The 144,179-nt window shown below is 39.6% G+C and overlaps 7 protein-coding genes and 2 long non-coding RNA genes across 9 annotated transcripts in view; 5 read left to right on the forward strand and 4 right to left on the reverse strand.

Annotated features, from left to right (window-relative positions):
• Positions 1-13,144: 13,144 nt before the first annotated feature.
• LOC131002461 (uncharacterized) lies at positions 13,145-16,465 on the forward strand. Its single transcript, XM_057928956.1, has one exon. The coding sequence runs from the start codon at positions 13,145-13,147 to the stop codon at positions 16,463-16,465; it is 3,321 nt and encodes a 1,106-aa protein (XP_057784939.1).
• Positions 16,466-21,983: 5,518 nt separating this feature from the next.
• On the reverse strand, positions 21,984-23,516 carry LOC131002462 (uncharacterized). The gene has a single exon (XM_057928957.1). It carries the CDS (start codon positions 23,514-23,516, stop codon positions 21,984-21,986), a length of 1,533 nt encoding a protein of 510 aa, XP_057784940.1.
• A 34,294-nt stretch (positions 23,517-57,810) lies between these two features.
• LOC131002472 (uncharacterized) lies at positions 57,811-59,027 on the forward strand. The gene is made up of 2 exons (XR_009094305.1): positions 57,811-58,228; positions 58,884-59,027. It is a non-coding gene; the product is annotated as an uncharacterized LOC131002472 (long non-coding RNA).
• A 9,903-nt stretch (positions 59,028-68,930) lies between these two features.
• LOC131002457 (uncharacterized) lies at positions 68,931-70,527 on the reverse strand. Its single transcript, XM_057928952.1, has 4 exons — positions 70,379-70,527; positions 70,221-70,280; positions 69,313-70,056; positions 68,931-69,180 (listed from the first exon to the last, which is right to left on the reverse strand). Exons 3-4 carry the CDS (start codon positions 69,821-69,823, stop codon positions 69,164-69,166), a joined length of 528 nt encoding a protein of 175 aa, XP_057784935.1. The 5' UTR covers positions 69,824-70,056; positions 70,221-70,280; positions 70,379-70,527; the 3' UTR covers positions 68,931-69,163.
• A 15,892-nt stretch (positions 70,528-86,419) lies between these two features.
• LOC131002463 (uncharacterized) lies at positions 86,420-88,650 on the reverse strand. Its single transcript, XM_057928959.1, has 4 exons — positions 87,883-88,650; positions 87,251-87,806; positions 86,697-87,142; positions 86,420-86,623 (listed from the first exon to the last, which is right to left on the reverse strand). The coding sequence occupies exons 1-4, from the start codon at positions 88,648-88,650 to the stop codon at positions 86,420-86,422; spliced, it is 1,974 nt and encodes a 657-aa protein (XP_057784942.1).
• Positions 88,651-91,783: 3,133 nt separating this feature from the next.
• On the forward strand, positions 91,784-92,742 carry LOC131002470 (elongation factor 1-delta-like). The gene has a single exon (XM_057928963.1). The coding sequence runs from the start codon at positions 91,857-91,859 to the stop codon at positions 92,268-92,270; it is 414 nt and encodes a 137-aa protein (XP_057784946.1). The 5' UTR covers positions 91,784-91,856; the 3' UTR covers positions 92,271-92,742.
• Positions 92,743-99,363: 6,621 nt separating this feature from the next.
• Positions 99,364-102,281, forward strand: LOC131002466 (beta-xylosidase/alpha-L-arabinofuranosidase 2-like). The gene is made up of 6 exons (XM_057928961.1): positions 99,364-99,780; positions 99,852-100,139; positions 100,214-100,481; positions 100,548-100,898; positions 100,971-101,381; positions 101,459-102,281. Exons 1-6 carry the CDS (start codon positions 99,364-99,366, stop codon positions 102,052-102,054), a joined length of 2,331 nt encoding a protein of 776 aa, XP_057784944.1. The 3' UTR covers positions 102,055-102,281.
• Positions 102,282-135,726: 33,445 nt separating this feature from the next.
• LOC131002467 (uncharacterized) lies at positions 135,727-138,710 on the reverse strand. The gene is made up of 3 exons (XR_009094303.1): positions 138,377-138,710; positions 136,640-136,718; positions 135,727-136,009 (listed from the first exon to the last, which is right to left on the reverse strand). It is a non-coding gene; the product is annotated as an uncharacterized LOC131002467 (long non-coding RNA).
• Positions 138,711-143,469: 4,759 nt separating this feature from the next.
• Positions 143,470-144,179, forward strand: part of LOC131002468 (respiratory burst oxidase homolog protein A-like) — an 8,949-nt gene continuing 8,239 nt past the window's right edge. Inside the window, exon 1 of the mRNA XM_057928962.1 lies at positions 143,470-144,179. This exon is cut by the window's right edge and continues 414 nt beyond it. Within this exon, the coding sequence (XP_057784945.1) occupies positions 143,963-144,179 (217 nt within the window). The 5' untranslated portion in view covers positions 143,470-143,962.

Below are 144,179 nucleotides of genomic sequence, written 5' to 3' on the forward strand. Positions count from 1 at the left end.
CTTAACATTTTGAACATATCCTTGAGAATATTCTAGAGCTTTTCAAACTTGGAGTCTGCCCCTAATTTAATGCAATCCCTAAACATCTTCTATAGGCGAAATAAGGTAGGCTCAACCTTACTCAACAATCTTCCTCTACATGATCTTAATGTAGTACTTCTAGTACTTTGTGTTTCTTCTCATAGCGCTTGAAATGCAACCATATAACTTGAAGCGCTCTCCCATGCCTTTGCTAAAGACCTTCTTAATCATCATACCTTCCATCAGGAAGTGGATTTTGTCTCTCTGAGCATCTTTACAGGGTATGTGTCACCATACGTAAAATGCATTTCTTACAGAGTGGTATCAGAGCATTTCTTCCGCTCTGAATACTAATCATTCCTTCGAAGTTGAGTCTAGATTAAGTAAGTCAATATGCTCATGAGCTAGTTGACAAAAGCCTGGCACTACATCTCGTCACGCTCAACGAAGGTTATGGTAAGTGCTTTCAAGTTTTATTAAGTTAATTTATTGAAATGCGTGAAACATGAATGATTATGATTGTTGTATGAATCACAAGGACTTAGAACTATTAAGTTAGACATATACTCACTTCACGATGAAACGTAGAAGAGTACATCATCACCGCATGACAAGCTTTAAGATCAGTAGACGACAACACTAGAACGTTTTGATTGTCGAAGTCTGGACCTCTTTAACACAAGTTATGATTTTGAGAACTAGATTTAGATCACCCCTATGACAAGTGCCTGAAAGCTAGATTTAGATGATGTTGTGATGTCTAGATTTTATGAGGTATGATCTTCGAATCGATTTTTGATGACCCTAGTATGAGTTTTTGGTGACAATTTCGCACATGTTTTATGTTACCCTACGGGTTTTATTCTTCACAAGTCAATCCAGAAGGTAGTATCTATGACTTTGCGACTCGTGCATACCAGCAGCTCTTATTAAATTGCCTTAGAGACTCCCATATAAAATGTGTTAAGAAGGGATGTTCGTAGTTCGCAGAATGCCGCCTAGACGAGGTCGCACCGCTAGGAGAAATGTTAACAACGGTAGGAATCGAAATGATATACCTGAGGAACCACGAAACGATAGGGAACCAACCCCACCCCCTCCACCCCCTGCCAGAAGGATTGAGGAACTCTTCCTCCGACAGAATCCGCCCACATTTAATGGAATAGGTGACCCAGCCGAAGCTGAGGCTTGGGTACGCGCATTGGAGCGCATCTTCACTTTTCTTCACTGCACGGAAGAGGAGCGACTCTCGTGCGTGTCTTTCCAGCTAACGGGAGCGGCTGACTTTTGGTGGGAAGCCCGCCGAAAGACACTGACTCCCGAGCAATGGGCAGCCTACACATGGGAAAGCTTTAAGACTGGGTTATCCGATAAGTATATTCCCAAGAGTTACCGCAAGAAGAAAGAGGCTGAGTTCTATAGCCTGGAACAGGGAAAGAAGACAGTGGCAGAGTATGACAGAGAATTCTGCGATCTATCGCGTTATACTCCACAGCAGGTGGATACTGATGAGAAAATGGCGGAGAAGTTTTGTGCCGGTCTGAGGCACGAGATTAGGATGACTCTAGCTAGTCATGGTGGACTCTCGTACACTGAGTCTTTGAACAGGGCACTGGACATCGAAGCTGCGATGCCAGTAGAAAGGTTGGCCCCGTCACAGACCACAGCACCAGCCAACCCACCTGCACGCCCTCAGAACTTTAAAGGGAAGCGCAGGGAAAACCAGACTAACAAGAGGCCATGGCAAGGAAATGCACCGTTTGGACAATACCAGCAACAAGGACAAGGGAAGCAACAAGGCCCTGCCCCGGCCGAGGGCAACCAAAGACACAACGAAGTTCCCTTTTGTCCAAATTGCAACAAACAACATCGTAGTGTCTGTAGGGCTGGAACTGACAGTTGCTACACGTGTGGCCAGAAGGGCCACTACTCCTCTCAGTGTCCCAACAAATTGCAGGGCGCGGCATTTAGGGCCACTTATGCCCAGCCCCTGCGAGCAGTTCAAGAGCAACACCAACCCCAGCACCAACAGCACCAACAGCGCCAACAGCAACAGGGACAGCCGCAACAACTGCCGCAGCAGGCAAGAGCCTTTGCTATCACCCAAAACCAACCCGAGGAAAACCAGGAAAACCTGGCAGGTATGGGCAAGCTTAAAGGTTTTTCCATTATGATCCTATTCGATACTGGTGCCTCGTATTCTTTTATCTCAGCCCCTTTGCGTAGATACCTTAGAAATCGAATCAGAACGAGCTAAGTGTGCCTTAAGAATCACTACACGCTCAGGAGGAAGGTTTACTACCACTCATGTTTGCTCGAACGTAGAATCTGGAATGGGAGAACTTAAGATGGTAGCGAACAATCGTAATATTCTGCTCATGTGGGACATAGATATGATCCTAGGAATGGACTAGTTAGCCGAGAATTACGCCACCATCCTTTGTAGTGAACGAAAGATTTCTCTTCGACCACCTGGAATAGAACCGAACCACAATTTCAGATTGGAGACAAGGTTTTCTTTAAAGTGTCACCCTCGAAAGGGATCGTTAGATTCGATGTTAAGGGTAAGTTGAGACCCCGTTTTATAGGATCATATGAGATTCTAGAGAGGATAGGTCCAGTGGCCTATAAGTTGGCGTTACCGCCAAGTTTTGGAAACATCCACAACGTTTTTCACGTATCGCCACTCAGGAAGTACGTTCACAATCCAAAGCATGTGATCCACTAAGAATAGTTGACTCTTAACCCAGAACCTTTCGCATAGATATGCAAATTTCGGGACGAAATTTTTGTTAAGAGGGGTAAGATGTAGTAACCCGCTCTTTTATCAGTATTTTAACTACAGTATTGTGTGTTTATTTACCTATCTGCAGTAATTAAAGTCTTATGTTTTCCATTATGTTTCTGAATTTATGAATCTTGGTGACAAAGTCACTTAGCTAACAGTATGCTTTATTTATTTTTTCGCATGTTTAAGACCGCGATGAGAATCTTTGAGTTGATGAATGATTAATTCGAGTTATAACCAACTTAGCTAAGTTGTGTTATTTACCAAGATAGAGTTTATCTTCGCATGATTTACCAAGTCGTGAATTAATTCCGACTTTGAGGCTAATTAAATCTACGGATTTAATTTATGTATTAGAACCACGAGCTAATTAAATCTACGGATTTAATTTATGTATTAGAACAACGAGCGAATTAAATCTACGGATTTAATTTAATTGTTAGATACGATATTGCAAGACACGGAGCCAGTATTTTTAAATAAATGGACGACCAACACTGAAGGATTTTATTTAGATCTTTTATTAGATCACATCACACGCCTACCCTATCACCTTTTTCAATCTACCTACTACTTTATCAAAAGAAGGATAAAGGAGTGAGCAAGGAGTGCTGCGAAAGCAACACCTTCTCTATGGCCAAGGCAGCGGCAGCCCTGCCCATTGGCTGGGCAGCCGAAGGGCCGCCTGCTACACCCCTCTCCCACGCCAGCGCTGCCCAACCAGCTAAGTCCACGCCAGCGCTGCCCAACCACAGCCGAGTAGACTAGGCTGTCCTTGCAGCCCTACACAGCAGCAGCAGCGCCCCCTCGACTTCCACGCCAGCGCTGCCCAACCAGCCAAGTCCACACCAGCGCTACCCAACCACAGCCGAGTAGACTAGGCTGTCTTTGCAGCCACCCTACGCCCTAGCTCCCATTATAAATCCCCCTTCGACCCTTGAGCCCCCTTCCTCATTTTAGCACTCAAGCTTTCAGCAGCAACAGCAAGAAATTCATCCCTCTCGACGCCGTGCACGGAGACGAGTAGAGCAAAGGCCAGCGCTGCCCACGTACAAGTTTGAACCTCGACGATCGAAGAAGCGAGGAACCATCGTGCTTGTCCGACCAAAGTGCGCGACAACAGGTAACTCTCGACCTCTGTTACTACTCTTTTCAGCATGAAACACACGCTCATAGAAGCATGTTAAGTCACTTTTTCGGTAGAACCCACGGCTTGAAACCTTGGTTAAACGATGAGAACTTTAGGCTTTAAACGTAGATGAACTTGAACAAGCATAGCATGCTCACATAGGAATAGATTAGGGCCGACGTACGAGTGAGAATCGAGGCAAGAAAGGACGAAGAACCCTAGTTTTGGAAACTGGAAATCCCCATCGTTCTGCCCAGAAACGCCAGAGCAGAGCTGGAATTGCCAGAGCAGAGCTGGAATTGCCAGAGCAGAGATGGAAATTCCAGAGCAGAGCTGAAGGGCCGAGCAGAGCTGAACGGCCGAGCAGAGCTGAAAGACCGAGCACAGCTGAAAGGCCGAGCTGAGCTGAAATTGCCAGAGCAGAGATGGAAATTCCAGAGCAGAGCTGAAGGGCCGAGCAGAGCTGAGATGCCGAGCAGAGCTGAACGACCGAGCAGAGCTGAAAGGCCGAGCAGAGCTGAAAGGCCGAGCAGAGCTGAAAGGCCGAGCAGAGCTGAAATGCCGAGCTGAGCTGAAATGCCGAGCAGAGCTGAGATGCCGAGCAGAGCTGAGATGCCGAGCAGAGCTGAGAGGCCGAGCAGAGCTGAGAGGCCGAGCAGAGCTGAGATGCCGAGCAGAGCTGAAAGGCCGAGCAGAGCTGAAAGGCCGAGCAGAGCTGAAAGGCCGAGCAGAGCTGAGAGGCCGAGCAGAGCTGAAAGGCCGAGCAGAGCTGAGATGCCGAGCAGAGCTGAAAGGCCGAGCAGAGCTGAAAGGCCGAGCAGAGCTGAATGGCCGAGCAGAGCTGAAAGGCCGAGCAGAGCTGAAAGACCGACCAGAGCTGAGATGCCGAGCAGAGCTGAGAGGCCGAGCAGAGCTGAGATGCCGAGCAGAGCTGAGATGCCGAGCAGAGCTGAAATGCCGAGCAGAGCTGAAATTCCAGAGCAGAGCTGGAATCGCCAGAGCTGACTTTCGGAGGCCAGAGCTGACTTTCCCGAGCAAATCGCCAGAGCTGACTTTCAGAGGCCAGAGCTGACTTTCCAGGGCTAAGCTCGCCAGAGCTGACCTAAATCGCCAGAGCTGACCTAAAAGCCAGAGCTGATTTTCAGAACAGAGAACAATGAGACAGAGCAGACTTAGGGTGTTTGAGTTTCATTTCTTTTCCGTTACTCACGAAGGGAGTTTATTATTAAATTAGCAATTTAGAACACCCTAAAGAGAGCAAATCAATATAGTAATTACTAGATCTCACGAGACGAAACCTAGTTGGTTTAATTGCTTTAATAACAAGGACTAGAGATAAGATTTCCCTTAGTATCACCTTAGTCTAATAAACAGAATATGAGCCATGCATAATTGCATTACGCATCCTCATTTATGATTAGATTTTCCACGATCTAAGATCTTGCGTTATTCTTTTCAATCAAGGTTGAACGCAAGAGTTAAGGCTTAGTCGTGAGTCACCACTACCAGGTGAGGCTTTCTTACGTATAAACTAAAACCATATCTTAGAATTGTTAAGACTTTATGCTTATGAGTTTTTAAATGATTGTCAACGCCTAAATGCTTTATGTTTTGTTGTTAATTGCCTATCTGATGTTAATCGAATTCGGGTCCTGAGCAGTTGATAGCTATCCTGCCAGGGCTAGTGTACACCCTTGTGATCGTGAGTCATCTAGCGGGTTGGCCGATCATAGTGTCCGTAGAGGGAGGCCTACCTCTCGGCACGAGTTACTGATATGGTGATTAATGATGTTAAAATGCCTGCGCGGGTTATTTATGAAAGAGATGGTATTTTTGTAGTAAATACGAGTCTTTAAAGGAAAACCCTCGTATCTTACTACCGACGAAAGGCTTGACAATAAAATATTATGCATGTATGTATTTTTCGGCAAGTGTCCACTAAGTACTCCCGTACTTAGCCCTGCATGTATTTCTAAATGTGCAGGTTGAGCTGTGATCGGGGATGTGGTGTGCAAGCGGAGCTTTTGTCAATCTAGGCCGAGAGTTTCAGAGCTGAGTATATGTCTTCATACATATACTCGAGTTGTTGTTTTTCCGCTGCGAACACTGATTTTGCCAGATATCATGTCATTTATCAAAACAATATGTATGGTTTAACAATGTCCTCAAACTCCTTAAGTACCCGTTTGGGTTAATATTATGTATGTCTCCTTTTGACCTCCGTTAATATCTGTTATTTTAAGTGACACCTTAAGGAAAACCTTGTCTCCAATTTGAAATTGTAGTTCGGTTCGTCGGGTATCAGCGTAAGACTTCTGTCTATCCTGGGCTTCTTTAATCCTTGCTCTAATCTGGCGGATGGTCTCGATCATTTCGCTTACTGCATCTGGCCCAAGGATTTTTCTTTCACCCACTTCATCCCAGTAAAGTGGTGATCTACACTTCCTTCCATAAAGCGCCTCGTAAGGTGCCATCTCAATGGTCGCCTGGTAACTGTTGTTGTAGGCGAATTCGATCAGTGGCAGCACTGATTCCCAACTTACTCCTCGGTCTAGCACTACTGTCCTCAACATGTCTTCAAGGGTCTGAATTGTCCTTTCCGATTATCCATCTGTTTGAGAATGAAAAGCGGTGCTAAAGTTCAATCGTGTTCCTAACTCTTTCTGCAAGCTGATCCAAAATCTAGAAGTAAATTTTGAATCTCTATCCGAGGTGATGGATATTGGTATCCCATGAAGCCGTACAATCTCACGGATGTACAGTTGGGCTAGTTTCTCCGATCCATGGGTAATTGGAATCGGTAAAAAGTGAGCGCACTTCGTGAGACGGTCTACTATTACCCAAATAGCTGTGTTACCCCTCTTCGTCTTGGGTAAACCCATCACGAAATCCATCGCTATGTGCTCCCACTTCCATTCTGGGATTTCCAAAGGCTGTAATTTCCCATATGGTCGTTGATGAAAAGCTTTCACTTGCTGGCATGCAAGGCAGCGCTCTACAAACGAAGCTATATCTCGTTTCATCCCGTCCCACCAAAACTTCTGTTTCAGATCTTGGTACATTTTGGTACTCCCGGGATGAGCGGTATAGGGCGTGTCATGAGCTTCACTCATGATCTCGTTCCTGAGTTCCTCGTTGTGGGGTACACACAACCTTCCCTTAAAAAGAACGGCGTTATCCGTTGCCTCTTGGTAGTCTCCGGGTGTGCCTGTTCGGATCTTAAGACGAACTTTCTCTAAGATTTCGTCCGCTCTCTGGGCACTGATGATCCTTCCTCTGAGGTCTGGGGCGGCTACCAGAGTTGCGATGATTGCTTTCGTCGTTGCTGGTGGCTGAACCACTTCCAACTTCAATCTGTCGAAGTCCCTTACGAGCGTGTCTTCTTGAGTGAGAATAAGTCCTAACTCGGATTGAGTTTTACGACTTAAAGCATCAGCTACTACGTTAGCTTTCCCTGGGTGGTAATTGATACCGCAATCGTAATCCTTCACGAGTTCGAGCCATCTCCTCTGTCTCATGTTCAGGTCTTTCTGCTCGAAAAAGTACTTAAGGCTCTTGTGATCAGTGAAGATTTCACATCTAACTCCGTATAGATGGTGTCTCCAAATCTTCAAAGCATGCACAATTACTGCCAATTCTAGGTCGTGAGTGGGGTAGTTCAACTCATGTGGTCTTAGTTGTCGTGAAGCGTAGGCGATGACCTTCCCTTCCTGCATCAACACATAACCTAATCCATTTTTGGACGCGTCTGTGTAGATCAGGTATTCTTTATCGGCTGTCGGAACTGCTAGCACTGGTGCAGGTGTCAATTTCCTCTTCAGCTCTTGGAAGCTGGCTTCACACTCTTCGGTCCATTTATACTCGATTCCTTTGCGAAGTAGTTGCGTCATTGGCCTTGCTAACTTAGAGAATCCTTCGATGAATCTCCGGTAGTATCCTGCTAAACCTAAGAAACTTCGGATTTCATTAGGGGTGGTTGGTGATTTCCAATCGTGACTGCTTGCACTTTGGCGGGGTCTACCTTGATTCCATCTACTGACACGATATGTCCTAGGAACATCACTTCTTTCAGCCAAAACTCGCACTTGCTGAATTTGGCGAACAATTTCTCTGATCTTAAAGTTTCTAGGACGATTCTCAAATGCTCTTCGTGTTCTAGGTTACTCTTAGAATAGATGAGGATATCATCTATAAATATTAAGACGAATTTGTCTAAGTACGGATGGAAAACTCGATTCATGAGATCCATGAATATCGCTGGTGCATTGGTTAGACCAAATGGCATGACTATGAATTCATAGTGGCCATATCTCGTTCGGAAAGCGGTCTTGGGTACATCCTCTGGTCTGATCTTCAGCTGGTGGTACCCTGACCTTAAGTCTATTTTGGAGAACACACTAGCTCCCTTGAGTTGGTCAAACAAATCATCTATCCTCGGGAGAGGGTATTTGTTTTTGAGCGTTAGTTTGTTCAACTCTCGATAATCAATGCACATTCTCATGGCTTCATCTTTCTTCTTGACGAAGAGTACAGGCGCTCCCCAAGGTGAGACACTAGGTCTGATGAAACCTAAGTCCAAAAGTTCTTGTAGTTGGACCTTCAATTCTTGCAATTCCTTTGGGGCCATCCTGTACGGTGCCTTTGATACTGGGGCTGATCCAGGTTCTAGGTCAATGGTGAAATCTAGTTGCCTATCTGGGGGTAGTCCTGGCAATGTTTCTGGAAAAACATCCGAAAAATCTCGTACTACTGGCACATCTTCCACCATCTTGTCGCTACCAGCTTCTCCGTTTAGGTAGACGAGATAAGCTGTGCTCCCTTCCTTCATCATCTCCTTTTTGGCTTGTAGTGCGGATATCACTGGTACTCTCTTCTTCATACCGATGCCGTGAAATTCCGTTGGTTCTTTTCCGGGTGGTCGAAGGGAAATCTTTCGTTCATTACAAAGGATGGTGGCGTAATTCTCGGCTAACCAGTCCATTCCTAAGATCATATCTACGTCCCACATAAGCAGAATATTAAGATTGTTTGCTATCATCTTAAGTTCTCCCATTTCAAATTCTACGTTCGAACAAACATGAGTGGTAGTAGATCTTCCTCCTGAGGGTGTAGTGATTCTTAAGGCACACTTAGCTCGTTCTGATTCGGTGTTAAGGGTAAGTTAAGACCCCGTTTTGTAGGACCTTATGAGATCCTTGAAAGAATAGGTCCCGTAGCATATAGGTTGGCACTGCCACCTAGCTTTGGAAACATCCACAATGTGTTCCATGTATCACAGTTGAGACGGTACGTGTTTGACCCCAAACACGTGATCCACCAAGAGGAAATGATTCTTAACCCAGACCTGACGTACGAGGAAAGACCGGAAGCTATCTTGGACCGAAAGGTGCAAGAGTTGAGGAATAAATCGATCACGTCAGTCAAAATTTTATGGAGACACCATGGACCTGAAGAGGCAACATAGGAACTAGAGGACCAAATGAAAGAAAAATACCCAGACCTTTTTACATAGATATGCAAATTTCGGGACGAAATTTTTGTTAAGAGGGGTAGGATGTAGTAACCCGCTCTTTTATCAGTATTTTTAATTACAGTATTGTGTGTTTAATTACCTATCTGCCAGTAATTGAAGTTTTATGTTTTCTATTATGTTTCTGAATTTATGAATCTCGGTGACAAAGTCACTTAGCTAACAGTATGCTTTATTTATTTTCGCGCGTTTAAGACCGCGATGAGAATCTTTGAGTTGATGATGATTAATCTGAGTTATAACCAACTTAGCTAAGTTGTGTTATTTATCAAGATGGAGTTTATCTTCGCATGATTTACCAAATCGTGAATTAATTTCGACTTTGAGGATAATTAAATCTACGGATTTAATTTAAGTATTAGAATAACGAACGCATTAAATCCACGGATTTAATTTAGCTTTATCGTTTAGCAAAAACGAAACCCGTTTCTCTACTTCGGAGAAACCAACACTGAGAGGTTTTATTTAAATCATTCACTTAAGTCACATCACACCACTCTACACCTCTCTACCTCTCTACTTCGGCTACACCTAGGATTAGAAAGGAAAGAAGGAGGATGAGGTGGGCAACGGCCACGGCAGCAGCCCCCATTGGGCGAGCAGCCGAAGGGCCGCACGCCACCTCCACGCCAGAGTAGCAGCAGCCTTGGGCTGGGCAGCCGAAGGGCCTCGCCCTTCCACACGCCAGCGCTGCCCAACCACAGCCGAGTAGACTAGGCTGTCCTTGCAGCCCTACACAGCAGCAGCGCCCCCTCAACTTCCACGCCAGCGCTGCCCAACCAGCCAAGACCACGCCAGCTGCAACTCCTCCCATTGGGCAGCAGCCGAAGAGCCACACTCTACCTCCACAGCACGGCAGCAACAGCAGCAGCAGAGCAGCAGCAGCTCCTCCCATTGGGCGAGCAGCTGAAACGCCTCCCCTACTCCACGCATGACAGGGCTAACAGCCAAAGCCCTCCCCCTTAGGCACTCGAGTGCATCAGCCGAGCCTATTTAAACTCCCCTTCACTCTGTGCCACCCCTTCTCCCTTCGGCACTCTGAAAATCCAGCAGCAACAGCAAGAGCTCCATTCCTCTCTCTCGACGCCTTCCAAGGAGAAGATTAGACCGAAGCCCTTGCTGCACTTTCAAGGTAAGACACGGCCCTTTCTCCTCCCTTCGCCGTGTTCCCTTCCGTTTGTTTTCAAGCCTAAGAACTTAGCTTTCATTCCAGTTTGAACCTCGACGATCGAAGAAGCGAGGATCCATCGTGCTTGTCCGACCAAAGCGCGCAACAACAAGGTAACTCTCGACCTCTAATACTACTCTTTTCAGCATGAAAAACACGAACACTAGAAGCATGTTAGGTCACCTTTCCGGTAGAACCACAGCTTGAAACCTTGATTAAAACGACGAGAACTTTAGGCTTTAAACGTAGATGAACTTGAACAAGCACAGCATGCTCACATAGGGATAGATTAGGGCCAACGTACGAGTGAGAATCGAGGCAAGAAAGGACGAAGAACCCTAGTTTTGGAAACTGGAAACCCTCGTCGTTCTGCCCAGAAAATGCCAGAGCAGAGTTGGAAATGCCAAAGCAGAACTGGAAATGCCAGAGCAGAGTAGAAAATGCCAGAGCAGAGTTGGAAATGCCAGAGCATAACTGGAAATGCCAGAGCAGAGCTAGAAAATGCCAGAGCAGAGCTGAAATTTCCAGAGCAGAGCTGGAAACACCAGAGCAGAGCTGGAAGTTCTAGATCAGAGCTGGAAAACGCCAGAGCAGAGCTGACCAGAGCAGAGCCGAACATCCAGAGCTGACTTCAACCGTCAGAACTAACTCGCCAGAGCTGACTTTAGAAGCCAGAGCTGACGTTCCAGAGCTAAGTCACCAGAGCTGACTTTCGGAGGCCAGAGCTGACCAAAAGGTCAGAGCTGACTTTCCAGAGGCCAGAGCTGACTTTCCAGAGCTAAATTCGCCAGAGCAGACCTAAAGGCCAGAGCTGACTTTCCAGAGCTAAAATTTGCCAGAGCTGACCAAAAGGCCAGAGCTGACTTTCCAGAGGCCAGAGCTGACTTCCAGAGCTAAATTTGCCAGAGCTGACCAAAAGGCCAGAGCTGACTTTCCAGAGGCCAGAGCTGACTTCCAGAGCTAAATTCGCCAGAGCTGACCAAAAGGCCAGAGCTGACTTTCAGAGGCCAGAGCTGACTTTCCAGAGCTAAAATCGCCAGAACTGACCAAACAGCCAGAGCTGACTTTCCAGAGCAGAGAACAATGTGGCAGAGCAGACATGAGATAGAGAGAGAAAGAACTTAGGGTGTTTTGAGTTTCATTTCTTTTCCTTTACTCACGAAGGGAGTTTATTATTAAATTAGCAAATTAGAACACCCTTAAGAGAGCAAATCAATATAGTAATTACTATATCTCACGAGACGAAACCTAGATGGTTTAATTGCTTTAATAACAAGGACTAGAGATAAGATTTCCCTTAGTATCACCTTAGTCTAATAAACAGAATATGAGCCATGCATAATTACATTACGCATCCTCATTTATGTTAGATTTTCCACAGTCTAAGACCTTGCGTTATTCTTTTCAATTAAGGTTGAACGCAAAGAGTTTAAGGCTTAGACGTGAGTCACCACTACCAGGTGAGGCTTTCTTACGAAAACTAAAACCATATTATAGAATTGTTACAATTTTATGCTTAAGATTTTTGAATGATATTGTCAATGCCTAAATGCTTTATGTTTTGTTGTTAATTACCTATCTGATGCTAATCGAATTCGGATTCTGAATGGGACCGCAAATCCCTTCGGAATTAGTGTACACCCTTGTGATCGTGAGTCATCTAGCGGGTTGGCCGATCACAGTGTCCGTAGAGGGAGGCCTACCTCTCGGCACGAGTTACTGATATGGTGATTAATGATGTTAAAATGCATTGCCCGGGCTATTTATGAAAGAAATGATATTTTGGTAAATACGAGCCTTTAAAAGAAAACCCTCGTATCTTACTACTGTTAAAAAGGCTTGACAATAAATTGTTTGTATGTATGTATATTTCGGCATGTGTCCACTAAGTACCTTCGTACTTAGCCCTGCATGTATTTCTAAATGTGCAGGTTGAGCGATGATTAGGAATGTGGTGTGCAAGCGGAGCTTTTGTCGAGCTAGGACGAGTACATCAGAGCAGGGTATATGTCTTCATACATATGCCCGAGTTATTGTTATTCCGCTGCATACACTGATTTGCTAGATATCATGATATTCGTCAAACAATATGTACTATTCAACAATGTCCTCAAATACCCGTTTGGGTAATGTTATGTTTCCCCTTTGACTTCCATCAATATCTGTTGTTCTTAAATTGTTGTCTTATATAATGTTGAGTCATCAAAAGGTCAGATATGCCCCTTTCTAATCCCGCTCCTAAATCCCCTCCCCTTTCGTCGCGATTTCCCCGAACTCGCTATCCCTAGCGGGCGCGGCCGCGACAATTGGAGCTCTATTAATACCCACGTTCTGCCGCGGGCTACGTCGGACCACTCGCCGCTGGTCTTGCAATGTACTGGGGCGGATGAGAGAAGGAGGAATACCTTCCGGTTCCTTTCTATGTGGACTTCCCATAGCAATTTTTTGGAGGTTGTGGAGCACTCTTGGGAGCAATTGGTGGAGACTTCGTGCCCCATTTTCCGTGTGATGGCTAAGCTTCGGAGGCTTCGTGGGGTCCTTAAATCCTGGAATAAGGAGGTTTTTGGTAATGTGGATGTGGCCATACGTGAGTTGGGGGATAACCTTGCTACGGTTCAGAAGAATATAGCCAATTCGGGTTATAATGATGAGTTATTTAATGAGGAGATAAATGCTCAAGCTAAGTTGAATATCATACTTGCTCGTAAGGATGATTTCTTAAAACAAAAAAGTAGGATTACGTGGCTGCATGACGGCGACCGGAATTCTTCCTTTTTTCACAATATGATTAAGTTCAGGAAGCATCGCCTGAATATTGGTCATCTGATGATTGATGGCATTGTGTCGACGGACTCGGGGAGTATTGAGAGACATATTATTGACTACTTTTCTAACCTCTTCACGGAGACGAAAAATCGCTGGGTTGAAACGGTGGAGCTTGAGGCTATCATTGATCATTCGATTTTCGATGCTCAAAATGACTCGTTAATTTGTCTTCCTGATGAGATTGAAATTTCAGCTGCGGTGCATGGTATGGATTCTTCGAGCGCCCCGGGACCAGATGGTTTCACGGGGGCTTTTTTCCGCTCTTCTTGGCAGATTGTGAAGGGGGATATCGTAACGGCGGTACGTACTTTTTTTTGGAAATCTTACCTGCCGAATGGATGCAACGCCAGTACTTTAATTCTTATTCCCAAAATAGAAGAGGTTGTCACGGTTGCTGATCTTCGACCGATCATCTTGTCGAATTTATTTTTCAAAATTATTTCCAAAATTCTGGCTTCGAGGCTGAGTAAGGTGGCTGCTGGCTGTGTCTTGAATAATCAGTTTGGTTTCATTGCTGGGCGTTCGATTCATGATTGTATTTTGTTGGGTTCGGAGGGGTTCAATTTTATGAAAAGGGTTAACAATGGATCTAACATGGCGTGTAAAATTGATATTCGAAAAGCGTTTGATACTATGAGCTGGAGTTTCATTCTTCAGGCCCTTCGAGTTTTCGGCTTCCATGAGAAATTTGTTAATTGGATTTCGGTTATCTTTCACACGGCTAGAATTTCGATTTTATATAACGGCCAATTAAGAGGTTATTTTAGCTGTTCTCGTGGAGTTAGACAAGGTGACCCTCTTTCCCCAATTTTATTTGGGATTGTCGAGGACGTTTTAAGCCATCTTATCATGAATTGTGTGAGTTCTGGTCATTTAGTTCCGATGGGGTTTAGTCGTGCTGCTAACTTTCCTACCCATCTTCTGTACGCGGATGATATTCTCATTTTCTACAAGGCGTCGGTTCGTAACGCAAGGAAAATTAAGGAGATTTTACATTACTATGGTGGAATCTCTGGGCAGATTTGTAGCAATGAGAAGTCGAGCTTGTTTCTTGGAGACGGTGTTGCTCGACGTATGGGAGGATTGATTCAGCGGGAGTTACAGTTTGCTCGTGGTTCTCTCCCTGTTACTTATCTCGGTGCTCCTTTGTTTGTGGGAAGACCGAAAGCTAGTCATTTTATGAGTATAAAAGATAAGATTGTCAACAAATTTGACAACTGGCAGGGACGTCAATTATCAATGGCGGGGCGGTTGTGCCTTGTGAAATCTGTCATTCAGAGTTCGATAATCCATTCTATGATGGTCTTCCGTTGGCCAAAATCTCTCCTTTTGGATTTGGATAAAAAATGCAGAAATTTCATCTGGACGGGACGTGTGGATAAAAATGGTACTTGTACGATGAATTGGAGTCGTTGCTGTGCGTTAAAAGAGGAGGGCGGTTTGGGTATTCGTGCATTTGCTACGATGAATAAATCTTTTCTCATGAAGATGGCTTGGAAAGTAATAAAAGGCCAAGATTGGGCGCATAAGATTATGCGCACCAGGTATTTAGATGGGTTTGGTAATGCGAAACCTAATATTGCGACGTCATCGGTCTGGCTTGGGCTGAGGCAGGAGGTTCCTAGCCTTGTCAGGGACTCTTATTCTTACCTTGGAAGTGGCGACTCCACGTATTTTTGGACGGATAATTGGCTGGGCTATAAACTTGTTGATAGGCTTGGAGTCCCTCACTACATGCATGATCTGCTTAAGTTCTCGGTAGCTGACTATTTCTACAATGGCATTTGGCACTTTGCTGCTAGTTTTGTTGAGCGCTACCCGGATATTGTTCATGATATTTGTACTCTCCCCATTGGGAGGGAGGGAGACATGAGATACTGGAAACATTCGCTGAAAGGGGAGGTTTCCGCCTCTCTGGCTTTTCGAGAGCATTGCCATAACTTCCCGAAGGTCTCTTGGGGACGTTGGCTGTGGGAGAAATATATTCCAGTTAGAAGATCTATTACTTGTTGGAGAGTTATTCATCGGCGTCTTCCGTCTCTCGATAATCTTATTCGGCGTGGCTTAATCACGCCTAACTTTTGCTCTATTTGTAGGCAGGATGCTGAGTCGATTGATCATATTTTTTGGGTTTGCGGTCGGGTGAAGGAGGTGTGGAGTTCCTTTCTTGCTTGGTTTGGAGTGGAGTATCTTTCTGAATGTGTGGATCTTCATTCTTTTTTGGTGGAAGCTTGGAACCTGAACTTTAGTCCACAAATCACTAGCTTCTGGAAAGCGGGGATCGTGACGTTGGTTTGGAAAATCTGGCATGACCTAAACAAGATTGTGTTTGATAATGCTGGTTTTCATGGACCTGGTGTTCTGAAATTCATTAAGGTTTATTTCAAAGAAATGGAAGCTAACTTCACCCGGCTCGGTCATGTTTCTAGTGCATGGCAAGATTATGTTATTACTCGTGCCATTGGAGTTCAATCTCGAATTGCCCCACCTCCGGAGATGGTGAACGTTTACTGGTGGCCTCCCTTTGGGGATTGGATGAAGGTGAATACCGATGGGTCTGCTCTTGGAGCTCCTAGTTTGATTTCTGCAGGAGGCGTTTTTCGCGACAGTTGGGGACAGATTCGCGGTTGTTTCCATGAGAAAGGTGGGCAGGGTTTCGCTTTTGAGGCTGAGCTGCTTGCGGTTATTACGGCGATATCCATTGCGCATGAGCAAGGTTGGTTGAAGTTGTGGATTGAAGTCGACTCATCTTATGTGGTTAATTTGCTCGATAGAAAATCAGAGGACGTGCCTTGGCGTTTTGTGGCTCATTGGAAGCGCACTCTCCAGTTGCTTTCTACCTTTCAGTTGCAAGTTACTCACATATTCCGGGAGGGTAATGTGGTGGCGGATATAATGGAAAATCATAATAGGGAAGAAGGGTGGTGGCCCTTTGGTATTGAAGAGATCAAGAATGCTTCGGCTAGGGACATGGCTTGTCACAACTACGTCCGCATCAAGTAGCGCGCTGCTGCTTGGGTTGCGGGTGCTGCTGCTCGTGAACGGGAAGGAGATCTCTTTTGGCAGCAGGAGTGCTGCGAGGAGGCAAGCTGAGCAGCTGCGTTTTTGCGTGGGTGAGCTGTATGTGATTGCAGCGAGGATGTGGACTGGAAATATGCTGCGTGGAAATTGTAATGAAGGCGCTGGTCATCTCAGTACTTTGGTCGAACAGTTGGTACGCAGGTCTGTGTTGGGTCAGTCTTTTCTTCGAGCACTTGGTGTTCGGAATACCGTCTGGATTGGGAGGCTCAGCGGTTGTTTTCTTCAGCTGCTCGTGACCTTGGGGAGCTTATGGTTCATGGGGTACTACCGGCGACGGCCATATAACCGGCCGTGTAGTTATTTTTATGTGGTTTTTGGGTTTGGACGTTGTTGAGAACTCACGGCGACGGCGTTTAACCGGCCGTGTTGTTCTCTTTAGTTTGGTTTCATTTTTCTTTTGGCGACGGCGTCTATCCGGCCGTGTTTTTGGTTTCGTTGGGTGAGAGCCGGGATTGTTTGGGGACGATGGTTAGGCCGGAGTTCCGGAAACTTTCCCTTCTGCTCTTCCCCTTTTGTTCCCTTTTGTTTTTAGACGGGTACTCTTTTTCCTTTTCACGGTTTTTCCCACAGGGTTTTCCGTGAAAAGGTTTTAACGAGGCTCGGCCCTTTGTCAGCTTCTCCTGTGCTCTCAAGGGTTTCTTTTTAGGTTTTTTTTTCTTCTTTTCCTTTTCTAATATAATCGCATTTAGATGCATTCTTCTTTTTTATATACACATGTTTTATAATATTATATTTTAGGGTATAGGGTTTAGGGTTTAGTGTTTATATTTTTAGTGTTTAGGTTTTTAGTGTTTAGGGTTTGGTGTTTAGGGTTTAGTTTTTAGGGTTTAGTGTTTAGTATTTATTTTAGGGTTTGAGTTTTAGTATTTAGGGTTTAATAATGTTTAGATTTTAGTGTTTTAGTGTTTAGAGTTTAGTTTTTAGGTTTTAGTGTGTAGTGTTTCAGTGTATATAGGTTTTAGTGTTTAGTATTTATTTTAGGGTTTTGGTTTTAGTGTTTAGGGTTTAATGATATTTTGTGTTTAGGGTTTAGTGTTTAGGGTTTAGTTTTTATTGTTTAGTGTGTAGTGTTTTAGTGTTTAGTATTTATTTTATGGTTTGGGTTTTAGTATTTAGGGTTTAATGATGTTTAGATTTTAGTGTTTTAGGTTTTCGTGTGTAGTGTTTTAGTGTATATAGGTTTTAGTGTTTAGTATTTATTTTAGAGTTTTAGTTTTAGTGTTTAGGGTTTAATGATGTTTAGAGTTTAGTGTTTTAGTATTTAGGGTTTAGTGTTTAGTGTTTAGGGTTTTAATTATTTGTAGTTAATTATTTTCAGTAAAAAAAATTAAATTTTTTCAAAAAATATAATGCATTTGTGTGTGAAAGTATATGCATTTCAGAAATTCAGTATTTGAAAAGAAAAAAAATTGGGGGAGGGGGGGCGGGTGGGGGTAGGTCAGTGGTCAGAAAATCAGTTTTTCGAAAAAAAAAAATTGGGGTGAGTGGGGTGGGGTGGGTCAGTGGTCAAAAAATCAGTTTTTGAAAAAATTAAAAAACAAATTGGGGGGAGGGGTGGGTGGGTGGGTTGGGGTGGGGTGAAATCTTATGCATTTTTATATGAAACTGTATGCATCTTAGTTTGAACCTTTATGCATCTAAAATATGAATTATTTGAGAATATAAAATATATATATATATATATATATATATATTTTTAATATACGAAAATATTTTTCGATTTTACCCTTGCCCAGATTTTTGTCTTGAATTGCCTTGGAAGCTTCTTGCCACGTGTCACAATCTCAATGCACCTCTTATCCAAATTATGTGGTCAAGAATTGGTCCTACGGATCTACCATAAGCTTGGATACTACAAGAACACAATCTTATATATATATATATATATAGGGAGAGGTTCAAGAAATAACCATAAATAAAAAAAGAACGGAGAACCATTTTCAGCCATTTGGTCATCAAGATCTACGGTGGATGCATCATCTTGTTGGATGAATATAGAACATGGGTTCGAATCCTGAAGGGAGCATTTTTTTTAATTTTTTTAGTGCATTAATTTTAACAGCGAATGCATTAATTTTACAGTGAATGCATTAGATTTGATGGTTCTCCCGTTCTGACAAATAATGTAATTCTCTCTAGAACCACACCCTATATATATATATATATATATATATATATATATATAGATATATAGAGGTTACAATGTATAGTTGCGGTCACAAATTAGTTATTTTCTTGAAATTTAGTGTACCACACTTGATATTATATTAGTCTCACTGTCAACTTTCTATAATTTTTTACATATTTATTTTCTTCAACTTCAATTTTGTATGCTTTAATTTAATTTTATAAATGTTAACTACGGGTCGATTTCATTCAATTTGAGTATATAATTATTTTTTATAATATATTTCAGTTTTACTTCATAATTATGGTTGATAAATCCAAAGTTAAAGTGCAGTATATAATATTTCATAATATTATATTAAATTTTCTTTTTATATAAATATCATTAAATAATGATATACAATGGCATACACAAAAAGTTTATGGGACACTAAATTCCCTCTAAATTAGTTAGGGGTTAGGATTGACATTTAAATTAACGAGACACGATACTTTCGGATACCTGATGCATAAGTCATAATTTTAATTACTAACCTATTGAAATGAGACATTCGAATAAGAAAATGTGGCATATTGAATTGGGATTGAGGGAGTAAGTGATTTGTAGTTACATAAAAATATAACATATTTAATTAACCAATAAATCATTTAATTTCGATAATCAACGTGCATCGCACGGGTGAATATACTAATTCTAATTATTAACAGGTTATATTTGGGTATTGAATAATTTTAATAAAATTTAATTAGAGTTCATGCACCGTACATCTATATGCAAACAAATACTCCATCCGTCCCCAAAATAAGTTTCTCTTTGGGGACGGCACGAGTTTTAAGGAGAAATGGTAAAGTGTATTTGAAAGAGTTTAGTGCCCCAAATTACCAACAAAGTAAAACTGTGTAAAGAAAAGAGTAATGTTGGATGCAATGTTATCAACAGAATGTTAATAACATTATAACCAACATGCAGCGGAAAGTAATAACACACAGGAATACTTTTTCCACGGATTATAAATAACCCGTGAGTGCCTCAAGGCTAAATTCACTATGTTGAATCAACAAAACAAAGTACAGAATTGGATCTACTTGGAGATCTATCTTTACAGAATATCTGCCTAAGATAAACCAACCTATCTACTTTCAGTACTACAATGTTGATACAACACAGAACCCGAAAACAGCCGAATAACAAAAGTTAATCGGACAAAGCAAACAACCTGCTACGTTTCAATGGCCTTGCACTTCAAATCTTGCTCTCGACGTCCCGTCGATACAAAGATAGACTTTACAGATTGGCTGCCTAAGTCTACTTTGTCAAAGCAATCCTTGAAGAACCGGTGACACGTTTGCAGCAGGAAAATGACGAGTTGGCTGTGAGTGAATGTAAAGTCGCTGATTTTGCACTTCCAAAACGTAAGAATGATTGAAGCTTCTTGCTGCATTTATAGGCCTTCATGTCGTGGTTGGTTTCATCCACTTCCCACTTCCAGAACCTTCCTATAACTGCTGCAATCCGTCTTCAAAAACTGCTAATCGACCAGCCTTGGAATGTTGGTTACGAGATCATGGTTCCTGAAAAATAGCAACAACCTGCCCACTACTTTGAACCATGCACAACAGCCAATCCACTTATTAAAAACGTGGTCAACAAGCATAGAACAGTTATTTCACAACCAAAGAATATGAAAACGTGAAAGGAAGGTAAAGATTAAATATAAACAATTACCAATGGAAAGTCAAAGTATGGAGTCAAGGCAGACTCCGGAATGTTGGTTGAAACCCAGAAATGTTGACACCATGAATGTTATCAACATTCCACCCAACATTGAAAACACGAATGTTATCAACATTGGTCCCAACATTGTCGGAGTCAACATTGACTCTAACAATCTCCCCCTTAATCTTTTCCTTCCTGCAACAAAAATAAAAACAAAGAAAAAACTATATACAGAAAAGAAAACGAAGTTTTCAGATCAAGGAAGAGAAGGAAAAACTCCCCCTTAATCAAACAAGAGGTGAACCTCAAAAACAGTCCAGAAGAGATGTCGTAACAACACTCCCCCTGAAACAAACAAGAGGTACAACCTTAAGAAAGAGTCCAAAACTGAGTGTTGACCCAACAATCAGTTTGGAACAACCAAGGAGAAGTAAAAAAACTCTCTTTAAAAAGAGAAACATGATAACCTGAAAAATAGAAGAAAGCAAAGCAAACAACAGCATTCAGAGCATTTAACCTCGCGATCAACATACTCAGAATGAACAAAGCAAGCAGCAGCATTCAGAGCATTTAACCTCTCGATCAACATTGATCAAAAACAAGATGAAACCTTACACAAACAAGTTGATCAAATGAAGCTTTGCTTTATTTGATCAAAATGAAGGTCGGCCGAAGGCCAAGACCTTCATTTGACCTGCCCAAAACACAATATACGAAAGTATATCAAAAACATGATAAATGTTGAACCAACAGATAATCAAAAAACCAAGATAACATAAACTATGTTACCAAAAACAGGTGCTCATGCACCACAAACATCCACGGGGATAAAAACCCCTAAAAACTAGGCAATCAAAACGATGTCCATGCATCAAACATACCACCAAAGAAACAAAAAAATCATTATTTTGAAACAAACACTGCCAACAAACTCCAGTAAAACTACTCCCCCTTTTTTGTTGAAGAAGGAAAAGGTAGAAGTTTGGAGAAAACTTGTTCACAACAGTCAACCCTCGCGAGCATATCCTGCCCCAGCTTGATCGTCCGATCTACCATCAATTGTACTTGTCTTTTTAGCTTGAGAAGATCCTCTCTGGCCTTGATGAGCTCTGCAACGTCAAGATCGATCTCAACTTCTGAATCTCCACCTGGTTCCTTGTCTTTACGAGATGTTGATGTTTCTTTAGTGAGATGGGCTTTGACAGAACTGATGTTGGAAACATCAAGAGCAACATCTGGAGCAGTTGCGCGATCAACATCTTCGTCTTCACCATACTTGTCAATCTCAGCTTCAGCAGAGTCAGCTTCATCATCAGGCTGAGGAGAAAAAGGAGGACCAGAACGTGGTGGTTCGTAAGGGAGGTCTTTGACACTATCAGGAGTGAGAAGGGTTTTGGAAAACTCGAGCAAGTTCTTCTCTTCCACAAGCACAGCTTTCTCTCTCTTCTCAAGTCCTTGTTGAACCAAAAGATTGTAGATGAGGCTGGGAAAGGGAAGCATACTTCCTCCTGTGGACTTAAATGCTGCACGAGAAATGTTAACAAACACTTGCTCACCAAAGTTGAAAGCCAATGGCTTACCAACTTTAAAAATAAATTATGCTTGTTCCTTCGTTAGAGCAGTAGTGTTTTTGCTTGGAAGCCAGTTGTAGACTGCAATCTTGTGAAGCACAGAGTATTTCCAAGACAAAGTGGACACAACAAATTTAGAGGTCCATACCTTAAGCTTTCCACCAGTCAACTCCCTAGTCATCTCATCATCATCAATCTCAACATCAGCAGTGTTAGTATCAGCAGTGTAGCATGCTTTGTTAATTGCGGATGGAGAGAAATTAAACACCTTACCCCTAACAAAGACTTTCCCATACTTAACCGATTTCGAATCAAAAGCCTCCGGCATCAGATTAACATAGAATTCCCTAACAATCTCAGCATCATAGCCAAAAACATTGACAACCGTACCCCACATACCCCTATCTTGCAAAAGGATATCAAGCTTAAACTTTGAAAAGAAATCCTCATCTGCACGTCTATCATTATGAAACTTCCTAGCAGCCAACATTTTAAGCGCATTCTTCGCATCACGAGTGTAAAATAGAGTAGAGTACGACTTACTAACCTCAACCTCTGATTCAGAGGAGCTTCCAGAGCAGCTAAGGCGGGGAGAGGTAGTGTGAGAGGCTGAGGAGACATTCCCGCTCTTTGAGGTGGGAGAATGTTCAACCTTTGGCTTGAGCACTGTTGGCTTTGATGTTGGACCAACATCACTGTCTTCTCGGCTAGGAAGGTTGAGAGTTGATGGAATCACCCGTGTGGATTTGGATCTTGAGGATCGCCTAAGAGAGGCCATATCAGCTTTACGTTTCCATCTTTTCTTGTCAGGGACAAAGGTTTCAACATCAATAACATCTGTGCTTTCTTCTGGATCAACATCAGGAATTTTTTCAGTTTCATCAACATCCATGGATGTGGGTTTGTCGCCAACATCATCACATTCTTCTTCAGCAACAACAGAAGCTTTATCAACATCTGATCCAGGTTGTGAGGCAAGATCAAGTAGAGCCTCTTTGGCAATCTCCCCAATTCTCTCCAAAGAGATATCTTGAGAAGCATGCACTGATTCCTCTCTTGAAGATGGAATTGACTCTTCGCTTGGAGTGGTAAGGGGAGTTTGATGTTGATCAACAGCAAGAGATGGAAGCCCTGTGGATTTTTCTGAGGCCACTTGAACAGTAGGGTTTTGCAGAGGAGATTTCCCCTTCTTGAGTTCTTCGTCAACCTTAAGAGATGAACCAGGACAAGGCGCCATTTTTGAATGGAAGATCTCAAGAGGAGTAACAGTGAAAATCGGCTCAGGATTGATGGGAGTTTCCACCATTTGCAACGAGACAGCAGCAACATCAGTCCCAACAGACGACTCAATAGTGCTCCTCTTCGGAGAGCCTTTTGGAGAAGGAGCCGGAGGAAAGGTTTCTCTTGGGACTTCCACCAGTGTTTGAGAAGACGATGGTTTTTCGGTTGATTCGACCATCTGTGGGAGAGCGGAGAGATGTTTGGCTGCACTTTCCGGTGATCCGAAGTGTTGGATCAGACTCTTGATGAGCGAAGAAAGATCTGTGTTTTTGTCCATGACTTTTGGGCTTCAAGGGGAAACACTGCACAAATCTCGATAGAGGGGTTTGTGAAGTTAAAGGTAATAATGATGAAAATGAACAACCCCCTTAAATACAAAAGAGAAGACCCCAGCCAACATCAATCACTAAGCCACGAGATAAAATCAAATCCCATAAAAATCTCCCTCACAAAAACAAATCAAAATTCGAAAACCATATCACAAGAGACAAGGAGAGGCGGATCAAGCATCAGAAGAACAAACCCTAGAAACACAATTGATAAGATCACCAAGGAAAAAGATAAAGAGAGAGAACCAGAAAAGAGAAGAGATATGCCTATCGAAATATAAAAGTAGAGCCAATGTTACTTCAAATGTTAGTCCAACATTAGAAGTCAATGTTATTCAACATCCGGAACAACAGACTATGATTCTTTCAGCAGAGGAAGATACTTTTTACCAAAACACTTGTGAGATCTTAAAAGCTCAACATCCATTTTCCCTGAGTGCATCGTCGCAACGAACGCCGTGCCCCGAGTACTTAGATGAGAGTAGGGATGATCTCATTTATTTAAAGATGTTTTATGACCATCAAGCCTCACTCTTGTGCTACCGGTCTTATAACATCAAAAAAAAATTATATCAACATCTGCTAAAAGAACACAGCATAAACCGGTTAGTACGAACAACATCAAACAACCAACATGGACACTGCACTGTCAGTAACACATGCTCCAACATGCATATGCCTAAACAAAAAGAAAGAACAAACACAAGAAATAGAAATAGATGTTAGGTTCCAACAAAAACAGCCTAAGTCCTAACACCTCAAAAGCAAGAACACTTAAATGCAGCACAAACCGAGAGACTTCCTAAGATGGGAGAATCTCTCAAAATCTAAAGCCTTGGTAAAAATATCAGCAAGTTATTTTTCAGTAGGAATGTATTCCAACACAATGAGTTTTTTCTCAACAAGATCTCTTATGAAATGATGACGAATATCAATGTGCTTTGTGCGAGAGTAATGAACAGAATTCTTAGAAATCTCTATAGCACTAGTGTTGTCACACATAACAGTCAAGATGTTACTTTCCATACCATAGTCATCCAACATCTGTCTGAGCCAAAGAAGTTGAGCACAACAACTACCAGCAGCAATGTATTCGGCTTCAGCAGTAGAAAGAGAAACACAGTTTTGTTTCTTGCTTGACCAGGACACAACATTGTTCCCCAAAAGATAGCATCCTCCACTTGTGCTTTTTCTGTCATCAGCATCACCTGCCCAATCAGCATCACTAAATCCGACAATATTAGAGTTAGTATCTTTGGAATACCACATTCCAAGTTCGGATGTTCCAGCAACACAACGTATGATGCGCTTAACAGCCTTCAAATGTGACTCTTTAGGCTGAGCTTGGTACCTAGCACACATTCCCACGCTGTACAGAATATCAAGTCTACTCGCAGTTAGATAAAGCAAACTGCCAATCATCCCTCGGTATAATGTTGGATCAACATCATGTCCAACATCATCCTTGCATAATCTGTCAGTGGAACCCATGGGAGTTTTCATGTGTTTAGCAGAATCAAGACCAAATCTCTGAACAAGACTTTCTGAGTACTTGCTTTGTGACAAGAAAATGCCTTCAGGAGTTTGTGTTACTTGTAGTCCTAAGAAAAAATTCAATTGCCCCACCATACTCATTTCAAATGTGGTAGACATGGCCTGAACAAAATCCTTAACAAGCTCATCATTAGTAGCACCAAACACATTGTCATCAACGTAAATCTGTGCAATGATAGTGTTACCAGCATGCCTTTTGATGAACAACGTTTTATCAACTTGACCACGAGAAAAACCATAATCAAGGAGAAACACAGTTAACCTTTCATACCACGCACATGGTGCTTGTTTTAAGCCATACAAAGCCTTTTTTAGTTTAAACACATGATCAGGCTTACTAACATTTTCAAACCCTTTAAGCTGTTCAACATAGGCTTCCTCAGATAAGACACCATTTAAAAAAGCACTCTTAACATCCATCTGTAACAAAGAGATTCCAAACTGACATGCAATGGCAAACAACAGCCTAATTGACTCAATTTTAGCAACAGGAGCAAAAGTTTCATCAAAATCAATGCCTTCCACTTGAGTGTACCCCTGTGCTACCAATCTAGCTTTATTTCTCACAATGTTACCAGATTCATCAGTTTTATTTTTAAAAATCCACTTAGTAGCAATAACGTTCTTGTTATGTGGTCTAGGGACAAGATCCCACACATCATTTCTAATAAACTGATTAAGTTCTTCATGCATAGCATTAACCCACGTGACATCTTTAAGAGCATCAGCAACATTCTTTGGTTCAACAAGCGACAGATAACATACAAACTCAGCAAGCTTACACACAGAAGTCATACATGCAATTCTTACCAGCTCTTTGTATTTAACTTCTTTCTTCTGTCGAGTGACAACTTTCTCACCCACATCTCCAATGATTTGAGAACTTGGATGATCTCTTCTAACATGATTTGGGGGATCACGTCTGATGGAATTATGAAGAAATTGAGCTTCCAACTCTTCTTCATAGTCTGATACGTAGTTACCAGCTTCTCCTTCTGATGTTGACTCAGAAGATGTAACATCAGATGTTGGTACAGATGTTGTACCATCATTGGCACTTCTGTGGTGATCAGAAGCGTGACTTGTGTTGTTGGGCTCCTCAAGTAGCTCAGTAACATCTTCATCCTCAGTTCTATCAATGAGACTAAGGGAATCATCAAACACAACATTAACAGTCTCTTGAATAGTCTTTGTTCTTAGGTTATACACACGATAAGTATGACTATTCACAGAGTACCCAAGGAAAAGTCCCTTGTGACTTTTGGAATCAAGTTTGTTAAGATGATCACGGTCATTCAAGATGTAGCAAACACATCTAAAAATGTGAAAGTACTTGAGGTTAGGCTTCTTACCTTTAAGGATCTCGTAAGGTGTTAACATAGTACCTGGTCTCATGTACACCCTATTGATGATGTGACATGCTGTACTTACTGCCTCAGCCGACAGTCGTTTGGAGAGGCCTTTTGCTTGCAACATTGCTCTCACCATTTCCTGAATGGTTCTATTCTTTCTTTCGGCAACACCATTTTGCTGAGGAGTTTTAGGTGCAGAAAACTCATGGAAAATTCCATTGTTAGTACAGAAAACATCAAAAAGAGAGTTCTCAAATTCTTTGCTATGGTCAGTCCTAATTCTGCAAACATCCTGGCCATATTGAACTCTAAACCTTTTATAAAGTTTCTTGAAATGAGCAAAAGTTTCAGATTTGATTTTCAATAATTCAACCCAAGTATATCTTGAGAAATCATCAGCACACACAAGAACATACCGTTTACCTCCTAAGCTTTCAACTTCGATGGGTCCCATTAGATCCATGTGCAGGAGCTCGAAACATTTTGAGGTACAGCATGTTGACAACATTGGATGAGCTGTCTTGTGTTGCTTTCCCTTCTGGCAAGGTTGACACACAACATCTTTCTTGAAATTCAGATTAGGAAAGCCTCGAACTGCATCATGTGTGAGTAGTTTTTGAAGATTCTTGAGGTTAACATGTCCAAGTCGTTGATGCCATAGCTCAACATCATCCAGTTTGGCTGCATTGCAGAAAGTTTCTTCTTGGGACTTGTAACAGTTGTCAGACGACCTTTTTCCCATCATCACACACTGATTTGTGTCATCAAACACTTCACAAAGATGTTTGTCGAACTTAACAATCATACCTGCATCACACAACTGACTAATGCTAAACAGATTAGCCTTAAGCTCTTCAGCAAGATACACATCTTTCAATTTCGGAAAATCAGTAACATTGAGAACTCCTTTCCCCAAAATTGTTCCTTTTGCACCTCCTCCAAAAGTAACTTTTCCTCATGATGTTGGAACGAAGTCAGAGAGTAAAGCCTTTGTTCCTGTCATATGTCTAGAACACCCACTGTCAAAGTACCAATTTTCAGAAATATTAACATTCAAAAAGGTGTAGACAACAGTATTACAGGTTTCGTTTTGTTCTCTCTTGTCCAACAATCTGCTAAAGTCAAATCTGCTAGTGTTACTAACATTCTTCTGATAACAATCACACATCTGTGTCGCAGATTTTACAGCACAATCACTTATGTATTTGACACAATGAGGTTTGATATGACCAGGAGCAGAACAATAATGACAAACATAGGATTTTTTCTTTTTGCTTTTCTTATGAGAATCCTTTATGTTGTCAACATTCACACTGACATTTCTTTCTTTGACAAAAACAGTAGTATTACGATGTTCCTTTCTTTTCTCCTCAGCACAGAAATCAATACCAAAGTTACTATGTTGACCTTGAGACAGGACTTCATTTAAACATGAGGTGCCTTTGTTAAAACGTTTAAACACCCTTTCAGAATCACAAACTTTACCTCTGAGTATATCAAGTTCAACATCACGTTGAGAGAGCAGCCTTTCAAGCCTTGTAATTTGCCCTTTGAGATTTTGATTTTCATCAACCAACATACAGATGTCATTTCTCATCTCCCGACATTGAGAATCAACAATCTCATAAAGATCTTTAAAATTCTCCATCTCTTTCAGTAGATCACTCTCTTGTTCTTCCAAAACTGCAACACAACAAAAATCCGGTACACTAGAATTGAAATCATCAAGCATAGTCATTTCATACCAGTTAGTTGTGTTAGTGGAAATCTTCATCCCATCAATCTCCTGAACATCAGCATCCATGTCAAAAACATCATTATCAATAATCACATCAAACTGATCATTTTCAGAGGAGATGCTCACATCAGTGTTAGTAACATCAACACCAACATTCATGTTGTCAGACTCATCAATCAGATAAACATCACAGTCAGACCTGGAAATATTGTCCTCAACACTCAGAGTTTCTGATTCAGTCAAACTATCTGAAAAAGTTATTTCATCATCAAGATCTTCAAGGGCTCCAATCATGTCTTCTTCCTGTAAATCCTCTTCATCAACTGTAGCAACAAGCAGAACCTTTTCTTCCTCAGAATCTGAGTCATCACTTTGGGTTGCAGTAAGACCAGAATGCCTTTTTCTTGCAACTGTGGGACACTCATTTGCATAGTGACCCATCCCTTGACAGCCCCTGCAATTGAATGTGATCAAAACTTCTTACCTCGGATGTTGTTCCAACATTCTTCTTAACATTGGTGATGTTGGATGAAGATCCAGCAGACATCCCAGAAGGTTTCCTAAAACCACTTTTGGATTTTCCTTTCTTAAAAGATTTCAGCATGTTGTTAAATTTTTTAACCAACATGGCAAGATTAACATCATCTTCCTCCTCGAGATCAACATCTGTACACTCAGACAGGTTAGTAATATCAGAATTTTCAGAGATCTTTTCAACACGAAAAGCCACACTTTTGAACACATGATCAGCTTTCTGTTGTTCAAGATTCATCTCAAAAGTTACCAACTTACTGACCAGATCACCAACACGCATTGTAGCAACATCAGCAGTTTCTTCAATTGAAGAAATCTTCATGTTATACCTTTCAGGAAGAGATCTCAGCATCTTACTGACCAGTCTTTCATTGCTAATAGGTTCCCCAAGTCCAACAGCTTCATTTGAGATTTCGCATAAGTTTTCATAGTATGCAGAAATAGTCTCATCGTCGCGCATTCTCAAAATCTCAAATTTGGTGGTCAACATTCGCATTTTTGTTGCTCTAACACTAGCTGAACCTTCACATTGTTCCTGCAAAATGAGCCAAGCATCTCGAGCTTCTGTGCAATTAGAAATCATACGAAACGCAGGAACATCAGCTGAGATAAAAATAGCATTCAAGGCTCTGGAGTTATGGTTAGAAATGAGTCTTTCATCAGCAAACCATTTACTCTCATGTGTGAGAGATGTAACTCCATTATCATCAGTGGTACGCGGTGGAGTCCACCCATCCAACACAGCAACCCAGGCACGTTCATCAATAGATTTGATATAGATTTTCATCCTAGTTTTCCACAAGTTGTAGTTCTTGCCACTACTATCAAGAGTAGGAGGCCGAGCCGACACACTTGACAAATCCATTGGTGGTAATTTTGCACACAGGAATCGATTCTTAGTACGTCAAGAACCTGCTCTTGATGCCAATTGAAAGAGTTTAGTGCCCCAAATTACCAACAAAGTAAAACTGTGAAAAGAAAAGAGTAATGTTGGATGCAATGTTATCAACAGAATGTTAATAACATTATAACCAACATGCAGCGGAAAGTAATAACACACAAGAATACTTTTTCCACGGATTATAAATAACCCGTGAGTGCCTCAAGGCTAAATTCACTATGTTAAATCAACAAAACAAAGTACAGAATTGGATCTACTTGGAGATCTATCTTTACAGAATATCTGCCTAAGATAAACCAACCTATCTACTTTCAGTACTACAATGTTGATACAACACAGAACCCAAAAACAACCGAATAACAAAAGTTAATCGGACAAAGCAAACAACCTGCCACGTTCCAATGGCCTTGCACTTCAAATCTTGCTCTCGACGTCCCGTCGATACAAAGATAGACTTTACAGATTGGCTGCCTAAGTCTACTTCGTCAAAGCAATCCTTGAAGAACCGATGACACGTTTGCAGCAGGAAAATGACAAGTTGGCTGTGAGTGAATGTAAAGTCGCTGATTTTGCACTTCCAAAACGTAAGAATGATTGAAGCTTCTTGCTGCATTTATAGGCTTTCATGTCGTGGTTGGTTTCATCCACTTCCCACTTCCAGAACCTTCCTATAACTGCTGCAATCCGTCTTCAAAAACTGCTAGTCGACCAGCCTTGGAATGTTGGTTACGAGATCATGGTTCCTGAAAAATAGCAACAACCTGCCCACTACTTTGAACCATGCATAACCGCCAATCCACTTATTAAAAACGTGGTCAACAAGCATAGAACAGTTATTTCACAACCAAAGAACAAGAAAATGTGAAAGGAAGGTAAAGATTAAATATAAACAATTACCAATGGAGAGTCAAAGTATGGAGTCAAGGCAGACTCCGGAATGTTGGTTGAAACCCAGAAATATTGACACCATGAATGTTATCAACATTCCACCCAACATTGAAAACACGAATGTTATCAACATTGGTCCCAACATTGTCGGAGTCAACATTGACTCTAACAGTATTGATAGTGGAGAAAAATATGTTATAATTAGTATTAGGAGTGGTGAAAATGTGAAAAGGTATTATAATTAGTATTGGGAGTGGTGAAAAAGTGAATAGTAAGAATAAATAAAGTATTATTAGTGGTGGGGTAGTTGTTCAAAAATGGAAAAAAAAAGAGGAATTTATTTGGGGGACGTCCCAAAAAGGAAAAAAATGAATTTATTTCAGGGACGGCGGGAGTATTTGCCTAAATTATTAACTTCTGTTAAAAAAAAAAAAAAAAAAAGGGTCACCCTATGTCCAATTATATTATTAAACTAAGAATACATTTGATGTTTACTTGAAGTCAATTCATTCGATTAATATATACAGGTTTAATTGGTTCTAAATATACGAAATATCATTCTTTGTCTAAGAATATATAGTTGATTTTATTAAGGATCATATTCTCGACTAAGACAATAAAATTGTTCTATATGCATGCAGAATTCATTTTCTTAAAAGATTAATTATTACAAAAGGAGAATATTTCAGTACACAAATTAACTCAAGATCTGTCCCAAGTCGATGTAAAAAGAATTAACAAGTTGTTGCAGAATTACACACGCTACGATAAGGCCGTTCGAAAAATTAGCTAGATTAATTAGGCCATAGTTAGATTCGCGATCACCTAATTAATTATATAAAATATAAAGAGGACATAAAAATTCTTTAAATGGGAAAAAAGTCTGTTTCAAGCTTTCTAACTTGTAAGACTGGAATCTTAAATGTGGTACATTCCATTATACACATGCCGACGAGATGCGCTTAAAGTTGAACACTTTAACGTAATATATTGGTGTGCCACGAGGGCCATTCGGACCTTTCAGCAGTAGTTGGTGAATGATATGGAAATCAAGTGGACCTACCTTTCATTGAATAATAACATGGTTATCTTTCACTTTTTAGATAGCATAACATCTAGATTCTAATGGAGAGATATTTATCATATTATTATGGTATATTCTGATATTCTACTAATAATATCTTTTGTGTTCACAAAGTTTTAAAGGGAAGTTTTTTTTTTTCTTTTTTTTTTTGATCGGGCAAAGTCATGTTAGATGTTAGTAATTAGTTCTCTCATCCACTCCAAGAACCACCTTATCTCTCCCATCACCAAAATCCACCTTATATCTCCAATCTCCAATTCGCTCCCAAGAGGGATGGAATCCGGGTCACTTCACTTAAGTGAGGACCCGGTGGCCAGTGGGCTAAGCCCCCTGGTTAAGTTTTAAAGAGAAGTGAATCATAATAGCAGTGACTATGCATACTATTAAAAAAGGTTTATACATAATGATAGTGTTGCGTTGTTTATGTATCTAAATTTCTATAATATATATATATATATATATAATGGCATTATATATGAGTGTGTTTATACATAGAAAAAAAAAAGTTATCTAAAACATATACACAACGAAAAAATACCGTTACACAACATGTTTGTAAGAAATAATTAGAACCGTTATGTAATATTCCCTCTATCCCACATATTAGTATTCAGTTGAGAATGACACAAGTTTTAATAAATTAGTTGGGTGTGTTGTGAGTGGAATAAGGATCTCAACTTTATGAGAGTGTTAAAGTGGAGTAGGGGTCCGACCTATTTTTACTGTTCCACCTACTTTTACTATAAATAAAAATTGATACAAAATAAGCGTACAAAAAAATTGATATAAAATTATGGGACAGACTAAAATGAAAATATAGATACTAAAATGTGGGACGACGAAAATATAATTTATTTTTTTATATTAATTTCATCATATTTAACGATTTTTTGTACTTTAATTACATAACGGTTTGAACCGTTATCTTTGTCATAATACATAATAGTTCTTTATCGTTAGGCCGTTATAAATTTTTTTATATTTGTTGTGTGATTTTGTTATAAATGATAATGTTTTCTGATTTAGATTAAGATTTTCCCTACCGTTATATATTCCAGCTACAACTTTCAGCATATTTAATATAGTTTTTTTAATTTTCCTGTTATTTATCTAAGAAAATAATTAAATAATTTCAAAATAACAAAACGATATTTCCATGAATAACATATATTATTATATATCATTCAAAACATTCATACATTATCATCATAATATAATGAAAACGTCACAAATGTTCCATTTAACTATATGTCTTAATTAAAAGAAAAAATATATTATAGATGCGTGCAGTTTCCTAGACATTTGGAACAACGTTTCCAACGAATAATATTGCTTGAAATCACACGCCCCGTTATCTAAATGGCTCCTTATATCTAGTACAATAATTCTGCTAAAATCATAAAGTCGGTCTGTGTTACAATATAGGTATATATATAATTGGGTCTAGTTTTATACTTCCTCCCTCTCGGAAGAGTGCGTATATGTACTTTTTGGGCACGAATTTCGAAAATGTTATTTATAGTGTTGTGAGTGAAGAATAGTAAATTACGCATAATTTTTGTGGGATCAATAAAAATGATAAAAATGCGTATATTTTTATGAGAGGTATGAAGTAGTATATAAGTTATAAGTTATTTATCTCATCATTCAAATTAGTAAATAACTTATAGCAAAATCTGTATAGTATGTGTTTGAAAAACTTAGGTTTGGTTCTAATAATCAAAAACTGCATTTATCTTAACACACAAGCACTGGCGGATTCGGGGGGCTGAAGCCCCCTTCCAATTTTTGAGTTTTTTTAAAATATAGATATATATGTTTTATTTTATTTAATATGTATATATGTGTAATAAGAAATACAGAAAAAATATAGTAATACATTGTTTATAGTATCCAACTATCCATATTAATTGTTTAACACATTGATTTGTTACATTTATGTTATTTTTATCATTTTTTCTTTTTTACTTAATTTTTAATATTGAATTTGAGTCAATTCTTAAGTTTAAAAGTAAAATTACTAATTATTAACAATGAAAATTAGTTTATTTGTTTAGAAGATGAAACAATTTTTTTAATGCACAAAAATATATCTTTATATGCTTTCAATCTAATTGACGTTAAATTAATTGAATTGCGAAAAATTATCTATTATATTAAGTGATTGTTAAAAAAATGCACGAAAATGAAGTGTACGGAATGCTAAAAAAAAATTACTTCGGGGGCTCCCGTCCCCGAACCCCGTATAAATATTTTCAGACGTCGTAGTTTAATAAATTCAGCTCCCCCTAATATTCAATCCTGGATTCACCCCTGCGCACAAGCATGAAAACTTATTGACTATGTCAGTGAAATAGAAGCGAGTGTGTATGTGTGTATATGTGCATGTGTTGGCCAAGCGGTAAGGTCTTAATGCCTAAGACCAAAGGTCTTGAGTCCAAGTCTCCTATGGCGCGACCTTTTAATTTTTTTTATTTTATATTGTAAAAAAAAGAAAAAAAAAAGAAGCAAGTGCGTATAACTTGGGCTTACAAATCTATATATCTATATATATATATGAAACACCAGTTTTGAGCAGTTATCTTTTGCGCCAAATTTGACAGTTACATTTAAAAATAATGTGTGACATGATCAATTATCTAAATCAATTATTTCACATACTTTTTGTTTATCTCAATTTCTCTAAGGAAATAAATAACTCAGTCCGAAGAGCACGTATTTCACACAATATTTCTTTCTCTCAAATTCTCTAAAAAAAATTCTGTCTTGATAGTTTATTAGAAGAGCACCAACTAAGAGCATACTGTGATATTTCTTTAATACCTTTGGCATAACTTAAATTTAATAATGAAAACAGAGTGGAATGAAGTGATCATAGATCTTCACCCAAAAAGAGACGGCGAGAAGCAACAGATTAAGAAGAAAACTCGCAAAAAACCAATAGGATTAGAAAAATAAGAGAAAACGATGCATAAAAGAGGGACTAAATATCAATGTTTTGAGACAAAAAATAATCGAAAGTATAAAAATTGATATTCATTTACTCACTGTTGCTAAAGAATCCCAAAAAATATAAAACATTTTTAATGAGATCCATAGACCAGCTCTTATATAGCGAGCATTAGCTCTCGATGCAACTTCAAATTAGGCAATCAAAGATGAAATCGAAGAATTACAAGTACAAAGATGAAACAGACGATAAGTGAAGAAGAAAAGTGAAAGAAGAAGCAGTAGTGTAGAAGACGAGAAGTAGCTGCGCTTATGAGAATGAAATTTAGGGCTCCTATTATTTTTTCATTTATATTATTTTGCCTTATTTTTATTTTATAATTTACCAATTGGTATGCTTCTCTCTCTGTTTCTTTTTGAAACATATACTTAACTACTAATCTCTTTTTGTGTATTAAACTCAACCCATCCGTAAATTACTAGGATTATTTCTTTGGGGTTTGGGCCATTTAGTTTGGGCTATTTATTTAATTTTATTTAATATACATCCAAAATTATTATATGTTTTATGGCTTATTAATTTGTTCTGTTAAATTTATTTATTTCATATATTATAGCTAGAAAATTAGAAACGAAACTATTAATTTGATTTATAGATAGGACGGACTCCGAGAGTATACACTACAAATACAAAAATGTGATTGTAAAATTTTAACGTACACAAATAAATCTTTTAAAAAATATGATTTTAAACTACATCTTGGGAGTGTATATATATATATATATATATATATATATATATATATATATATAGGGATAGGTTCAAATAAGAACCACTAATAAAATAAGAACGGAGAACCATTTTAAGCCATCCGATCATCAAGATCTACGGTGGATGCATCATCTTGGTGGATGGATGCAGGTGCTAAGTTCGAATCCTGAAGGGAGCAAAAAAATTATTTTTTTCGGATGCATTAAATTTAATAGCGGATGCATTAATTTGTATAGCAAATGCAGTAATTTTATTGGTTCTTATGTTCTCACGATAATTGTGGTTCTCACTATAACCGCACCCTATATATATATATATATATATATATATATATATATGTGTGTGTGTGTGTGTGTAGGGTGTGGTTCTAGAGAGAACTACATTATTTGTGAGAACGTGAGAACCATCAAATCTAATGTATCCACTGTAAAAATTAATGCATTCGCTGTTAATGCACTAAAAAAATTTGCTCACTTTAGGATTCAAACCCAGATTCTGCGTTCATCCAACAAGATATGTATCCACTGTAGATCTTGATGATCGAATGGCTGAAAATGGTTCTCCGTTCTTCTTTTATTTAGTGGTTCTTTCTTGAACCTCTCCCTATATATATATATATAGGGTTCAATTCAATAGAAAAGAACCCCTTACATTAAGAATTAAGAACAAATCTATACCATTCAATCTATTTGATCCAACGCACTAGATTTAAGGAATTAAATGGTTTAATTTATTTTGTATCAATATGGAAATTAATATTCTGATCGAAAAGGAGATAAATGTCTTTTTAGTTGAGTAAGATTTGGGAAAGTTTCATCAAATCCCACCATTTTCGCTCTTTCAATGTTTAGGGAGTTGATTAACAGATTTCGACGAATCTATTTCTTTGAATATCTCCACGAATTTCATTCCTCTAGGTTTCACTCTCAAATTTACCTAGTTCGTCGAATTCTGATTTTCAATGAAGGAAACCATGGAATGCACTAATGATGGAGGTACCTTCTTGAATATAAATCAATCAGCTCTAAGGAAATCATGGAACGCATTAAAGTTCATTACAGCAATGGATAAGTTCAACAAAATATGAACCAGGTTCGACGAGACTGGAATATAAATAGTTATTTCGAATATAAAATAATCAGCCCTTACGATTATTGTTTTATGATACAACGTTCAATAAACTGAATCAATAAGTTCGTTGCAAATTGTTATGTTGCTTGCCGAGTGGTTTTTCGGTCGTTGTTTCGCGATGGTGTTCGGCCATGGAGGCTCTTGGCTTAGCTGTCTATGTGCGTGGAAGAATGGACTACACGATGGTGGTTTCTCGGCTCTCCGTTACAGTAGGGAGAGAGAGAAACAGAGGCCGCAAATCAGCCGGTTGCTACATTGGGAATACGTCGTTGGCTGCCGAAGGATGTTGCAGTCATTGGTTGGGGAGATGGAGATAGTATTTCGGCTTTTCGATTCGTGATAGTGGTAGCCTAAAGATCAAGGAACGACTTCGTGTTGACAGCTCACGGCCTAGTGGCCGGTGGGCGCATAAATGAGCCGGCGAAGTGAGCCCACTGATGCATCTTCGACTTTTGGGCCATTTGGCCCTATTTTTCTCTTTTTTTTTTTATTTTGTTTGAGTCCTCTAGGGGAGAAAACAGGTATTCAGGAGGAAGAAGGCTCGGTCAAGGGCATATGCACGAAATGTGGTCAGAATGGGCATTACCGGAACAAAACTATCCAAACTTCCAGAAGTGAAACTTATCAGGAAGAGAGCTCGGCGAAGTACCCCTCAGAACCATTCGAGGCGCGGGAATCTCCAAAGTGTACCACCTGGTGTAAGGCTAACCGAAGGAAGCAGTTGGTAAGACTATAACAGCAGTCGCAGTCAGCACAGATGAGCTATACATGAACCAGGAAGAGAGCTCGACGAAGTACCCCTCAGAACCATTCGAGGCGCGGGAACGTTCGAAGTGTACCACCTGGTATGAGGCCAACCGAAGAAAGAAGCTAGTATGACCATTCCCGTCAACAGCAGTCAGCAGCTGGAGCTATATATGGAAAGACGTGTGGAGGAGATTGCCCGGAAGATTCTGGCGAATTCTAGCAATGGAAGGATCTGGAATAATGTGGAATCAACCCCCAAATCCGCTGGAGATCCATTATCTATCAAATCAAATCAATGATCAAGCTAAATATGGAAGGAAATAATCTGCCAGATTTGGTCTGCCGGATAGGGTTTACCGAACTGCTATATAAACCTCAGCATGTGTGGCTGGCAGAGGGCAGTTTTACATAGGAGTTTGACAACAGTTTTTAGAGTTTTAGCAGTTTTAGGGGGATGAACGAATTTTTACACTTACACATCAGTTTTTAGTGCTCTTCTAGACTTAGACTTTTGTTAATTCACCAAGAAAATAATTTACTTTGTCATTTTACATTTTTCGCACCAAACACTTTATTTGTTTTTCGTATTTCAATTTCGTTGTGACGAACAAAGCCAAGGTTGTTTCCTTAGGTATTTTTTTATATTAAGTATTTCAAATTTCCTTTCATTCATGTGTTCATTTTATTTTGCATTTATGTTTTCCATTATGTGTGAGTAGTTCCCTTGGTGAGGTTTAAGGGGTGGAAATAATTGTTGTCAATATGTAAACATTCGTGAGGCATTTGTTCTTTCGGTTGAGTCTCGTGGTTCCAGACGGATTTGTGCCAAACCATGGACAGAAGGGGCCTAACGGGTGATCTCCGTTCGGTAAAACGCTGTTCGTGTTAAGCAAAGGCCAGGGCATACCAGGGCGTGACAACCGGTATACCCACGACCGAGTAGCTGAGCAGCGTCAACAAAAGGTGTTGTAGATCCGGAAGGTGGGGAAAGGATTGATGGGATACACTGTCCTTCCTCAGTCTTGGGCTTCTCTAGAGACTATCCATCAACTGTGACGAGGCATAAAGCCATGGTTATCAAACGAGGAAGGTAACTTTTGCGCCGTAGCATATCTATGACTGGTCGGCTAACAAGCCGGAAATGGTTGTGTCTAGGAGGTATGTGTCACTCAAAGTGCAGAGTTGGGGACCTCGGGAGAGAAGGTTGGTGAGGGTCATACTTGGTGAGTAACGGGTATGACTACTATCTAAGGAGGAGTGAAGCACTACCTTGTGACCGGGGATTGTGTGACCTTCGGACCAAGTGATCACAATGGACTCAACCATCCTAAGTGAGAAGTATGATCTCTTGAAACGCCCCAATGTCTTTGGGCCACGCCTTGAGGTTATATGGATCATGGACGGATCATCAGTATGCCTATGACCGAAATAAATATTGACAACAGTTATGACCTAACCGTAAACCTTACCCCTTGTTATATTTTATCTTTGTTTAAGTTTACTTGTGCAGATAAACAGGTTGAGACCGTGACAACTCAATTTGTGCACCCGAAGAGTAAAGTAGTTCTTCACTCTCCGTGGGATCAACCCTATACTTGCTGCTAAGACTGTTCTTTGGTTGCAAGCAATAGGAGCGTGTACTATCCGTCTAGGGTATACACAAAATATTTTTGATACCGCGCGTCAAGCGACGGGCGCGCGCGTCGCATCACCCACTTAAGCTCTTATTCGATTAGTCATTACACTATAAAATACGTTATAAAAATCCATTAAAGTTCATTACAGTAATGGATAAGTTCAACAAAATATGAACCAGGTTCGACGAGACTGGAATATAAATAGTTATTTTGAATATCCAAGTTTTATATTGGTGACGTAAAAACTTAATATTTTGCAGGTGAATGTGAAGTGCTAACTGAATTACACGATATTATAATGAACATCTTCAAAATTGTAATGAACTTACACGAAGAAGCAGCAGAATAATAAAAAATCAATACTGACTGTCGATTTAATATTATTAGAACAAAAAATAAAATAGATTACCATAAGATAATATTGATATATATATGAAAATCTGTCATAGATTGAGAGATTTGATATCCCTTAATTATAGTAAGAATTGGTTAGCGTGTATATGAGTTTTACAGTTGTATCCTTATAATATAATTCACACGCATAAATCTGGGCTGATTATAGCCATCAGATTTTCGAAAATAAACGACTTGGATGATTTCTCACTTCTCAAATTATTTGCACTTCACAATCAAAATGTACTGACATGTTCATCTATTAGATTGCTTCTCAACTTCTCAACACATTTGAGCTTCTCAATTGAACCACTCCCTATATATATATATAGGGTGGAGATCTACAAAGAATCCCCTTAATATAAAGATTAAAGAATTAATCTTAACCATACAATCTGAACAGATTAAGGGTGAGGATTACACAAAATTAATAATTATTTCCATTTTTTTTAATTCTGAAAAATTAAAACATACCATATGATGAATCATAAAAGAATGGGTAACTATTTAATTGGTGAATTATTAGGGAATCGCGAATTATACCTAGTTTTGATCGGAGAAGACAAAAGAGAGTAATCGGAATTTTAGAGCACGAGAGTAAAATGGCGGCTTGATAATAAAAAATAACCTAGTTGTACAACGTGTGCGTGCACGAGTATTTATAGAGGCATACAAGCTAAGGATAAGAAAGTAATTTCTCTCCCCGAACACGCTCCTCGCACGGACGGGGGCAAAATAGTAAATTCCTAGTTAAGAACATGTACTCCGCGTGGTTAGGGGCAAAAAGGTAGATTCACTGGTGAGGTGGACGATTCCTCTGGCGCAAGCCTTCCCTCTGGCAGGAACCTTTCCTCTGGTTAAGTATTATTCCTCTGGCAAGTATGATTCCTCTGGAGAATGTGATTCCTTTGGCAAGTATGATTCCTCTGGCGAATGTGATTCCTCTGGCAAGTATGATTCCTCTGGCAAGTATGATTCCTCTGGCGAATGTGATTCCTCTGGCGAGTGTGATTCCTCTGGCGAGTGTGATTCCTCTGGCGAGGATTTCACTGACTCCTCTGGCGAGGACTTCGCTGACTCCTCTGGCGAGGATTTCACTGATTCCTCTGGCGAGGACTTCGCTGACTCCTCTAGCGAAAGCTATCTCGCTGTTTCCCGTGATTCCCCTGGTAAAGTCATTCCTCTGTTCCGCATATATTACTCCTCATCAGCTCCTCCCCCTAGTCTGGTTGAACCGGGTATTCTTCGTGTTCAACCAGCGAAGTATTGTTAAAGCCAGTGCTGTGCTGTTTTCCTTAATCCCTATAAATTATGAAGACATAAGAGTTCTAATATTGTAAAAAAGCAAAGATAAGCATTTTCCCCTTGACTTTGGAATTGTAATTCCAAATTAGATTTCCTTCTTGTGAAATAGCGTGTTTATCCTTTTAATCAAAGTGCTGAAATTTTTCTTTAGAATTTTTGCTAACTCCTCCTCTGATGATTTCGCTGATTTTGATATGGTCGATGGTTTCCTTATGACATCTTTGCATTTGTTGACTGGTGTTGCCGTAATTTCTCTGACTCTTCCTTTGGCGAACCCCTTGTGTTTGCCTTTCTTGGGATTTCTCTAGTCCCGCCTTTTGGGGATTTCTTTGACTCCGCTTTTTGATGATTTCACTGACTCCTCTGGCAAGGATTTCGCTGACTCCTCTGGCGAGGATTTCGCTCATTCCTCTGGCGAGGATTTCGCTGACTCCTCTGGCGAGGATTTCGCTCATTCCTCTGGCGAGGATTTCGCTGACTCCTCTGGCGAGGACTTCGCTGACTCCTCTAGCGAGGATTTCGCTGCCGCTTCCCATCCAAGTATTCCTTTGCTGCATCCCATCCAAGCTTGAATACTCTGCGCGGAGCATGGAGGACCCGGGGGTGCAACCAACTTTCGCGGCTTACGATTAAGTAGTGACCTCTGCGCGGAGCATGGAGGACCCGGGGGGTGCAACCAACTTTCGTGGCTTATGATTAAGTAGTGACCTCTGCGCGGAGCATGGAGAACCCGGGATGTGCAACCAACTTTCGCGGCTTACGATTAAATAGTGACCTCTGCGCGGAGCATGGAGGACCCGGGGGGTGCAACCAACTTTGGCGGCTTACGATTAAATAGTGACCTCTGCGCGGAGCATGGAGGACCCGGGGGGTGCAACCAACTTTCGCGGCTTACGATTGAACAGTAACTCCCTGCACGGAGCATGGAAGACCCGGGGGGTGCAACCAACTTTCGTGGCTTACGGTTGAACAGTAACTCTCTGCGCGGAGTTTGGATGATCCGGGGGGATGTATCAGACTTTCGCGGCTTACGATTGAACAGTAACTCTCTGCGCGGAGTTTGGATGATCCGGGGGGATGTATCCGACTTTCGCGGCTTACGATTGAACAGTAACTCTCTGCGCGGAGTTTGGATGATCCGGGGGGATGTATCCGACTTTCGCGGCTTACGATTGAAATGATTCCTCTGATCTGCCCTTGATGTTTACTTTTCCTTTGATTTGCTAAGAAGCTGTTGGATTTGTATACTGAAAGCAAGAATGTTTTATGTTTGTATACAATGTTTCCTAAGTTCACTATCTAATCTCCTATCTGATTGTGTTCATGATTGCATATGTATGTTCTTTATCTCTATATAAGTAGATTATATGATGTGTTGTAGATCACAGAAGACCATATAATTAGAATAACCTTAAGAGATATAATATAATCACAGCCGAAATAACTCTAGGACAAGTTATTGGTTTAGGCTGCGGTATAGATGGAAGTAGTTTGTCTTGACTACTTATCTATACTGGTACGTCATTACGTATTGATAGGACCACAGTGAGATATATTCTTCTATCTGACTTAAGTGAAGAATTAAAGATCTCGGTAACTTATAAGATCTTAATACTAATAAGATTTCAGATATATATGTTGATTCGTTTATCACTTTGACTTACTATGAGCGAGAGTTATATAGTAACTTGAGTACTCTGTATCTTGGGTGATAGCGGTTAATATATGATATCTGATTATCTGTATTAGTACTCGTATCCGGTATAGGATAATGACATCCCCTTAAGGAGCTCAATAATGTTTATTGCGCTAAACCCTGCAGGTTGATTAAGTTCAGGCGCAATAATAAGGTTTGAGTGGTACTGCTTAAGGATTACAAAGAGATTAATTAATTTAGGCTGCTAGAGCTCTAATTAATTAATGGATGTCGGATATTTTAAATACGAGGATTTAATAAGTCTAAATACAAGCCCCGACTCATCACCGGCAATAAAGGGGTAAGTCAATATCGGTTCTCTAGTGGAATGAACTGATATTTATAAATTAATTATGGTCTGGGCTGACCATAGATAAATTAATTCCTTGTATCTGGTCCCTGGACTGGCCCAAAGTCTCCTAGCCCTAGAAGAAGAGAAAAACGCCTCCTACACTAATTCTGTGCCTACACGTATTTATTTTATTATAAATACAGCTGTCAGCTCTCAGGAAAACAGACTGATAAAATTAGGGTTTTGAGAGCTGTGTGGGGAGCAGGAAATCGTGTGGAGCATTCTCTCTTGGGACTTTCATAGAACGTTGTCCATCCAACGGTGAAAGCTGAGCGGGATACAGTTCAGAAGATCTGAGCTGGAGTCAGATTTTCGCAGGAAATCAAGTTCTGGCAGTTTCGGAAGAACAGCTATAACTTCCTCTACAGAAGTCCGATTGAGGTGAAACAGGCGGCCACGGAAAGCTCTTTCGAAGATGAAGAAGTCTTATTTCTGTACAAAATACGATTGAAGGTCGTTTGAAGGGTCAAACAGAGCGTTGAAGTTGACTGACCTGTTCAGCGACGGATTGACGAATTCTTAGGAATTCTTCAGGTATTTCCTAACACCTATGTGCAGCTGTTAAATTCATAGGAGCATGTTAAGATTAATCGTTGTATGATAAATTAATAATAACCAAGAAACGATCATCGGGCAAAGCGGAACGTTAATTCAGTTTAATATTCCTTCAGAAGCAACTTTGCACTTGTTTTTCCCTTGATTTGTTGAGCAGCAATTTTGAATTTGTAAATTGTGGACTACGGGTGTACACCCTACTCCCCCCTCTGGTGACATGTGCAATGCTTCTGCATGAACATGTTAAGTAGAATATGCAATTTGAAAAAACGATAATTAAAATAAACGAGTCAACACCAGGGAATTCCCTAGAACCACATATCCGATTTTATTGATATCATGGCCCCGAACCTCGTTAAAACCCTTGTGGGGAAAAAGAGTATTCGGTCTACAATTTGTTATATCAACGATTGTCTTCGGGTCTGCGGTCCCTATTGTTTCCCTGATCCTGTCTTCGTTCATTTCCCTGCTCGGGCCTTTGACCTTGGCCTTCATTCCCTCTGACTATAAACTGGTCTAGATTACCCTGGCGTACTAAATAATCTGTTGGGAACCTTGTGGAATATCCTAACCCTTGTTTTGATGATACCAAAATTCATAGGACTTATTTGTAATAGACTAGAATCGTTTTGAACTCAAGTGTTAGAGTTCGTTTCTAGTTTAGTTGCGGTGTCAAAGACTGAAGACTGAAGACTGCAGATACCAACTGAAGTATCAGTTGAAGACTGATTATTTAATGCGCGCAATCGACTGATACTAAAGTCAAGTATCAGTTAAACATTCCTCCTATGACTGATCTTCCAACGTTCAGAGGAATCCACGTACGCACAAGTACAACCGCATTAAATGCAGAGATCTCAATATCTTATCTCTGCAGAGGTCATTCCTATCTGGTGGTTACTTTTCAGAAATGTCACGTCTCCTATCCATCAAAGAGAGCCGTTTCCACACAGACAAGGAACCTCGAAGATTGAAGCCTCAGCCCAAATTCGAATTGCTCTCCAACGGAAGAAATTTTGAGGACGATTTACGCCAACGGATCTATTCAAGAGTTCTCCTACAAATAGCGCTCGAGGATCACTTCAACCTTCACCGATTCAACGACATAAGCTGAAGCTCTGCCGAAATTGCTACTCAGCCTAAAGCTTAAACGGCCCAAAGCTTGAATCGAAGAAGAGAATTCCAAAGCCAAAATCAGTCACTGCTGATTACATACATTCTCTTAGACCCTAGGCATATATCTGTTTACCCAGAAGCCAAAGGTCAAACTTGCTTCAAAGAACTTGTTCTTTGTAAGTATAGTTGGCACTCGTTTAAACCTCTCCCCCATAAGAGTGTTTGAGTGATTCGGAGTTCAGGAAGGTACTCTGAACTCTGAGTGAAAAGTCTGAGCACGAGGTGTGCTTAGCAGGGAAATCCTACGCGAGGTGTGTGGGTGCTGAAGAGGGGTTATCTTCAGTTTACGGTTGTGTGCACCAGGCAAGCACACGGGTACGGTTTGCAGTGCACCAGGCAAGCACTTGCGGAGTGGATTATTGGTCTGATCAACCAGCCGTGGATGTAGGAAAGGGTTTTTCCGAACCACGTAAAAGTCTCTGTGTTATTTACAGCTTTCAGTTTTACATTCATACTTGTGCTATTTCAATTGATAAAATTGAACACTGACTAACAGCAAAGAGAAACCTTAATCCAACAACTTGCTCCACCGAGGCTATTCCGAAACTAAGTTTAATTTCCGCTGCGTATGATATCAATCTGACTGAACTATCCTCTGATAGTAAGGAAGAGCGATATCATCTCTATCTTTGCAAACACGACTGAAGCCCTTATTTGAATCAGTTAAGTTCCATTAACTTAACTGATAACTCATTATTGAAGAGCTTTCAGTATCAGTCGTCAACTCTGTTGGTCAAAACAAATTTCAGTAAAACAAGAGTCTTTGTTTGCGTGTAAAGTTTCGTTTTAATCTCTGACTGAGATCCCTCTGATTGAGGTCAGTAGATAGTCATAAAAATAGCCTATAGGTGTATTCTTCCCCCCCCTCCCCATACACCTATTCGAGACCCCCGGACCTAACAATTGGTATCAGAGCAGGTTGTTCGCAAGAACTATCTGCATCTGACTAGGTTCTATTTGAACTAGATCCTTTTCCTTAAAGGTCTCGAAAAAGTTTTACTCTTTCTTTTTGTGCTTGCAATTTGCTCTATCTGCCGTTATCTGTTCTCTCTTTTTTGATGGAGACTAACCACAGCAGATTATCTTCTCTACCTATGTTTAGTATTGAAAAATATGACATATGGAAGTTTCGGCTTGAAAGCTTCCTCATCGCCCAACATTGTCGAATGTGGGAAGTCATCACCAGCGGACCGATCACCATCACCGAAACCATCAAAAGGGTTCCTGCTGATCTCCGACATGATCCTTACGATGAGGTCCAGCCCAAGTCAAAGGTAGACTTCACCACAGAAGAAAGGAAGCAAGATGAGTTAGACAACCTCGCCAAAAGCATCATATCCGGCACCATTCCCGACAAGCATGTCATGAAGATCATCAAGTGCGGAACAGCAAAGGAGATGTGGGACATTCTGGAAACAATGTGCGTAGGTTCTGAGGAAATCAAGGAGAATAAGCTATCCATAGCCTGCCAGAAGTTCGACTCCTTCCTCATGCTCAAGAATGAATCTGTCGAGGAAATGGAACAAAGATTCAATCTTATCTTGAATGAAGTTCAATCCATTTCCAAAGACAAATACACTCAACGAGAAATCAACCTGAAGATTCTTCGAGCACTGCCACATGGAGAATGGCAGATCTACTCAGTTGCTCATCAACATAAGCCAGGATTCAGTCAGCTCCCGACAAACAAGCTTTTCTCCGATCTCATGGCAAATGAGTTCGACCTTTTGAGAAATCTTGGTAACAAGAAGGTTAGAGGATCAGACGAAGATGGTCCATCAACCTCAAGAGGAGTTGCACTGAAGGCCTCAACCAGAGAAGGCAAAAAGCAAATCAAGGAGCCAACGGAACTAAACCCAGAGGACTTCTTCAGTCAATATGCTTTGTTGACTGAAAGATTTAACAAGATGGAGTCCAAGTTCCGGAAGTACAGAAGGTTCCACAAGAAACACTTCAAAGGAAAAGAAAGAGAAGGAAACTCCAGACATTCCACAGATCGTAGCGGAGAAAGGAAGTCAGCCGCTTACGAAATCAAAGACTTGGAATGCTTTGGATGTAGAAAGAAAGGGCACTTTCGACATGAATGCCCTGATCTGACTCCAGCTGAGCGCAGGGAACTGAAAGCTAAGAAAGATCGTAGCTTTTCAAAGAAGAAAGCGATGGTTGCTGACGATGCTGACTCTTCCAAAGACACATCAGAATCATCCGACTTCGACAGTTCCAGCTCAGATGATGAGAGTCGAGCCCTGATGGCCAGTGAATCAGAAAGCGTGGCTGACAACAGCTACGACAATGGAATGAATGGCCCAGAGGTAAACTCTCACTCAAAAACTCCTTATACTGATAACTTCCTGATGCTTTCAGGAGACCACTTAGAATCTGGAGATAGCTCATCCGATGAAACTGACGAGTTTGATCAGCTCATGACTGATCACTGTCAGCTGAGGAAAATGTTCGAAGATCTCCTCAAGCAGAATCAGAAAATGGACAAGGAGATCAATGATGAACGAGCTAAGAATCAGACAATCATCTACTTTCCGGATGAAACGTGTCTTGATCAGCTAATCATGGAGAACAGTAGACTGGAAGAAGAGCTCAGAATCTCCAACTCAGAATGTGAAAGAGCATCTCATGAAATCAAGAGGCTCAATCACAAACTGGAAGAAACAGTCAAGAACTGCATGATGCAGTCTCCCATGATGAGCAATTTTCCATCGAAAGGGCTGGTCAATAGCATCGGAGGAAAGGTTGCAGCTACCAAAGGAAAGGATATCATGATCATCTCAAAGGATGATCCTTCTGAAATCACAACCTCAGAAGAATCAAGGGATCATGATATGGATGAAGTTCGCAAGCGCAGACTGATGGCTAGATCAAATGTTCCACCTCCACGAAGCTACAGACGAGCTAAGGAGGCCCCCAACAAGATCATTCTATTGAAAAGGCTGGAAAGCAGATTTCAGTCAAAGATCCGGGAAGGAATATCAGGAGTCAAGAATAATCTTCCTCACCAATCCAGGGGGAAGAAAAGCCACATCAGTCAGAAACTGACATCCACAATTCAGTTTCAGAAGGAACAACATCCGTGGAGACCAAGTAATGCTGAGTCCAGACGAAGCAAGAGCCATCCTCGACAACAAGCTACTGGACATCAGCCAAGTCTCCAAAAGTCTGCAAAGACTCGAGTATCTCAGGGAAGATACTTCGCCGAGCAAAGAAGACCTCAACCACTCATCAGACAGAACTGCTACAAGAGTGAGGCCTTCAAAAGGATTTCTCAATAGAAGAATGCTCATGTGCCACCTGAAGCGCCAACGACATCAATCAGACATTCAACAAAGCGCAAGAGATCAGCCAGACCAATTTTGAAGCAGATATGGGTTCCAAAAGGAACTCGAGCTAACATCAAAGGACCCAAAGCTTGATTGGGTGCCTGAAGCAACTCTTCCTTGCAGGTCAATGTCAGGAAACATAAAAAGAAGGAAGAGGCCAAAGCTTCAATCAGAACGTGGTATCTGGACAGTGGCTATTCGAAGCACATGACGGGCTACAAAGAATATCTATCTCAGTATGTTGAGAAAGCTGGATCCAAAGTTGCATTCGGAGACAACTCAATTGGAGAAACAAAAGGCTACGGTGTGCTCAACATGGGTAACGCCAGTATCAGTAATGTTAGCTTTGTTTCTGGTCTTAAACATAATCTGTTGTCTGTGAGTCAATTTTGTGACAGTGGTTTCAAAGTGAAGATCAAGAATGATGAATTCACTGTTAGAAACAATCAAAAGAAGGTGGTTCTGAAAGGATTCAGACAAGGAAGTCTCTACGTCGTTTCTTGGGAAAACAGCCTACCAGAAACGTGCCTCATCAGCAAGAGCAGCTCGGAGCTCAATTGGCTATGGCACAAGAGACTCAACCATCTCAACTTCAAGACGATCAACAAACTTGCTAAGCATCAGCTGGTAGAAGGTCTTCCTTCTATTGTATTCCAGAAGAAGCAAGAATGTGAAGCATGCCTCAGAGGAAAGCAAACGCGGATATCATTCAAGTCAAAGTCAGGACACTCCTCTGAAAGGATTCTGCATTTACTTCACATGGATCTGTTTGGCCCGATCACTCCAAGAAGCTACAACGGTAGGAAGTACACCTTAGTAGTCGTTGATGATTACTCACGATATACTTGGGTTGTATTTCTCTTCAAGAAGAAAGAGACACTGGAGGAACTGCCAAAGCTGCTGAGAAGACTAAGCGTTGAAAAGGAAGTCAACATCATCAGATCAGATCGTGGGACTGAGTTCCTCAATACTGTCATTCGTAAGTATTGTGATGAACAAGGAATCAGTCATCAAACTTCTGCAGCAAGAACTCCACAACAGAACGGAGTTGCAGAAAGAAGAAATCTGTCTCTAAAGGAAGCAGCAAGGACGATGCTAGCTGAGTCCAAACTCCCCTTGAAGTTTTGGGCCGAAACAGTCAACAACGCATGCTACACGCAGAATCGCTCCTTCCTCACTCAGAGACATGGAAGAACTCCATACGAGTTATGGAAGAACAGAAAGCCATCGATTGCCTACTTTCATGCTTTCGGTTCTAAGTGTTTCATACACAACAATGATAAGAAGAGGTTAAACACTTTCGATAGCAAGGCTGATCCAGGAGTTTTCCTTGGATACTCTGGAACAGAACGTTCAAGTAAAGCCTATCGAGTGTTTAATACTCAAACTCTTTGTGTTGAAGAAACACCTCATGTGATCTTTGATGAGACTACAGATGATTTCAGGGAACAAGATGCTGAAAAGTATGTTCAGATCGCTGAAGGTTCCAAAGCTGAAATCCACAACATCGAGCCCTCTACTGTCTTGGTGTGGGGACCTGGCAAAGATGAAGATACTGAAATGCTTCAGTATCAGAAGATCAACCAAAGGTCTGAAGTTCAGACTGGAGCCAATGCAGATGGCATCAGTCAAGGGGGAACTCCAGTTGCTGAAGATCGAGTTGAACGCGCAGAAGCCGCTCCAGCTCAACTCTCCCCTGCTCCAGAAGGTACTCAACACCCCAGAGCAATTCTGACCGAAGAAGCCCCACCTGCCTCAGATGAAATCAAGAAGTATCAAAGATGGTTTGAACTCCACTCGAAGGGGAACATCATTGGAGAACCATCAGATGGCGTCAAGACTCGGAGATCAATGTGCAACCTCGTCTTCGACATCAATCAGAACTGCATCAATGAAGATAAGAATTCCAGCAGTTTCTTATCAACTACAGAGCCCAAGGATATTGAAGAAGCTCTGAAGTCTACTGAGTGGGTCATCGCAATGCTAGAGGAACTCAATGAATTCAACCGGAATTCAGTTTGGGAGCTTGTAGATCGACCAGACGATGCAAAGGTGATTGGCTTGAAATGGATTTTCAAGAACAAGGAAGACGAAGAAGGAAACGTTGTGAGAAACAAAGCAAGGCTAGTGGCTAAAGGATACGGTCAAGAAGAAGGAATCGACTACGACGAGACGTTCGCCCCAGTTGCCAGATTGGAAGCAGTTAGACTCTTCTTAGCCTTCGCAGCTCACAAAGGTTTCAAGGTACACCAAATGGATGTCAAGTGCGCATTTCTCAATGGAGTGCTCATAGATGAAGTCTATGTAGAACAACCTCCAGGGTTTGAGGTTGCTAGACCAGAAAAGGTGTACATGCTGAAGAAAACGCTCTATGGGTTGAAGCAAGCACCAAGAGCGTGGTATGATACTCTCTCGGAGTATCTGGTTGAACAATGCTTCAAAAAGGGATCTGTGGACAGAACTCTGTTCACTCTCAAAGAAGGAGATGATCTCTTGCTTGTTCAAATTTATGTCGATGACATAATTTTCGGATCCAAATCCGAACGCATGTGCAAGAAGTTTGCTGACATCATGACCAACAAGTTTCAAATGTCCATGATGGGAGAAATGAATTTCTTTCTCAGATTGCAAGTCAAGCAGACCAACGAAGGAATACTGATCAGCCAGTCCAAGTATGCCAAGGAGCTGATAGCTAAGCTCGGTATTCAGCACATGAAGTCAGTCAAGATCCTGATGAACACAAACTGGAAAGTTGATCCAGGTTTAGAAGGAAAATCTGTTTCTTCGAAGAAGTACAGAGAAATCATTGGATCTTTGTTGTATTTGACTGCGAGCAGACCAGATATCGCATTTACAGTCGGGGTATGTGCAAGATATCAATCAGATCCTAAGGAAGCTCATTTGGATGCAGCTAAGCGGATTCTGAGATATCTCAAAGGCACGCCCAATCTAGGATTGTGGTATCTAGCAGACGACGACATCAAGCTCACCGGATATTCAGATTCAGACTTCGGTGGATGCAAGCTTGATCGCAAATCAACCTCCGGAACATGTCAATTCCTAGGCAACAAGCTCATCTCTTGGTTTTCAAAGAAGCAGACTTCAGTCGCCACCTCTACAACTGAAGTTGAATATGTTGCTGCCGGAAGCTGCTGCTCACAAATCCTGTGGTTAGTCCATCAACTAAAGGACTATGGGATCGACGAAAAGGAAGTTCCTATCTTTTGCGACAGCTCCAGTGCTATTGCAATCTCCCAGAATCCAGTTCATCACACTAGAGTAAAGCACATTGAGATTCGACATCACTTCATTCGTGATCATGTCGAAAAGAAGAATGTCTCTGTGGAATGGATTCCCACTACTATTCAGAGAGCGGACCTGCTGACCAAGGCTCTTCCAGAAGAGAGGTTCAATGATCTTTGTGCAAAGATCGGCCTCATCAACCCTGAAGAGTGATGCTGTGTTTGAAGATTTTCTCAAACAGTCATGCTAACTGGTGGTCAACCAAACTGCTGCTTCTACGATCGCCGACGTGGAAAGCAATGAAGTCCGAATGCTCATCTGAAGAAGAAGTCATCCTGTTGATTCAACCAGGATCTCGTGGTATCAACTGACTACTATGATCAGTTGATCAGTAAGTATTTTAAATGCTTACCTTTCAAAATCAGTTATTTCAGTTATGAGCTTTAAGTTTTTAGTTCAAAATCTTTTCTCTAACTGATCAGTTTCTTTTAAAAACTTTAACTGATTGTTGGATTTGTTGGAAAATGGAATATCCGTGAAGGACAAGATTTTTATAAAGTGAAAATCTGTTTTGATTGAACTTGTCCTGATCTTTTTTTGCCAAAAATCCTTCCAACCTTTTTGCCTCTGCAATAAAATTTCTTGAAAAGCTCATTGACATGACAGTATGTAATGATGCCTTTCAACTTTTTAGAAAACACAGTCCCTCGCAGTGACGGCGGACGTGAATTTCTCTTCAATTGCATTTTAGGCACAGTTTTCGAAAAACTTTTTATCTTCTACATGGTTCACTTTTTGTCTATTTATACCATGTTGTCGTCACGATTTTTCTGCATCAACTAACAACTCTCCACAGCCTTCACTGTGAGAAAAAGTTTCAATTGTTTCAAAAGTTGCAGAGAAAATTTGTTCCGACCAAAGGAGAAATCTATGACTGCAAAGTCATGGAGTGGAAGAATGACGCTCACATACCTGGTCTTCACCGGACCCTTCCACTGGATCTCAACGTCTCTCCGGCGTCAAAGTTTGCTCTACCCTCACTTGTATCCAACGAAGCGAGCGTCTTCTATCCTCATGCCCGGAGCATCGGCTTGAAGTATCTGTCTGAAATAACACAGACTTCATCGTCTTCACAGAAAGGCCTCTCGCCCACTGTGAAGCTTCGATGCCAAGCAACAACAATGAGCAGGAGCTCGTTGTCAACCGGCGCAACATCGACAGTGTCTATCCTCACGATAGCCACTCAGTCGATTTTCCTCCTCCACACACTTCTCTTCTGATGCCTCTTTCTCTTCACCATCAACCCTCTCCTCAACCTCCTTTGGTTTGCATGATTGCTGCTCTCTTCCTCAATATCTCGAGAGCCATGCAAACCTGATACCACCCCGTTCTCCGTCTCCTTCATCCCTCATCTCCTCACTCTTTATTTTTTTCTTCTAAACCCTCCGCGTTCTCCGTTTACCTCTGACCCTCAACATCTTTCTCTGGACCATTCTGCGATTCTGCTTTCACGCAGTGGTCTTAGCTTCATCCTTCAGTCAAAATTCCACCTTTTTGATGTTGCCAAAAAGGGGGAAATTCTTAAGAGACTTATTGTCAAAAGACTGAAGACGATCAAGCAAAATGATCATCATATTTCATCAGGATGATCATGAGGAAGATTAACCAGAGGATGAGACCTCAATTCAACGGAACACAAGTGAGAGTGGAACAAGCTTAGGAACATGAAGACACGAAGACAGAAGATGAAGATCAAGAAGTTCAAGGCGCAGCCAAGCAGACTGCTGGAGTCCATGGGTTTTCCATGATGTTTTTGTTTTTCTTTTTACTCCAATGTAAGTCTTGCTCTGTACCTCGACTGATGGCTTATCAGTCTTTATTACTGAAATTAACTTCTTTTTGATCTCAACCTGAAGACAATGACTCTTTTGTCCAGGCTCTGATTATGGTTTTTCTGTCTTCTTTTAGTTCTGTTTTTAGAACTGTTTTCGTTCTAGCTCTAAGTACAAGTTGTTTAGGTTCTATTGTTAAGGGGGAACTGTTTTCACCCCTTGTTTAGAACTTGTGCTGTGAGTTCAGTCTTTTTGTTGTCTAGAACTGCTGTGTGGTTTTGGCATCATCAAAAAGGGGAAAATTGTTGGGAACTTTGTGGAATATCCTAACCCTTGTTTTGATGATACCAAAATTCATAGGACTTATTTGTAATAGACTAGAATCGTTTTGAACTCAAGTGTTAGAGTTCGTTTCTAGTTTAGTTGCGGTGTCAAAGACTGAAGACTGAAGACTGAAGAACGAAGACTGAAGACTGAAGACTGCAGATACCAACTGAAGTATCAGTTGAAGAGTGATTATTTAATGCACGCAATGGACTGATACTAAAGTCAAGTATCAGTTAAACATTCCTCCTAGGACTGATCTTCCAACGTTCAGAGGAATCCACGTACGCACAAGTACAACCGCATTAAATGCAGAGATCTCAATATCTTATCTCTGCAGAGGTCATTACTATCTGGTGGTTACTTTTCAGAGATGTCACGTCTCCTGTCCATCAAAGAGAGCCGTTTCCACACAGACAAGGAACCTCGAAGATTGAAGCCTCAGCGCAAATTTGAATTGCTCTCCAACGGAAGAAATCTTGAGGACGACTTACGCCAACGGATCTATTCAAGAGTTCTCCTACAAATAGCGCTCGAGGATCACTTCAACCTTCACCGATTCAACGACATAAGCTGAAGCTCTGCCGAAATTGCTACTCAGCCTAAAGCTTAAACCGCCCAAAGCTTGAATCGAAGAAGAGAATTCCAAAGCCAAAATCAGTCACTGCTGATTACATACATTCTCTTAGACCCTAGGCATATATCTGTTTACCCAGAAGCCAAAGGTCAAACTTGCTTCAAAGAACTTGTTCTTTGTAAGTATAGTTGGCACTCGTTTAAACCTCTCCCCCATAAGAGTGTTTGAGTGATTCGGAGTTCAGGAAGGTACTCTGAACTCTGAGTGAAAAGTCTGAGCACGAGGTGTGCTTAGCAGGGAAATCCTACGCGAGGTGTGTGGGTGCTGAAGAGGGGTTATCTTCAGTTTACGGTTGTGTGCACCAGGCAAGCACACGGGTACGGTTTGCAGTGCACCAGGCAAGCACTTGCGGAGTGGATTGTTGGTCTGATCAACCAGCCGTGGATGTAGGAAAGGGTTTTTCCGAACCACGTAAAAGTCTCTGTGTTATTTACAGCTTTCAGTTTTACATTCATACTTGTGCTATTTCAATTGATAAAACTGAACACTGACTAACAGCAAAGAGAAACCTTAATCCAACAACTTGCTCCACCAAGGCTATTGCGAAACTAAGTTTAATTTCCTCTGCGTATGATATCAATCTGACTGAACTATCCTCTGATAGTAAGGAAGAGCGATATCATCTCTATCTTTGCAAACACGACTGAAGCCCTTATTTGAATCAGTTAAGTTCCATTAACTTAACTGATAACTCATTACTGAAGAGCTTTCAGTATCAGTCGTCAACTCTGTTGGTCAAAACTGATTTCAGTAAAACAGGAGTCTTTGTTTGCGTGTAAAGTTTCGTTTTAATCTATGACTGAGATCCCTCTGATTGAGGTCAGTAGATAGTCATAAAAATAGCCTATAGGTGTATTCCTCCCCCCCATACACCTATTCGAGACCCCCGGACCTAACATACTCCAACTGATGCTTAAGATGCCCACAATGCTTGGTATAATGCCCGTAAGAATTGTGATATTCATACAGTTTATTGTTAGGCCCTTGTCGTGGCTGCCCATCTCTATAATTTCCAGGGGCCCTGAAGAATGGCTGATTCTTGATCAGGTGAAAAATCTCCTCCTGAGGTTTGTTTAGCGGGGTGTATTCAGCGAGACGATTTACTTCATTTACAGTGTGCTGCTGGTAAGGTGGCACCTTTGCCTGGGGAAGAGGTACCCTCGGGGGCAACCCTGTGAAAGGAGCCATGTCCTGATTTCTGTTATTCCGTTCCAGTGCGTCCTCGGCCTTTTTAGCCTTGTGCTTGTCATTTTCTGCCTTTCGTGCCATCCTGGCATCCTCCAACTGCAGGTACCCTGGCAGCCTAGCCATGATATCGTCGAAATCTCGGGCCGGTCTGATTTGTAGCTCGTTGAAGAAGAGCCCCGGCTTTAACCCTCTGATAAAAGCACAATTCTTGATCTGTGATTCTGCCTCTGGCACCTCCAGGGCAGCGAGGTTGAACCTGCTAGTATATTCCCACAATGTTTCATTTTGGTCTTGTGTTATGTCCATCAGGGAAAGAGCTGACTTCCCAACCCTTCGCGAACCCGCGAACTGCCTGAAGAATCGTGTCTGTAAATCTTCAAACGAGTGAATGGAATTTGGGGCGAGTGTCCCAAACCATAACTGGGCAGGTCCAGTTACCGTGGTGGAGAATATGCGGCACTTGATACCCTCAGTGTACATGTAAAGAGTAACCAGTCCCTCAAACCGGTTGAGGTGTACCTCCGGATCAGTGGTACCATCGTAATCCAGAGAAATGGGCTTGTAACTCCTTGGCAGCGTATCAGCTAGAATATCAGCAGAGAAAGGACTCTTGCTGGCGGTGGGAACCCTTGACGTTCTAGCGCATTTGTCGTCCTTGTTCCTCCCATGCTCCCTTCTATCCCTCGGTGGGTCATGAGCCTGACGCTTATGAACCTTGTGATCTGTCCTACCTTCCGTCCCTCTGACCTTCTGGTCTGTTGTGATTTCTCTGACCGGTGTGATCTCTCTGCCCGGTACGACTTCTCTGCCCTCTGGGATTTCTCTGACCTCTATATACTTTCGTCCCTCTGGGATCCCTCCCTCAGCGAATCCTCCAGATCCTTGAGCTGGTGTTTTAGTTGCGACACTTGATTTTTCAGCCTAGTATTCTCCCTCGGCCTTTCTTCCTCTAACACGGGAGAGATGGATTGACTATCAGACTCATCAACCCCCTCCTTCCTGACAATGCTATTAAGCCTGACTCGGCTCTCCTCTGGCCTTCTCTCCAGTGCCCTCTCAGCGGGGAGCTTCTGTATTTCCCCAGGTACCATAGCCTGTTTGTTGGCTGTCAGGTTGTTCACCTCCAGAGCAGCGGGGGGCGGGGCCTCAGTGCCCTGTGGATTGATCGCTCCTACCAGGGGAGCTGCAGCGAGGACGGTGGACAGCAGAGGAGTCCCCAGTGCCTGACGCACGGCAGAATAGTGGAGCAGGGCCATCATCTGCTCTGACAACCCAAAGTTGAGTTGTCCACCACCAGACGTGGGGGCCAAGCCTGGCATGTCGGAACCCGGTGTTACCAGAGCAGATCTCTGGATGTTAACATTCAACCCTGTCAGTGGGGTGGCTGGGATAGCCTGAAAACCTGGCGGCGTGGTGAAGGCGGTGCTGCCCTGCATGCCGTTAAACAGCGAGGTCGGCACTTCAGTAGTGTGAGCAGCGGAGTTGAGCCCAACAGTGACAAACTCTTTCTCCAAAGTGCGGTGAGCGTCTGAAGAACCCATAGTACCTACACACAAAAAAATGTGAGAAATGTTTAAGTAAAGCGGATCGGACCATCCCCTGGCCTGAAGAACCCTAATATTAGACATCCCGAATACTGGTCTGAGAACCATTATAGAATCCCTTAGACAATGCTCTCATGTATTGGGAAATAAACCCAGTACACGGAGTTGAACACGAATAGTGAAAACGATGGAGATTTCCCCATAGGATTGACGTTAAGCTCAGGCGAGAGAACATATGACCCCGTGAATTAACCGTGGAAATCCAAAAAAAAAAACACAAAAACAAAGCACCAACCAGCAGATTGTTAGCGAAACATGTTAGATCCGTAATGAAAACAAGCATTTAAGTGAAAAAATAGCATAGCCACACACAATTATCGAAATAAAACGTAAGATAATCACAAATAATCATAGATCTCCCTATTCGCGACTTCCGCCACCTTTCCCCCATGCACAAAAAATACAATTAAACGCAGATCTCCTGGATTTGCAAGTAGATCGGCGTAAAAACATGAGTATCGGGCTAGAATGGCTTGGGCACTCCGAATAACGGCGCAATCGGGACCTGTGCATGCAAATCCGGCGGCGATTCCAGATCTGCATGCGCAGGGGGTCGAATTCTCATGTCTTAGCCCATTTTTCCCACAGACGGCGCCAGTTGATGAATCATAAAAGAATGGGTAACTATTTAATTGGTGAATTATTAGGGAATCGCGAATTATACCTAGTTTTGATCGGAGAAGACAAAAGAGAGTAATCGGAATTTTAGAGCACGAGAGTAAAATGGCGGCTTGATAATAAAAAATAACCTAGTTGTACAACGTGTGCGTGCACGAGTATTTATAGAGGCATACAAGCTAAGGATAAGAAAGTAATTTTGCTCCCCGAACACGTTCCTCGCACGGACGGGGGCAAAATAGTAAATTCCTAGTTAAGAACATGTACTCCGCGTGGTCAGGGGCAAAAAGGTAGATTCACTGGTGAGGTGGACGATTCCTCTGGCGCAAGCCTTCCCTCTGGCAGGGACCTTTCCTCTGGTTAAGTATTATTCATCTGGCAAGTATGATTCCTCTGGAGAATGTGATTCCTCTGGCAAGTATGATTCCTCTGGCGAATGTGATTTCTCTGGCAAGTATGATTCCTCTAGCGAGTGTGATTCCTCTGGCGAGTGTGATTCCACTGGCGAGTGTGATTCCTCTGGCGAGGATTTCGCTGACTCCTCTGGCGAGGACTTCGCTGACTCCTCTGGCGAGGATTTCACTGATTCCTCTGGCGAGGACTTCGCTGACTCCTCTAGCGAAAGCTATCTCGCTGCTTCCCGTGATTCCCCTGGTAAAGTCATTCCTCTGTTCCGCATATATTACTCCTCATCACCATAGAAAAATCGGATGGGGGTGTATATGTAATTTTCACTATTCAGATAACTGTCATTCCTAAATTAACGTTCAGTAAATAAGGAATTCTCTCTCACTCCCCACGACTTTTGCAAACCACTTCCACTCAATTCAGAGACCCTAGAGCAAACGCGAATTCATCTCTCTTCAAGATTCGTCGCCACCGCCTCTTCGTTCTGTAATCCAGCGACGTCGTCGCTCCGCCTAAGTCCGGCGCTTCCCTGCACTTTCGCCAACCGCCGCCATGGTCTAAGATCAGTAACTGGTTGTCGCGCGCATCTGAAGGCTCTGCGGCGTGTCCAGATTTCATCCACTCGTCAGTACGGCGATTCCGCTCTAGTGTGTGAAATATCAACGGCGGCTTGAATCGTGTAGTTTCCGGCGGGGCTGCATGAAAAGATTGTGAGTGTTTACTTTATTTACTTGTTTGTTCGAAATTTTCTGAACAATGCAAAAATTTTGTGAAGAATTGTGGACCAAAATTAGAGTTTTTTTCGTGGTTTATTGAATAATGGTGGAGACATGGGATTCAATTTTAGTGTGTGAAAATCTATAGAAAAAAGGAATTTTTCGTGTCTGTATTGAACGATGCATAAGAACGAGATGTGAATATCTATAGATTTGGGTACTTTTCGGTTCTTCTTATATGTATAAATGGTTCAGTAATGATTGTTTTATGGTTCTTTATTAAATGAACAATGTGTATGATTATTTATGTTGATATAGTTGACAGAGAGCAGGACTTTTCTGCCATGCCATTCCCTAGGTTCATCCATGTTGTGGCCTGGCCTAACAGTGATAGCTTTGCTTGTTTATTGTGTCGCAATTTTAGCCAAGAGATTATATTTTACTAACATGCTTCACGCTGGATGATTACTGGAGTATAACTTCAATGGAGATGTCTATGGTCTTGTACTTCAAGTTAAATATATGATCTAAAATCAACTTCATCGATGTTTGAATAACAAAATTGAACTTTGTTTGGCAAGCTTCAGTTCTATGTACTAGGTACAATTCATCTCTAATCTTTTCCTCTGTATTCTTTCTCCTGTTATAGACCAGTGCATCTTTGAAATTTGTTGTCTTGAATCCAAAATGGCGTATTTGGACAATGGTTGCTGGAGGTGGTGCGAGTGTAATATATTTGTAGTTATTCAGAATATTTGTTAAGTTTATTCAGTATATATTGCTTTTTTGTTTAGTATGTTTGTTGATTTATTCGTAAGCTATTTTTAGTAGTTAGGTATAAGGAAATTATTATATGGTCGGTGTATTTATCAAGTTATTATTCAGAATATATGTAAGTTTATTCAGGAAATATCGTTTTCCTGTTCAGTATATTTGATTAGTTATTCAGAATTTGTCTTATAAGCTAATTAAGTACATACTGAAATGGATTTCGTTCAATATTAGGGATTAAGGTAAACTCAGGAAGGGTCGATGACGACAAAGGTGGTCAGGGATCATTGAAGCAAAATGATGGTGACTTGGCCGAGGAACAACATGTTGAGGATATAAAATTCAAACTTTAGAGCCAACTGATTGGTCGTACCAAACTCAGAAGTTACACTCTTCGTGACATTATCTGCAGAGATAAAAGAATACCATGGAGATCTAGATTTTGTGACAATATATTTTCATTTGTTTGACTTGATTTTTGTTTGAAATGTGAATTTGTAGAATTGTAATTAATCAGTAAAATATTTTCTATAGAAAATTAAACAAAATAACATATGGTTTTATTGGCATGATTAATCATAATATTTTGTGATTATAAGACATACGAAAATGAATAATATATCAGAACTTTCAAATAATAATATACATAAGATGTTGAATAACCAATTAATATAATGAATAACACAATTAATTTAATGAATAATTACGGAATCAGTGAACGATATACCAGTTGTGCTAACTAATACGCATGATATATTGAATAACGCATATAATATAATGAATTTCAATACTATTCACTATAATTTTAGTGAAATATGCAGCTTATGTGTTATTCAGTATAGCTTATGTATTATTCATATACTATAATTTTAGTGAATTGTGCAGTTAGCTTATGTATTATTCAATATATATTGTAGTTTATTTGTTAAATTTATATATTATTCAATATAATTTATAATTGTATTTGCAAAATTTATTATAAATCATTTTGCACCTAAAAAAATATATTTCAAGATATGATTTCATTTTATATTATTAGTCTTATTTTTTTTTTTTTTTTTTTTTTTTTTTTTTTTTTTTGGTCGGACAAAGTCATGTTAGATGTTAGAAATTAGTTCCCCATCCACTCCAAGAACCACCTTATCTCTCCATTCACCAAATCCACCTTATATCTCCAATCTCCAATTCGCTCCCAAGAGGGATCGAACCCGGGTCACTTCACTTAAGTGAGGACCCGGTGGCCAGTGGGCTAAGCCCCCTGGTTATATTATTAGTCTTATTGAATGGATATGTATTAACATATGACGTTTATAAACTGAATAAACTTTCAATGTTTGTGAATAAAGTGAAAAATATACTGAATATGTTATAAAATATGAAATACAGACTCTGCTGAATGAACATTTAACTGATCTGAATAATTTAACATATTGCATTTATAAACTGAATAAACTTTCAAGTTGTGCGAATAATGTGAAAAATTTACTGTTCTAATCGTGAAATAAAATCAAATAATAATATAATTTACAAAAAATGATTAAACTAAATTTTTTTGAATAAATATTATAAAATTATATGTATTCTAGTAATGAAGTTTGAATATTGATATGATAGAGAATTGTGAAAAAAAAATCATAAATAACGTAAAACATAATAAAAGAGAATAAAATTTGATATACAAATTTCTATATAATTTTTAGAATTAATATTTTTTTAATTATGGAAGTAATTATCATTACATATTTATTTATTAAAACAACAAATTTATAATTAAATTATATATATTAATGCATGTATGAATATAAAGGAAAAGCTAATGAATACCAAAATAAATATTTTGAATTTTTTATCACATGGACTTATTAGCTGAATTAGCGAACACGTAAATGATGATTGAATGTTTTTTACTAGAATTATGCATTGAAAGAAATAAAACTACAATAAGAAAGAAGTTTTGACCTTGTTAATTTTTTTAATATAAATTATTGCCGAAAATAGATAAAAGGTGTGAGTGAACGAAGAAAGCAACAATTAAATTAAATTGATGTGGAGATTAACTTGAATCATATTTTTTCATAAATATAAAGATTCTGATATCTTAATTATAGGAATAATCGAGTATAATAAAGAGGACAATTACTAACATATCCTTTGAGAATTAAAATACAACAAAAAAATCCGCATCATTGTGATCCATTGGATCATCTAATTTTAACGCATGGGATTGATTCCTTATTCTTCATACATTTAGCTTTTTTTTTATCCCTTCCCTATATATATATATATATATATATATATATATATATGCTGATGTTACATACACTTTTTTAGCACAATTTTTTTTAGTTCTTAAGCAACTAAATTTGTTCTTTCTTTTTATGAAAACCAATTCATTCTCTTAAGTTATATAAAAATTTCTTATACATCTATATATTGAAATTATGTTTGTTGCCTTCATTAATTAATAATATTATGTTGATAATTTCAAAATATAGTTGACATAATTGCAAAAAGAAGTTACATATTCATTTAAAGAAATAAAAAAATGATATATTTAGTATTATTTGCTCAAAATGAGAATGACTTAAATGATTTATTTTATAATCTATAAATTTAATTATTATTATACAATGCTCATTGAGTTGATAATATAGTTATTATACATTATTTTAAATCAAATACTTATATTTAAATTAACACTCCATCCGGCTACAATATATCGTTTCCATTTTGTGGACGATACAAGTTATAAAAAGTGGAGAATATAGTTCATAATAGTGGTATTGTTGTTAATGGAGTTTAAGTCTCACTATTGTTGTGAGTGGAGTTTATGAACCCTACTGCTATAAATGAAAATGTCAAAAGTGGAAGCGATATCGTGGACAGACTAAAATGTCAAAATTAAAATCGATATCGTGGACAAAAGGAGTGTAATTTTTTTTTTTACTAATTAATCTAATTCATAAATAATGACACGTTGATAAAATTTAAAAAATAAACAACTAGTAACTATATATACATCTTAGGGCGCAAAATGCCTCTGAACCTAAACTGTTTAAATCAAACTAGCTACTCAAGGGAGCTTGCTTTATAGTATATAGTATGATTGAGTTTCTAGTGACTCAATTTGGACCACAAGTTTTTCCAGGTAGCTCATTAAATTATAGCGACTTCCAATTCATCAAACCAAAAAATTTATACTCAAGTGTATTATTTCTTCGCAAATTCTCCTCCATACGTGGATGACAGGATGTAGAGTGCGGTCTGTCCGGTTTGGACCGGTCAATTCAATTTGATTTGATTCTATTCCACTAATCCGATATTAAAAAGTACATTAAAAAGTACATTAAAAAGTATTATAATTTTTTACGTACATTAAAAAGTATTACTCCCTCCGTCCGCCAAGATTATGGCAATTTACTTGGGCACAGGATTTAATAAAATTGGTGATGATTTTGATGTAGTGGAGAAAGGGTCCCACCACTTTATGAGATGAGTGGTTGAGATTGAATTTTGAGTGGTGTTTTTGTAAATAAAGAGTGTTAGTAATGATAAAATATTAAAGAGGATGGTCGGACCATTGCCATAAAAGGAAAGTGACATAATCTTGGCGGACGCCCGATATAGTAATTGTGACATAATCTTGGCGGACGGAGGGAGTATAATTTTTTCTATCTCACAAAAACATGAATATTTATTGGCACGAACTTTAAGAAATATTAAATAAAATGTATTGTAAATAGAAAATTTTATATTGAAAATTTTATGAAAATTGGGGTGTTACATAGTGGTATCAGAGCGGGTCTACGTTCCTGTAGACTCGTGCTTTAAAAAAAAAATTATTTTGCTTTTAAAAAGGTTTAAGTAAGCTTAAAGGGTTAAATAAGCCTAGTCATTCGAAACTCATGTGCTGCATCGACTCCAAGGTATGTGTTTTAATTGTTTAAGTATATGGCCGTTATGATGTTTTACATGACTTTTTTTTTATGATGCCTTTATGTTCTAGTACTATTATGTTCAGCTTTGTTAGAAATAGTTGAAATTTTGAAATTGTTAGATGGCACGGACACGTCAAACTCCCACTAGAGCTCAAGTTACCCTACAAGCACGAATTGAGAAATTGCACGAAGAATATGAAAGATTAAGTGAACGTTGTGAATTCTTGCGTGTACAATGCGAGAGATACGAAAGGATTAGGAGGCTGCAATCGGTGTACGACTGCTATACATGGAGTAGCGACTACGGGTTCGTGGAACACGTGCGAAGGATGAAGTTACCTACCAATAGAACTAGATTATATGGCTCAAGAATCGTGACTAGAATTTCGAGGACGAAATTATTTTAAGTGGGGTAGGTTGTAACACCCCGATAACTTAGATTTATTTTATAAGTTTAATTAATGGTATTTTCTTGTATAGCTTATTATTATTATTATTATTATTATTATTATTATTATTATTATTATTATTATTATTATTATTATTAATGATTCCTATTAGAATTAGAACTCCTTTTATCATCTTTATTCTTTATCTTAGTAGGAGATATACATAGAAAATAATTTTTTTATATTTATCAAAAGCTCTTTAGAAACTAGTATAAATATGGAATCTATTTTCAAACCCTAAAAGAGACGGACACACTAATTAATTGGGAGAACGGCCATAACTTACTCCACAGAACTCCGATTCAAGCGAAACAGATGGCCACGGAAAGCTCTCTCGAAGACGAAGAATTCGTATTTCTGGGCAAAATACGATTTGAGGACGTTTGAGGCTTCAAACGAAGGCTTGAAGCTGACTGGTCTATTCCGCTGCGATTTTGACGAATTCTTCTGGTGCGGCGTTATTAAGACCTTCATTCCGGATTTGATTTATTTAGCTTCGACTTTAAGGTGAGGGATTATATGCTTGTTGTTATATTCATGTATGTTTGAATATGCTTTTAGTTCATGTTTGATTATACTTGCTCAGCCATGTAGAAATACATGTTCAGAATATCATATTCAAGTACATGATCAGAAACGCAGAATATCATGTTCAAGTACATGATCAGAAACGTAGAATATCATGTTCAAGTACATGATCAGAACGCAGAATATCATGTTCAAGTACATGATCAGAAATTCAGAATATCATGTTCAAGTACATGATCATAAATTCAGAAACACTCAGAATTCAGAATATGTGTATGACAATGTGAATTATTTGCATGTTTATGTGTACGTGAATATTTGCATGGTTTCTCACTGAGTATATTTTCAATATGCTCACCCCCTTATCTTTTCAGTTTTGCAGTTCTGGAGTCGAGGTGGCCATGGAAGTGGAGAATGACTAGTGATAAGGATTTTACATTGAACATTTTTGTAGAATTTGTTAAGTTTTAGTTTATCGTTTTTTTTTTTTTTTTTTCATTTTACTACTTTAGTTTTGACAAGTTGATTTTAAATTGGTTTAAACTTTTATAATTCAAGAAATTTTATTTTTATATATTAGTTTTCAAAGATTTTATATTGAAAAGTTTATGAAAATTGGGGTGTTACAAAATGGATCACACTTTATACTCCCTCCGTCCGCCAAGATTATGTCACAATTACTATATTGGGCGTCCGCCAAGATTATGTCACTTTCCTTTTATGGAAATGGTCCCACCATCATCTTTAATATTTTATCTTTACTAACACTCTTTATTTACAAAAAAACCACTTAAAATTCAATCTCAACCACTCATCTCATAAAGTGGTGGGACCCTTTCTCCACTACATCAAAATCATCACCAAATTTATTAAATCCCGTGCCCAAGCAAATTGCCATAATCTTGGCGGACGGATGGAGTATAAAATAGAGATAAAAAATAAATGGATTGTGGTGGAATAATGTATCAAAATAAAAATATTCATGTTTTTGTGAAACGACTTAAAATAACAAAATATTCATATTTTTATGAGATGAGGAGAGTATTATTTTTTATTACTAAAAGTATCATTTGTAATATAGTATAATTTATTATTATATAAATTATCATTTACTTTTTATAAAAAATAGGGTTGATTGTATTTGTATGTTATATCACAATCTTTGGCTGAAATCCATTTTGCCCACAAGTTTTAAAATGTCCAATTTTTATCACAATCTTTGACATTTGTTCAATTTTCCCACAACCTTTAATTGCCGGTCATCGTAAAATTGACATGGCACTGATGTGGATTTAATTTTACACGTAATATTGACGTGAAATATATAAAAATTTATAATTACACATACTCCCTCCGTCCCGTAAGAGTGTATCATATTTTCCATTTTCGTCATTCCCATAAGAGTGTATCACTTCTATTTTGGGACATGGATCCACCTTTTCTTCTTAACCACATCCACTCATTTTTACAACCCCACCATCAATTCAATCGCAACCACTCATTTCCACTCAACACATTAATTATCATATTTTTCTTAAAACCCGCGTCGTCCCATATATGATACACTCTTATGGGACGGAGGAAGTATAATATTAAATTAACATAAAAAAACCCTAAATAATGGTCTAAAATTCCTAATCTATACGGAGCCCATAATTTCATCTTCTCTTTCCCGTAATTGATCTTCTTCCTCCCCGCAATCAGTCTTCCGCCGTTTGATTCATTTGACTTCTCAGCCGTAACTGGTGAGCGCCGATAGCCCATTGGTAGGCAGCGCTCTGCCGATTGCTGGAGGCGGTGGATTCGTCACTGTAGCGGGAGGCGGTGGATTCGCCACTGCAGCGGGAGGAGGGTGGAATCGTCGAAGTCGCTGATTGGTTGCCATTGCAGGTGCATATTCGAACTCGCAGATTGTCAAATTTGAATCAAATCCAAACAGTGATAAGTATTGCGCGTACCGGCGAGTCACATCAGCGCTACGTCAAATTCGATTTGGAGGAAAAAAATTGTGGGAAAATTGAATAAAAGTCAAAATTGTAAAAAAATTGGATTTTTTAAAACTCGTGGACAAAATGAATTTGGGCCAAAAGTTATGATAATACATGCAATTAACTCTTAAAAAATATTATTTATATGTAATAAAAATATTATTTATTAATAGTAAAAGTGTCATTTATACAGTATGTAGTAGTTTCTTTCAACATTCAATTCACAAAACTAATCCATACCATGAGATCGATCTTTCTCCTTAAAAAATTAATAAAAACGAAAGCCAAACGAGTCGAAAAAAAACTCACATATCCCCAAATATCTAACTCACCATTGAGTTTCAATTAAAAAAAGGTAAGATATAAATTATATTTTTCATTACCAGCTTTCTGAAAATGGTGTTAAGATAGAGACAGTTTTTACGTTTTCATAATATAAATATATTCAAATTTATCGACGTATTGCAATTTCAAACTTGTGTGAACCCATTAGCATTTCCAACCAATGGAAAGCCTAAACTCAAGCTAATCATTATGAAGGCATTTATCTTTTTGATATATATGATTGAATATTTTTTTATTATTAAAATATTTTTAATTTTATTATTTTAACAGATATAAATCAGAAGAAAATAACTTAGACGATATACCAGAGTTTCAAACCATCTTTTGTAAATAATAAATTATCTTATATTATTTTTATTCATCTAGATTAATCATAAAAAATAAACCTTTCCTAACACTTAAAATTATGAATTTGAGAGGCAACAACTAGTCAATCTTTTTCAGTCACCATCAAAAATTCACGTTGTAGATTAGGTGGGAAAACATTTCTAGAACTCAACTCAACTCCGCGTATTCGGTGAATTTCTCCTACAAAAGGACAATTGTAAGTTCTTTTGTTTGAGCGTGGAGAAAATTTGAATACAAATACGAATAAGTTTTCAATTCCTCTCCTTAATTAAGAGTGAGAGAGGCTCCAATTCGACAAGAAAATATGGCATACAAATTTATTCCTGCTTTTCCATGTCATTAAAGAAGACATACTATGTGGCCTACATGAATTTGAATAGTCAAGTATTTTTGTTGGAAACCTAAATTTCACCAACCACTTTATCTACATTCTATACATTTCTTAATCTCCGTGCCAAAACATAATGAGACATTTGTAATGGGACGGAGGGAGTATTTGAATAGTCAAGTATAATAAGCTCAGATTTATGGTCATTATTGAGATTCAAACAGAAGACATTATATTTAAGTTTAAGAATGCTCACTCCACAACTAGGTCATTCCTAAAGGGACAACTTACTAAGCATAATTGCTTCTTTATTGATACACATGAATTTGGAATGTATTAGTATTATTATAGTACTCCCTCAATCTCCAAAAAATAGCCATAGAAGAAGACGATACATGTTGTAATAATTGTGAGTGAGTGTATTGCGAGTGAAGAAACGGTCTAATCTAAAGATAGCGTTAAAAATGATTAATTATATTGTGAGTGGAAAAAGGGGTCCAACATGTGATATAATAAGTAAGTGAGTTGATATATATATATATATATATATATATATATAGGGTTAGGCTAAAATAAGAACTAGTTTTAAGATATAAAATAAGAACCAATAACATCCGTTAGATTTATAAGATCTAATGGCTTGAATTAATTCTAATTTTAAGTACTAAAATTAACGCCACTTTAGAATAGGATAGATTGGTAATTTCAATACTTAATAATATCTTATTCCTTATTTATGGGGATTTCACTAATTAATTGTATATTAGTTACCATATCTAATCAAATCTACAAAATTCAATATTAAACCTAAACATAAAATAATAGAAACACCAAAAATCAAATTCGTATGGAGCACTTTGGTACACGACATTGTTAATCTTAATCTTCATTCTATCATGTCTTTTTGGTTTATTCAACACGTACTAAACCCTGTTGTAGTATCGAATTCATGTGCTACATGTGTTTAATTATCGTATATTAGTTGGAATTCACATAACCTTGGTTACGAATTCATACAAAGTAAATAAATATATTTATTATTCGTTTCAATTTTTTTAAAAATTCATACGATGATACTCTAAAATTCATCCCATTTTAGACATCTTACACTTTCGATATTGGACTAATTAACATGAATTATTAACACGAATCATACATTAATATGTATGAATCACCTCTAAAATTCATCCCATTTTAGACACCTTACACTTTCGATATTGGACTAATTAACATGAATTATTAACACGAATCATACATTAATATGTATGAATCACCTCTAAAATTCATCCCATTTTAGACATCTTACACTTTCGTTATTGGACTAATTAACATGAATTATTAACACAAATTAGACATTAATATGTACGAATTATTCAATATGCCCTCAATATTCAAGCATTATTATTACCCATGTACTAAATTTCAATTATTTTCACACATGAAAGCTATGCATTATTACAATGAATTATAAATTAATATGCCTGGATTAAATGCGAACCATTTCATTTTTTTAACACAAACAATTTCACAATTTAATACGAACCATTTCACAATAGTTATTAAACGAATAATGCTAGAAGTCAATGCGAATCAACTCGTTAACTGCATGAATTCATAGTTAATTTGACAAAATTATTTGTTGTAAGTTATTAAATTGCACGAATATTTGTGGTTAGTGTACAAATTTTATGTGTATAAGACAGGAACAACATCAGATTTGGTAGTGTGTTACATTATTGCATTAATTTTAAAGTCATTAGAGATTGTTGTAATAGAATTTTACTAATTCCATATCAGGCATTGCAAAATTGAGGTTCATAAGAGTGTCAATATAAAATAACCATATGATGAATCTGATGACTATGATGACTTTGACGAGAATGTCAATGAAAAATACACACATCATCCAGAAAATGAAATAAAATAATTCACGCCAACCATGAAATTTATTCATTCACACAATAAACTAAAATCCAAAATTTTATTACGTGTAATGTCTATGCCAACCCATCACTAAACCACAAATGGACTTCTCAAGAACTTCATCCCGCGCACCAACAGCATCTCTGTCTCTCTCCCCATCATCATCCATAATTTCAATTGGGTCAAGAACAATTCCGTCACCAAACTTGCCACAATGTATCTCAGCAAGTTCCCTGTCTCTCAGTGTTTTTGTGCACCAATTTATTAATAAAGGAAAGCTCCTCCTTACACTTGTTCTTGCCCATGTTACCCTATCCACATAAAGCATCTGCAATTATTAAATAAATTAGTACACAACAAGTGCAACCAAACCAAAAAAATATCAATGGTTATTGCCATCTTATCGCGAGAAACATAATAGGCCCAGTGAACATTGATTGGGTATCCTTTTCCCATTTACCTTTGCTATCGATCAAAGAATCAGCTACATACGCACACCAGTTCAAGTCACGAACAACCGTCAAGTTATCAAGGCTCTTAATAACCCTAGGAATGACAGATCTATGCGTCGAACTCGAAATAAGGCAATGTGTCACCATCACTAAAAAATGCACCTTAAACCATCGGCCCCCATCTACAGAAGCTAACATAGCGTCTTTCACATCACTGATTTTTATAGTTTTACGCTGTTTATCTGGAAAACAGCTTACCCACTCGTCATACAAGTCGGTAGTCTCGTATTTTTCCAGAAGATCCACCGGTCTACCACCACGAGGAAACCCGAGCATGCGATACGCATCTTCCTCAGTCACTTCAATTGACTTACCACATGGAAACATGATCTCCGACCTTCGGGCATGGAAGTGATCAAGCACCCAGTAATCTAGCTTACTAGGCATCTCTTGGATTGTAAGATTAAGCACATGACCAAAGCCCAAGGACTTCACAACCTGTTTCTGAACGTCGTTCATTTCATTGACAACTTTCAATAGAACGCATGGCGTGCTCCTAATGTATAGAGACGGGTAATCATCATATTTCTTCACCTCTAACTTCGTGTAATTTTCTACATCAAGCTTACGCTTGTCAATCCTGGTCCTCTTGGCAGGGGCTACCGGCGGCACGACTCTGATAGAAGGGACAACCGAACTACCAGTAACATCTTTACCCGACGTCTCACTCAACTTCCTCTTCAAAATCTCACCTGTTCAAATAAATAAAATTTGCTTTTACACATGACAACTAAAGTGTTCCAGTACAAACTTCACAGTATACATAAAGAAAAATTCACATTAGCAATAATTCAAACTAATCATATTTCAATTAAAATAAAATCTTAATGAACTGCATATTAAATTATAAACATACCCCCAAGTAACGATCGCTTAAAAGCTAACAATGTTGGATCATTCCGATACTTCGTACGAACTGCATAACGTATTAAAAGTATAACTCATATTTTAGTGCAATAAACATCGTTATTCTATAGAATGGCATTCATTAACATATTATAGTCAAAATATAACCTTCATTCAGTTGTGCAACACCTTCATTCAGTTTGGCCTTTCCCTTTACGCTACCTGCATGTACAGGCAATCAAATGTAGAAAAGATTCACGCAAACTTATGAACTTAACTGTCTATTGAATGTGACAAATACCAAAATATATTAAAGCCATTTCTTTTCAAAAAAATATTTGCATGCACAACTGTACCCTAATTAATATTTCAGTTATTAGAGAAATTCATATAAGCGATATAATAGAGATATAGTATAGAAAAACATTTCTGCATTTTTCAAAATACTCATGCATTATACAGTATATATATTCAGACATTAGTATATAGCCAAAGTATAAAGTATATACTCACAGCACAAACAGGAAGTAACTCACGAATTTTTATAAATATCGCACTAAGCAAGCATACAACGATAAGGAATACAAATTATTCATGCAGATTATAATAAAATTCGCACAAGAATTTCACAGATTCACGTGCTCTAATTCAAATTAAAAATTCATACCAAACAAAATTTTTAGTACCTCTTTCAGCATTATAGCTTAACAAAATGATATTCAATTAACTAACCTAACTAATGACAGTGACATTTAACAATTTTGAATTTGCTAACCCATGTAACGACAATGACATCTATACTATAACATATTCATTCACTTATCAAACCCACTTCATGCATTTTCGTACATATATTCGTTCCATACATTTATTAGTGCAACAAATGAACATTATTCATACAACTAAATAGATTATTCATGCACAATTACCTCTAGTTATTCGAGGACTATTCTCCACAAAATCAGATGTATCAGTCACACCTTTCCCCTGCACTTTGTTCTTACTCTTCCCTACAAAAGAAAAAAAAATAATACCAATGTTAGAAAAAGAGAAAAAATTCAGATCTCACCACAACATGTACAATTTCACTAAAAAGGATACTAAAAATTGAAAATACTATATTATGCAGAACAATTCGCACAAAATCACGAAAAAAAAAAATGATAACCTCTGTTTGCAATACGACTACCCTCGCCGAATACCGAACCTTCAATTATATTTTTCCCTTTGTCCTTTGTAGTAACATTCCCTGGACATTTACATTTTACAGAAAAAGGTTACAACTCTAAAAGTAAAGTAAATAATGAACAAACACCAAAAATTCATTCAAATTACAAAAAGTTTGCCAAAAACAAAATATTTAACCACTGAAAAATAACCAATCCAGTAAATTTCAACAAAACTCAATTTTTAGATGAGGAAACACACACGTGGAAATCGATAATCAATGAGCACCAAACATTGATTAAAGTGTAGACACTAGTCTATTTCCATCCCCACTGATCTGAAAACGCCAAATAGGGACCACCAAAACATAGTACAGAAAAAAAAAATCATATAAAACCAATATTGATTCAACCACACCCCAAAAAAAGTGCCGAACATTTAATTACCAATAACAATAGCAAAAATTGCGAAAACCCCTAAAATTCCATCGAAAACAATGCCCGTTCCTATTAAGTCTCACCGATCTGACCACCCTTAGTTCGTGCCATCGCCGGAATTTCGTCGACCACCCCTTAATTCGTGCCTTGCGCCGTCTCTTCTTTTTCGTCGACCTTTTCTTTCGTCAAATTTTGAAAGATATACTCTATAGATTCATATGGGTTAGATTGATTTAGGTGGCTGCATTTAATTTAATGGGTTGCTGATATATCATCTCCCTTTTTAACAAAATAATATCATAGATTTTGTCTTCCTAATTCACGCAACTACAAAATTGATATCAATATGGATTACATCAAATCTTAATTCCAATTTAATGGGGCGTTGTTTTTGGTAATGTGTAGTTGGCTAGTTAGAAAGTCAAAAGGTCATTACGAATTTACCCTCCGACGTCATTATACGTGAATTAAGTAGTGAAATAAATTGAATAACAGTGGATCTTCCAAACTAATTTCAGCCGTTAGATACTAAGAGATCTATGGTTAATATAAGGTCTTAAGTTATATACTAAGAGGGGTTTGTGGAATAACCACCCCCTATATATATATATATATATATATATATATATATATATATATTTAAATTTGTTACAACCAAAGAAAGGAAAAACCCCACTCACACTCTAACTCCTAGGGTGACTCGAACCCCCGACCTATTGATTGGAGGAGAAACGTCTTACCAACAGACTGCGCTTCATCGTCAAGTGAGTTAATATATTTTGTTGTGAGGTAATGTTTATAAATGGAAATGAACTATTTTTTTAATAAAGAAAATGAACTATTTTTAAGGAATAAAAGGAGTATTTTTATTTCTTAATGGGACTTTGATTTCTCTCAATCTCTGTTCCTGAAGACGAGTTTAATTAACATATTATAGAAACAATAGGGCCGGATGGCCCTATTCAACATACAACATCAAATTTTGTCCACCATTTGAAAAAACATAAATTTTGGCCATTTTTTGTATGTCATGACTATTCTACCCTTCTCTCTATCTCCTCTCTCTTTCTGATCTCCCTCTCTCTCTCTCTCTCTCTCTCTCTCTCTCTCTCTCTCTCTTCAGTTGGCAGCGGCTGCCGCTCTCTCCTCTCTCTTTCTCATCTCCCTCTCTCTCTCTCCAGCGCGCCGCTTGGGCAGAAGTCGTCGGAGTCAAGGATGAGGCGGCGGCGGCGGATTTGGTCTGATGAGGCGACGGTGGATCTGATCTGATGAGGCGGCGGCGGTGGATCTGATCTGATCGTTGCGCCGCCTCCTCCATCGGCAGATCTGATCTCTGCCTCCTTCGATTTCAGCCATGGCAGATATGATCTGATCTGTATTTGTGCTGCACGTATGGCACTTATGGCACTATTAGTGCCATAAGTGCCATAAGTGCACACTTCCCCCTAGGGTTTAGATATTCCATTTAGGGTTTAGATTATCCATTTGGGGTTTAGATGTCCATTTAGGGTTTAGATTATCCATTTGGGGTTTAGATGTTCTATTTAGGATTTAAATGATGTTGTTGTTTTTGTATTTGTGCTGCACGTATGGCACTTATGGCACTATTAGTGCCACAAAAATGACCATTTTACGTAGTTTTACTTTGAATTTCCGTTGGCACTTATGGCACTATTAGTGCCATAAGTGCCAAAATGACTATTTTACTTGGTTTTATTTTGGATTTCCGTACTTTTGGCACTAAATAGTGCCAAAAGTGCCAACGGAAATCCAAAATAAAACCAAACTTCTTGGCACTTATGGCACTATTAGTGCTATAAGTGCCTAACCCGACCTGGCACGCGACCCGCGTGCCTGATCCTACCCGGTCCGCCTCATTAAGGGTAAAAACGTCCAAATCAATAAAAATGACCAAATTTTGTGTTTTTTCAATGTGTTGCCATAAATTGTGTTTTATGGTTCATTTTGGCTACTTCAAAATTTTACTCCATATTATATATCTCTAAGAAAAAGAAAATTAACATATATAATGCTGATTCTAAGAAGTTAAATGTGTATTTGATAATCTCACTATAAACTTAATAGTTTAAATTTCCATGCATATGAGCTTATAATATCACGTTAGTTTAATACAAGGAACTTCAGTAATGATCAATTAATATTCTAACACTTATATTCTATCTTCCCCCTAAAAAAACAAAGTATTTATATTCTATTTCCAGATCGAAGAGGGAAAGACATATATATCATGCCCTAGCTTCTAGTCAAACTATTTAATTTTATGTTTAATTTATAAATTAAATATGTTTTAGTTATATTATAGTATAGAATTTATTAAAATTTTATTGTTTGTGAGAAAATTACAACCAACTATCATAAGAATATTAATTTTCCAGTTTTTCCAATTCATTAATCAAAGAAGACTTAACATTTAGTTATGTAATCAATTGCTTCTTTATATCAGCAAATATTTTTTTTAACTGCCTAAAAACCTATCATATGCGACATGACAGCCAAGAGGTATCTCCTCCATATCATCGTTCACCGTCGCTGCAAAATTGACGTTCAAATTAATTTCCTCAAGACTCGTCGTAGGCATGAAGTTTGATTCTTGAGAGAACGGCGAAAAGACTGATCAGTCAGACAAATTTGAATTGGCCGAAGACGGCTTTTGGGGGAGTGTTCCACCAATTTCCCCAATTATCCTCCATTTTTTCTAGCACGTACAATTAAATGAAAGGAAGAAATAGAGTGAAGAAGTTGAAGAGGAAGAGAGTTCTGTGAAAATTGAATTGGAGATGATAGTATTTATAGAAGAAATAAAAAATAAATATAAAAAAAGAAAATCAAAGAGCTGTTGCAACGGTTCTATCAAATTAAGAAAAAAAATTATAATTTTTTAATTAAATGGTGATTTTATATATAAAAAAAGAAAAGAAAAAACCCAAAAAAAACCCTTGAAAGCACAGAAGGAGCAGTCTAAGGGCCGAACCTCAGAAAAACCTTTTCACGGAAAACCCAGTGGGAAAAACCGTGAAAAGGAAAAAGAGTGCTCGTCTAAACACAAAACGAAAGTAGGGAAGAGCGGAAGGGATAGTTTCCGGAACTCCAGCCTAACCATCGTCCCCAAACTATCCCGGCTCTCACCCCACGAAAAAACAAAACGGCCGGTAAGACGCCGTCGCCGTAAGAAGAACAAACCCAAAAAAAGAAAAACGAGAGCAAAACATCCGGGTATATGCCATCTCCGTGAACACTCCACAACCCCCATCCCAAAATCCAAACGCCTGCCAAGTGATCGTAGAAAAACCCGAATCAGACAACAACCCATCAGCCTCAACTACCGTTTCTGACGCAGATGGCTATGCGAAGCCATGTCCAGGCGAACCGCAGCCCTAATCTCCTCAATCTCGTGCGGCCACCACCCTTCCGAACGTTGTTGGTTAGCCATTAAATCTGCCGCCTTGTTTCCTTCTCTAAAGATGTGAGAAACCTGCAGCGAGAAAGCATCTAACATCTTTAAAATCGTATTCCACGCCGCCTTAAAACGCCAAGGCACATTTAAAGAACGAGAATTAAGAATGGATATCACGTAGGTGGAATCGGCTTCAATCTAAAGCTTGTGCCATCCACGATTGTGAGCAATTTGAATCGCCGAGATAACAGCCAGGAGTTCCGCTTCGAAGGCAAAACCCGAGCCACCTTTGAAGTGAAAACAACCACGCACCACATTCCAATTATCTCTAAACACCCCACCTGCAGCAATAGTGCCCGGAGCTCCCGTCGCCGAGCCATCAGTATTCACTTTGATCCACGGCGCCACAGGTGGCCACCAATGCACCTCTACAAACTCCGGAGGAGGAGCACTCCTGGTAGTAACACCCACTGCCCGGAGAATCAGATAATCCGACCAAGAATTCCACATATAGCCTAATTTAGTAAAGTTATCATCAATCTCTTTGAAAGCAACTTTCACAGTTTGAATGACACGACTTGCTTCGAACTTTTGATTATCAAAGATACAATTGTTTCTCTGCATCCAGATGGCCCAGATGACCGTGATGATACCCATTTTCCAGAAATTACCGGTGAGGGGACTAAGTTTATACTGCCAAGCTGCAACCAAGAAACTCTGAATATCATTCTCTTGCAACCCTTGCGTGAAATTAAACCACCCAAGAAACGTAGCCCAAATATTCTTCACACGCTCACAATTCCAGAAAAGGTGATCCTGAGACTCACTTCCTTTTAAGCAAAGCAAACAGACGTTTGGCATGATCATACCGTAGCGGATAAGGCGATCATAAGTCGGCACTCTATTATGAAGAAGACGCCAACAGATCAAAGAACGTCGAATCGGAATAAAAGATTCCCAAAGCCAAGAACCCCAAGACACCTTCGGAAAATGATGACAATGCTTGTTGAAGGCCAACGCAGTAGTGACATTCCCGTGCAACGAGGGTTTCCAGAAACGCACATCTCCCTCAGAACCAAGAGGAGTGAGTAAAATATCACACACTATCTCAGGAAAAGCATTAACAAAGGCTTGCATGAAATGCCAGACCCCATCGTAGAAATAATCAGCCACCGATTGAGAAAGAAATGGAAGCATGAAAAGCGGAATACCGCATTTATTCATAAGATTATACCCAAGCCAGTCGTCATACCAGAACGAAGTAGAAGCGCCGTCACCAATATACGAGTACGAATCCGCCACCAAACCATCAATTTCCTCACGTAAGCTCATCCAGATAGTAGAAGCAGCCACCAGAGATTTACTACGCCCAAAGCGATCGAGATATCTATCTCTAATCAAATCATATCCGAACTCACACCCACCAACCACCTTCCATGCCATTTTCATGAGATAGCTCTTATTCATGATTTCGAATGACCTTACCCCGAGACCGCCCTCCTCCTTAATCGAGCAGACCCTCTTCCAACTCACAGAACAAGACGGCGTCTGCTTGATGTTTCCAGTCCAAAGGAAATTACGGCAGCACGCATCGAGCTCCTTAATAAGAGCAGTCGGCCATCTATAAACCATCATGGAGTGCGTCAGGGAGCTTTGGATAACCGACCTGATCAGGCAAATCCTCCCAGCCATCGATAACTGTAATCCCTTCCATCTCGAAAACTTGTTTATCACACGATCATGTATCGGTCGAAGATAGGAGGCACGCACACGGCCCTTAAAGATAGGAACCCCAAGGTAAGTAATTGGAAAGTTGCCCTGAGAAAATCTCAATAAGCTCCTTATAGCCCTGCAGGTTTGAGAAGGAACTTTGCTAGTAAAAAAAATTTACGACTTTTCCGGGCTCACAATTTGATCAGAAATTTGGCCATAATATTCCAAAATTTTCTGAATTGTATGAGCGTTCGTGACCGTGGCGTGACAGAAAACTAGAATATCATCCGCATATAAAAGATGAGTGGGAAAATTAATTCCTTGTCTCATTTGCATCGGGGTAAGGGTGCCCGCGCTAACACAATTTGCAAAGAGCTTACCAAGAACATCCTCGGCGATTCCAAAAAGAATAGGAGAAAGAGGATCGCCCTGACGAACACCCCTTGAACACGCAAAATAACCTTTAAGCTGACCATTGTACAGAATAGAAATCCTAGCAGAATGAAGCAGAATCTCAATCCAACTAATGAACTTTGAATCATAGCCAGCAACACGAAGAACGTTAAGCAGGAAATCCCAGCTAAGAGTATCAAAAGCTTTTTTGATGTCAATCTTGCAAGCCATGTTTTGACCACGGCTCGTACGATGCATACAGTTCACGCCTTCCGACCCAATCATAATACAATCGTGAATGGAACGGCCGCTAATAAAACCAAACTGATGACGGGAGACATAAACAGCAGCAACCTGGCTAAGTCTAGACGCCAACACCTTAGTAATAATCTTGTAAAGAAAGTTGGACAAAACAATCGGTCTCAGATCCGAGACCGAATTGACGACATCTTTCTTAGGAATCAACACCAAGGTATTAGAATTGCAGCCTTGAGGAAGATAAGAATTCCTGAAAAAGGCTTGAACAGCACACCAAATATCCATTTTAATAATCGACCAACAATGCTGAAAGAACTTACCCGAGAAACCATCAGGCCCAGGCGAGCTGTTTGGCTCCATCTGAAAAACCGTAGCAGAAATTTCCTCTTCATCCGGCAAGCGAATGAGCAAATTATTATAACGATCTTCGACCATCTCCTCAATAACCGCCTCAACCGCCGTAATATCAGTATTAGTATGACTGCTAGTCGAAAACAAAGAAGAGAAGAAATCCACTATATGATCCCCAATAACCTTTTGATCGTAATTCATATCTCCATTGATCTCCATGTGAGAAACGATGTGAGGTTTACGACGAAACCTAAGCATCGCATGAAAGAACTTCGTGTTCCTGTCTCCATCTTGAAGCCAAGACACCCGACTTTTTTGCTGTAGAAGCGAGCTCTGCCTGGAAAGCACAACGTTGATCTTAGCTTGGGCTTCCACTTCTTTATTAAAGAGATCCTCCGTGTAACCTTCCCTGGCAATCTGATCTTGAATTTCCAAAAGCTCTTGTTGATTATTCATGATGCAAGAATCAACATTTCCAAAAACATTCCGATTCCACGCGCGAAGAACCTGCCGAAGACGCTTTAATTTATGCATAACTTTAAAAATCGGGCAACCAATCTCGGTATCCATCTGCCAGGACCGTTCCACCGTATGGAGAAAATTCGGATGTAAGGTCCACATGTTAAGGAACTTAAAGAAACGATGGCGAGGAGGAGCATCCACCATGCAATGAAGAACAAGCGGAGAATGATCCGAGGTAATACGTGGAAGAGCTTGAACAAAAACCGAACTCCAGAGATTTGCAAAAGAGTCAGCATAAATGGCTCTATCCAGACGAGACTCCACATGGGTAGGCATAAATCTACGACCAGACCACGTGTAATGCAGACCAACCGTAGGCGCCTCAATGAAACCGGTGGCTTCAATGAAATCACAGAACTCCGCACAAGCAGTAGAGTTAGGCATACAGTCACTACTTCTTTCATGGGCGCCTTTCACCGCATTAAAATCGCCAATAAAGACAACATTACCATCAATATGATCCAGAAGATCCAACCACAAACTCCGTCTGCCAGCATACGTGTTAACGCCATGCACCACCGCGATTTTAAAATTCCACGTCGACCATCTGCAGTTCATGATAACCACCTGCTCCGAGGAGAAAATCACATCATGAGTAACGGAAGGATGAGAAAAAACCCAAATATTCGAACTCATGTTGTCTCTTGAATTTTGAAAACAAGGAATAAGATTCAGAGAACGCCAAAATCTAGAATAAGTCTTCTTGAGATTCGTCTTAGGCTCAATAATCCCAACAATCACAGGGGAGAAGGACTCGCAATGCTCCTTTAAAACTCGTTTGGACTCGTCCGTAAGGCCCCGAACATTCCATACGAGGACATTCATCATAAAGACTGAGAATTCGTGTTCGGGTTTTCACCCGATTCCACTTCAGCTGCCCAACTCTTGGCCGCCACATTATTCAGGGCTCTATCATTCTTCGAGCTCCCTGACGTAATAATGAAATCTCGAGGTTTATCTCCTGCTTCCCAAGCTTTGTAAAGTTTATTTTTGATGAAATCTTCAGCCTGTTGGTTAGGTTGCTGGTTAGGTTGCTGCTCCACCGGCTTCCGGAGACGACTCTTGATACTCTCTTCCCCACGAATCATCGGTTTCTTTGCCGCTAAATCTTTCGGCGGTCTCCCCCTTTTTTTCAACTGCACCTCTGCCTCACAATTCCTGAAAGTTTCCACTATCCGCTGAGCTTTGATAGCGCTTTCCATCATTCTTTCCTGTTTCTCACAATATTTATCCTGATTGACCGAACTTTCAAAAATGACGATCTGTTGTGAATCTGCTTCAGCCTGTGTATTGCCACCATCCGACTGCCCATCAGACTCGTCTCCCGAATCTATCTCTTCCGTAACCGGCATAGTGATCGCCTGTAAGATATCCGGACCCGATGTCAATCTATCTCCATTGACATCCTCTAAATCAACATTCCTATCAGTTAAAGCCAACGACTGATTGTGGTTCTTTGTTCCCCGCGGTGTCTGAATCTGCTCTTCTTCAATAGCAACCTGTTCCAAAACCCCCAACTGATTTATAATCTGCTCTTCTTCGACAGCCACCTGTTCCAAAACCCCAAACTGATTTTCAGTGATAATCTGCGGTCTGTGAGCTTGTGCAGTCCTATTCTGGTCCCAAGATTTAGGCTTCCAGTTAGGTGGCCTAACATCCTTGGCAGCTCCCTTATTAATTATTTCATTGTCTTTACCCAGCGACATGTCTTTGGCCTTCCCATTCCTGCTATCCTCCTTGGATTTGTTCTTCATTCTATTGCAGTTATCAATAGAATGTCCAGTGATCTTACACTTAGAGCAGAAGGCGGGGAGTTGTTCGAATTCAAATTCGACGTGAAAGGAACGTTCTTCCCCGTCAACCAGCAAAGCCTCCGGAAGAGGACGCGAGAGATCAATTTCCAACAAAATTCGAGCATAATGTCCAGCAGCACCACGTGCAGAAGCCCCATCAACTTTAATAGGCGATCCCATCGCCCTTCCAATACCCGTAATGACATCCAGAGTCCAAAATTCTAAGGGCAAATAATAAATGCGCATCCAAACCTCACAAAGTGATGAAATTGCTTTGTAGGGATCGAAGAATCTTACCCATTCGCGTAATCGCATAGTTCCGAACGGTAACTCCCAAGAAGTGCTTTTCTGAACTAACTCCTTGTCTTCAGCGGCATTAAATTTAATAGTGTAGAAGCTCTTTCCCATGGGGATGATTTGCCAATCATTGTCAATATTCCAAGCCACCTGAAGATCACGTTTAAGATCCGTGAGAAGACGCGGCTTCTCTCCTTTCCTAAGAAGAAGACGACCAATTAAAGCATGCTCAAATTGATTTATCTTGGGCAGCAGATGCTCTTTTGGCACCCGAAGCGTGGGTATTTCACCAGAGAAATCCGGTTGCAGCGAAGTGAAGCGATGAACAAGCACATCCGGCGTACGTTCAATTTGTCGTGGTCTCCTCAGAAGCGAAGCAAAAGAAGTGGTGCTCGGCCGATGAAGCTCCGTCGCCGATGCATTCTTAGTATTGTTCCACTTGATCAAATCCGGAACCCAAGTATTGGATGATGAGATTTTATGATCCTGTGAATTTCCATAAGTTCTACCAGCAAAAGACGTCGGCGTAGATTCCTCAGCCACACCCTTTGAAGATTCAGCAGCAAAATTTTCTTTTTCGTGGCATTCTCCATGGCTATGATTAGAGAAATTATTGGAAACTTGCGGCAGATTCAGCCCTGCCTTATCAACCATTATCGACAAGTGTTGTTGGTTGATTTGCATGGTTGGTGTCGATGACTTGCTCGGCGACGTTGGCGGCATCGGTTGTTGGACGTTCGACGGCGTGCCGGCGATCTCAGCATCCATTTTCTCTGCAGGGCGGAGGCGTAGGTGGCGAACGCCGTGTGGCGTAGTCACAAGATCGGGAACGCCGTGTGGCGTAGCCACAAGATCGGGCAGCCAACAGCCACCAACAAACACCCAGCCGGCAGCCCGCCTCAATCAGAGGGCGAGCAGCGTCTGCAACTCTGGATCTTCAATCTGCAATACCGGAAGCTGGAACTTGAGAGGGCGACTCACCGGACGAGCAACCGGAGAAGGCGGGCAGCAGCAGCAGATTCTGAAACAAATCGTGCTTCATCAATCGTCTGCAACAAATCGTCTGGATCTTCAACCTTGAATCAACCGGAGAAGGCGGGCAGCGCTGGGGTGGCTACGCTCAACAGGAGTAGGCGAGCAGCACCAGTTACTGCGACACCGGACGAGCCCGATCTGCGACACCGGATGAGCCGCGCAGCTGCTGCTGCTGGATCTTCAAGCAGTAAGCCGACGCTGCTGATGCTGCACCGGACGCCTGATTCGCCGGTCTTCGGTGGCAGCGGCTGACCGGAAAGAGATCGCAAGAAAGTCAAGATCCACGGCTCATCAGAGCAAGAAAGTCATCTCCCTATTCCCGCTCGAAAAAAAAATTATAATTATCAAACAAGAAAAGCCATTCCAAATTTAATTTAATTTTTTTTTCAATGCACCATATTTTCTGATTGGGATATGCTGCAGTGCATGCGCCCAATCCTCTCTCTTTCTGAACCTGATGCTCGCATGGACACTAAGAGCACACCCGTGAAGCGTGGCATTGGGGTGGGGCTTGCGCAAGCCAGGCGCAGGGTTGCTTGCTGAGCCCCCACTATGGATGCTCTGATATGATGGAAAGGAATGAGGGTGAAATGGAATGGAAGTACGAATAGAATGAAGATGGGAAAAGAATGACAAACCTTCGATGATTCTCATACTTGATATGCACAAGGAATACTAAAGGAATGTAATTGTGATTATTTGTTTGATTCCATTCCTATATTTAGTAGCTAGAAATAATGTTAAGGAATGAAATGAAATTATTTTATGTTACTAAATTACCTTTTGCATCACTTTACAAGTATAAAAATTATAAATAGTATTGAGTAGATAAATATTTTATTAATGTATTTTACGAAGAACATTTGCAAATTTTTAAAATTAAAATGGTAATTTTGTTCTATAGGATATACACTTTTGTCTTGAAAAATAAAAAAATCAATTGTCGATAGATAAATTTAAGCATTTTTAATTCTATTTTTTTCTTCTTTAATTTCATAGAACTTAAACGTTTGAATGAATTAATACTTAATTACGTTAACACTAAATATTATTAAGGGTTAATTGCCTGTAAATTCATAATGTTTTCACGGAATTGGTTTTTGCTCCAAATTTAAAAAATATGCTTTTAAATACATAACTTTTCATTTTTGTCTCGAATTTGTCCGGTGATCGGTTTTTTTCTTACGCTGGCGTCTGAAATGACACAGTGACAGCCGGAATTGACACTATGGCAGCAAGAAATTACACTAGGAATTTTTTTTTTTTCACATTTGTGGAGTTAAAAATATATATATACATACAAAAATCCCCCTTCCCCCACCCCCAAAACCTTAATCCCCCTCCCTCACCCCGCCGTCGCCACCCCTACCGCCACCACCGCCGGCGCTGCCCCATGCCGCTACCACCACCGGTGCCCGTGACTGAGCTTGGGCCACCACCACCGACGCCTCTCGATATCTAGCTTCTCATACGCGGAACATCTAGAGAGCTCGATCTCTGGAGAGCTTGGGCCACCACCACTGTCTGTATCTCAAACAGCGGCGCCGCCCTCCATATTTTTCTCGAGTCCTAGATCTCTAACCCGCAGTCACCGCCCGCCGATGTCGTCCCCCCTTCGACCGGCTGCCTTTTCTCTCTCCGGCAAAATAGCAGTAATGGGCTGCCGTCACCGTTTTCCCTTTCTCCCTTGACTCAGAACAACGACGATGAGATCGCCGCCATCCAAGCCCGTGGCCTCCAGATCGCGCCCTCTGCAAACCCTAACCCCCAAATCTCCCTTTTCCATTCGTTCGGTCGGACGGCAGCCCAGCCACTGCCGTAGTCGAAACTTCTCTCCACTGACTTCGGCGATAGCAGCCGGTAGGTCGTGCCTCCGTCGACATGACTCAGACGAGCGGGTGGGGAGAGGGGAAATGGGAAGAAGATGATGGGAGGGAGGGGGGATTTTCCTATTTTTATTTTTATTTTTATTTTTAATTTTATTTTATTCCACATGTCAAAAATGTGCTTAGGTGTCAACTCTGGCTGCCACTCTGTCAATTATGGCTGCCACCGTGTTATTTTTCGGTGCCGGCGTAAGAAAAAATCGGTCATCGGACAAACTCGTGACAAAAACAAAAGGTTATATATTTAAAAGCAGCTTTTTTAAATTGGGAGCAAAAACAATTCCGTGAAAACGTTATGGATTTACAGGCAATTAACCTTATTATTAAGGAGTCCATAAAATTTAGCATAAATTTCACGTAGTATTATTTTGAGGGAAATCTTATTATAGCCCTCTTTCATAAAAACATAAGTTTTATAGCCCTAGTTTATAATAGATAAGTTATATAGCCATTTTAAGTTTAAAAGACTATAACACCCTTTGACTTTTTTGTACTCGATGGTGTACTCGATGGCGCCATCGTGTACACCATCGAGTACTCGTGGTGCCATCGTGTACACCATCGAGTACTTCGATTACTCGATAGTGTTGTAGAAAATCTTCATTTTTTTCATTACTCCATGGTGTACACAATGGTTCCATCGAGTACACCATCGAGTACTCAAAGTTTCAAAAAAGTCAAAGGGTGTTATAGTCTTTTAAGCCTAAAATGGCTATATAACTTATCTATTATAAACTAGGGCTATAAAACTTATGTTTTTCTGCGGTGATTCTGCATCAGGTCCTCCCTGAGGCCCAACTTGGGTCGTCTTCCTCTGCGGAGACTTTGCTTCAGGTCCCGCAATCGGATCTAGCTTTGGTGGTGATGCCAGGAAAGACGATGATGGAGGATTCACCCATACCTCGCGGCCGTGGGCGTCCAAAGGGTTCTACCAAGAAGGGGAGGGTTTCCGATTCCTCTATAAAGCACCGGCTCCGGCGTATAATCAAGAATGGTATGGATATGAGTAAGAGTCGTGCGGATGGTGCCGTTTTGCAGGGCGCAGGAACAGATATTGTGCCAGTGGAGTTCTTGAATAAAGTCCAACATGCTCAGGATGGAGGTGCGATTCTACAAAATTTTGTGATTCATTCTTCTTCCGACGCTGCTCGAGCTATGTCGGCGGTGGTTTCTAAAAGATGGGGAGATATGTTGGACGACGACGACTCTTTGGATGAGGATGAATCTCTAAATATTTTCTCATAGTTTGGGTGTTTGTTTTCGTTTACCCGTGGTTTCTCGCGGGTGTTTAAGACTGCTTTTGTTTTGACTCTTGTCTTTCTTTTTTTTTCCTTTCTAATAAAATTTCTATTTCAGCAGTGATAATTCCCACTATTATTTTTATATATGTAGTTAAACAGTAAGTATATCAATTCTCATTTAAAATAATATTGTTTTAGAGTAAAAATATATATCTCACAAATTATATTTTTTATTGTATTTGTTATACTGTAAATAGTTACCTTAGTTAAACACATTTTTTAATAATCTGGACCCATTGTTTTTAGTATATATAAATTAGAAAAAAAATCAATTAATTAGTGTAATTGTTGATGTACAATAAATAGGAAATATATATATATATAATTGAAACATGAAAAAAAGAAGGAGAACAAATTAAAATAAAATAAATACGTAGAATTTTATAATATATAATTATGTAATGTGTTGCATCAATTTCAATCCATATATTAGACTATTGCTTATATAAAATTGATAATATTTTATTTTGTAAGAAAAATATTTTTTTTATTCAAAAAAATATTTTTTGTATATTGAATAATAATAAGGGTTAATAGCCAAAAAATACACGAACTTTCACCGAATTTGCAAATTGCACATGACCTTCAAAAATAGCCCCAGAATACATGACCTTTCAATTTAATCGTGATTTTCACCCGCGTTGACCAACACATTCGACACTGTTGACGTGGCTCCCGGAATTTGTCTACGTGGTCGACCGAAGACGGTAGGAATACGACGTCGTTTAATACTTACATTCTAACACACTGAACGACGTCGTTTTGAGAAATTAAACGAATTAATATACTTCAAATTGAAATCCAACGTTCTTCCTCTACAATTAGGGTTCTTGCGCCTAATCTCCCGATTTCTAGAATGCCATCGAATTGAAGGGATAAACGCGGATCGAGAAGAAAGAAGGCAGATTGAGGAAGAATCATGAGTCATTCACGAAGTTCTTCGTCAATTGAAAGGTCGAGTAAAGGCGTCTACAGGAGATGTTTTCATAAACCCCTGCGATTATGAATACTTCTCACACTGAGAAGAATCCAGAGATGAGGTACGTTGAATGTGGACAGAGAGATGGCGAGGATTGTCGTTTTTGGGATTGGGTCGATCCGGAGCTAACACCATATTACAAGCTCTGTTTTAACAATTTGAGAAATGAAAGAGATGCTGCATTCGTCGAAATGGAGGGCCTTCGTCGCTTGATGGATGACAGTGGGTATGAAGGTGATGGAGTTGAAGCCCTTGAGTCCATGGTGAACAAGAAAGATATGCCAAGTTCAGTGGAAGCAAAGTTCAAAGCAATGGAATGTAGACTTAGAATTCTCACTTTTGCTTTGATTGTTGTAGTAATTATGTTGTTGTATTCTAAGATGTAATTTTCCATTTGTTAATGAATGAAGAAGCTTAATTTCATCTTTCATTCTTCATTGAGCAAAATGAATGATTTTACATAAAACTTGAGAAAGATACACAAAGTTGAGAAAGATACACAAAGTTGCCCAAAAGTTCATCTTCATTGATTCATCATTTCAGCATGTGGACAGAGTATGATATAATGTACAAAAAGATGGATTAATTTCATGTTTATCCAAACACTGACATTGAAAAGATGAGCCTAAATTCAAAAGATCAAAAGTTGTTCTAGTCTGAAATCACTTGTTAATGCTCTCTTGAGTAGTTGAGCCTTCCAACACTGTGTTTCCTGACTCTTGATTGCTTGCACCACTGCCGGTTGCACCTCCCCGAGCTCTTCCTCTTGCACCACCCCGAGGTCTTCCTCTTCCTCTTCCTCTGCTACCTGATGCTCCTGATGCTCCTCCTTGAGTAATATGGGTAACACCCCTCTGATCAGGTGTCTGCAATAATTGAAGAATGAGTTAACATATCATCATACACTAACATAATTGAAGAGTAATGACAATTAAGTACCCTAAAGTATTGGTTGCCACTGCCCTCACTGATATAGAGTCCAGCACCCCTCATTGCAAATGCCTTCTCCATGGCAATCTCTCTTTGCTCTGCCTTTGACATCATAGGCCTCTTCCCCGGGTCTCTTGCTGTAGCATCATTCTTCTTAGGCCTCCGCTTTGCTCCTTTTTCTTTTGTAGGCTTCTCGACCTTCTCCTTTTTGCAGCCCCTTGTGTTATGACCACACTCACCACAGTTACCACATGTCATCACTAGCCCTTTTCTTTTCAGCCTATTAGGATTTTTTGGATCAACCTCATGGGGATCCCTAATCCTATTCTTCATAGGCCTCCCAGGCATATTCTTCACTGTTGGAGGTTTAATCACACTGCCCTCACACTGCGGCCAATGTAATGGACCATTCAGTGGCTCCAATGTATATTTATAAGCCTGCAAATACTTGGAAACTGTGTAATACTCATGCACAAAATCAGATGCATCATCATTCAAGTACCTAATGCATGCCAAACCATGTGCGCAAGGTATACCAATAAGCTCTCATACTCTGCATGTACATCTCCTTAAAGGAATATTGAAAACATATTTCTCACCCTCATCATCTACCTCAAACTTATCCCCGAGTGCATGTATGATGTTCATGTTCCTAGACTGATGCATCATTTTCTCAAGTTTCTTGCTGATCATAGGGCAAAGCTTATCAGAAACCTTTGCCATAACATGTAGCTTTTTCACTTGCCTCATCATAAGGGCTGTTCTGATTTCTTCCAAACAGTGTATCAAGTGCTTTCCTCTAGCACTAAGTATCCAGCCATTGAAAGTCTCACTTATATTATTGTCTATCATGTCTGAACAGGGGGTAAAAGACAGAAACGCCTTAAAAAATTTTGAAGTGTCCCTCTCAATGAAGCTCTGGTAAGCTCCAACACTCTCAGCCTTCATCTCCTCAAGCACCTTCTTGTATTGTTGTTCGGTTGTAGCTCTTACAGCCTTCCAGAATATAGTCTTGAGTGTTGCTCCTTTATTCTCATTTTTCCAATTCATATAGATGTGGCGGGCACAATTCCTATACTCTGCCCTTGGAGCATAATTGCTCAAAACATTCATAAGCCCCTATATTTGAAAGATACAGGTATTAGTGCATATTACAAGCTCAATGCATAAACCAAATTATCTTTAGATTACTTACTTTCTGTTGATCACTGATGAAGGTGTAGCCTTCTCCAGTGCCTATCTCCAGATCATCTACCAGAAGCTTGGCAAACCAACTCCAATTCACCTCGTTTTCAACAGCCACCACTCCCCATGCTATTGGGAACATCTTATTGTTCCCATCCTTTCCAACAGTACACATCAAGATCCCACCCAAGTAAGTTTTTAAAAAACAGCCATCTAAGCCTATCATTGGTCTACAGCTCTCTTTAAAACCTCTCCTCAATGCAAAATGACCTATGTACACTCCCTTGAATACCCCATCACTGCCCACAACAACCTTAAATGTACCCTCCCCATCTACTCTTTTCAGTTCAGCTATGTATCTCCTCAGAGATGCATAGTGCTCTTCAACCGACCCTCTGACAAGCTTTAATGCATGTTTCCTTGCTTTATATAACCTATCCCTGCTAACATCCACTGCAAATCTATCAGCTATATCCCTCCTCAATTCACTAATATCCCAATTCGGTTTTACTCTAAAAACTGGCAGGTACTTATTAGCTATCCATTTAGAACTTAGTAACTTGTTCTTTGTAGCCCTCTTACAGCTATGTTCCCCCTTAAATGACTTAATCAGAAATGCTTTATCTTTGCTTACAATAGATGCATACACCCTCCATGCACATGGAGGCTTGCAGATAGCCTCACATTGGTCTTTAGACACCCTTCTAAATCTAATGAACCAACCATTTGCTATTGCCCAGCTTCTCAAAGCCCTGTACTTCACGAAACTCTCCGCCATGATGAACAAACAGTGTGAAGTAATCACTGCGAAAAAAAAATCATTTTCAAAACCCTAAACGATGAAGAAATACAGAACTTAAGAACTATCTCATATCACTTTGAAATTCGCAATTTTACTTTCATACCTTCCAGTCATGCTATCACACTCTGAAATCCACCTTCTATCTTCCTTCGATTTCAAACGTGCTCTTCAAACGTAGCTCTTTGCCTTCGTCGCTTGTTCGCTGCCGGAATAGTAGAAGAAATTCCTTCGATTTTCCTTTGATTCGCCTCGAACCCTTCGACGTTCTATCTCCCTCCAAAATTCAACCGTAAGTGTAAAAGGTGGTGCACTGGTGCTTCAAAGGAGATGAAAGGTGAGTGGTGTTAAAATTAGTAAAAAACGACGTCGTTTTTTACACATATTTGACAGCGTGTATAATTAGCCATGTAATATGCCATGTAATGTCCACATAATCACCGGTCAAACTTAGCCCTGATCGGAATTCTCGTCGGGTGAAAATCACGATTAAATTGAAAGGTCATGTATTCTAGGGCTATTTTTGAAGGTCATGTGCAATTTGCAAATTCGGTGAAAGTTCATGTATTTTTTGGCTATTAACCCTAATAATAATAATAATAATAATAATAATAATAATAATAATAATGTTTCATATATATATATATATATATATATATATAAACAAATATAAATGTCAAAATTTAAATATAGAAGGATTAAGAATGAAATGAAATGACTAATATCATGGTAGGTGGAAGAAATGGGAATGGTGATTCCAAATGAAATGATGATTCCTACAAAAAAGAATATACTTCTTTCGTCCCATAAAAACATGCATAGAGTATGTGACGGTACAAGTTTTAAGAAATTCTGTAAAGTATAGTGGGAGTGGAGAAAGAATTTCACATTGATTGTGATGTTTAGTGTGAGAATTATTACTATAAATGAGATATCTATATTTTTATGGGACAGACGAAAAAGGAAAACTATGCATATTTTTACGGGACGGACGAAAAAAGAAAACTACGCATATTTTTATGAAACGAATAAAGTATTAAACAAAAAAAATAAAATTAAGATATAAATCACGATTGTATTGTCATCTCTCTTCCATCGTACCAATCACCTTCTAAGAGCTCCGATGGGAGTGCTCTAAACAAGAAAAATAAACAAAAATGGTGAAGAAAAGCAGACTCCATTAGCAATTGTAGATCCTTTTGGATCACCTCTCAATTTCACACTTTTACCTTTTTACCCTTCCCGGCTATTAATTCTTTTGTTTTGTTTCCCGTTTCTACTCCTGCTTACGCGTCAACCCTAGCCCCAACACTCAAGCTTAATTTCCAAACATGTATATACGCATATATTAATATATCTAATGTCTAATGAATAGTACTCCTCTGTCCCTTATATATTTACTACTAGTATTTTTACCCGTGCTCACGCACGGGTACGAAATTCACAAATACATGAAATATAATTATAAATATAAGAAGAAATATAATATTAAATAAAGAAAATATATATAACAAACAACAAAATATCTTATATAAATCAATTCCATAGAGTTCCTTATAAACAATATTATCGAGAATAAAAAAATTTCAAGTTTCAAATATCAATATAAAAAATTTTCAAGTTTCAAATATCAATAATTAGTAACCATTGATATACGAACATAAAATGAATCCAATCTATGGAAATGGAATAATCAATGTGCAAGCTAAAATCAATCCAACCTATGAAATAATCAATAATGAGTAACCCATAGAATAAAAAATATGTTTATTACATAAAAAGTTAAGCGTGAAAGATATCCAATTACACGATTATATTTGTGCGAAATAATCAATGAAACGTATGGTCCCTTCACAACATAACATTCTACCTTAGAGAAATCAGGTTCATTTAATTACATAAGAGTATGAAATAATTTTTTTCCTAAAAGCATAATATTTGTGCAAGCTAAAAAAAAATACGACATTCCAAAAAAAAATCATAAATTTATATCTTATATATAACGATGACAACGTCAAATACACAAATTATATAAAATTAAGTCTATTATCTATGATCGTGAAATACACAAATTTAAGTGTATTATATCAAAAGGTGGGTAAATTACAAAATAGAAAGTTTTGTAAATTAATAATTAGTATCAATTTTTTTAAGCGAATAATATCATTAGAATAATGTTTTAAATATAACAATATACACTGATTTAACTATATAAATAAATATGCTAACAATTTAATCATATAACTAAATATGTTTACCATCTAAAATGTAAATTTTAAATATCAAATATATTTTATTATTAATTTTATATTTTTTATTTAGTATTTTACATAAATAGTGAAGATATTCTTTCACAATTTGATACATTAAATGATTGTGAATAATCCTCAATTCAAATAAATAACTTATATACAAATATACAAATATATAGTATTATTTTACAATTGTAATTAACATTAACGAATATTTATTTGTAAATATTATATTTAAGTTTATATACAACAGTTTCCAAAATATTGAAAATAATTATATATAAATAATATATATAAGAATAACTTATACCTGATACCTTTGCAAAAATAACTTATAACTAATATATATAAGAATAACTTATACCTCATCGTCTCCATATATAAGAATTTTCAGACCTAACAATGAGGAATCCTTAATACTGACAATGACTAAAAATATATCTCTTTAAGTATCTCTTAATTTTATCAATCGTTACTGCATAAGACACAACTAATGGAAATTCTCGACATTGAAAATTGAATGATAAACTTGAATCCAACGACATCAGCCATAATTGAGGTATTAAACCCTTACGTCCAACATTATATCTTGAATAATAGTCTTGAATCCAACGATATCAGTCATAATTGAGGTATTAAACCCTTACGTCCAACATTATGTCTAAAATCTAGAGGTGGCCACGGTTCCAAAATTCGGAATCGGAATCGAACCGTGAAAGCTCCCTCACGATTCTGGTTCGAACTGTGAACTGGCGGTTTCGGTTCCGATTTCGAATAGGCGGTTCACGGTTCCAAAAGATGGAACTGTTTTTTAAATTTTTTTACTTTTATTTTTATTTTTATTTTATGTTTTAAAGTGTTGATTTGCCCTCCCCCATTACCGAATCCACTCACGCCGCTCAATCTCAAATCTCATCTCATCTTCATCAAGAAATGGCCGTCAGTTTCTCCGACCTCAGTTCCGCCGCCGGCCTCAAGAAGCTCGATGAGTACCTTCTTACTCGCAGTTACATTACTGGGTACCAAGCTTCGAAAGATGATTTGACTGTTTATGCTGCTGTCGCCAAGCCTCCATCATCGGACTACGTTAACGTGTCACGGTGGTTCAACCACATCGATGCACTGTTGAGGATTTCTGGTGTTTCTGGTGAGGGAAGTGGCGTAACTGTTGAGGGATCAGCTCCTGTCAGTGATGCTATTGCAACTCCTCCGGCAACAGACACTAAGGCCGTTGCTACTGATGACGACGACGATGATGATGATGTGGACTTGTTTGGTGAGGAGGCTGAAGAAAAGAAGAAGGCTTCAGAAGAGCGTGCAGCTGCTGCAAAGGCTGCTGGAAATTAGAAGAAAGTTGTCGGGAAGTCGTCAATTGTGTTGGATATTAAACCATGGGACGATGAGACTGACATGAAAAAACTCGAAGAAGAAGTTAGAAAAGTGCAGCAGGAGGGTCTCCTTTGGGGAGCATCCAAGCTTGTCCCTGTTGGATATGGAATCAAGAAGCTGCAAATTATGATAACCATTGTGGATGACTTGGTATCCGTTGACAACCTTATTGAGGATCATCTTACTGTAGAACCACTTAATGAATACGTCCAGAGTGTTGACATCGTGGCCTTCAACAAAATTTAATATGCCTGGTTCATGATATATAGCTCTGCGGGCACTGGATCACGAGCAATGAAGCCTACTTACTCTGTTATGTCTCTGTTTTGTTTATTTCCTTTTGAATGGCTTTGATTCGTTTGGAATCCTACATTGTTATGTGTGGAAGTAGTAGACCTTGTGACAGAAATTTTGAGTTTGCTTGGGCTTTATAAGATTGACTAGATTTTTATTAAAAATAAAGTGTTGATTTGAAGTCTATAAAGCGTACACAATGTACACAATGTTGAACTTTTTAAGATGAAGCCATGTCTAGTTATTCTTTTTTAAATATGCATTATAATTAAAATAATGTACTAAATTAGCATACAAATATGTACCAACTATTACACTTAATGCTGCGATTTTAATGACAACGAAAATAAAGTTAAACAAAATAAATACCCCCCAAAAAATTAGCACCTAAACAACAATTATTAATTAATCATATAATACATGAACCACACAAATTTATTCACATCATTAATTAATCATGTAAAATATTCATTTTATATTCACAATTATTGATATTAAAAGATAGTATACTTCCCTCGCAATTATTAAAATACTCTCTTATATATTAATCATTTAATATAAAATAATTGTGTGGGAAGTATACATTCTCACAATTATTAATTAATCATATAAAATATTCATATTCACAATTTTCCACTTAAGTTCTATTAAAGCCTAAGTAATACTATATACAATTTTATAATTTAACTCCCCATTCACTCATATGAACAAATTATGCAAATTTATTTTATTATTATTATTCAACTAAAAATCCTTAAAAAGATATAAAAAATAACGCGATTGAATTACTCAATCTATAATATGCACTAACAATCTTTGTAGATATTAATTCTATACATTTTTATCATAAGAGAAAACGCAATTATAATATTAACAAATAATAATAAACTTTATAACTATAATCTTAAGATATTATAAATTGGTATAGAACAATTTTTTGATCAATGAGTTTATCAGAAAATTAAATTATTCATAAACAATTATATAACAATAATAATCAAATACATATTCATAAAATTAAAACGAAGAATTATACAAAAATTATAATCGCCCAACTACCAACAATTCTAATTAAAATGAGCTATAATAGATTTTTAAAAAGTATATAAAAAGGTATATAACTTATTTATAGAAATCAACAATCTGTCTATAATATAATAATTTTGGAATCTTAATTGAATTAAAATATTTGAAATATAAACCCAAGTAATTTTGGAATCATAATTGAATTAAAATATTTGAAATATAAGGCCCAAGTTATTACGTTTAAAGAAATAAGAAGCTCAAACTAAATTTAATTAAATCAATCTCTCATGTTTTAAAAAGATCAATTAGTTTCAAAGGCAAACAAAACTAATTAAAAAAAATATAAAATGATGATAAAAAGAACACAAATTGCAGTACAATTTTTTTTTTGGAGCTAATGTAGTACAACTTTTTTGAAAGGCAAATGGAGTACAACTTAAACAACCCTAATTTTAATTGTAAAGCAGCACTGCATCTCATCTCATATTCTCTCTATTCCTTTTTCAATTTCTTCATTCTCTCTCTTGTTGGGTCCGGAGGGTCTCGAATAGGTGTATGGGGGGATACACCTATAGGCTATTTTTGTTGAAAATAACTTTTTACACAAACTAACACAACCTTTTAGATTAAAAGACTTTGTTAAGGCAGAGGTTGTTGACTGATACTGAAAACTCTTCAGTAAGGAGTTATCAGTTAAGTCTTGAGACTTTAACTGATACACGAAAGGCTTCAGTCAAGTTTGTATGAATAGAGTGATGTTATCAGTCTAGCTGACTATCCTAAGATTTATCAGTCAGACCAATAGCATATGCAGCAGAAAACTTTCTTTGAGAAATAGCCTGTGTGATTAATCACGTTTGTCAAAGTTAATGTTTCTCTTTGCAGTTAATCAAATTTTTGTTTACAAAGGATTGAGCAAGTAAGAAGGTAAATACTGAAAGTAATAAACAACACAGAGATTTTTACGTGGTTCGAAAAACACTTCCTACATCCACGGTCAGTTGATCAGACTGATAAACTTCACTGGGCATGTGATTACGGGTGCACAGCAAACCGAAACAACTGAAGAGCCTATCTTCAGTACCAACACACTGGGTTGGATTTCTCACTCCTAGCGCACACTGGGCACTAAGATCTCACAGAGACAGAACACTGGCCTGAACTCCTTTTCGACACAAACTCTCAATTCGATCCGTTGAAAGGAGGTTTGAACACTTGCCAACTAAACAACAAAAAACAAGTTCTCTGCAGTCAGTTTTACCTAGGCTTTGGATATACAATATATGCCTAAGTTCTAAGAGAATATATGTAATCACCAGTGACTGATTTTTGGCTTTGTGATTCTCTTATTCGATTCAAGCTTTGTGGAGGCTTGGTTTGCTGAGTAACGAATTCGGCATCGTTTCAGCTTATGTTGTTGAATCGGTAAAGATTGAAGTGATCCTCGAACGCAATTTATAGGAGACGTCTTGAATAGATCCGTTGGCGGCGATGGTCTTCAAGATTTCTTCTGTTAGAGAGTAATTTGAACTTGGGCTGAGGCTTCAATCTTCGAGGTTCCTTTGTTTAATGAGAACGGCTACTTTGAGGAGCAGGAGATATGACATCTCTTAAAAGGTAATCACCAAAAGGAATGGCCTCTGCAGATAAAGGACGATCCTGAGATATCTGCATTTAATGCGGCTGTACTTCTGGAGTGCGTGGCTTCCTTTAAACTTTAGAGGTTCAGTCCGAGGAAGAATGTTTAACTGATACTTAACTTTAGTATCAGTCCGCTGAATCCACGTGGCGCGCATTAAGTAATCAGTCGAAACTGATTCTTCGACTGATAAGTCAAATATCAGTATTTGACTTCTCCAACAGTCGATGTCTTCAGTACTTTGGCTTCAGTCTTCAGAACAACAACTAAACTAGAGATTGAACTCAAACAGACGAGTTCGAACAGTTCTAGTCTATTACAAATAAGTCTATTGATTTTGGTATCATCAAAACAAGGATTATGATATTTCATTAAGTTCCCAACATCTCTTGTAAAGTAGAGAGAGCTTCTTCATTTTCTCTGTACTTTTCAAAGCAAAAAACACACAGCACACTCACGCTCACACTCACATATACTCTTACCCTCTCGGCTCCTCTTGCTCCGCGTCGCGCCGGTGCTGTTGCTTGAATCGACGTCTCTCTCTCTCTGCCCCCACATCTCTCCCTCTCTGACCATCACTCTCTCGTCACCTCGCCGGAATCCACCCTTACCCTCTCGGCTATACTTTTTGTGTTTACAATTTACATGGTGAGAAAATGAGTCGAAAGTCCCATCAACTAATAATAAAATGTCTTATTTATAGCCATAAGAGTAAAACTAGGGCACTTGGGCCCATTTGACCCCTAAGGCCCATTAATTTAAATAATTGGGCCTAAGCCCTTATTACATGAGTCTTGAGCTTGGAGCTGATCATTGAGCTGTCAAGATAATCCCCGACTAATAAGGTCAGCCCTGTCCAGTCAGCGCTGCACAAAATATTTGAAATAATAATAATAATAATTGTGTTAATAATAATAATATAGAAGAAAGATTTCAGCCATGTTAATTGCACAAGATTGATGCAGACTTTACTCCTCATCAAGGTTCATCGACTTGCCGCTGCCACAGGACGAGAGCACCAGCTAGATGAGGTGTATTTGGAGGTGGTACAGCTGGACAGGTCACGAATCTACGACGTCAGAAGTGCCGGGCAGAGCCAGGCTAGTAGGGGGTCTATCCGCAGTACGGGCACTTCTGCGGTGTCTCAGCAGCTTTATGAGACACAGATCTCCACGCTGGAGGAGCGCCTGCAGCAGCAAAAACATGAGCTGGTTGCAGAGAGGGCTGCCATAGAGGCACGATTGGCTGCAGAGCAAGCAGAACGGCAAGCCCTCATGGAGCGCTTTGCCCAAATGGAGCAGTTAATGAGGATGTATGGTGGTCAGCGAGCTCCATCTCCTGATGATGATGATGCTGCTTAGGTCTCTCCTTGATGATGATGATGCTAGACTTTCATATTTATGTTTTCAAACAAAATTACATTTGCACTTTATTTTCAAATTTATGTTTTATTGAACTATATATTTCAAGTGTTTTATTAAAACTATATACTCCCTCCGTCCCTGAAATGGCTTCCTCTTTGGGGACGGCACGGGTTTTAATAAAAAGTTGTAAAGTGTATTGATAGTGGAGAAAAAGTGATATAATTATTATTGAAAGTTGTGAAAAGTATTATAATTAGTATTGGGAGTGGTGAAAAGTGAAAAGTAAGAATAAATAAAGTATTATTAGTGGTGGGGTAAGTTTCCAAAAATGTAAAGAAAGAAAGAGGAAGTTATTTGGGGGACGTCCCAAAATGGAAAAAGAGGAAGTTATTTTAGGGACGGAGGGGGTATGTTTTATATATTTATGGCAATGATGATGATGATTGCATTTAACGTAAACAAATAAATTCAAATTACATTACAATAACCAAATTAAAACACTTTTGGAGTATTAATGTTAAAAAAAAATTTAAAAAAAATTAATAATTAAATATTCGACCGACGATAAAAATAAGGATGGAAACGAACTCGATCAATAATTAACAACATCTTTCAGGTATTATCTCTACATATTCCAAGATTATAAATATATGAGTGAGTATATAGCCTTTAAATGAATTAATAGGCATAGATATATCAATAATACGAGTGTTCTGTACTAGTGACCACTCGAAAAGAATTTTAAAGTTAAGCGTGCTTGACACAGAGCACAAGCAAGATGGGTGACCCACTGGAAAGTTGGGTGACCGATTCGGAAGTTCGGCTAACTTATGCAATACAGTATAAATACGGAAAAAATTATAGAAATACAATAAAATTATAAATAGAATTAATAAATAAATAAATAAAATATTACCGACGGCAACAGTGCCGTCGCTGAATACCGACGGTAACCGCCGTCGGTAGACACGTTGATTTCCGGCGATTTCTCGGCCACCGTCTGGCGAATTTTACCAACTGTATCACGCCGTCGGTAAATCTTCGGTAAATCTCCGCCGTGCTCCGACGAGAGATGGCGGCGGCATCGCCGGCGTTAATTGCCGGCGGCGTGCGGTCGTCATCGTTAATGTCGTTAATGACGAGCCGATTAGCGACGACAATTTGCCGACGGCGCCGCCGTCGGTAGCGTTTTTCACTGGCGGCCGTGTCTTATTACCAACGACATTCTGCCGTCGATAATCGTACGTATTTTTGTAGTGGACCTACCTTTGTCATATTTCTCCACCAAAAAGATCCCGATGCGCCCTCGTTTTCCGATCACCAAAATACTTTAATATGCAAGTTTATCCCACCCAAGTTAAATACTAATACTTTGGAAAGCGATTCATCGAGAAAAAGAAAAGAGATGAAGAATATTGGTGCTGGAAAAAGGAAACTAGGTCAGTTGAGAGCCAAAATCTAATTTTAGCAGTAAATGAAGTTACAGACTTAAAACGACGTCCTTCTATAATCCAACGACACAATTTTTTATTTAAAATAAAACGGTGTCGTTTCATTTCGCCGGACATTTAGCCACGTTGTATTTACGGTGGTCACATAAGATTAATTTGGGGGTAGAAAGTCATCGTGAGAAAAAATCAAATTGAATTGAACGCACATGAATTTTAATTCCAGTATTAAAAGTTATATAAAAATTTGATTTTAGTAAAAAGTCGTGAAACTGATAAAAGATTAAAGGCTTTAAGTTGTTGCCAAGTACAAACAAAAAAAACAATAGAAGTTATTTTTTCATTTTATTTTAATATCATGTTACTTTATGCAAATATCATAAGGTTAAATTTATCTTTTTATTCAAAAATGACTACTTTTGCTATAGATTTATAAATGTGGATTTACAAGTTTTAATACTTATATTTGGCTACTCATATAAATTTTCACAATATTTAATAAATTGTAAAGTAATTACCTAAAAATAAAATACGTTAAATTAAATGGAATAACTAAAAAAAATACAAATAAAGTCAAATAGTACGAAAAATTTGTTTAGAGATAAAATTTTCTAAATAGAATATTGAATATCAGTTAAGTAATGTTTCCAAATAGGATGGACACGCGACAACACTGTCACCATGTTTCCAAAAATAGGCGATTGTTTCCAGAGAATTATATACTTTCACATAAATTAATTTGGAAATGATTTCTATAATATAAATATCCATTATTTTTGCCATTAAAATTTTCCTTAATTTTTACCTTTTCAAGTTCTAGGAATGGAATAACTTTCTTCACGCACGTTTATGTAAGTATATGTAATTTCCTTTTTTTAGGTGTGAAAATGTGTTAATTTCCATCCCATAATAGTTCCATTTTTACATAGATGATCATTCATGCAATGAATATTGTCCATCCTCAGCTTGTGAAATCTCAAAGCCACAAAACAACAAATGTATAAGTCATTTCGACTCTTACATCCTAGGTAAAAATATATATACATACAACAAAACTTACAAAAATGTGTCTGCCAGCCCTACAAATTAATGACATAATTAATATTCCCACGTTTTCCCTCAAAAAAAAAAAAAAAATATTCCCACGTTTCAGTGACATATTTAATATTCCCATATCTTAATACAACACAATATCATTTCTTTCATCTCTATAGATTCCACTTGTCAACATCACTTCTCCATCGTCCATTTTCTTTTCCATGTTTTATTCTTTCTTCGCAATGGCCCCTACAAAACACTATGTTTTCCTCTGTTTCACCGCCTTATGCATAATCCCCCTGTTTTTTAGGCCCGTTCTTGCTCATGACCGGCCCGTTTTCGCTTGTGACGTGGAGACCAATCCCGAGCTAAAGAACCTGAGCTTCTGTGACACGTCATTGGACGTGCAAGCCCGGGTTAGCGATCTCGTGAGCAGGCTAACTCTACACGAGAAAATTGGGTGGCTGGTGCATGGTGCTAAGGGAGTTAGCCGGCTCGGGATACCCTACTACGAGTTTTGGTCGGAAGCTTTGCACGGCATCTCCGTTATTGGACCGGGCTCCCATTTCACCAGCCTAGTCCCAGGTGCCACTAGCTTTCCTCAGGTCATCCTCACCGCTGCCACATTCAACGAAACTCTATTTGAGACTATTGGGAAGGTAATCAATCATTCATTCTTGTAAATGTTATTTGTGTGTGTATGGAAATTCTAAAATATTGAGGGGTTCAGGTGGTATCGACGGAAGCAAGAGCAATGTACAACGTGAGGTTAGCTGGGCTGACATTCTGGGCGCCCAATGTGAACATCTTCCGCGATCCCAGATGGGGGCGGGGCCACGAGACTCCCGGAGAAGACCCCGTCCTCACCAGCAAATACGCCACTGCCTTTGTCAGAGGTCTGCAGCAGAGAGACGACGGCGATAAGGATAAGCTAAAGGTTGCTGCTTGCTGTAAGCAGTACACTGCTTATGATGTCGAGAATTGGAAAGGGATACAACGATTCACTTTCAACGCTTTGGTATTATCCAAAGTAGTTCCAAAATATTATACTCTGTATTTGATTTAACAAAAGTTTATCATCTTTGTATTTAGGTAACGCAACAGGATTTCGACGACACCTTCCAGCCGCCCTTCAAGAGCTGTGTTGTCGACGGAAATGCGGCAAGCGTGATGTGCTCTTACAATCAAGTTAATGGCAAGCCCACTTGCGGTGACCCGAACCTCTTGACTGGTGTGATTCGAGGCCAGTGGAAATTGAATGGCTACATCGTTTCAGATTGTGATTCGCTAAAGGAGATGTTCTATACACAAAAATACACTAAAACACCAGAGGAAACGGCTGCCTTGGCTGTGAATTCAGGTATGTGAATGAGTTAGAGAGAATCATGAAAGTGTTTGATTATCAATTTTGTTGGTAAAAATGCAGGGTTGGATCTCAACTGTGGCGCTTTCTTGACCAGAAACACTCAAAAAGCAGTGGACCGTGGCCTGCTCAATGAGTCAACAATCGACAGGGCCGTCTCAAACAACTTTGCAACCATGATGAGATTGGGATTCTTCGATGGTAACCCGAGCAACCAACTCTACGGAAACCTCGGACCTAATGATGTGTGCACTTCGGAAAACCAGAATCTTGCTCGTGAGGCTGCGCGAGAAGGCATCGTGCTGCTTAAGAACTCCGCAGGCTCACTTCCTCTATCCTCTACATCCATCAAGTTGTTGGCAGTTATTGGCCCAAATGCTAATGCCACACACACTATGTTAGGCAACTATGTAGGTAATGCTCACGTTTTGACTGATTCGATTATCATTGTAGCAAATCGTTCTTTGTAATTACCATTTTGGGCAGGCATTCCGTGCAACTACACGTCCCCATTGCAGGGCCTAATGGTCTCCGTAGCCACGGTTTATGAGCCCGGGTGTGTTAACACGTCGTGTGCTACTGCTCAAGTGGACGAGGCCAAGACAGTAGCCGCGGCTGCTGATACTGTGGTGCTGGTGATGGGCTCGGATCTAAGCATTGAGAGGGAGGGCTTCGACAGAGTGAACATCACTCTTCCCGGGCAGCAGCAACTCTTGGTATCCGAGGTTGCGAGTGTTTCGAAGGGGCCTGTGATCCTTGTGATAATGTCGGGAGGAGGGATGGATGTGCAGTTTGCCAAAGACGACCCCAAGATCACCAGCATCCTCTGGGTTGGCTTCCCCGGGGAGGCTGGTGGGGCCGCCATCGCTGATGTTATATTCGGCGCCTATAACCCTAGTACGTGTTTCTTGAACAACATTACAAATTATACTACTATTTGTTGGTATGGTTTTGATTGAGTTATGGCAATGCAGGTGGGAGACTGCCTATGACATGGTATCCACAATCATATGCTGACACAGTTGACATGGCAGATATGAACATGAGGCCCAATCCGACCACGGGTTTCCCCGGCCGGACTTACCGGTTTTACAAGGGGCCTACCGTCTTTTCATTCGGAGATGGACTGAGTTACACCACCTTTAATTATGAGTTACTCGCGACACCTAAGCACATTTCTTTGGCGCTAGAAGAAGGGCATGCTTGTCGATCATCGGAGTGCAAGTCGATCGATGTTGTGGAGGAAATCTGCAAGGATTTGGGATTGGATATTCATCTGAGAGTGAAGAATGAAGGGGAGATGAGAGGGAGTCACACAGTTTTCTTATTTTCTAGCCCTCCGCAACTGCACAATGCACCTCAGAAACAACTCTTGGGATTTCAGAAACTGCATCTCGAGGCTGGGGGAGAAGGGCTAGCTCAATTCGACGTTGATGTTTGTAAGCATTTGAGCGTTGTGGATGAGAATGGGAAGAGGAAGGTTGTATTGGGAGATCATCTACTTCATGTGGGGAGCTTGAAGCATTCGTTGACAGTCGATTTTCCCCTTCAAATAAGAATTCTTATTTGAAGGAATTCTTATTCCCTTTTTGTTTTATTATGATTATTTGCAAGAAGAAATAACTCAGAAGGATGTCGGTTTTCTCTGTTGTAATCTTTCTTTTCAGAAAGGGGAAAATAAATTGAAGGGAGGGGAAATGGCAAGAGATAAGGAAAATAAATTAGTATTAAGTGAAGATCACAGCTGTAAAAAGTTTCTTCTTGCTTTGATTCTTTTAATGGAAATGCCATTTTTCATATCGATTCATCTCTACCTATTTTAGAATTGTATGTGGAAAGAGCGTATAGAACTAAATGTGTGGAGTCTTTAAGTTAATTTTATCGATAAAAGAAATTAATTGATATCAGAATATAAATTGAAAGCCATTCAGTAGACTTTTCCCATGATATATCAGGACCTTTTTTTGTTAGTATTCACTATTCAAGAATTTTAAATAGGTTCTAAAAAGATAATTAAATACCCTTCTTTTAGTAAGAACACTCTCAACTTTTGAATTACTATCACTATCCATGTATGTGGACAAGAATTTCCATTGTGCGAGGAAAGAGATATGGATAATTTTTTTGGACGTGGCTAATAAATGATATAGTAATGCCAATTTTATACTATTAAAGATTGGTTGCGTTCCAATTTTGACAATTTAGACAATTTAGATGCGTTCCATGTCTGTAGTTTTTGGCTTTGATTATTATAGTACTGAGTACTCCCTCCGTCCCAATAATGAACACACACTTTATTTGGGCACGAGAATTAAGGTGAGTTAGATTAGGGAGTAAAGTGTTGTGACTCATTTCATTAGTGTATTTGATTAATTTACGTTTAGTGAATTTCTGGAAGGAGATGCTGCGACTAGGCGTTGGTCGAAGATAAATCGCACATCCTTTTCACTATCTATAAATACTTCATTTTTTCAAACACAAATCACACATATTTTTCTTCCCTATGTTCTTATTCTCTTTAGAAAAATGGCTTGAGTGTGCGTGTGTTGGCCTAACCGTAGAAGGTTAATGACCAAAACCTGAGGTCCTGAGTTCGAGACCTCCGTCGCACGGTCTTTAAATTTCTTTGTTTACTTATGTAATTTATTTTTTAAAAAATGGCTTCATTATTGTAATTTTAATTTTAATTATTTTATTTTTTAAGTATTTTATTTTATTTTCATTAATGTAATGTTGAATTATTAATTTTAATGAAATGTTGAATTTTAAAATAGAAACGTAAAAATGAGATTAAATGAAAATAATGATTATAACGCTTTTTATAAAATTAATGCACTGAAGAGGGAATGTTGTCACACCCCAGTTCTTGAAACAATAACTATAACTGGGGTACAACTCATCATTTAATATGAACAAGGGAAAAACTTGTTAAATCCAAATAAAAGGGATAACAAACGGGTTTAGCCCCTTTGGATGAAGAAAGACAGGTATTCAAGTGATATAAATCAATCAACAAGCATAATAACTTCAGGATCACAAGTTTAGTGTCATGCTTCAGATAACCAACATTTATAGAATGAAATATTTGCGAAATAATAGTCTCGACTAAATAAAGGATATTGTTTAGAGTCACTACATAATAGGTCTTAAGTTAAGGAAAACAAAAGACATACTGGCTAGTTCTACAGCGGAAGTCAAAATAAGGAGTTGAACTCTAGCCTCAGCTCGTCCCGTCAGCACCAGCCATTAACCTGAAAAACATTTGAAGATTTTTGGGCTAAGTACTAATGTACTTAGTGGGCTGCAACATTTGAAACATTTCATAATCTGAAGAACAATTTATCCAATCATACTGACATGACTTAGAAGGTTTTGAAGTGAAATAACTTCTAAGCATGTTAAAACATTTCATATAATACTTAATTATTTTGCGCGCGTTTGCACACTCCATTCTGTTACTCGCTGTGATCCCGGACCATTTAGCCACCGACGGATCTCTTTCTCCCGCTGACTTGAACTGAGGGCGTAACCCAGCCAAGTAAAATAAACCTCAGAAATTAATCCAGACAGGCCTATCATTACTATGCTCCGGAACACATCCCGTCGAGCACCCTTATAACGCCTCTGGTTAGTGCCCGATGGAGATCAACCCACCGAGTCAGCTAACAAGTGTACACAATTCTCAAATAACGTGTTAGGCTATAGGAGAACCTCAATTGATTCGTTGTGGCGAGCCTTAAACATGGTAGAGTGCACAAAAATACTTTATTGGATAAACAGTTTATATTTCACGAACATTTAAGCTCATTAGCTCAATCATACATTTGTAAAATAAGCCCACCTGAATAGGCAAAGCCTGTCGTTTAATCTTATCTCTGAATCGGAATAGCAGTGCTAATCCTCCTGACGTTCAAAGCCTACAAGAAATCTATTCTTAATAGGTCTCTTAAATCTAAACTCAAGTCACGGTAAAGTACTTAACATTCTATGATTCACTTAGCCGGGTTTTCAAAAATTAATGAATAAATAATTGAAAACATTTCTCTTGAGTTAAGAACACCAACAATATTCTTATTCATCTTTCTTTTGTAATTGGAATTATAAATAAAACCAATTAAAACATGATGCAATGCATGACTCATTTCATACTTAAGCATAAAAAATGTTTACTAAAATATGCACAAGTTTCTAGTTCGTTCTACTCTGTTACGTTAACCAGCTCTAGCTATCCCAGCTCTGCTCTACAGCTCGGGTTCCAGCTCTGGCATTTCAGCTCTGTCCTTCAGCTCTGACATTTCAGCTCTGTCATTCAGCTCTGGCATTACAGCTCTGGCGTTTCAGCTCTGGTGGTCAGCTCTGGCATTTCAGCTCTGGCGTTTCAGCTCTGGCCTTCAGCTCTGGCTTTCAGCTCTGGCGTTTTAACTCTGGTGGTCAGCTCTGGCATTTCAGCTCTGGCGTTTCAGCTCTGGCCTTTAGCTCTGGCTTTCAGCTTTTAGCTCTGGATTTCCAACTCTGGTTTTCAACTCTGGTTTTTAGCTCTGGATTTCCTGCTCTGGTTTTCAGCTCTGGCTTTTAGCTCCCAAAATATCTAAACACCCGCCGACTCTCGGAAATTAATCCAGACAGGCCTATCATTACTATGCTCCGGAACACATCCCGTCGAGCACCCTTATAACGCCTCTGGTTAGTGCCCGATGGAGATCAACCCACCGAGTCAGCTAACAAGTGTACACAAATCTCAAATAACGTGTTAGGCTATAGGAGAACCTCAATTGATTCGTTGTGGCGAGCCTTAAACATGGTAGAGTGCACAAAAATACTTTATTGGATAAACAGTTTATATTTCACGAACATTTAAGCTCATTAGCTCAATCATACATTTGTAAAATAAGCCCACCTGAATAGGCAAAGTGTCACAGCCCGCAATCCCTAAGGATGGCTTAACCGGGGTTATGACTTGGGAAGGGGATTAAGAAGCGGGGGAAGAAAGGGGCATTTACTTAACAATCAAACATTTAACGAAAAGAGACATTTATTTATACTCATAACTGATCACTTGGGTACATACAAGACGTTTGTTCGGGAAGGCCCGTCGAAGTGGATTACCCAACAAAAGAGTATCATTCTTGAAATAAAACATTAACATGATCAGAGTATCTTGCAGCGGAAAATACGTGTGAGTTATACATATGAAGATGTATACTCAAGGTTACATTATTGTTCTATATCAAAAGAGTACATCCACTCAACTCCACTCCATTCCATCACCCGCTCAACTTGCACATTAGGGAAAACAACATGCAGGGCTGAGTAAAAATACTCAGTGAACATATGCCGGAAACATAACATTTTATATCATTTATTGAACTGTCAACAGTAACACACAGGGTTTTACTTGAAGGACCCGTGCTTACTAAACATTTTCTTTCGTTTCATAAAGTTGGATGCGCATCCCATTTTCAGTTTATATGATCCATATCTGTTCCTTTAACGCGCCGGGAAGGAGGCCTCCTTCCACGGACGCCAAGACCGATCGCAAGCGACACACAGTCTCCATGGTGTACACGTTAACCCTTACTAGTAAACCTTCGTCTAGCATAGGGTCCGAATTCGATTCCCTTTATAGTTGGCGAACCAACACAGATAGGATACATACATAAAACATAAACATTTTTGGCAGACAATCATTCATAAACATTTCATTTCTTTCATAAGAACCATTCATCATTTAATCATTTTCATAAACATTTCATTTCATAAGAACCATTCACCATTTGAAAAAGTACAGTCATATCATGTCATTCATTTCATTCGTATAAGAGGCCTGTATGCAGGGGATCTCTATATACGTGTTTTAAGAAAGCCCACCTTATTCGTTCCCACTACGGGCGTAGAGTTACTTCCCTCTTTTGCTATCACTTCACGCTTGGACCTTCATTGACGAAGAATCGATGAGGAGAAGGGTCATATAAAGGAAACCTCACTAATTAAACTCACATATGAAAAAAAAAAAAAAAAACTTAACACTTTAACTCAACTGCCCTGCCAGCGCTGACTTGGCAGCCAGAGCTGACCTCACGGCAGAGCTAACTCGGCAGGGCTGAAACTCACTCTACAGAGCTGACTCGGCAGAGCTGACTCACAGCCAGAGCTGACTCGCCAGCCAGAGCTGACCTCCAGAGCTGACTCGCCAGCCAGAGCTGACCTCCAGAGCTGACTTTCCAGAGCTAACTCGCCAGAGCTGACTTCCAGAGCTAACTCGCCAGAGCTGACTTTGGTCAGCTAGAGATGACTTTCCAAAGCTAACTCGCCAGAGATGACTTTGGTCTGCCAGAGCTGACTTTCCAGAGCTGAAGTCAACAGCCAGAGCTGACTCGCTAGAGCTGACCCAACATCCAGAGCTGACTGAACAGCCAGAGCTGACTTGCCAGCGCTGACTCAACAGCCAGAGCTGACCCAACAGCCAGAGCTGAATTGCCAGCGCTGACTCAACAGCCAGAGCTGACTCGCCAGAGCTGACCCAACAGCCAGAGCTGACTTCCAGAGCTAACTCGCCAGAGCTGACTTTGGTCAGCCAGAGCTGAGTTTCCAGAGCTAACTCGTCAGAGCTGACTTTGGTCAGCCAGAGCTGACTACCAGAGCTAACTCGCCAGAGCTGACTTCCAGAGCTAACTCGCCAGAGGTGACTTTGGTCAGCCAGAGCTGACTTTCACGCACCAACTCTAAAAGTTCAATACTCACCACTCATGCTCAACAAACAAAGGTTTCTCATGCTTCTCTCAATCTAACACTCCTCAAAACTTTAAACTTAACCTATCATGCTCAACTTCCAACTTAGAACTCAACAACACACTAACATAGCTCATGCAATGCTCAAAACTCACGACACATTTCAACCATGCACGACCAAAACCTACAACCTATCATGCTTGGAAAAATGCAATTTAAACATATAATCATCCTAGCATGCTGCACAAATAACAAGTCACAACGATTAAATAAAAATCGAAGGACGAGCTATGACGAAGAACACAGCCGGGCTGCCCTCCTGGGTTCCCTAGCTATGGTTCGATCCAACCTTAACTCCTTCATTAAACAAGCTTGACATCTACCCAAGAACAACATACTAAAAATTCACGATGATCCGACGTCGTTTCAAAATAAAGTCGAGAATCGACGTTTTTCGACGTCGACGAAAATCGAAAAGAAAACCATCAAAACGTAGGTAGAGATATTACCTACTTAGATGTGTGATCGAAAAGATGATCGGCGTTCGTCTCGGTGCTCAAATCGGAGCTCAAAAGCTTGAAGGAGCTTTAATGGTGTTCTTGGTGTGTGTGTGTGTGTTTTGTGCGTGAGAGATGAGGGAGAAAGGTGGCTGCTACAACCAGCTTCTTATAAAGGAAGGCCTTGGGCGGTTAGGGTGTGGTGGTCTAGGTAGGGAAGGCCTAGATATTTAGGATATTAATCCCACTTAGTCGTTAAATATCTCGTTTCGTCTCGTTTTAACGACTAACTACCCATACACTTCGTTACTCGCCCTCTCAACCTCTACTCACTTTCATCACACTCGTAATTCTATATAAATATAGAAAACGTAAGCTCATTCTCGAAATTCTAATAAACGAGCTTGGTTCGTTTATCGAGAAATTCTGGTTTACTATTCACTCGTCGTCCTAAAATACAAACTTTCGTCTTTGGACTCGTATCGAAAAACTAAGAATATTTCTCGACGACGTGCACGTAAGATTTTGAAAGTGGACAAAAAGACGAAATAGCAGTATTTACTATTCATCGTCAAAAAGTCTAAAATTTCAAAAACGACATAACGGACTCAGATTTCAAATTCGAGTTCATCGTTCTCATTCAAATAATTATCTCTAATTATTCAAATACTCAAACTCAAATACGGATATAAAATCCCACATCATCTAAACATAAACAAAAGGAACTTCTCATCTCTTATAAAATAACCAATCAAGGGAGTTAAACCATAATTACCCAAATTAAGCACTTAAACAAGTCATTAAAAGCCCGGGTATTACACAAAGCCTGTCGTTTAATCTTATCTCTGAATCGGAATAGCAGTGCTAATCCTCCTGACGTTCAAAGCCTACAAGAAATCTATTCTTAATAGGTCTCTTAAATCTAAACTCAAGTCACGGTAAAGTACTTAACATTCTATGATTCACTTAGCCGGGTTTTCAAAAATTAATGAATAAATAATTGAAAACATTTCTCTTGAGTTAAGAACACCAACAATATTCTTATTCATCTTTCTTTTGTAATTGGAATTATAAATAAAACCAATTAAAACATGATGCAATGCATGACTCATTTCATACTTAAGCATAAAAAGTGTTTACTAAAATATGCACAAGTTTCTAGTTCGTTCTGCTCTGTTACGTTAACCAGCTCTAGTCTCTACCAGCTCTGGTTATCCCAGCTCTGCTCTACAGCTCGGGTTCCAGCTCTGGCATTTCAGCTCTGCCCTTAAGCTCTGGCATTTCAACTCTGTCATTCAGCTCTGGCGTTTCAGCTCTGGCGGTCAGCTCTGGCATTTCAGCTCTGGCGTTTCAGCTCTGGCGTTTCAGCTCTGGTGGTCAGCTCTGGCATTTCAGCTCTGGCGTTTCAGCTCTGGCTTTCAGCTCTGGCTTTCAGCTCTGGCGTTTTAGCTCTGGCGTTTTAGCTCTGGCTTTTAGCTCTGGATTTCCAGCTCTGGCTTTTAGCTCCCAAAATATCTAAATACCCGCCGACTCTCTCTTTCTCAGCCTCAGTACACCTGACGCCGATCACCCCCTTGGCAACGGCGAAGCGCCGTCACCTCCCTCTGTTTTCGGCGACCGTAGCAAACCACGGCCGCTACCCTCACTCTCCTTTCCTCCCGATCTCGACTGATCTACAGCCAAGCCCAACTCAAAAATTCTACCTTCTTCCTATTCTTTTAACACATACAAGTTCTAAAGCAAGGATAAAAACATAACAGAGTATATGCTCATGTATTTGAAATACAAATGCTCGATCATGAGTAAGAATGAAAGGGCAAAGGAGTTCACAGATGAAACCTTGGCTTGAATGCTGGGCTGCTGTGTGAATCGAGAATGAGCTATGCTTGCTGTTCTTGAAGTTCAGTCCGAGAGAGATGAAGTGAGTGAATGAGATAAAATGATTTAGGCGTAGCAGCGGAGGAGATTATATTTGAAGAGGGGGAATAGTGAGGTGGTGGAGGTGGAGTGAAATATCTAGGATTCAAAGATGGGTTGGGCTTTGGATCAAGATTGTGAATGGGCTCTCATTTATTTTCTCAATTGTAAATAAAACATAAGGCCCAAAGTGAAAATAAATTCACAATACTCATAAAATGCTTGAATGCTTAATTAAATAAATATGCAATGCATATAAAATTAATCACTAAATTTACAAATGCTTTTGTAAATAATTTTTGTTGGAATTAAAATAAATTTTTTTTCTTGATCCGGCGTGAATCATCTAAATTCTAAGTTCAAAATTATTCTAAACTTAGCTCGAGGAAACGTGGTATTACATCCCTCCCTCCTTATAAAAATTATGTCCTCGAAATTGCATATCTGATATTCTAGCTTGTGATGCTAGTCGTTCGTTTTATTCATCTCTTCTGTGGCCTTTTCCATTCTGTGATGGTTCCACTTCATGACGAGAACAATACTATTGCCTCGTAAAACTTGAACCTTGCGATCAAGTATCTGGACTGATTTCTCTTCATAACTTAGGTCCTGGCTAGGACTACTTTATCTCGCTTAATCACATGCTTTCTTAATTGCGAGATGCAATACGTATTGTATACATCCACAATGCTTGGTGGCAGAGCCAACTTATAGGCTACAAAGGCCTAACTTATCTAGGATATCAAAAGGTCCTATATAACGGGGTCGTAACTTGCCCCTCTCTTAAAACGTATAACTCCCTTTGAGGGAGAAACTTTGAGGAAAACTCGATCCCCAACATTGAATTCTAACTCCGATCGGCGTTTATCGGCGTAAGACTTTTGTCTATCCTGAGCTTCTTTGATTCTTTGCTTGATGTGGCCGACCTTCTCAACCATCTGTTGGACCAGTTTAGGACCTAACAGTTTTCTTTCACCCACTTCATCTTAGTAAAGTGGTGAACTACCCTTTCGGCCATACAAGGCCTCATCTGGACCATTCCAAATTGTTGCTTGATAACTGTTGTTATAAGCAAATTCTACGAGAGGTAACAAATCCTCCCAAATCATTCTTTCTGACTGCCCGTCAGTTTGAGGGTGGTACGCTGTGTTGAAGTTCAGCTGAGTGCCCATTGCTTCTTGTAAACTTTTCCAGAAACGCGATGTGGATCTGGTGTCACGATCTGTCGTGATAGATACAGGTACACCGTGAAGGCGTACTATCTCTTTGACATATAACTTTGCAAGTTTCTCCAATCCAAATGTCATTTGAATTGGAAGAAAGTGCACTGACTTTGATAATCGGTCCATTATGACCCTAAAAGCAGTGTTTCCACGTGCTGACTTCAGTAGGCTCACTACGAAGTCTATGTTGATGTGCTCCCATTTCTACTCGGGAATGAGTTTAGCTTGTTGACATGCGAGACATCGCCCCACAACAATGTTATATCTCTTTTCATTCTTTTCCACCAGAAAATTTTCTTCAAAATTCTGGTGCATCTTTGTACTGCCTGGATGTACAATGTATGGAGTATCATGAGCCTCGCTCATAATCTCATTGTTTAACTCCTCATTGTGCGGTACACACAATCTTTCACTATACCACTAGTGCATTATTCTTTGCTTCAGTGAAGCCTTTCGTTTCATTCGTTTTTGCAGCGAGACGCATCTTCTCCAAGAACCAAACTTCTCTTTGTGCTTGCACAATTCTTTCTCTCAAATCAGGTTTAGCTGTCAGCGCAGCTACACAACCCGATACTGTGTTCGGAGGATGAACAATCTCTAAACTGAGTGAGGCGAAGTCACGAATCAGTTCCTTTTATTGGGTGATGAAAAACCCTAACTTAGCCTTCGTCTTTCGACTCCGGGCGTCAGCTACTACATTCGCTCTTCCTGGATGGTAACTAATGGTGCAATCGTATAAGTATTCCTTTACTAATTCGAGCCATCTTCGTTGTCTCATGTTCAAATCATTTTGCTCGAAGAAGTACTTTAAATTCTTATGATCTGTAAAGATCTCACACTTAACTCCATAGAGGTAGTGTCTCCAAATCTTCAGCGCGTGCACGACGACTGCTAGTTCTAAATCATGAGTCGGGTAGTTCAGCTCATGGGGCTTCAATTGACGAGACGCGTATGCTATCACCTTCTGATTTCACATCAACACGTAACCCAATCCTAGTTTCGAGGCATCAGTGTACACCACGAATTCTTCATTCTCTTTTGGTATTGCTAACACTGGAGCAGTGGTTAGCCTAGTCTTGAGTTCCTTAAAACTTTGTTCGCACGCTTCAGACCAAACGTATTTAGTCCATTTTCTCAAAAGCTGAGTCATTGGCCTAGCCAATTTCGAGAATCCTTCTATGAACCTTATGTAGTAACCTGCTAGACCGAGGAAACTTCTAATCTCATTGACGTTTGATGGTGCCTTCCATTCCTTGACTGCTTCAACCTTGGCGGGGTCTACTTTGATTCCTTTAGTCGACACTATGTGACCGAGAAACATAACTTCCTTTAACCAAAATTCACACTTGTTGAATTTGGTAAACCATCTCTTGTCGCACAGGGTTTCGAGTACGATGCGCGAGTGCTCTTCATGTCATTCTACGGTCTTAGAGTATACGAGGATGTCGTCAAAAACACTAAGACAAAACCTAACGAGATACTGATGGAACACTCTGTTCATCAAATCCATGAAAAACGACTGGGGCATTCGTTAAACCAAAAGGCATCACGGTGAACTCGTAATGTCCATAACGCGTTCGAAACGCTGTCTTTGAGATGTCTTCTCTTTTTATTCTGAGTTGGTGGTGACCAGATTTTAGGTCAATCTTTGAAAACACACCGGCTCTTCTCAACTGATCGAGCACGTCGTCTATCCTCGGTAGAAGATATCTATTTTTTTATCGTGTGCTTGTTCAATCCTTAGGATTACGTCAAATTCTATCATGGCGACGACATACAATTCTGCCTTAAACGTTTCAGCACCTACGTTCAGCTCTAAGTTCGAGGTAATGTCCTTAGCAGCCAATCTTCCCAAGTGAAAATTTCCCACTGTTCTTCAGTCATTGTGCGCCTCACCGATTCCCACCAGAAGTCGGCTTCATCTACCAGTTGGTAAGTCGCGCAAGTTACTTTGTCTTCGTCATCGCAACGGATGTAGCTGAAGATTCTCTCTACTGCTCTAACCCATTTCTCGGCATCCGTGGGATCGCCCAGACCATCAAACGTTGGAGGCTTTTCCTTACGAAACTTTTCCTCAGCAGTACGCTCTGGTGCTACTTGAGGGATAGGCTGTTCAGGGATGAATCCCCTGCCGCGTCCGCGACCACGTCCTCGTCCCCTACCGCATCCTCTTGGCGCATCTTCCATTCTGATTTACGGACGATATCAACACAAAAGTGAGACTCATTCTGCATGCATGCATACAAGTATACATATATAGATATACACAAGGTATATCGCTTCTATAGTGTAACCCTGTGAAAGGCTAACTTTATGTGGAAACTGATCTATCTTGGTGGATTATTCAAGTGAATCCTTAATCTCATCTCATTGCTTCTACGTTATAACATATCTATGTTAAACGTCTCTATCTTACCAGTCCTTACTTAAATCGATCAAGCGGAGCTATCACGACTAACATTCCCAAGGTATTCTTGGGTGGTACTCAAACAGTATGCAAGAGTTCCCATCATTCTGATCGTATAGGCAGTGAACCTAAAACGATAACATAAACTTTCTCATTCGTTCATTCTCTTTGAAACCTAAAACATGTTAACATTAAATGCCACATGAAACTTTTCTATTGCCGGAAAGATTCAAAGAATCTAACTCGACCATACATCTGGTATTCGTGAAAGGCTCGATAGTCCTAAACACGACTTTAACTCATCCTATCGTTAAGGGCTCGGGTTGTCCCAAACACGATACTAACTTGTCTTATCGTTAAGGGTTCGGGTAGTCCCTAACACGATATAACATTCATTGAGTCGTTATGGGTTCAGGTAGTCCCAAACACGACACTATCGTTAAGGGTTCGGGTAGTCCCTAACACGATATAACATTCATTGAGTCGTTATGGGTTCGGATAGTCCCAAACACGACACTATCGTTAAGGGTTCGGGTAGTCCCTAACACGATATAACATTCATTGAGTCGTTATGGGTTCGGGTAGTCCCTAACACGACACTATCGTTAAGGGTTCGGGTAGTCCCTAACACGATATAACATTCATTGAGTCGTTATGGGTTCGGGTAGTCCCAAACACGACACTATCGTTAAGGGTTCGGGTAGTCCCTAACACGATACTACATTCATTGAGTCATTATGGGTTCGGGTAGTCCCAAACACGACACTATCGTTAAGGGTTCGGGTAGTCCCTAACACGATACTTAGCTGGTTATATGAGTCGGAGACTCAAAATAACAATATGAAAACGATTAGCAATTCATAACTTATATCATATGAAAAGCGGTAAGCAATTCACATAGCATCATTTACTGGAAGCGCGCACTTCTGGAAAACTCTCAAATATTTAAAAATCTTTAAAACTTTTAAATCGTACCTTTTCTTGCGGCAGTGTGACGGCGAGCTGAGGTTCAACAACTTTCTTAGAAGTCTAGAAGCACTAATCTAGACTCAACATTAGAAGCTTTTGGTTATCAGAGACATGAAAGAAAACTTATGCTCTGATACCACTCTGTCACACCCCAGTTCTTGAAACAATAACTATAACTGGGGTACAACTCATCATTTAATATGAACAAGGGAAAAACCTTGTTAAATCCAAATAAAAGGGATAACAAACGGGCTTAGCCCCTTTGGATGAAGAAAGACAGGTATTCAAGTGATATATACAAATCAATCAACAATCATAATAACTTCAGGATCACAAGTTTAGTGTCATGCTTCAGATAACCAACATTTATAGAATGAAATACTTGCAAAATAATAGTCTCGACTCAATAAAGGATATTGTTTAGAGTCACTACATAATAGGTCTTAAGTTAAGGAAAACAAAAGACATATACTGGCTAGTTCTACAGCGGAAGTCAAAATAAGGAGTTGAACTCTAGCCTCAACTCGTCCCGTCAGCACCAGCCATTAACCTGAAACATATTTGAAGATTTTTGGGCTAAGTACTAATGTACTTAGTGGGCTGCAACTTTTGAAACATTTCATAATCTGAAGAACAGTTTATCCAATCATACTGACATGACTTAGAAGGTTTTGAAGTGAAATAACTTCTAAGCATGTTAAAACATTTCATATAATACTTAATTATATTTTGCGCGCGTTTGCACACTCCATTCTGTTACTCGCTGTGATCCCGGACCATTTAGTCACCGACGGATCTCTTTCTCCCGCTGACTTGAACTGAGGCGTAACCCAGCCAAGTAAAATAAACCTCGAAAATTAATCCAGACAGGCCTATCATTACTATGCTCCGGAACACATCCCGTCGAGCACCCTTATAACGCCTCTGGTTAGTGCCCGATGGAGATCAACCCACCGAGTCAGCTAACAAGTGTACACAATTCTCAAATAACGTGTTAGGCTATAGGAGAACCTCAATTGATTCGTTGTGGCGAGCCTTAAACATGGTAGAGTGCACAAAAATACCTTATTGGATAAACAGTTTATATTTCACGAACATTTAAGCTCATTAGCTCAATCATACATTTGTAAAATAAGCCCACCTGAATAGGCAAAGCCTGTCGTTTAATCTTATCTCTGAATCGGAATAGCAGTGCTAATCCTCCTGACGTTCAAAGCCTACAAGAAATCTATTCTTAATAGGTCTCTTAAATCTAAACTCAAGTCACGGTAAAGTACTTAACATTCTATGATTCACTTAGCCGGGTTTTCAAAAATTAATGAATAAATAATTGAAAACATTTCTCTTGAGTTAAGAACACCAACAATATTCTTATTCATCTTTCTTTTGTAATTGGAATTATAAATAAATCCAATTAAAACATGATGCAATGGATGACTCATTTCATACTTAAGCATAAAAAGTGTTTACTAAAATATGCACAAGTTTCTAGTTCGTTCTGCTCTGTTACGTTAACCAGCTCTAGTCTCTACCAGCTCTGGCTATCCCAGCTCTGTTCTACAGCTCGGGTTCCAGCTCTGGCATTTCAGCTCTGGCATTTCAGCTCTGTCATTCAGCTCTGGCATTACAGCTCTGGCGTTTCAGCTCTGGCGGTCAGCTCTGGCATTTCAGCTCTGGCATTTCAGCTCTGGCGTTTCCGCTCTGGCCTTTAGCTCTGGCTTTCAGCTCTGGCGTTTCAGCTCTGGTGGTCAGCTCTGGCATTTCAGCTCTGGCGTTTCAGCTCTGGCCTTCAGCTCTTGCTTTCAGCTCTGGCTTTCAACTCTGGCGTTTTAGCTCTGGATTTCCAGCTCTGGTTTTCAGCTCTGGCTTTTAGCTCCCAAAATATCTAAACACCCGCCGACTCTCTTTTTCTCAGCCCCAGTACACCTGACACCGATCACCCCCTTGGCAACGGCGAAGCGTCGTCACCTCCCTCTGTTTCCGGCGACCGTAGCAAACCACGGCCGCTACCCTCACTCTCCTTTCTTCCCGATCTCGACTGATCCACAGCTAAGCCCAACTCAAAAATTCTACCTTCTTCCTATTCTTTTAACACAGACAAGTTCTAAAGCAAACATAAAAACATAACAGAGTATATGCACATGTATTTGAAAATCAAATGCTCGATCATGAGTAAGAATGAAAGGGCAAAGGAGTTCACAGATGAAACCTTGGCTTGAATGATGGGCTGCTGTGTGAATCGAGAATGAGCTATGGTTGCAGTTCTTGAAGTTCAGTCCGAGAGAGATGAAGTGAGTGAATGAGAGAAAATGATTTAGGCATAGCAGCGGAGGAGATTATATTTGAAGAGGGGGAATAGTGAGGTGGTGGAGGTGGAGTGAAATATCTAGGATTCAAAGATGGGTTGGGCTTTGGATCAAGATTGTGAATGGGCTCTCATTTATTTACTCAATTGTAAATAAAACATAAGGCCCAAAGTGAAAATAAATTCACAATACTCATAAAATGCTTGAATGCTTAATTAAATAAATATGCAATGCATATAAAATTAATCACTAAATTTACAAATGCTTTTGTAAATCATTTTTGTTGGAATTAAAATAATTTTTTTTTCTTGATCCGGCGTGAATCATCTAAATTCTAAGTTGAAAATTATTATAAACTTAGCTCGAGGAAACAGGGTATTACAAATGTACTAAGGTGGAATCATCAATTAGCGCTTCCAACTGAAGATACTCTAACAAGTGTCCGAAGCCTGCGCAATCGGGGATACCAAATCCCACGTGACCAAGGCTACCAGATATTGTTAGTAAATATCCGATTATGTCCTATTTTCTTTGTTAAGCGAGGCTCATCCTAATACCTATAGATAAAGTAATAAAACTATATATTGTTAGTAAGTTGCAAACTTGAGATTTTATATATGTACAACATATGCTGAAGCACGAATATCGAGGTTATATGTGTCTTTTATTATCAACCAATAGTTAATTTAAGCCATTATTAACCATTTCTAACCTCATTGCAACACATTTATAGATTCAAAACACGAACTCAAACTCGACAAGTTTGATTCAAAGTCACAATAAGTGTAAAAATACATTTTTTTCACAATATGTATGTAAAAAATAGGTTTCAAGTCATCAACATGTCGCTATTACACAAGAAATAAGATTTATTTCTAGTATTAATAAGTCGATATTACATAAGGAATGAAAATTTTCGATAGTGCACCCTCACACAGTTAAGATTTCTCTCCTTAATAGAAGAAAATGTGGAGACTGATACATCATACACAAGTTTATGACATAGATGCTCATTAGACAAACACTACACAAATGTGGATAATTGGACTGCCACTTTAGGCATGGCTATGGAGGGTAGGTGTACTTGGATGATAAGGGAGGGTATGGTATACGGTGGTTGATGGGATACGTGAGTGTGAATAAATTGGGTGATTAAATTGGGGATTGATTAGACAATTAAAATTCCTCAAGATTGAATTATCGGAACTGTAAGAATCATGTAGGGTTCGTTGAATAAATAACTTGTGTAAATGCTTTAAATGCTCAATTCAAAAACTATATGCAATGCATAGAATTTAAATAAAGGAATTTTACAAAGGAATTTGTAAATCATTTGTTGGAATTAAAATAAATTCATTTCTTTTTATCCGATGTGAATCATCCTGACTTCTAAGTTGAGAATTAATCTAAACTTAGGTATGAGAAAACAGGGTATTGCATTGTACGTATGTAAAAAACAAGATTCAAGTCATCAATATGTTGATATTACACAAGAAATGAGATTTATTTATAATATTAAAAAGTCCATATTACGTAAGAAATGAGAATTTTCGATAGTGCACCCTTACACCGTTTGAGATTTCTCTCCTTAATAGAAGAAAACGTGGAGACTGATACATCGTTCACAAGCTTATGACATAGATACTCGATAGTGTTCGCTATTTTCTTTAACACGCCGTAAGTGTACGGGTGCAATTGTGTATCGAACCGAGCCGAACCGAATAGTGGTGTGCTCAAGTTTGATTTGTTTAGTATCGAATCGAATCTCGAACTTTACTTACCGAATACTTTGAGGCTCACGAGCCTATACAAACTTTCTAAATTTATATTTATATTCAAAATATTGATTATTTTATTTTAAAAATAAATTATTTTATTTAAAATAATAAATATATTAATTATTTTCTTATGACAAATAAAATTAATTAGAGATTTAATACAATTATTATTAATTTTTATGGATAAATATAAGTTGTATCTACTAATAATTTATATTTTTCAAGCTGAATCACTTGACGAACATGTTCACGAGCTAACGAGCCGAATACTACTAAGCTCAAGTTTGGTTTGTTTATTTATCGAGCTTCTCTAAACGAACTTGAACGATCTTTTTTCGAGCCGAGCTCCGAATAATTCGCGAGGGGCTTGGTTTGTTTACACCCCTATGTACAGTAGCAAGCAAGGTCGTATTCCAAAGAGACCAACTAATATTAATTCTTATCCTAGATTATTATTCTCTATCTGGACAGTAGAATTGAAGGTTTGATTTTAAAACTAAGAAATATAAATACTGGAAAATAAATAAATCAAGCTGCAGGAAATAATCAAATAGAAATAAATTATCCCAAGGTAAAGGTTTCAACAGATTGGAAATCTCAACAGATTCAATTCAACAATCAAGATAATTCTCCTAGGACAATCTCAACGCTAGTCTATACCCACTCTCGTGGCATACAAACCGTTGATTACATGCAAGACTACCTCCCCGGATCACACTTCTAACATGCAACTCCTAAAAGTTCATAGGATTAATGTCCTCACAAATACCAATTCCCTTTAGAATTAAAATAAATGTGTTCTATGTTCTTCGTTCAGGTAGTAATTATCATCTCCAGATATCAAATTAAAACTCAAGATTATGCTAAATTGGTGATCAGGTAATAAAGCAAACAACAGGCACAAGAACATAAAAATGATAAATAAGTCTGATTAATTGAATCAAAACGGTCAAAAATCCAAACATGTTTACTTCCTAAACCCTAGGATAAAAGATTACTAGCCACACATAGACATATGAACTAGCAATGGAAAATTAAGAATAAAAATTAACATTCACAAATAAACCGTAGGGGAAAAAATGTGAATCTTCAATTCTTGCTCTTGAACTCTTCTCCGTCTGTCTCTGCAGCTATCCAGGAAAAGTAGAATATGATAGAAGGTCTTTTCAATATGTTCATGGGGAGTATTTATATGCCATAGGTCTCAAAATATAGGCCAAAACCGTGTAGGATCGAAAAATAGCTGAATTAATAAATAAAACGCGTAAAAACTGAGCTAGCAGGCGCGGCCGCGCGCCGAGTCCGCATGCGGCGCCGAAATGCCCGACGGGGCCCTGACAGCTTTTGTGCAGCGATTTTGTCTTGGCTCGTTCTCCCTCGTCCAAACTCCGATTTACAATCCGTTTGTGCTCACGAACTTTTATCGAGATGAACTACAACTTGTATTTCAGCGAAATCATTTAAATTTTGCTTCATTATTTCTGAAAATTTATTCAAAAAACAAGGAAGTGATAAGTTCTTGACCATAAACCAATGTAAGCTCAAATAAACCATCAAACACACAAAATCCTCATAACTAAACATGAAATATGACACACCAAGAGGTAAAAATGCATGTTTATCAACCCCCCAAACTTGAACTATTGTCCATCCTCGGACAAAACAAAGATGAACCAAGAATGAATCAATAAGAGCGCAGGAAAAAATTGATAACATTGTGGCTTTAGAATTGTCGACAAAAGCACCAACATGCATTTGTATCTCCTATTATCAAGATATCACAATCATGACAAACTTTAAATTATGGTCTCCATGACTTGCAATCCTTACCAAAAAGATATAGAATATAAGAACTCTCAACTCTCAAGTGTATCGATCGACATATGGACGTGTATACTCTCAAATCAAGTAAGACAAGTACTCAACCACTGACTTGTAGATCGTCTCACCTCTCCACCACTAAATGTGTGCTCCTATAACCAAGATCAAAAAGGTCTTTATTGAAGATTGTAATGTAGGCTCTTTGGTATGGTAGGATATATTTGGCTAAGTGACTAATAGATACCCATTATAACACAATCACCAACCTCATAGCACTCTTACACATAACCATCCTCCATCTATCATAAAACCAAAATTTTCAATACAAAATCCATAACAACTCATCAATTATTTCTCATGACATTATGCCTTTCTAAAGCATCCTATGTACCCATTTTTCCAATTCTTTTCTCTTTTTTTTTCCTTTCACAATCACAAATTTCTTTTTTCTTTTTCCTTTTTTACTTTTTTTTTCTTTTTATAACAACTTGCAGGGTACTAGGATTTTGAAATCAAGATCAAAGTTCATAATCCATAATTACATATCCCCACAACGCCAACTACCCCATATCAACAATCGCCAAGTTCCCACCCACAGCTAAATCAAATAAAATGGAAAATAAGGCTCAAAGGGGGCGAACTAGGATCATATATAGTAAAAGGACAATTATGGGATATATAGGCTAGCAAAGATGGCCTTCTATCATATCAAAATTATTAAACACACCATGTGACCTCGAGAGAGAAACCAAGACAAGTTCTAGTGAGAAACATGCATACTTGAATCAAACACTCAAGAATAAGAAATAAGACTGTAAAAATAATTACAATCAAGGCTCGAATCCTCACAACTTATTTTATTGATTGCAACACCAAGAGACCATGCTTATCATTCATCAATCATGCTCAATCACAACAATATCAACACAAACGCATGCATTTCACAAGTTTTAAACAGAAGTCATCATCAGCCAGTCATTTAATTAATCCCTACACAACTCAAATCTTCATCAAGGTATCATCACAGAGAAACCACTAAAGCATGACTAAACGACTCAACAACAAAACAAAGACTCCAAACAGAAACAACAAAGACAACTAAAGCAAAACTGCACCCACAAAGACACACCCCCCAAACTTATTCACCACCAAGGAGAATAATTTTGAAAAGGAATAGTGGAGCACGTAAACGAACAAACAAATGAAAAGAAACAAACTAACCAAAATTGGGTTGCCTCCCAAAAAGTGTTATTTTTAACGTTGTTAGCTCGACGAGAAAACAATCTCCTCAAGGAGGCTGGTTCAAGCAGTGTCGCGACCAACAATGCTTAGCTCCATCTTTGCCAGCCATGTCTCTTCCCTGAAATTTCTACTCAACTGGGTCCTGGCAAGAAAAATAGTCTTCATTAAATATATTAAGACCATCAACTTTTACCTTTCCTGGGTCTTTGGTTTGCTTGGACACTTCGTCCTCATGACTGCGAGTTGGTATATAGATAGAGAAAATTCGACTTTCCTCATTCACTCAGAGCGTGAGCTCCCCTTTTTCCACATCGATCAAGGCCCTTCCCGTTGCTAGGAACGAGCGACCCAGAATCAGCGGAATGTTCTTGTCGTCTTCTATGTCCAACACCACAAAGTCGGCTGGGAAAATAAAACCCCCTACCTTCACGAGCACATCCTCCACAACTCCATGTGGATAAGTAACTGATCTATTTGCCATCTGCAGCACCATAGATATATGCTTCATCTCCCCAGTGGCCAGTCGCTAAAAATTAGAGATATGCATAAGATTGATGCTCGTTCCCAAATCACAGAGCGCCTTCCCAAATTGTTGGCCTCCAATAATGTATGATAAGGTGAAACTGCCCGGATCCTTGATCTTCCCAGGCACCTTTCTTTGTAAAATTGCACTACACTCCTCGTTGAGGTTGACAGTTTTGAAATCCTCCAACTTCTTCTTGCGCGAGACAACGTTCTTGAGGAATTTTGTTAAAACATGGTATAAAATTATAAATAAATTTGTATATAGAGAAGACATGATTATGAGGCTGAAACGATTTGTATTGTATTTCTTATTCTCTTTTTTTCATTGTGTATTACAACACCCTTTTATAGGGTTACAATGAACCATACAAGGTAAGTAAATAAAAGGAAATAATCCTCAAGGATCTTTGATTGATTAAATGATCCTCAATCCCCCAAATTGATTTCTTTCCTTTCAACACTCCCCCTCAAGTTGAGTGACGGGATTTTCGATACTCAACTTGCCAAGAACTTTTGCAAAACTCTTGGAGTTCATAGCTTTGGTTAGGATATCTGCGAGTTGGTCTTCAAACTGTACAAATGGTAAAGCCACAATACCACCTTCAATCGTCTCTTGATAAAATGCCTATCAACCTCAACATATTTTGTTCTATCGTGCTGTACAGGATTTTCATATATACTGATGGCAGGTTTGTTTTCGTAGAACATTTGGCATGTCTTTGTTGGATGAAGGCCCAGTTCCATTAATAGTCTTCTCAACCAAAGGACTTCAGTTAGACCACTCTTGATTCCTCTAAACTCTGCTTCAGCACCTGAGAGAGCCACAACCTTTTATTTTTTACTTCTCCATGAGACAAGATTACCACCAATAAAAGCAAAGTATCTGGCTGTAGATTTCTTGTCGACTGGATTCCCAGCCCAATCAGCATCAGTGTAAGCTTGTATCTCAAGATGTCCAGTTTTCATTAACACCAACCAATAGTCAAAAGTTCCCTTCAAGTATCTCACAATTCTGAGTGCAGCTTCTAAGTGGTTAGCTTGGGGTTGGTGCATAAATTGACTTACAACACCAACGGCATGAGCAATATTAGGTCAAGTATGAGAAAGGTAGATAAGCTTCCCAACCAGACGCTGATACCGCCCTCGATCTGCTAACTCGACACCCTCTATAATTTCTAATCCATGATTCACAACAATGAGTGTTTCTGCTGGCTTGCAATCCAGTATTCCTGTCTCAGCCAAAAGATCTAGAGTGCACTTTTTCTGGTTGATGAAAATTCCCTTCTTTGATCTAAGTACTTCAATTCCAAGAAAGTACTTTAGTTTTCCCAAATCCTTCATTTCAAATTCCTTGAAAAGATTTTCCTTCAACTTTTGGATTTCTTCTGAGTAATCTCCTGTTATGATCATATTCATTTTTGCCACTGGTGAGAAGGTCTCTTTTTACCTTTTTGCCAAAACACATGTTTCACAAGATAATGTCTCCTATTGCACTAATTTAGGAAATAAAATCTTAAGGTAACCCGTGGAAGGATGCCCTAACCGACGATGCCAAAGCCAGGCTTCCCGGTCTGCAGTTCTGTGAGCCAGCATCACCTTGCCTTGTTGAGTTTCTCACCAGTGGCAAAAATGAATACTGTCAGAACTCTTCTTTCCATTACCGCCAACAAAGATTGGGATCTTCATCAGTTTGATGTTACCAATGATTTTCTTCATGGGGAATTGGAAGAAGAAAGAGAAATCTACATGGAAGCGCCCCAGGGGTTCTTAGATGAGTTTGAAGAGGGTGAGGTGTGCAAATTGAAAAAAATTCTATATAGGCTCAAACAGTCCCCCAGAGCATGGTTTGGGAGATTTACTACAGCCATGAAGAAGTTTGGATACCAGTAGAGCAATTCATATCACACCTTATTTCTTAAGAGACGAGGTAACCTTATCTCCTGTTTAGTTATTTATGTGGATGATATGATCATAACAGGAAATGCCTCAGAAGAAATCCAAAAGTTGAAGGAAAACCTTTTCAATAAATTTGAAATGAAGGATTTGGGAAAACTAAAGTACTTTCTTGGAATTGAAGTACTTAGATCAAAGAAGGGAATTTTCATCAACCAGAAAAAGTACACTCTAGATCTTTTGGTTGAGACAGGAATGTTGGATTGCAAGCTAGCAGAAACACCCATTGTTGTGAATCATGGGTTACAAATTATGGAGGGTGTTGAATTAGCAAATCGAGCGCAATATCAGCGTCTGATTGGGAAGCTTATCTACCTTTCTCATACCCGACCTGATATTGCTTATGTCGTTGGTGTTGTAAGTCAATTTATACACTAACCCCAAGCTGACCACTTAGAAGCTGCACTCATAATTGTGAGATACTTGAAGAGAGCTTTTGACTATGGGTTGCTGTTCAAGAAAACAAGACATCTTGAGATACAAGCCTACACTGATGCTGATTGGGCTGTGAATCCAATCGACAGGAAATCTACAGCCGGATACTTTGCTTTTATTGGTGGTAATCTTGTCTCACGGAGAAGCAAAAAACAAAATGTTGTGGCTCTCTCAAGTGCTGAAGCAGAGTTTAGAGGAATCAAGAGTGGTCTTATTGGGACACAAAAAGATATCCAACTAGTTTTGATTATACAAAAACCATTAGAATGCTTCGCTTATCTTTATCTCTATTACAGGTCCAAATGCTCCAGTCCTCACAGGCCCTGACTGAAACTGCAAAGATTTTAGTTCAGTGGGACTAGGAACAAAAGACTGAAGACTAAAGATAGCACAACTGAAGCACAATTCACTGAACAAACATAAGGACACATCTCGAGTGGAAGTCATCAGTCATCAGTCGAAAAAGTTCACACATTCGACAACAACTTTGAACTGAAGACGAAATCAAACACCAGTCCACAATCTGCATCTGACTGAAGAGAAGAGTACCGGACACGCTGCATTAAATTCTCAAGTACTACAACATTAAAGATTTGGAGATCATCCGTACATGTGCCAGAGATCTCCTTTGCGTGTAAAGCTGCAGAAGCAACATACTCCAAGGACAAGACAATTCAAGACTTGGTCAAATGGAGTATCCGAAGATTGCCACCTCAGCCCAAGAAGCAACATTCTCTCACAACGGCAGAAACCTTGAAGACCATCTCTCCAACGGATCTATTCAAGACTTCACCTATAAATAGAGTTCGAGGAACAATTGGGGAGTAATCAATTAAGCTCGAGGGTGGTCTTACCCGAGCCGCCCATCCCTACAATGGGAATGATTTGTAGATCACCGCAACTAGGAGAAGTCAGCTTATCCATTATTTGAAGTTTGACATCCTCAGCACCCACCATGCTACTCTGCTGCGGAATCGAAGAAGATGTCGAGGAATCGGAAGGCTGCGGAATCGAAGAAGATGTCGAGGAATCAGGAGGCTGCGGAATCCAAGAAGATGTCGAGGAATCAGGAAGCTCAATGCTATTAAAGTGGGCTAATGTAGAAGCCAAATTTGCTAGCCTAGTTGTTACCACTATTCTGCTACCATTTTCGTTATTGGGAAAATAAATATTAACTCCATCCCATGCCTCTATGCTCCACATATCGTCCATTACAATCAAGTATCTTCTTTGATAAAGATGTCTATATAATTCTTCTCCTAATTCAAGGTCACTCAAATCGTCATCAACTCCTATATTTAATTGAAGAAGAACTACTGCAAAAATTTCTCTGATGCTATAATTTTGAGAGATGGTAGCCCACACACAAATATCAAAGTGGTCCTTAATAAGACGTTCTTCATAAATAATTCTAGCAAGAGTGGTCTTACCAGAGCCATTTCAATTCGGGGCTGCAGCAGAGTAATCTGGGTAGACTCCTTGACAAGCCATTTCAACGCTGGGGCTGCAGCAGTCAGCAATTCGGGGGTTTGTGTGAATGTAATGATGGTCTCTTGCAACATGATACGCAAGAACGCATGACCCTCCGGGGAAAGAAAATAGCGCAGCCGGTGTTATTTGATGCCATTCTGGAAAGCCACGTTCTCTTTCGCCACGATATCCTGCTTAAGGGCAGCCAACTCCTCCGCATGATCCTGAGCGGCTACTGCGAGCTCTTTTTCCTTCTCATGCTTCACACGCGCTAATTCTCCCTGAACCCGAGCCAGCTCCGTATCAACTGACAACCTTTCAGCCTTCAGCTTCTCGTTTTTCTCTCGCAAACGGCGAGCTTCCTCCTCAGCAGTAGTACATCGGGCCAGCGCCGCTAGGAACTCCTTATCTTTGGCCTGGACTTCGCCCTCTGCACGGGGAAGACTTCGAACAACGGCCAAACATTCAACCCTAGCCTGCGCAGATGATATAACAAAGGAACTTAGGGAACACACATCTAAAAAAAAAAAAAACGAAAATAGAATAAACGAAAATAAGCCCACCGTCTCAATCGTCATCACAAGGCCATCTGCCATTTGCTGGCGGTTCAAGGACTCCCGAGCTTGAAGATCAGCCGGAGCAATTTGGGCGATCATTTGAGATCGACATTCTTCACCAGTTAGATCTCCAAGAACACGAGGGGCGATCCCCATTCCAAAGGACACCCCAACATCGCGGGAACGGTGAGGAGAAACAAGCATCTGAGCAGATGAGGTGGCATCCTCTGAGTATAATACGACGGTTTCTGGCTGCGCCGCAGGCGTCGTGGCTTTCTTTTTCTTCTGCTGCAACTGCCTCTTAGTCGAAGCACCTTTTCATTTTTTCAGAACTGGAGGATCATCCTCTTCCACATTTTCGGTATCCTCATCGCGAAGCTGGAGGGGATTAACTAGGGGGCGTCGAGAGCCGGAAGACCCCGCGGCAATGGCTCACGCGGCGCTGCCTACAGTCTGCGCAGTTGGAGATGGTTCAACAGCACCACTCTGAGAGAAGTTGAAACTATCAATGACACCGACCGACGGTGTTTTCCACGTATCCATACCTAACACAGAGCAAACAAAATGGAAAGCACATCAGAAACACAATCCAAAGAACAAATCAGACATTCACAAGAAAGAGGAGCGGACGTAAAAGCAAAACATGACAAGTATTAATGTTAAAGCACATTTAATACCCTCGGGAGATAGGGGATAGCGGGAGAATAAGCCCGCACCGGCCAAGACAGAGAGTCTAGTCACCAGCACCTTCACATCCAAAACTTCCTTGACCCGGGCCTCGGCCAATCGCGTCAGAAGGATATGTTCAATATCAGTGACACGCTCAGAACTAGAGGGGATGAGATGCTTAGTGTGATGCCGTTGAAGTTAGGCATCGGCGCCGATAATGTCTGGCCAAGTGCCATTTCGAGTTTGGACAAAGAAATATTTATCTTGAAAATCTTTGTCTAAAAAGGTCATTTTTTTCATAAAAGCCATATAACCCCCAGCCTTGGAGGTGAAGTTATAATGGGACCCTGTTCGTTTTAGAACATGGGTCTTATGGAACAGGGCAGCGCTGTAAGGATAATTGTTAGCGGCGCAGACTATATGTAGCACATGGGCTCGACGAATAGAAGAAGGAGAAAGTTGAAAAAAGGGAATGCCATACAAATTACATAGTTCAACTAAAAAAGGAGAAGGAGGGATGCGCAGTCCAGCATCAACTTGATCGACCCAGATCGGAATAACATCAGGACTAATGCCCCGGAAAGTATCAGGCATATCGGAATCAGGGTCAGCGGGATTCTGGATCCGGATTTTGTAATCCGAATCACCAACATCGATACGAAGGGCATCCCTTATCATCTTCATGGACCGGGCAGACAGAGTGGATTGGGGGAGTGCAGACAAAGCGGCCATGGATAATGCAAAGTTGCGAACAAGAAAACAGCACGGAGCGAGAAAGGGGAAGGAAGGGGGATGAAGAAGCCGTTAAAAGGAAAAAGTAAAATATCGCAAAGCTAGAGGAAGGAGAGAAGAGATACCTGGTTAAACCTAGCGACAGGGAGGGCGAGAAGAGGAAGGGGAACGACCGGCGGGGGGAGAGGAGAAACCGAAACAGAAAAAGAAAAACATAGAAGAGTGAAGGAGGAAAGAGAAGAAGGAAAAGGAGAGAGAACGAACATTTATAGAGGAGGTGGATTCAAAAAGACCGAGAAGGAGGGAAATCATTAGGGTTAAAAACTTAAGGGTCCAGATTTAATCACGAAAATGGCGGTTGAAAAGGGAGGGTGTAGATCGAGCCTGGGGCTGTGAAAGGACGTGTACGGGGAATAGCAAAGGTGTCAGTCATTAAATGACAAGACGTCATAGACAGAGGAAAAAACCCTACGAAGACAAGAAAACATCAAACGCTCAGTACAATTGCAAAAAGAAATTCAAAAACTTCTCACCCCAGAAATACAAGGAAAGCGGCACCGACTAAAGCCTGCGCCGCTTAGAAGAAACCCGAAGAACCAGTGTAGCCACGAAAATTCAAAGCTCTCTTACGGATTCCACCAGGGGGGGAGTAGCTGACGAGGAATAAGGATCCCATCAGCCATCTTACGGATCGGCGGCGCCGACTCGGGGCCCTCAACATACTCGGCTCAGAAGACATATTTGACAAGAAAGCGGCGCAGATCTAAGGCATCATTGGTTGAGAAAGAAACTGAACCAAGCTCTAAGCATACCTGACTCAGAAGAGCAGAGCCGTGTCATGCAACGATCAAGGTAAAGTAGCAATACCGATTAATGTCGGCGCAGACTAGAATAGGGGAAACCTGATTTCAAGCACAGCTACGAAAATTCAAAGCTCTCTTTTTCGTAGACTAGGGGGGAGTAGCTGATGAGGACTAGAATACTCATCAGCGCTGTGCTTAGCAATACAGGAACATCTCACTTGATTACTATTATTGCTATTATTATTCTTATTGAATGAGGCCAACCAGCGCAGGTTTAATTGAAGACCTTAGATAATAAAGGGACTCGGCAGCGCAGACTAAGGGACTCGGCAGCGCAGACTACGGGACTTGGCGGCGCAGACTACCCAGGTTACTCGGCAGCAAAGACTAGCCTGCGCAGCTCAAGGGAGCTACTCAACATGAGCAACGAAGGACAGCGCAAATGGATAAAATCAAGACTAAAGGGTATTAACAAATTAAAGGGCCTAAATCCAATTATTAGTGCTCATGGGCCTAAGGCCTTTAGGGCTCACTCTCACACCTATAAATAGAAGGTTAGCATTAGCATTAAGGGATGATAGATTATTTGGAAGCAACACTTGTACAATGTAATTATCTCACAATATAGTGGAAGAACTCGAAGAACACCCGTGGATGTAGGTCTTAACGACCGAACCACGTAAATCCTGTCTCGATTATTGCTTTTTAGATTAGGCGTTGATTTCATGCTTCACCAACTGGCGCCGTCTGTAGGAAATCTGAGCTAAGGCGTGAGATTCATCATTTTTTTTTCGGGGTTACTGTTCATTGAATCAGATTACTGTTCATCAAAAAGAAATTTGGGAAATTAGGGATTTGAGTTACTGTTCACAAAAGGGGGATTACTGTTCATATGGGGTTCTTCCCCAATGGGGATCGGGTGACTGTTCATAGCTGAATTTATTTTGATTGGGGAGCAAAAATGAGGAAAATATCCATCGAAAAAAAAAATCATCATCAAAGATCCCCAATTCTTGGAGTCGTGCCTCTTTCTTCAAAGTCTCTCCACCGCCGCAGCCCCCAACTTCCGACGGGGACGGGCATGGCTGAAATCAAACCTTCAACACTGACCGCTCCTTCACAAAGCCGATCTCTCTCTCTCTCGGTCAAATTCTGGTCGGCTGCGCCTCCTCCGGCCGTTCAGCCGTCATCTGCTCCGGTCAGCTTCGACCGGCGAAGCGTAAAACCCTGGCGCCGTTCTCTCTCTGTTCTCCATTCCATTCGCGGAATCCAAATCGAGCCCTAATCTTAGGAAGTCACCGTCGCTGCCGTCTCCTCATCTGAATCCGGCAAGCGGCCGCCGCCTGGAAGCGGTTCGGTCCAATTCCCGTCTCCATACTGACCGCCCACCACCACCGCAGAGCAGAAACAGCACGCCACCACCGCGCAGGGACCACTACTGCGCGAAAACCGCGCGCCGCCGCTATGCAAAAGCTACTCACTGTCGTCGATTCAAGCCGTGCGCCGCCGCCGCGACCAGAGCTACGCCTACAGACACCTTGTCTTCTTTGGTCCGATTTCTTCGATTCAGGGCACACCTCGATCCTAAACCACAACGCCAGCGAGCCCTAGCTATGCCCAATATTGCAAAGCTAAGTGTATTTTTACGATTTTCTCTATCAGATTGGGATTCTAATTTTTGTTTGTGAAACATATGAGCATGATTACAATAAGATTAACACTCACCTTTGAACCTTGCTTTAGCCACTAAACTTGTTCAAATTGGTTTTCTGCTGGTTACTGAATATAGTTTGGGCTCATTTCTAACATTGAAAATTGAGGTGTAACTCAGGCTCACCCTCATTGTACAATCCAGTTTTTCATCTGCAGAGTGGTGCAGAGTGGTTTAATGGATCAAGGAATCAGTACGCAATGCCAAACAGCTCTTCCTTGTCATCGTCCTACGATGCTACTCCAACGACAGTCGAATTAATACCGCGGCCTTGATCATATTTTGGTATTCTAAAATGTGGCTATGTATCCCAGTTTTCTCTCAGCTGCAGAGCAGCGCCTTGGCGGTGGCGGAGGCCATCCGTCGCTGACGAAGTTTTTTACGTGAGCTGCATCGCCGACAGCCGCACCAACAGGTTCTCTCATCTCTCCTGTCGGAGTCGAATCTGCTGCTTCCCTGGTTTGATGGAGCAGGGCACGCACCCCTCTAAACTCGAAGGAATGGGTACACAACCTTGTTAATACACTTACTCTGATCTTGCTATTGTCGTTAAGCACAAAGGGTAAGAATTCCTGGGGACGAGTCTATTACGACATCACCGTTGCGATCACGAGGCTATTATCATTGAGTACATGACTAATGATTGATCTTCTCTTCTTAATTATATGTATATTGAATGCTTCTGACTTTTAGAGAACTTTATGAATTATTGAATGGAAGAAAGGGATTTTTGGGGCATATTGTTTGAGTATCTATGCTTATGTTCATATTCTTTTTGAGGGATTATTCTGTATTGGAAGTTATATATCTACATAATGGGGATGTATTATCTGCTATGTTTACTTGTATCTCTACCGATAATCACTTCACTTGATTTAAGGCTTGAGTGACTGATTTAAGACTTCACTATGATCTTGATCTATTTGTTGTAGTTTATCTGAAACTGCTGCTACTGTTGTGACTAATCGGAGATCGATTATTGTTGAGTCAATCACTGGAAAAATCATAAGTATGCGCTTCACATTGCCTTGGGGGTAGCTGACGCTGGCCACCAAGTTACATCTGTCGGGGGTTAATCGGTTCATCCCAATCTCGCTGTTGTCAATAAGCTCATAGGGAAGGGAAAGGGCAGTTCGCCACTGCATTGAAGCAGCGAGGCATCAAGAACGTTGGGTTATCTTCGAGGAGAATTGAAGCATCAGGAGGGCAGCGCAGTACGTTCATCTTAGAGAACAACGCAGGAATCTTGAACTCCAACAGCAAAGACTGAAAGAGTGAACTAAATACGAGATGTCTCAGGGCAGCGCTGCTATATCTTTCTACGTAATTCCAGCGCAGGATCATCTTTCAAGAAATATCTACAAAAAGCCGAATTGATGTTGAAAATGGGGCCTTGTTGAATTTCTAAAAAAATATGCTTGAAGAATTCAACGCAGCTACTCAGCTCGGGAAGAAGTTTTCAATCTTCAGTGTTTGCGGGGATAAGATAACTGATGATTGGGAGATGAACTCATCGACGAATCAAAATTTAGGAACGCTACGGGAAAATCATGAGAGCCATGGTTCAGCTTAATTTGACAGGGAGATTTTCACTTTTATTTGAGATTTTCTTGATTCATGTCATGACCAGAGCAGCCCCCGAATTTCATTTGCTTACTTTGCTTATGACTTCCTGTGCTTTTGTTTGATTTTTTGCAAGGGCATGTTAATACCACTATGTCGAGTACAGCTTGATTGCTTAAGGGAATTATCGACTGAAAACACCAACTGGTCATCCAAGTCGTTGACGATTTGTCCAATATCCATCAGGCTCATGGTTTGGGGTTCGCAACTACTGCAGCTCAGCCTCTGCGTTGATACCTGCTGTGAAAGTCCCGCTCCGCGTAGCCTATACCAGGGAAAATCGAAGAAGAATTGTCGGTATGGGACAGCAATCAAAATCATATCTTCTCTGTGAAGTATGGGAATAAAACGAGGACTCCTCCAAAGGAAACAATAGCTGATGAATACTCAAAATTTTGAGGATGAAAGTTATCTTGTCCAGGATGTTGGCTCCACCAGGTTATTGCTACCTCGCAGTTCACTCTCTGCTCATGGCTTTACTTATTCGTGTAAAAACTTTATTTGTGTTGTTGAAAACATGACTCCTCAGCGAAGGAAACTCGCACTTGAACTCAAAGCTCTCTATCATTTTATCTTTATATCTTGTTCGATTTTGAGAACGAGGAATACTCTGTTGAGCAATAAATGTATAGCAATATTTTACATGATCAAAGATTGGGATTATCTTCGCAATAAGTTTATAGCCCTGTTAAGAGGGGCTCTCATGTTTTACTAACAGTGGTACTTGAGGATTCTTACAGCACAGGATAAGCATATTTTGGGAAAACACTTGAACAAGTGTGATACACACTATATTACAACATGGGAAACCCACTAAATAGTGATGATTCAGGTACCTCGCAGAACTAAAGTTTCTCATACATGACCTTAGTTATCGAAGCACGTGAGCATGATTGGGATTTGAAAAATATTCTACTCGAACACTTGGGCATACTAATAATTTATATTATCTTCTGATGGGATTTGGGAATTTGATACTAAGTACACGAAGCTGCACACCTTCTGCATATGTGCCTAGGGCTAGAATATAAATTGACTAAGTACATGAAGTTGCATACTTTCTGCATATATGCTAGGGCTTGAAACATAATTTGAGCAACTTACTTCGGGACCATAGTCACGTCAGCGTTGCCGCTAGCATCAAGAGTAAGGACACCAAGCACAAATATACACATAACATGTTTAGTTGAATCATGCACATGTTACTAAAGGGGGGAGTGGAGTATATACCACCATGTGTGTTTTCTTGAAAAACTTAGCAGGGTATTTGAGCCTTAACGGCAACTCAGCCGCGTAGCGGATATTAAAACCTTAAATGGTAACTTAGCCACGATCCGGAACTGTAAGCCTCAGAATATATCTGAGCTTTCTCAATGCAGTCAGGACAGGCTATCTCAACCTGTACAGCTATCAGCCTCAGAATGTATCTGAGCTTTCTCAGCGCAGTCAGGACAGGCTATCTCAGCCTACGTAGCTATCTTAGTTTTTCAGTTATTTTAGCCTGCGCAGCCGTCTCAGTCATTTCAGTTGTCTTGGCTGGGAGAACTATCTCAGTACAATCAGTGCTCAAATTATCAGCGTGACTGTCTCAGTCAGCTCAGCCTGTGCAATCATCTTCATCTAAGTCATATGCAACGCAGATTGCATAAATTATCTCAGCGCAGCCAGTGTGGCTATCTCAGCGCAGCCAGTATGGCTATCTCAGTGCAGTCAGTGCGATTGTATCAGCGTGACCAGTGTGACTATCTCAGCGCAGTCAGAGCAGCTACAGGGAAAACAATTATCTCAGTTATCTCGGTCGGCGCAGAATGCCCGAGTCATTGTCAGTTCACGGTGTCTATGCTCCGCGCAAAAATATTGTAAGCCGCGAAAGTTAGATAGGGTTCTTTGATTGTCTATGCTCCGCGCAAAAATATCGTAAGCCGCGAAAGTTAGACGGGGGCATTAATTGTAAAATTTCAAGGCATTAATTGCAAAACTTCAGGGCATTAATTGCAAAATTTCAAGGCATTAATTGCAAAATTTCAAGGCATTAATTGCAAAACTTCGGGGCATTAATTGCAAAAATTCGGGGCATTAATTGCAAAACTTCAAGGCATTAATTGCAAAATTCGGGGCATTAATTGCAAAACTTCGGGGCATTAATTGCAAAACTTCAAGGCATTAATTGCAAAATTCAAGGCATTAATTGCAAAACTTCAAGGCATTAATTGCAAAACTTCGGGGCATCAATTGCACAATTCAAGGCATTAATTGCACGACGAAGGCCTCAATGTCTATGCTCCGCGCAGAAACAGCGTAAGCCGCGAAAGTTAGACTGGGGATAAAGCCTTAAGTGGCAACTCAGCCGCTCTGCGGACATTTGAACCTTAAATTAGTCATCGTTGATGACGTCCAAATAATCCAAAGGAAAAATTACTCTCTTTTATCTTGGTTCATTTGCAGCGCTGAAATACTTTGTCTTTACTATTCTTACAAAGATTGTCAAGTTCTTATCTAACGAGTGCAGGGAATCATGTATGCCTAATCGACAGGGAACGAGCCTTAAATGGCAACTCAACCGCTCTCTCAGGTTACTCCTCGGCACCGGCCTTTCAGCTCTACTCGGGTGCATCTCAGCTCTTCCAGGTCTTCGACAATCGTGCTTGACTTCTAAAGTACGCGCACGACACTAGGGGGGAGAAGGGGGTGTATACCCCCGTCACCTCTTATATCCTATTTTTAGGAATAAAAAAATTCAAAACCTAAGGAACAGGGGCATTAATTGCAAAAACTTCAAATCTTAGAGCCGCCTAAGTCGCGAGCTCCCAGAGCTGCCTTAGTTGCGAGCTGTAACAATCAAAAAAATGGCTCAACGAGCACGTTCGAAAGGGAATTGATTCACTCTTATTATTCTTGTTGTTATCCTAAATATTTTGACAGAGTTGGGATATTTTTGTGTTGACAAATTGGCAGGGATGCACTATTCTATCATTGATTATTTTGCAAGCTTACAAGTACTCGATTCAGGATAAGTTACAGGGCTGCAGGGCTAAAAAAAACACTTAGACCCTACTCGGGTGAGCAGCACAGCGCTGACTCTATATCACGCACCACTGGTTGAACAAAGAAGACACAGTTCAACCAGATTAGGGGGGAGTAGCTGATGAGGACTAGAATACTCATCAGCGCTGTGCTTAGCAATACAGGAACATCTCACTTGATTACTATTATTGCTATTATTATTCTTATTGAATGAGGCCAATCAGCGCAGGTTTAATTGAAGACCTTAGATAATAAAGGGACTCGGCAGTGCAGACTAAGGGACTCGGTAGCGCAGACTACGGGACTTGGCGGCGCAGACTACCCAGGTTACTCGGCAGCAAAGACTAGCCTGCGCAGCTCAAGGGAGCTACTCAACATGAGCAACGAAGGATAGCGCAAATGGATAAAATCAAGACTAAAGGGTATTAACAAATTAAAGGGCCTAAATCCAATTATTAGTGCTCATGGGCCTAAGGCCTTTAGGGCTCACTCTCACACCTATAAATAGAAGGTTAGCATTAGCATTAAGGGATGATAGATTATTTTGAAGCAACACCTGTACAATGTAATTATCTCACAATATAGTGGAAGAACTCGAAGAACACCCGTGGATGTAGGTCTTAACGACCGAACCACGTAAATCCTATCTCGATTATTGCTTTTTAGATTAGGCGTTGATTTCATGCTTCACCAGAGTGGTCTTACCAGAGCCGCCCATTCCTACAATTGGAATGATTAATAGATGACGGCAATTAGAAGTGAGTATTAGAATATTCCCAAGACTTCTCCGTCCGTGTCACACCCCAATTCTTGAATGAATAAATATAATCGAGGTGCAACTAATTCATAGAAATAAACAAGGAACAACCTTGTAAAAACCCGAAATAGGATAGAAAGTCGGGCTATGCCCCTTTGGATCACGAGTTTTGTTTCATGCTTCTGACAACCGACATTCATTGGCATAAATTTAGTAGTGATGAGTCTAAGCTCGGTCAGGTATATCATTTGAAATTTAACATGAAGATCTTAAGTTGGAAAAACAAAAGACTGATATGAGTAATTGCTACAGCGGAAGTCTAACATAGGAATTTATCGCTAACCTCAGCTCCGTCCCGTCAGCACCGGCCAGCCAACCTGAAAACATTTGAAAGTATTTTTGGGCTAAGTACTAATGTACTTAGTGGGCATGCATTTTCTGAAACATTTCATATTTTAATAAAGACAGTTTATCCAATCATACTTGACATGACTTAGAAGGTTTTAAATTGAAAGAAGTACTTCTAAGCATGTTAAAACATTTTCTTTCATTTGTGCGCACATGTCACACTCCCTTTCTGTTACTCGCTGTGATCCCGGACCTCTAGCCACCGACGGATCCATTTTTCCCATTGCACTTGCCCTGAGGACGTAACTCAGACAAGTTGAATTGACCTCGGGACGCTACCCAGGCAGGCCTTACATGATACATGCTCCGGAACACGTCCAGCCAAGCACCCTTATAACGCCTCTTACATGAATTAGTGCCCGATGGAGATCAACCCACCGAAACAACTAACAAGTGTACACAATTCTCAAATAGCGTGTTAGGCCATAAGAGAACCTCGATCGATCCATGAATTGCGAGCCTTAAACAGAGCAGAGTGCACATAAACATTTTATTGGATAAACAGTTTTCATTACATTAAATAAATAATTTGCATTTTATTGAAACATTTAGAGCTTAATAACTCAATCATACTTTGTACATTTGGAAAGTAAGCCCACCTGGATAGGCAAAGCCTGAAGATCATACACATAAAAACCTGTCTTGGGAAAGCAGCGCTAATCCCCCTGGTCACAAAGCCTACAAGAAATTCTATCCTTAATAGGTCTCATGAAACTAATCTTAATGTATTTGTGGATGTACTAAACATACTTGATTCATCACGCCGGGTTTTCAAATTTAATAATAAAAATTGAAAACTAATTCTTGAGCTAAGGACACCAACAATATCCTTACTCGATTTTCTTTTAATAATTGAAATTATAATCAAAACCAATTAAATCATGAATGTCTTTATTGCATGATGCAAATGCAAACTTCATGTCATGCTTAATATATAAAAAGTAATCACTTAAAATATGCACATAATAATAATTAATATTAATATGAAATCATTCTTTAAAGAAATAAATAATTAAACTTTATCAGAGTCTAATTAGTAAATTTAAACCAAGTCATTTTTCTTAGTAAAAATGCAGCCCAATTTATTTAATAAGGCAGTCCACTTTGAATTAAAAAATAAAAGCCCAAGTGAGATAAAAAAATCAAAGCCCCAAACTCGTTACGCACATATACTAAATCTTTCATGAAGCATCCTTTAAAATAATCTTTGATACATAGAAAATAATTCAACAACTTGAGCACTTAAGGGGTTGTTTTGCAACAGACACCAAATCTGCCTCGGATCTCCAAATAAGGCTCCAAAAGACATTCTGGAAACTAGACATTTCAAGGATCATTCTCCAATTTGAATCGAATGAAAAACAGTTCAAACGAGCAAGATATGCCCTCTCAAAGATGGGTATTTAACAAACAAAAATATAAAAATTTCAGATTTCCAGATTACAACCAAGTCAGTGGGCTTTCTTTAAAAATTCATATCTCCCTTTACAAAACTCCACTGGGAACCCCAAGGGTCAATTCGGAAACTAGGGAGAGATCATAACACTCTCCAGTTGGATTTACTCCAAGAAAATTCATGGTTTAGAAGATATGACTGTCTAAAGTTCAGTGCACAAAAAGAGTTCAAGTTTGGCAGATTCAGAACATAAATCGGAAAAACCACTTTAGGCTTCACCAAAAATTCTAAAACTGAAAAAGTAAGTTCCCAACATGTCAATGAATATTCAGTAGAAAGATATGCTTGATAATCAAAGATTTAAGTCGGACTTTGAGAACTCAAAGTCGTAGGTTTGTAAAACCTACTGGATGGTACAAGGAATAAGAACTAGATTTCAAGAATTTATACCGGTTGTTTCCCTTACTCAAAAATGGTGAGGCCGATGCCAAAAGAAAGATACGGGAGTCTAGAGTGACATACTCAAGTTTCAAAGGTTTTCACCGACTGAAACTTGACTTATGGCCTCCCAAAGATGGTTTACAAAAAATATATTCCAGATGGGCAGTGATGTTTAAAAATTCATAAATAAAACATGAGAGCTCTAAATATTCTTAAAGTTTACCATAGTATAGAAAACATATTAAACACGATACACAATTAATTTGGGAATTTTTGGGAACCGTTTGGATGGCTGGAATCGCCTTGAAATACACTGCCGAAGCAGTGTGCTTATGGCAGATTCACTGCCTTACCTCATGCACGGTTTTTCACCCAATAAACTCTACCAAAATAATCATCCAAAATCATAAAACATATCCTCACATAATATAGCACACATATGTGTAAAAATCCATGGTCTTAAAGCATTTTCTATTGAGAAAAACCAAAGAAAACTCACCCTCGAAGCACAATCTTCACTCTAACTTTACGCCCTAGGTTTCCCACGCTCTCCCTTACTTTGATACTACTCTTGGAGCTTAAAGGCTTCTATGAATTCCAACTTTGGTTGTGCAGAGAGAAGTAAGGATATAAGGGCATGACTAAAAGCTATTTTTTTTTTACAAAGCGTAGTGGTATGAAAACAAATTAGTGGTGGTAGGGAAAAAGATTAGTGGTAGGGAAAAGAAAATATTAGTGGTGGTAGGGAAAAAGATTAGTGGTAGGGAAAAGAAAATATTAGTGGTGGTAGGGAAAAAGATTAGTGTGGTGGAGAGGTAGGTGATTGAATAAAATAAAAAGTCTCCCGGGTTGTACTATGAAAACTGTAATAATCGTTCAGTGTTTGCTTAAATAAATAGCTCGTGAAAATACTTGAATGCTAAATTAAATAAATATGCAATGCATATAAATCCAATAACTAAATTTACAAATGTTTTTGTAAATCATTTTTGTTGGAATTAAAGATAAATTCTTTTTCTCAATCCGGCGTGAATCATCTTAAATCTAAGTTTAAAAATTATTCTAAACTTAGCTCGAGGAAACGGGGTATTACAGTCCGTCTCTGCAGCTATCCAGGAAAAGTAAAATATGATAAAAGGTCTTTTCAATATGTTTCCGGGGAGTATTTATATGCCATATAGGTCTCAAAATATGTCAAAACCGTGTAGGATCGAAAAATAGCTGAATTAATTAAAAAAAATGCGCAAAAACTAAGCTAGCACGCAGCCCAAGGCGCGGCCGCGTGCCCAGTCTGCATGCGGCGCCGAAATACCCGATGGGGTCACGCCCAGTCCGCATGCGGCGCCAAAATGCCCGATGGGGTCTTGGCAGCTTTTGTGCAGCGATTTTGTTTTGGCTCATTCTCCTCGTCCGAACTCTGATTTTTGATCTGTTTGAGCTCACGAACTCCTATCGAGACGAACTACAACTTGTGTTTCAGCCAAATCTTCCAAATTCGGCATTATTATTTCTAAAAATTCATTCAAACAACAAGGAAGTGACAAGTTCTTAACCATAAACCAATATAAGCTCAAATAAACCATCAACCACACACACACAAAATCCTCATAACTAAACATCAAATATGACACACCAAGAGGTAAAAATGCATGTTTATCAGTTAGACAAACACTACACAAATATAAGTATTACACTTTTACGTTATAGAAATAGCAAACAGAAATAGTAATAAATGTTGCGACGAAGTAGTTACGGAGCGTTATAAGACCGCAATGGTGACCGCGACGGAGTGGAGAAAAAAGGACAATCCAACGAATTATTCGCAAAACTGAAACGAGATTGATCAATTAGTGGTTAGTGTTAGGTCTGGAGGGTCTCGAATAGGTGTATGGGGGGAGGAATACTCCTATAGGCTATTTTTCGATCTTAACACAGAGATCAAAACGAAACTTCAAACACAAACTCAGACACCTATTTACTGAAAAGAGTTTTGACCAAAACAGGGTTGACGACTGATACTGAAAGCTCTTCAGTAAGGAGTTATCAGTTAAGTCAAAAGAACTTAACTGATACACGTAAGGCTTCAGTCGAGTTTGATAAACAAAGATGTTATTAATCTTACTGACTATCAGAAGATAGATCAGTCAGACTGATAACACACGCAGCGGAAAACTTTTGTTTCGCAATAGCCTTTAGTTGAGCACGTTGTTAGTCTTAAGTTTCTCTTTGCAATTAATCAGTTTTCAGTTTACGAAGGGAAGAGCACAAGTAAGAAAGTAAATACTGAAAGCTTTAAATAACACAGAGATTTTTACGTGGTTCGGAAAACACTTCCTACATCCACGGTCGGTTGATCAGACCAACAACTTCACTCTGCAAGTGCTTACGGGTGCGCTGCAAACCGATGCTCGTGCTTACGGGTGCACAGCAAACCTGAACGTGTACTTGCGAGTGCACACAACCGAAACAACTGAAGATCCAATCTTTAGTACCAACACACCTTGTTGGATTTCTCACTCCTAGCACACACACTGGGCACTAGGATCTCACGGAGACAGAGTACCTTCCTGAACTCCTTTACAACTCAAACACTCGATTCAGTCGCTCGAAGGGAGGTTTGAAAACTTGCCAACTAAACTTCAAAGAACAAGTTCTTTGCAGTTAGTTTGACCTAGGCTTTGGGTAAGCAATGGTTTGCCTAAGGTCTAAGAGAATTTATGTAATCAGCAGTGATTGATTTTTTGCTTTGGGATTCTCTTATTCGATTCAAACTTTGGAGAGGCTGGGCTTTGGCTGAGAAACAATTTTGGAAGAGTTTCAGCTTATGTTGTTGAATCGGTGAAGATTAAAGTGATCATCGAGCGCTATTTATAGGAGAAGTCTTGAATAGATCCGTTGGCGGAGAAGGTCTTCAAGATTTCTTCCGTTAGAGAGTAATTTGAACTTGGGCTGAGGCTTCAATCTTCGAGGTTCCTTGTTTGGTGAGAACGGCTATCTTGAAGAGCAGGAGATGCGACATTCTGAAAAAGTAATCACCAAAGAGGAATGACCTCTGCAGAGAAAGGACGATCCTGAGATCTCTGCATTTAATGCGGCTATACTTCTGGAGTGCGTGGCATCCTTTGAACGTTGGAGGTTCAGCCCGAGGAAGAATATTTAACTGATACTTGACTTTAGTATCAGTCCGCTGATTCCACGTGGCACGCATTAAGTAATCAGTTCAAAACTGATTCTTCGACTGATGCTTCAGTCGGCAACTTCAGTCTTCAGTCTTCAGTCCTTCGTTCTTCAGTCTTCAGTCTTCAAAATTGCAACTAAACTAGAAAAAGAACTCTAACACTTTAGTTCAAGAAGTTCTAGTCTATTACAAAAGAAACCTATTGATTTTGGTATCATCAAAACAAGGATTATGATATTTCATTAAGTTTCCAGCAGTTAGTGAGAATTCAAGCTACAACGAGCAGAGACAATTGGATGTAGCAAAAAAGGAGTGGCATTAGACCTGAGAGGAGTAAACAAACGGAAGGATCCGTTAACGGGAATTGGGCCCGTGAGTTTATTTTTGAGGGATCACTCGACATAATTAAACATGAATATAATGAATATTAATAGGTAATGTAAGGGAAAGAAATGAAATTAAAAATGAGATAATGAAAAAAAATCGTACAGGAGTAGAAGTGTGGTGATGGTGGTGAGGGACATGGGAATGTGCCCGCTTAAATGGTTATGGTGGAGCTTCCTGCATATTCAAACCATTACTCTCAAAGCGGCAAAGAATTATAAATTGGATCTTTCGCCCATTTATACATCATATTATCATACATACTCCCTTCGTCTTGTTAATCATGGCTCAAAACTTTTCGGCACGGGTATTTAGGAGACAAAAATTAAGAGAAACAATGTGTTACCCACATAATTAGTGTTGTTTTAAATTACTTTTAGTAATTGTTAATCAAGCTCACAAGAACTCTTTCTTCCAGCCTCTTAAAGTTTCGGCGTCGGCACTGCTCTTAACGCCAGCGAAGTCAGCCCCTTGTGAAAATTAAGCTCTGATACAAAATGCTCCAATTTACTAGAAATCAAGCTCTGATACAAAAAGAACCAAATTACCATAAATCAGGCTCTGAGAAAGAAATTTCATAAATCAAGCTCTGATACAAAGCCCCCAGGATAGTGAAATACCAAAATCAAGCTCAGAAAATCCAGGGAGTAATTCCCTTTTGAAAACCTCAAAAGAAAAAATCGAATTAGAGCGAAACATCTCCACTCCAATTTGTAACCCCATCCACCTTTGTTCTGCAGCGCCATCGAGCCGCGCCGCCACTGCCACACCTTTAAGGAGAAGAGCCGCCGATCTGCTACGTGCCACTCTTTGTTGTTTCCCTCACCCCAAAAACAGATGATTTTTCCTAAATCCTTGCAAATCCCTAAATTATTCGAGGAGATCTGCCCGTGGTTGGAGGCGAACAAGAGAGAGAAATTTAGGGAAGGCAGAGGTAGAACACGCAGTGGAGGGCACGACGGAGGATGGAGACAGAGGATGTGGCGGACACGGCGGAGGCAGAGGCAGTGGCTGGCGACTAGAGATGGCAATCTACGCGAGGGTAACGGATATTCGTAAAAACCCGAACCTATTAGGGTGGGTTTGGATACCATTTGATATCCACGGATAGTTTCGTGGTTGCAATTCACTATCCATTTAGTTCGTGGGTATGGGTTTGGATACTTACTATCCATACCCGCGAAACCCGTTTACCCGCGAAAAATACCCGCCAATTACCCGTCAATTATCCGTGAATTACCCGTCAAATATCCACAAAAAATTCCATTATGGGCTTTGAATATATATTTTGAGATTATGGGCTAGCATATTATATCTTAAAATTGGCCCAAACAGAAACTAAACTAAGGCCCAAATTCTAATAGTCTAATTTAAATTTGAATTTTGTTGGATTTTCTATTTTAGTTGATGAATTTGAATTTAAATATTGTTCTTTGTGGATTTCAATATATGGATTTGAACTATGTTATTTGTGTTGATTTTTTTTCTATTAAATTTGTTTTAAATTTATATTTAAATTGTGTTTCATGAGTATCCGGCGGATAGTAGGTGGCGAGTATCCAACGAATAGCGGGTGACGGATACCCATCGGATAGCGGGTTCGTGGATACCCGACGGGTAGCGGGTATTCGCGGGTAGCAGGTTTGGATACCATTTGATATCCATGGATAGTTTCATGGTTAAAAACCACTATCCATTTAGTTCGTGAGTATGGGTATGGATAGTCACTATCCGTACCCGTCGTACCCGATTGCCATCCCTACTGGCGACTAGTGGAGAGAGCAGATGAAATGTGAGGGAGAGATGAGAGAGCAGCTGAGAGAAGATAGAATTGATGAGGTGAATATTTGGGTAGAATATAGGGTTTTATTCAACTATTGATTATGCAATTTACACTTAATTATGTTCCAAAAAGGGAACGAGCCAATTAAGTAACGTGAGACGGCTCAAAAATGAATATGAGCCATGAATATTGGGACCGAGGGAGTAATATATATACATATATGAATCTGTAGCTAGAGAGAGAGATGGAGTTTCACCGCATAAACTCGGCACCAACAAAACCACTCCCCAATCCCCATTGCCCTTTCTAGCTAATACATTTAGGATCAGTATCACCGAATTCGAGATACAATAATTTTATTGGACAAATTACAGAAATTCAAACAGAAAAATCTCAGTACGTTTTGAGTCTGTGAGCTCTGTTTCTTTCTTCGCCTTCTCCACCTTGTCTCTTTCAGTCTTTCTCCCTCCGTCTACCTCTCACCACCTCCACGTTGCATGTCGTTTTACTTAGATTCCTGACGCGTTTTGCTTCTCATTGCATTTCCACTCCTTTTTCCATATTCATTCAAAATACTAATTATTATTTGGATATAAAATATATTTTTTTATAAGAGTAGTTTATTCTCCATTTCTCAACTTCCCCAATTTGTGCGACTCCTCCACACAACCGTCAGTTTTTCTTTGCTGGCACGAAAATAAGATATTCACAAAAAGAGTTGTCGCATTTTTATTAATTCAATGAAGGGAAATGAAAGATATGAGCGGCGGTGGGGCTCCGACGGAAATCCAGCCAGCGGAGGATCCTCGCCGGCGACGGAGTTCTCCGCCGATTCGGCGGCGGAGTTCGTCGAAGTCACGCTCGATCTCCAAGACGACGACACGATCATTCTCCGCAGCGTCGAGCCAGCCACCGCGATCAGCATCGACGGTAATGACGTTATCTCCGGCATCGAGA

This window comes from Salvia miltiorrhiza, unplaced genomic scaffold (assembly GCF_028751815.1).
Source record: "Salvia miltiorrhiza cultivar Shanhuang (shh) unplaced genomic scaffold, IMPLAD_Smil_shh fragScaff_scaffold_135_1, whole genome shotgun sequence".
NCBI lineage: Eukaryota > Viridiplantae > Streptophyta > Magnoliopsida > Lamiales > Lamiaceae > Salvia > Salvia miltiorrhiza.

Coding starts and splice junctions, on each gene's coding strand:
- LOC131002461 (XM_057928956.1), top strand. CDS start 13,145: ATGGCTAAGCTTCGGAGGCTTCGTGGGGTCCTTAAATCCTGGAATAAG.
- LOC131002462 (XM_057928957.1), bottom strand. CDS start 23,516: ATGGACAAAAACACAGATCTTTCTTCGCTCATCAAGAGTCTGATCCAA.
- LOC131002457 (XM_057928952.1), bottom strand. CDS start 69,823: ATGAACGACGTTCAGAAACAGGTTGTGAAGTCCTTGGGCTTTGGTCAT.
- LOC131002463 (XM_057928959.1), bottom strand. CDS start 88,650: ATGGCGGAGAGTTTCGTGAAGTACAGGGCTTTGAGAAGCTGGGCAATA. Junction 87,807..87,882: donor TCATCAGTGATCAACAGAAA/GTAAGTAATCTA, acceptor TTTCAAATATAG/GGGCTTATGAATGTTTTGAG. Junction 87,143..87,250: donor CAATATTCCTTTAAGGAGAT/GTACATGCAGAG, acceptor AGTATTACACAG/TTTCCAAGTATTTGCAGGCT.
- LOC131002470 (XM_057928963.1), top strand. CDS start 91,857: ATGGCCGTCAGTTTCTCCGACCTCAGTTCCGCCGCCGGCCTCAAGAAG.
- LOC131002466 (XM_057928961.1), top strand. CDS start 99,364: ATGGCCCCTACAAAACACTATGTTTTCCTCTGTTTCACCGCCTTATGC. Junction 100,482..100,547: donor TGCCTTGGCTGTGAATTCAG/GTATGTGAATGA, acceptor GTAAAAATGCAG/GGTTGGATCTCAACTGTGGC. Junction 101,382..101,458: donor ATTCGGCGCCTATAACCCTA/GTACGTGTTTCT, acceptor ATGGCAATGCAG/GTGGGAGACTGCCTATGACA.